We start from the raw sequence: 128,247 nt of genomic DNA, 5'->3' as shown, positions 1-128,247 counted from the left end.
GGCCTAACGATGAGAGATTTGAGCCCAATACCATGTGTTGATCAACAATTCAATTTCACCTACATGGTATATAGTTGGACAAGTCACAGACCACAAAAACTCAAAAATATATAATTCAATATTTTAGGGAATCGACGACTTATGTTGATAGCCTTATGCTTACGACTCCGGTTGGTCCATCATGCAAGATAGATTTTATTATTGTTCTTTTATGTGAATGTGTACATAGAACTCGATGAACCATGAGTGAATCATTTTTTACCTAGTGTGCATGGAATTGAGTAGCAACTTTCAAGAGTGCACACTGTGTTTGTAAGAAGAATGTGTAGGTGTGTGTAGAGAAAAAGAGAGTCTTGGTAATATTTGGGGAGATTATCCAACGCTAACAAATATTTCACCAATAAACATTGCATTCGAGAGTGCAAATTGTGTTTGCGACAATAACATGTATGTGTAGAGAGAGAGTCCTAATAATATTTAGGGAGATTATCTATAGCCAACAATGCTTTCATAACATTGTAGAATATCGACCACTATAATGTGAAATGGAGCAAATATACATCATACGAACACATGTGTGTTGTATATTGTGATCAAATATTTAAGTCTGTAAATTATATCCTCTACACAACATGATGTCTTAAGGGAGAACAAAATAAGGTACATAAAACATGTAAAGAAATTTCCTTTATTCTCTTAATCTAAGTCACGTTGATAAAATTATGTCAAACTGTTTGCGGAACCTAAATATACTAAGGTGGGATATACTCGTTGCTACGTGGACAAAGTTATAATATACAAATATTCCCCCTTGATAGTTGTTTTTGAACACAAATTGGTATATCCACAATGTATGTATGCAAAAAGAGAATATTGTACTTCCACTATAAAGTGAAATACTACAAAACCATTTAACTAAAGAAAAAAAACAAATCGAGGCGAGAAAAAAAACAAAATTATAGAGCCTTGTTTTCATTAAGAAAAATTACTATACAACGCAGTGGTGTTGCATGTTGGACAAACTTGGATGTATTAAGAAACTTTCAAGCTTTAATGATGAAACAAAACACAAACAACAACGAGGTCAAGCTTCGTGTGTGGCTAAACTAATTGCTAGTAAAGATGATACAAGTGAAGACCTGGTTAAGGTCTTAAATATTATATACAAAGAGGTGTGAGAACGAGACATGATATTTAGGAGGATCAAGGTTATGGAATAAGTTTCCTATGGCGCACAATGAGTCGTGCAACAAGAGCTTATACTAGTCTTGGTGGTCTATTTAAGAGCCTAACCAAAAGCTCAGCCTTATATTTAGAAAAATGAAGGAAACTTTGACTTGATGAGTTTGTATCTTTGGCACTATAATATTGCATGTGCCTCGTCTTCCAATACTTCCATGTATAAAGCTAGTGCACCCTTTCATGCCATGGGGAGCGAGGCAAAACCCCTTTCTTGATTACAGGCCCATGTGACATTTTTATCTTAATTTAAAACATTGACAAATAGACGAGTCTATTGTGTCTATAGAGAAATTGCAGTCATAGATGAAAACTATCAAATGACGATGAGCTATACATGTGATATTATTTTTTACTCTCTCTTCACACGACACAAAATTTTATTCATGAAAGAGAGATGCGCAAGAAACTTTAGAAATTGATGATTGAGACATTATGAGTTTTTCAAAGTTGATAATCTTTTTCAACCTCAACAAGTCAAATTGCAAAACCATTTTTTAAAGAGGGTGTCAAGCCGGAAATATGAATATCTTTTATCAACCCTTGCATTGTGGAAGTAAGTTTGGAAAACCATTTTGCAAAAGAAAAATGATAATGTACATGGAATCAAATCACGGCGTCTTGTTGCACAAGAATCAATCTCGTATCATTGAGGTGCTAAAACACCTACTATATCATGATTTTTATGCATATAAAACTTTTAATAAACCAAATTCAAACTCTTTGCACAAAAATTTGACTCATAGTATTGAGGATGCAATACCACTTGCTATATCATGTGTTTTATGCATGTAAAGCTTTTGATAAACCAAATTTATGAATCTTTAAGTCATAGTTTGGTAGATTTGAATTGGTGGAGGGTTTATAATATGTAAAGTAAAACTTGACATTGTATTTTAGCACGTAACACCATGTTATGTTGTGAAAAAATCCATATTTGCTTTGTTTTCCAACATTGTGTTATATGATTGGTGCCCAAATAAGGATTGAGGAAGAGCACAAATGCCAGGGTTGGGGTTAGCTTGGTTATATCTGTTGTTATGTGTTTGGATAAAAATGTAAAACTTACAATAATCGAGAGGGGGATTGGGTCTTATTGATCCCCTTTCACAATCGAAAGCCTTACTTGCCAAATTTGTGGTGCGAGGACTCCAATTAGGAAATGACTGTTGGAAAATGCTACCGAGGTTATGTCTTGCTTACTTTAGGCCAAGAAAAGGGGTCAATTGGGCCCCCAAACGGGATGGATTCTAAACATGGATCTCAAACCTAGTTTCTCCCGCCAATTGGAGGATAGATTCAGTGCATCCATGTGGAAGGCATGGTGTGACATTCGTCAAGGGCTCAAGTGTGATCAACCGAGATCCGAACTTGCCTAACTCAGTCAACGTATCCTATGGAACCCATGTATCAAGGATGAATCTAATCAACTACTGGGATCACGTAAGGGGTTGTCATGGGGATACATCGTAGAAGGTCCAGGAAAAAGTATAGAATGTTGGCGACGGTTTATGTCGATGCCACTACAAGATCAGGCAAACATACTCCATGGAATCAAGGGCGGATAGACTATGAGATTGGAAATCATTAACACTCTACTGATTAGGGAATTTGCTACTCAAAGGAAGACAATGGAGAAATGGATAAGCCACGAGGAGGAGGGATCTCTGACCAATAACTCCTCTTAATGACAAATCTCAAGAGGTGTTGGAATTGGTCAGCCCAATAACTCTTTGGATTTTATGGAAACAACGATGTAGGTGAGTCTTCTCCAACCAAACCACACATCCAACAAGGTTACTGCAAGAGATATGGAGTGAAATTGTAGCCACTCTGAAGAGCCAATATGATGGCCTTAAGGGTGGCTCCGAGGGAGTTGAAAGACAACGAAGAGCCTTCATCCAACAATGGTCGTCCTCTCCCTTTCTTGAGTCAGTGGGCATCCACATAAGATGGAACTATCGCGTCCCTTCAAGGATTTGTACATAATCGTCTCATTTGTAAAATTTTATAACTAATGGAAGGAGTTTTCTTTTTGGAAAAAATAAGAAATAAAACTTACAATAATATAGCAAAACATATCACTTAGTTGATGATCATTTGAAATGACATTTGGAAAAGACTACTTGTACACTAGCAATGTAATATTATGTAGTTATATTTTATTAGCATGGGGAAAATCTGTGCTAATTGTTTTAATTGGTCTTGGTGGTCATTTTAAGCACAATATCAACTTGTGACCACCGCATACTATAATCGATTACAACCAACACGATTTGTTTTTACAAATAATCCTCTCTCATCAACGTGACAACGATGGTAGTTAGATATTTTACTGGTTTGCATTATTATTGAGATAAACAAATTTAAAATGTGATGTTGTTATGCTACAAGAACATTTCAAGTTATACAAGGGTTCTTTCCACACAATGTTGCATGCACAATAACTCCTTTTGGTTTGAACAATATGTAGTGGAAGAGTATGACTCTATGAATATTTTCACTTTGAAGATTAACATGTAAACCCACTCCCCTCAATTGATACAAGAATCAACTATTAAGAAGAGATGGTGCAAATATTTTTTATTGTAGTATTACAACAAATTGGTTTGCTAAGAGTTGCCAATGATTCACTACCATTGTTCTCTAACTTATGATCGATGTTAGAAACAAGAATATTGGTTCAAAAAACTAGACTTGAAGTTAGATAGTGTCATGAAAAGTGTAAAGAGAGAGGACCCAATTGGTGTGTGAAACAATGGTAAAGGGTAGTTCTCGCACCCACAATATGTAAATTACCTATTGTGCCAAGGAAATGGAAGAGGACAAAGGGATTAAATTCCAAGACAAATGGAAAAACCACTAAAATAATATGCACAAGTACTATGGGAATATGGGGCACATAAAGGCAAATTTATGGAAAAAGAAGGGTGACACTGCTAATGTTAACGAGAGTGAACTCGAAAGACAACAAACCAAAATTGTTTGCATATTATAAATATATAAATATAAATATAAAACACGAGGAATTAACGAAAGGGCAATGGATAAATGCAATGTGCACCCATAGTCAAAGGTGAGATTAATAAAAAGCATCCACAAAGGGGGATGGTAGGTGCCCATATGCTAGATGGTTCCATTCAACACATGTGATCTCTGCAACAAATATTGAAGAGATTGCAAAATGGAATGCAAAGCCTTCTTATTCCATAGTAACAATGACAAGAAATATAGTATTATGATATACCTAAATCTATATTCAATTTCAAGGGTGGGTTTATTAAAGCCTGCTGGTTCATAATGGTGAAGTGGGTGACACTTGGCACAACCTAATTATCGCGTGCCTTGGTCCATTGTGGTAATGGTGGATGGTGTCGTCTAAATGTTACTGCACCATCTCTCCCAATTATAAGTATCCATTGTCTAGTGTATGCCAAGTGATGTGAAGCCCTCGGGCATCGACTCCTCAAACACATATTGCCACAAACTCAATGTTCGCTTCTCGTTTATTGCGCTTGATAAGATTCCAGTGATACACCAATAATAGAGCACTATGTAATTTTTGTGATTGCATGATAATAAAATTTTGGCACATTGTGGCAATGTAAATATATTTAAATAGGGGCGAAACAATCATATATAAATAAATGGCTGAATACATATTCTTACCACATTTTTTAAATCGAAGAGCATGACGCATAAGTTTTATAAATTCTATGTAACACACATTATGCTAGTTTAACGAACACGAGGCCTTTAATTATTGTTAAATACACGATTATTCTGCATGAGATCCGGTCTTTGATCTACATTAGTCTAGTTGTGATTTGATCTAAATAAACAAAGAGGCATTTCAAATGTTACATTTAATCTTTTGAAGATTCGGCAATACAACTTTGCTCGAATAAAAGAAAACAAGTAGTTTGGTTTCATTAGATTTTCTAACATTGAGACTAGCGTACGAAAAAGAAAAAACCCCACAAATACTTGACCAAATTTATGCCCTAAGTTTTCATTATTTCCCCAAATTGGGCTTGATCAACAAACCATTGGAAAGGAGAAAAAGGGATGAATCAACCATCTATAATTGATCAATAAAATATGTAATTATAGAAAATGAACCATATAATCATTGAATAAGCACAAGCAATTGCTGATTTTTGGTGGGGGGTTGGGATTCAGTGAAGAGTTCTTTGAAAAATAACAAAAAACAAAAGTATGCATTTGCCAAATAATGAATAACCCAATGAGTGTTTTTATTTAGAGTACGGGAGACTTTATACTTAAATCCTTGTGGTTAAGAAGATTGTTTTGGCAAAACTAAGTAAAATATACTGGACTTTGAATCACTTTCAAGGGCAAAACTCCATGATACCTTGAGTTTTTTTTAATGTTATTTCCTTGAATGCCCTTGGGGCCTTGATCAATCCCAAAAAGAGAAATAAAGGGGGGGGGGAGTGCATTAACAATTCAATTGCTCAAATAACACATGTGATCGAGAAATAATGAGATTACATGACCATATAAGTGCATGAAGAGCATATTAAAATTGCTCTCTGGAGAGGATTGGCATAGAGTAGTTGGGAAAATAACAAGAACATGATGGATGGATCCAAAAAGAATTAATCATAAACAAACTATGAAGACACATAGAAAGCGAATATTATACACATGCATGCACACGCATATGTACATATCACCCATATATACACATACATATCATGAATGGATCAGAAATTAATATGTACAAGGGGCGGGGGGATCAGACACTATATATACATATCATGGTTGGATGATATACATAAAGGGAGACATTAAGTTATTAATTAGGTTGGACTAGAGATATTAGGGAAAGAGTCCCTTGACAAATCCTTAATAGGAACAAAAAATAGGACATTTCTCGCCACTACATAATTGAATTTAATTGAATTCTTTAACAAAGGAGAGACTAATATTATTAAGAAAGTAATGAAGTCGTCGTAGAGATTAGGGAAGGAGTGAGTTCCTGACCAATCAATCCATTCATTATTGGTTGATATAGTAACCAACGATTGGACAAATTAGCACTAATTTTTTTGAAGTAACTTACTTCAAAATTCTTTTAATGGGCGCCTACTTTTGTAAATTTCCCAAACATGGAAACCGAAAATTGTTTTATTGCTAATTATTATGGCTATTATTTTAAATTGTTTTTAAAAATTCCGTCTGAGATTTGGCAGTATCCTTTTGTGGCACAGACAGAGCTCCCATGGCTTCTTCTTCTTCTTCTTCTTCTTCTTCATTTTCTCTTCCTTCTTCTTTATCATCACTGTCTCTTCTTTCCTTCTTCTTCATCTGCAGGATCGGAAACAGACACATATATTTGAATATACACAGGAATTAACGATCGTCTGTCTCTACATCAGAAGGTACCATAGCTTCTTCTTCTTCTTCTTCTTCACCCTCGAGTACCTATCAAGTTCAAAGCGAACAAAACATATCGTCTGTCTCTACATCAGAAGGTACCATAGCTTCTTCTTCTTCTTCACCCATCGATTAGCCATCAAGTTCAAAGTGAGCAAAAGTTACCCTTGCCTCCTCTTCTTCATCATCAAGTTCAAAATTTAGCGTTCTCTGTCTCAACCACAGGAGGTACCATACTTTGTTTCCCTGTCCTCTTATTTATCAACTATTTTGAAAAGCTTTAGTAAAGTCGAAGGATATACGTTTACTCAGCAAAAGATGCCATTTTTCTCTCTGTTGTGATGTTCTCATCGCCTGCATCATTGTCTTCTTCATAATTTCTTTGGAAGTAGCCGATTAAAATGAACTAGAGATAATCGCTGTCATCATCCTTCCCATATTCATGAATTTATGTGTTTCCTTTGCTGTAGCTGAAGCATCAGATTGGAAAAGAAACTCAAAGAACAGAAGGAACTGAAGTAACAAAGAATCACAGAAGATCGAGATGCCAAAACTAAAGCGTGGAATCAATGCATCCACTCCATTGTTGCGCCAAGACTTCCTCTCAGACAATGTAGTGCTTTCGTTCTCTCCTCTTATTTTACATTATATTTCCTTAATATAAGTCATCGAATATATGTAGTAGTTAGCCTGACAACAGCAGCGTTATTGATTTTATTTCCCTCACGAATTGGTAGAGGTTTCATTTCACACATGAAATAATATGAAAAATCATGAAAGAGCACCTCAAAATTCTAGGAATGGAGTAGAAAATGTACACATTTCTGTTTCGTTTTATTAAAATATGATCATAAATTTATTTTATAAGTGAGAATTGTTTCAACTCAAAATCATGGGAAGAATCAAGATTGTGTTTCTTTCTCAAATTATATTTTTTCTGCTGCTAATCATAACTAAATGTTTGTTTTTTGTAGACTTCCGAAAACAGATTCCTAGCAGATCTTGAGACTGGAGATGGGAATAAGGTGTGCATTAGTTCAATCAATCAATTGAGTACAGGATGTTTTTCTTTCACTATAATAGATTATTGACGTTTCATGATTTGTTTACAGGGAAGTAAAGTTGGGTTTTCCAGGATCTTGAAACTGGTAAGAAATGTTCTTGAAACTGGTAAGAAATGTTGGGTAAACAATAGATGTCAACCAAATGTCTATTATTATTATTCTCTGATAGAGGGTACAAATTTTATTTTGTGATAATAGGCAAAACCAGAAGCTCCCATGCTGATTCTTGCTACTATTGCACTTTGTTTTACATCCGTATCTAAGATACTACTTGTAAGTGTTTCTACTGGAAAGTGCATACAATTGTAATCTGTACCTTTGACACATCAATGGCCTTAAGATTGTATTATTTTCGTTTTATGATGATAGCCAAAGTATGCTGGTAGCATTATAGATATTGTCAATATGGAAAGGGAGGCAAAGCAAGAGCAATCTAAAGCTCTCCAAGAAGTCAATGCTACAGTGTTGAAGATCTTTCTCATAATTGTGATTGGGTATGGGTTATTAGAATTGCTTCATGCTTATTTCTGCGCACTTTTCTAACTACTGCCCTCAATTGTAAATCTCAGCTGAATGTCAAAGGAAATGTATCCACACAATAGTCACCAATCTAATTACCTGGTGTCTTCTGCTTTTCCTGAATGCCATTTCCATTTATTTGATAATTGGTCACATATATATTGCTCCTTCCATATACTGGTGTTGGTTAACCTTTTTAGGATGAGGCTTACTTGGTACATCATTCTGTACTATCATGGTTTTAATGCTGTTTAGGTTGAAATGCTTGCTTCCTTTTATCATGTCAACAAAAGAATGACTAACTTACTACATGACTTACACTATTGATGTCTCCTTCCCCCCCAACTCTTTTGATAAAAGAGCAATAGCGACAGCTATCCGTGCATACCTGTTCACATCGGCAAGTGAGCGTGTTGTAGCACGATTGAGGAAAGACTTGTTTGAGCATCTCATCAATCAGGTATTTTATATATAGAATGGTCTTATCCGTCTCTGATTCTAGGTTATGATGTATTTATAATAACTTTTATAATTAACCAGGAAATTGCATTTTTTGATGTGACAAGAACTGGGGAGTTACTTAGTCGTCTATCGGAAGATACACAAATAATAAAAAATGCAGCCACAGTCAAACTTTCAGATGCTATGCAGAGCATTGGAACAGCACTTTTGGGAATTGGTTTTATGTTTCACACATCCTGGCATCTTACATGTGAGTACTAAATCACGCTCTTTTCTTTAAAATTCTCCATCCTTTATATCAGCACTATTCTCCATTTATACAAGCATACAAAATTGACTAAGGCCGTTGAACTGATTCATGATTTCCAAGTATAACTTGCATTATTACAAATACTTGTATATCAACCAAGGAAGTGACATTGATCATGTTGAAGCCAGCACGAATGCTTTTCCCTTGCATTATTTTATGCCTTGCATTAAATACATTTTGTTCGCTAAAGCTATGCTAAATTTAGATACAAAGGTATGTTTTAGTTTTCCTGTGCTACATGAACATATTTAAGTTTTTGAGTGTGGTATATCTTGACTGATTGAGAATTCTGGAACCTTACAGTACTCTCACTAGCGATTGTTCCTGCTATCTCCATAGCCTTGCGAGCATTTGGTCGTTATCTTCGTGATCTTTCCAGTAAAACACAAGCCGCTGCAGCAGTAGCCACATCAATTGCTGAGGTAGTATCATCTCTAGTTCATGACTGAGCCAGGCCTCTTCTCCCGAGTTGTTAAATCTGGCCTTGTCTTGCCAGGAATCATTTGGTGCCATTAGGACAGTGAGATCTTTTGGAAAGGAAAGCTTTGAATGTGGCCGATATGGAGAGAAAGTGGATGAAAGCCTGAAACTTGGCATCAAGCAAGCGGTGCGTCTGTCCACAGAAAAATACCTTTGCAAGAACTTGTTGAACATAATGAATGTTATGCTCCAAAGTTGCCTGATTTTTGAATTATTTGATCGTCTAACAGTTTGTAGTCGGTATATTTTCTGGGACGGTGTCTGCTGCTTCAACACTCTCTATTGGTGCAGTTGTGGTGTATGGAGCACATTTGACAATAAAGGGTGTCATGACAACAGGATCACTGACATCATTCATTTTGTACAGCTTGACAGGTTAATATCCTATAACATTTATGTTATGGAATCTCATTTAAACTAATCTGCAGATTGGTCTATTTATTGACATCATGCCATGTACTCGTAGTTGGTTCAAATTTTTCTACTCTGTCAAGTCTTTACACAGCAGCCATGAGGGCAGTTGGAGCAAGCCAGCGTGTTTTTCAGCTACTGGATCGTGTCTCAACAATGCCGCCTCCTGGAAACAAGTGTCCTTTAGGGTAAAAATATATCTATTAGCCCAATGTACACGTAGTATCAACGCGGTGTTCTAAAGTTGTCTATAGAACATTAATATCCCGACGTTTTGTTGTTGCATAACTGTTGTGAGTCTGAAGCTGCATTGTGGCATATAAAACATGGTAATATCTGCTGTTTCAAAGGACGATCTTTCTATGTTTTCAAATCAAATGCATTTTTAGATGTTATGACATCACAACAATATAGGTGCACAATTGAAAAAATACCTGCATACAACTTCATATGAATTTATCTGAGACAATGAATGGTGAAAGTCTTAAGTTGAAATGCAAAATGGGATGCTACAAGAGTCTGTGAATCTGAAAAGTTACGATACACATGTCTGAAAGAAGACTTCATATGACTTCATGTTGGTATATTTGAAATTGCAGATGATGAAAGTCTACTTAATATCCTACAGTACAAGAGTCTGTGAATGAAAAGCTCAATATGCTTAGTTGGCACTTGCTGTTGAAGTATACTTAGGCAGAAATTCCATAGAGGTTAACTTTGCAAGAACTAGTTACTTTCTAGCAGTGAGTGCCAAAGAGTCATTAGAATACATTCTCTAGAATCCAGATAATGATATTTAAGGAGCTATGACTTTTTAGCTCAGCGTATGAAATTTATCAGCAAAAGAATGTTTGTAATTTTTCATCTGCTACTCTTGAGGATGAAAAACTAATTTCTCTGCATACAACCAGCTCCTAACTCCTTGTCATCTTGGTCTGCTTAGAATTGTTATTAGCTGCCAAACTTTCTACCTCCATGATATTATGTACATGTCAGAATTGTTATTAGCTGCCAGTTAGTACTGATGATTATGAAGGCTAATGTGTTCATGCTTCCATATGTTGATAAACAAGCAATGCATCATAATATGGAATCTACACATGCACATCTTAATATTATATGTTCTTGAGCTATCACATAATCTCATTCTAACAACAATGTGATTAGTTGCAAAAGTTCTTTATGTTAGTGTTTGATGATGATATCCTAGTTCTTTTGAATTTCATTGTATTGCAGTGAGTCAGATGAGGGGGGTATGGAGCTGGACGATGTCTGGTTTTCCTATCCATCACGTCCAAATGATTGGGTGCTTCAGGTACGTACATAAGTTATGGCATTCAAAATAGGTCATGTGCATTTTTGACAAATCAGAAAATCTATAGTGAGAAGTTTTAATAAAACTTTCTTCATATACTTTTTTAGAGGCATTTCTAGATAAAGTTCCTAGAGTTAGGGACCGCCCTGCTTCCGTGTATCATGACACTTCCATTTCCCACACTCCCACCAACGCCAAACTTGCCTAGATTTGTCTAATATGGATATATTTCTGATTAGTTCACACTCATTGTTGGATGTTGGACTGTATAAATATTTTTGTTTGGGGCTATATTTCTATTCTATCAAGATTTTAGGAAGGCACAGTAAGCAGCATTTTCTCACATACTACTGTGCCGGCCCAAGGAAAGTAACATTATTTGTTTCTTGGTTTCTCTAGGGTGTTTCCCTTCAACTCAATCCTGGAGCAAAAGTTGCACTTGTAGGCCCTAGTGGAGGTGGAAAGGTACGTATGCAACTTTTCCAACCGATAATATTGAACTTGGTCAGTGTATGTGACATCAGTGTTTATGGTAATGTGGTTCCAGACAACAATTGCGAACTTACTAGAAAGATTTTATGATCCAAAGAAGGGGAGAATACTTTTGAATGGTGTACCACTTCCTGAAGTGTCTCATTTGCATCTGCACTGTAAGGTATTTTATTTCTGTCGGTCTGCTGTTCTTGAAAGTTCGTCATAAATATGCGTTAATTGGACTTCCAAGAAATGTGTATAGGAGAACTGTAATGCATTGCTCTTAATCCTCTACATGTTTACAGGTTAGCATTGTCAGCCAAGAACCTGTGTTATTCAATTGCTCCATTGCTGAAAATATCTCTTATGGGATGACCTCAGGGAAAGTATCAACAGCTGAAATAGAGAAAGCAGCTGTAAGTACTTTCCCTAAAAAGAGATTCCTTATCACATTTTCATCAAACTACCACAATGTAGTAAACTAGGTTTTCGGCATAATAATGATAAGTTTGCCAATGCTATTGGAGGTATGCCACCTAACTTTACAGCATGAAGAAGATAATGCCACCTAACAGATACACTAAAACCATTACAGGTCATGGCGAATGCGCATGAGTTTATAACAAAATTTCGTGAAGGATATGAAACTTTTGTTGGGGAACGTGGTATCAGGCTGTCAGGTGGGCAGAAACAACGAATAGCAATAGCAAGAGCACTTCTGATGGACCCACGAATTCTGCTTTTAGATGAAGCCACTAGTGCATTAGATGCAGAGAGTGAATTTTTGGTGCAGGTAACTTCATGAGTCTTTCCATTGTCCGAAAGAAAGAAAGAATAATTATATTAATTTTCTATAGAGGCCAAACTGACCAATGAAACTCAAATACTATTACAATCCTAATATTCTGCTATATCTGATTGATGCAAAAAAAGAAAAGCTCATTTAGGTGACTCTTAACTAAAACCAGAAATTTAAAGGATTGCCATAATGTATTCAACAAGACCATCGAAAAATATTGTTATTTATGTACATCCATTAATTACATCGCTATGATTTTAATAGGGGACGTGGTTGCCTTTCTAATGACAGAAACAACAATATCCTAGAACTCAAATTTTTGTTTTCCATTATTTAACTTTTGGTGATATCTTGAAATATAATCTTCTATGATTTCTCTTTTGTATTAAGGATGCTATGGATCGTTTGATGAAAGGAAGAACTGTGCTTGTAATTGCTCATCGACTTTCTACTGTGAAGAGTGCCGACATTGTGGCAGTTGTTGATGGTGGCCGTATTGCTGAAAGAGGTACTCATGATGAGCTTCTGAATAGGAATGGTATCTATGCTGCTCTTGTCAGAAGGCAGCTTCAAGGTTCAGGCAACACTAAGCCCAGAGAAATTGATGAAGAAGGTGAGATGAGTAATAGCTAAGGCACACAAAAGCAAAATGTATATAGAACCTCTGAGATAAGAGATCTGAAATTTCTTTGGGGAGGAGGAAAAAACATGGCTATGATGCTTGTAGGAGAACTCATGGAAACCTCGGGCTTGTGACCAATTGAAATACTTGAACCAACATGGAGTTTTAATGTTGTTGCAGACTATAAACCTATTTTCCCAGACCACACACCCACACAATATGATAGTCATATGTCATGACTGTCTCCATGCACAGTACATATTGACACACACAATATGATAGTCATGTGTCATGACTGTCTCCATGCATAGTATACATTGTACAGCCATTAAATTAATGTTAATCAGATTGATCAAAGTAATGTTTAGAATGGTCAACTATTGAAGTATAAATGTTCCATTTATCCACGAAGGTTTTGATGTTTCAGCATGTAAGAGTAAAACCTGCATATTTACAAATTCAGTATTGCTTCTTACGGGTTTTACATGCCTAAAAACAATATTTACCCAATGATCAATATTTACCATTTGACAGTAGGCACAAAACAATTTTTGCAAAGAAATCAAATGTAAAAACAATGATTGATGAAGTATTTCTTATGAATTTATGAGCATGGGCATCACAGTGGTAGAACATGTGGAATTGCATATAAGATTATTCTAGTGCAACACGAAGTTGTTGCCATGTGTGAAGGCTTGATCCCATATTTGCTTTGAAAATAACATAGTGTTTCAATTTTTGTTCCATATATGTAAATGAAGGCTCCCAAGCCTTCCCAACTTGTCATTCTCAATTTATCTTTGACTCGTTTGGTGAGGCCCTTCCACATGGAGAAAATCTTTTGCCAAACAAATAAAAATCCTCTTTGAAGGAAAAATCAATCTTGAGTGTTACATGTTGAATGAATATTTGACTTGTATGTGATTCATGGTGAAGTCTCGGTTCTTGCATCTCACAAGTTCTATAGGTGTAATACAAATGGCTACCAAAATTCATCTTGTCCAAGAATTCAATGATGATTATATTCTTATGACATTTTTTCTAAGTCAAAACAATTGATCACATCCATGAGCACTCCATAACTAGCTATGAACATGTTTAGCCCATCAAATTGATTTATATATGTGGTAACGTAGAGGCAACACTGTTTATTTGGTTTCTCTAAAAGAAGAATGATGAATGGCATTCATTCAACAATATAGCTGGCCACGAGACAATAATTTCCTAAGAAGTTTTTTCATCTTCGTTTTGTTAAATGAATTGCACGTAGGGATATTGACAAAACGCTATTTGAAAACACCTTTGAGCTTCGCCAGGATCAATTTCGGTAGCCCGTTCAGCTTCATTGACCAGTACTGTTACTTGATTATTTTCTACCATGGCAAAACCACCCATTAGCGCCATGGCGGACCACCTGCAAGTCAAGGATGAGAATGCACACTCATTTTAGTAGTAATGTCAAGAAAATTTATCCAAATCACCTTTGATTATTGACCATGAAGCGAAACAGGATGCCTCGAGGACCAAAGTAGGAATTGGAAATGGACATACAATTTTGAAGGCTGTAGTCGGTGCTTGAGACCTCAAGGTTGTGGGAAGCTCATTAGCCGGGATTAGGACATACACTTGACGACGAGAAGGGGAGGGGGACGTTGGTACTCGCAAGGCTGTTCTATGAAAATATGAATGAATAAACCCTAGGTTTAACATGGCGGCCACAAAATGTCTTGTTTGGCCCTCCTCTTGAAGTTAGATCACAAAAGTTTTACAATAAAATGTGTTTAGTTAGATCACAAAAGCTTTACAGTAAAATATGTTTAGTTAGATCACAACAGCTTTAGAGTGAAATGTGGTTAACACTAATAATGCGTTTAGTTAGATAAGATGAGCATGAGAGTAGAATGTTTTTTAATATTAATAATGTGTTTAGTTAGATGACAAAAGCTTTAGAGTAATAATGTGTTTAACACTAATAATGTGTTTTAACAGCAGAAGCATTTTGTGTTTTCCTAGTGTTAGATCTTATTTTATTCTGGCTCACTATATATATCTTGTTTCTACAGAACTCACCTCTGTCTGTCTGTCTGTCTGTTTTCATTAGTAGCGACATCTAAGAAAGAGCCCCCATGTTGAGAGCTATTCCTTTTAAATGCCAACTCTCTGTTGGACCCCATTACAGCGAAACCCTGAACCCTCAGAAGAATTCAAGCAGAAACACAGAGACAAGCCATTCTTATCGAACCGGCCCCCACCTTGGGTTAACCTCAAGAAAAAAATGCTTGGCTTTTCGAATTCCATTTATAAACTAGAAACTGATGAATCCAGTAAAGATCGAGTTTCGCTTCTAAACCGTATTAAATCATGTGGGAGAGAGAAGAACTTGTGTGAGTTGAGAAGAATCCATGATGATATTTTTCATGGAAATAACAGCGTGTTTGTTAAGGATGTATATGTTTCTACGTCCTTAATTAGAACATTTGCCAAATGTGGTGCTTTGAAAGAATCAAGAGATGTGTTTGAGCAACTTCTGATTCGAGATGTTGTTTCTTGGACTGCCCTTATATCTGGATATGCTCAACATGGATATGGTCAAGAAGCCCTTTTATGCTTCAATAAGATGAAAGAGGAAGGAATCTCTCCGAATTCGGTAACGTATCTATCTATTTTGAGAGCTTGTGGTAGTATTGGATGCTTAGAGATAGGAGAAGGCATAGATGTTGAGGTCAGAAAGCGAGGACTGTTGGAGAAAGATGTATTGTTAGGTAATACGTTAATAAGGATGTATGCTAGGTGTGGTGCACTTGAGAAAGCACAAGAAGTATTCGAAAAGATTCCAGTGCGAAATGTGGTATCTTGGACGGCACTTATTTCGGGATATACCGAACATGGGCTTGGCCACAAAGCTGTGAAATGCTATAAGCAAATGCAAGATGAAGGACTTTTTCCAGATGTGGTAACTTACATTTGCATTTTGAAGGCTTGTGGCATTATTGGGTCTCTGAAGGTCGGGGAAGATATTGATGCCAGGGTTAGAAAAGAAGGATTATTACGAAAAGATGCAGTGATTGGAAATGCATTGATTGATATGTATGCGAAATGTGGCGCACTTGACAAAGCACGAGGCATTTTTAATGAGCTTCCGGTAGATCATATTGCAGCTTGGAATGCCCTAATCACTGGATATGCCAAGTGTGGACTCGGTCATGAAGCTCTAAAATGTTTCAGAGATATGAAAGACAAGAAAATATGCCCAAATGTGGTAACTTATGTTTCCCTTTCGAAGGCTTGTGGGATGATTGGATCACTAGAGATCGGAGAAGAGATATATGGTGAGGTTCGGAAAAGGGGGTTATTGTATGGCAATCTCAAGCTTGGTACTGCATTGGTAGACATGTATGCCAAGTGTGGTTCACTTGAGAAAGCAAAAGAGGTATTTGGAGGACTTACATCACATGATACTGCATCATGGACTTCGCTTTTAGTTGGATATTCAGATAATGGGTACCATGATGAAGCCATAAAATGTTTTAAAGATATGCAATGTGAAGGAATCTGTCCAGATTCAGTAACTTATTTGTGCATTTTGAAAGCTTGTGGTAATGCTGGATCTCTTGAGATTGGGGAAAGCATTGGTTCCGATCTTCGAAGGCAAGGATTATTGGAGAAAGATGTTGCTCTTGGGAATGCACTGCTCGAAATGTATGCCAAATGTGGTGCACTAGAGAAAGCACAAGAACTATTTGAATGGCTTCCAATGCGAGATGCATTGTCTTGGACTTCCCTAATAGCTGGATATACCCACCTAGGGCTTGGAGATGAAGCGTTAAAATGCTTCAGACACATGCAAAATGAGGGTGTTTTACCAGATGCGGTAACATATGCATGTGTTTTGAAAGCTTGTGGCATTGTAGGATCGCTAAATATGGGGGAAGAAATAGGTGACGAGGTTAAAAGCCAAGGGCTTTTGCATACAGAGATTGTGCTTGGCACCGCATTGATAGACATGTATGCGAAGTGTGGAGAGCTACACAAAGCACGGGGAGTATTCGAAGAGCTTCCAGTTCAGAATGTTGTATCATGGGTCGCACTTATGTCCGGATATGCACAAATAGGTCAAGCTGAAATTGTTTTGGAACTCTACACAAAAATGAAAAGAGAAGGCCTAGACCCAAATTTGGTTACTTTCCTTGTTTTGATCAATGCATGTAGTCATGGAGGTCTACTAGAGGCAGGACAGAAGCTGTTTGATGAAATGCAGAGCATTTATGGCCTAGCGCCAACGATAGACCACTACACTTGTATGATTGATCTATTTGGCCGTGCTGGACACTTTGACAAGGCCGTGAAATTGCTTGATGAGGTACAGTCTTTGAACCATCTTCAGCTACTTTTGGCTATACTCGGAAATTGTTACAAGTGGATGAATGTGAACCTTGGGAGATGGGCATTCAAGGAATCAATAAAGTTAGATGAGAAGTGTGCAACTGCTTATATCACAATGCAAAACATATATATGGCGACTAACATGGAAAGAGAGGCAGACGTAATTTAAATGTTTGAAAGCAAAGAATAAAGCACGGATGGTATCTGGGCAAGGTTGGTGGATTGATGCTAGAGCCTAGTAGGAATGTGCATTCATTTGATGGGTTGGATGATAAGAACCACACTCATATATATGCAAAAATAGGTGAAATCCATCGAAAACTATTACAAAGGGATGATTCCCAGTACCTGCATTGGTTGCCAGAAATGGTATTAGATGAAAATATGGTGTGTGGGCATAATGACAAGCTTTCAATGGCATATGTGTTGATTCATACACATGAAGGCAAGGGCCTATACATGTGACCAAGGACATGCGGATTTGTGACAAGTGCCACTCAACCATCTTGCTTATATCGATGATTGAAAAGCGAAGGATTCTAGTGAATGCAGCTAACCATATTCATATTTTTGAGGATGGCATATGTATTTGTGATGCCAACTATTGATGTATACATTATTTTTCGCTAATGCAATTAGATTAGATTAGATATTTTTTAGTGCCCATAGAGGCCAATATTGACCCATTAGATATCAATTGCAGAGGGGGTTGGTTTGATGCTGGCTATTGCCACTTATAAGACAAAGTTTTCGATGAGAGATTGCATACTAATGATCAATAATGGAAAAGAAATACTCAATAAGATGTTGATTGCCATGTGCAAGAATTTAATTCCCAATCTAGGAACCAGAGATTATGCAGTAATGATCAATAATGCCAAAGAATATTCTTAAGAGATTATTTGCTATAGCACAATGTGAAAGCATTGCCTTCATATATCATATAAGAGAAATTGGAACCTCTGAACAATTCTAAGAAACAATGTATTGTTGCTTAGATTCATGAACACAAAACAATGTTACTTGTTCCTAAAGTAGAAATGAAAGAATGTCATTTGTAAAATAGTATTGACGCATGAGGTGTAATAAAACAATGTTAATAATTTGTAATGCAGTGAGGATAGGATGTATGTACTACAATTTCAAGTAGCAACTATAGATTAGGGAGTGAACTATGTGAGAGACTAAACACACTTGTATGCTTAATGTATTACGTATATTGATTTGTTGCAGATATAATGGTCATTAAAAAGCTTCACTTCTTTAAAAAAACTACATTGACAGGATTTAGAATAACCAATGACGAGTTTAGACATGATTAAAGAAATTAAGGTCAAAGGTAGGGTTTTCATGCAACCACATTTGGATGCTCCTTACATATAGAAGGTAAACACATACTTGTTTAGGGAGGTTGGCAAAAGCAAGTAGGTCTACAGTCTAGGTAACTATCACTACATATACAAATTCAACCTCGTATGTGCATGTACATTGATCATGGCCTCCTTTTAGTCATAACGTCTGCTAATGGGTCTGTCTTGAGCTTTAATCAGTTCCCTGATGTGTGTAGTTATATGTATATAACTCCGACTATCTTTTAGTCCTGAATTAAATGCTTTACAAAAACTTCAAACTCGTATAGAAGTAAAAAATGAGGTCCACAAACTAATGGGAAATTTTGGGCCTCATTAGACCCTAAAGTTACTATGCCTACGCTCATATAACGATACTATCGCGCGAAAATATTTTCCTACAACCGATGAGTTCCGCTATATCCCAGATGGTGTGATTGTTCAACCACAAAAGAGAGAAAATCAGGATGAATTGACCATATAATTGCTCAAATAGCACATTTTAGTTGCTCTTTCTGGGGTTGACCAAGGGCATGCAGAGGGAGATAACAAAAACTCTGGGGACATTAGGTGAAGACTGATTAAAGGTTATTTGGGTGTTTTCCCATTTTGGCATTACTACCCATATGATTTTCTGGCTCCTAAGACACTTGAAATTTGGGGGTTCTGCTGAGGCTATGGTGAGAACCATGAAGTTTCTTTACCCATCTGTTTTCATTGGCATTAGCAAAGAATTTATTCATCCCCCATCAGTGTACAGAGGACAAACAAAGGGATGTTGAAATTTAATCATATCAACGTATCATCATAATCATCACGAAGTTGAGCTTTGCGTCTCACTGCAGAATCCTTGTTGGGTTCTTTGGAAGCTTATCAGATAAAGCATCCCCCTGTTCCATATGCCAGAGGAAATGTTGTCTATAAAGTTTCCTCGGAATGATCTTCTCCATCAAAATGCTTTGTTGCAAGTGATAAAAAGCATGTGGTAAAAAGAAAAGACCTTAATGGAGCTCGAAGATTGCTTGATGAAAATGATCTTTGATGCAATGGAGCAATCATATTTTCTCAATCCAAGTGTAGAACACCACAATGGCAGGGAAGAATCATAAATCAGCTAGCAAAAATGGATGAAAGGTTACAAGAATTTATTTAAAAAACAACATGATACATTGTGAAAGATAGTCTCTCCATGTTGGATATATACAAACAAGTTCCAGTAATTTAAACGACTTATCTTATGGATATGATGATTTCGACTATATCAATTATGTAACATTATTCGAGTCTTGATTGATTTCTAGGTTTCAACAAAACTGCATGACCATTATAATGGATAGAACAATATCTAGGGCAAGATCAAGGATTGAAAAAGCTCAAAAGAGAAGAAATTTGCTAAAGAGGAGAAATCCTCAACTATAGCTGGTTTTGCCTAATAATGCCCGAATGGCTTGCAAATCAGTTTGATACCTATGTTGTTGATTTGAAGCTTAAAACAATTTAGTGTTAAGATGGCCATTTTTTAAACATATAGTTGTAAAACTAGATTATAGAAAATGTTTTATTCTCAGCTTGAACAGTTTAAAAACATTTAGGATGAAATCAATTTCATCAATTGATGATATGCATGATCACTATGAATTCCATGATTGTTTTTTGGTTATCGTAATTGATTGTATTGACATTGAAGCATTTAACAAGGAATATGGGTTTGTTTCTTTACGGAGAAAATGGCGATGAGAAGATGTATAAGTTGAAAAGATTACATATATAAGCATTTTTGACTGCATAACGATTCGAATATCATTTACATATACCACTGCAAATATCATTTCAAATTATCACCCATTACTGTAAATATCACTACGAATATTCGAATAGCACTTCAAATATTGTTACAAATAGAGTTATGTACACACTACTAACTCAAATGTTTAATTGTGGATACATGTTGGCTATAAATATCCACTATTTAGCTACAAATATTGCTTTTTCAACCCAGCTAGCACTACTATTATTGAAGTAAAAAAGTAATGGATCTTTTTGAGTTTATAATTCTAGTTACTATCAGAGTCATTATCATTGGCTTTATCTATGTCAATCTCTTCCCATTCTCCATTACCTGAGGGAAATGAATAAAAATAAATAAAAACATGAATTAGATTCAAAGAAGGAAGCCAAAAGTATACATTATATATTACAAGTGGTTGATGAAAGTTTCGAACAACTATTCCTTATTAAAGAAACTTACTTTTCCGTAGAGTCATCGCTATTATCGAATTGTTCTCAACCTACACATATGGTTCATGTGATTAAGTCATTAATATGGAACTAGAAAGTTACCAAATTCGACTTAAATTTTTTTTTGATTCTTTGTAAAATATAAAATAATGTATTGAGCATTCTTGTTAAAAAATGTATAACAATATAACAAGCATTCATGTTAAAAAATGTGAGGTACACACTTTTAAAAAACACCAAAGAAAAAAGTTAAGATGATCAACAAGAGAAATAGACCACTTGAATTGTTCTTGAGAAAGATTTGCTTTATGCAGCCTAGAACTCTCCTCAAAACTAATCTTACTTGTGCACTGTTTGTGATTAGTAGTAAAACATGCATTGTTCATGACAATTCAAAACTACATGGGCCTATCTTTAGGTTTGCCCTTGTACTTCGTTCTTGTGTTCATCCAAATGGTCTCTACACACCTAGCTTCATCAATGAAAATTTATTTTATATCAGCAATCTCTATCAATATACTCATCTTTGGTGACATAATCCACATCCTTTAGGGTCAGTTGTGGTGTGTTACAATTAGATGGACATCAACGTCGTCGACTAAAATGTTTTGTATAATCTATTCCTCATCATCCAAATACTCTAAATGTTGTGATTGTGTTAGTGTTACATTTCCGACTTCTCCATGCATCATCATCATCATCATCATGGAATGCATAGAGGTAGAGATGAACACATTAGAGACAACAAATACATACATTAATAGTTGCCAAACAAAAGATAGACATGTATGAGAGAGAAAGAGAGGATGTGCAAGTGTGAAGGAATCAAACCCATGTATTGTGATTGTGTTGTGTTAACTTTCATCTTTCTCCACAAGATCATCCTAAATTCCTTAGAGATAGAGACATACACATGAGAGAGAGCAAGAGGATGTGCAAGTATGAGGGAATTCACTAGAGAGAGAATGAGAGAGAGGGATATTTTTTTTCTTTTTGTTTTATTAGAGAGAGATATTAACGTCTTCTAAGACTAGATTTGGCCCATAAGACAGAGAGGGAGAGAGAGGTTTTGTGTGTTAGTTGGTAAGGTTGCTTGGTGAAGAGATGAAAGCCATGCATTCAACCTCTACATTCCCTAGGGCCATATGGTTGGTTATTTTAGTATACATAGTGAGACTTAAACCCCAACTATGAATGTTAGTAAAATCTTGGCTTATCACTAATATAAGATAGAAATCATGGGTTCTAGTTAGAACTTAGGATAGAGGTTCTCCTAGTCTCATTCCATGGTGGAAAGAGTTCAAGACGTAAAGTCAAGATTAGAAGTAAAGTGCAAGAAATATACTTGTGGGAGGGTCCTAAGAGAGAGGATGAGCTTGCAAGGACAATGGAAAAGTGCTAAAAGTGAGGCACTTGAAGACTATGGAACTGGGTAATTAACTTACATGTTGTTGTGAGAGGGTCTTGTGGTCGTCGAGCACATGGTGTGAATCCATGAGAATCAACCGTTGGTTCCTCACGAGATTATCAGTTAGAGTTTGGAGCTTCACTTTGATTTGCTTCACGTCATCCCAAGGATTGCACTGCACAAAATATGTTGTCTTCTTCCTCTTGACACGTATATACATGGCCTGAAAAATAAAGTAAGCACATAACACACTCCTAAGTTCTCTTTATAGACTCTCTCTATGTAATAACTTAATAAGAAAAGCTAACATACACACACGCGTGCGTGCACACGCGCATCTCATGCTAAAAGCAACATAGTAAATACTAATAGTGAACATCTTGTTGGGCCAAATAATAACCTAAAGTTTCAAGATTTACCAAAACAACCTTCCTCTCTCAAAATTGGTAATTCTTGGAAATTTAGGTGTATTCTAGTGAATACCCAACAAACATTGAGAATGTTTTGTTTGATATTGAATGACAAACATCTAATAAACACCTCACCATCTTTGTAGGTAAAAAACTTCTCTCCTCTTCCTTATAGCAAACCGCCCCAGCCCCTTGTCTCTCTCTCTCTCTCTCTCTCTATCACAAATACTACCTCTTTTGAGACTCTCTATTTATAAGCTCTTTGCCTTATTCACTTTCTTTGAACTACCCTCTATTTATATAAATTCCTCGCTCTACTATCCACTTACCTCAAATGATGAGGAAAAAGGTGTCTCCTTGCCTTCCACAACTAACTTTTGTACCTTTGCCATGTGCTTGTGAAGGGTATAATCCCACTTCCACCCCACATGGCCATTGGCCCATGCCCATGCCTTGTCAAAAACTACACTTGCACTTTCTCGTCCAATAAGGTACAACATAACTTTCTCTTCCCTTCTCTTCCCACCTTCTCAATTCCATTCCTCGTGTTTTCTATATTTTCTTCTTGACAATAAGTTCCTTTTTTAGACGTATAGTGTATATTCCACCTTGGGTGGTGCAAGTTCAACCTCAAAGATTTCACATCCTTTGTCGTTTCATTACACTTTGCCTTATAATTGCTCCGATTCTAGAAAGTTGTATTTGTCAGAAAAGACATGGATTCTTTCACACTGTACTATGTGTGTGTGTGTGTGTGTGAGAGAGAGAGAGAGAGAGAGAGATGACATATGCACTCAACACAATTATGTTACGCACACAATCATTTATACCCACATGTTATGGATATTTGTTATGTATGTCAAAACAATGTCGTGACAAATACCTACGTTGAACTATTAGTATGCTCATGTTTTGGGATGGTGTTGTATCAACATTTGGTTGTCAATTATCCTATCCCGTTTCAACATAAAAGACTTCCATTGTTAATTTTGGAGCTCAAAATGTCGTTAGGGCCTTAGTAAACGCAATATAACTTAACGAAGTGTATCTCCAATACGTGGTGTTAGGAGACTATAGCACACATGTAGTATGTGTTGGGCTACAAGTTGATCACATTATAACGGTTGACACATTTACTAGTGTGCAAGGAATGATAAATGATGGATTCAAGTCAGATATGCAAACAATATCTACCAAATGAGACAAAATATTCCATTATCTTCCCCTAAATATGCACATGATGTCATTGTGCACTTATTGTGTGGTGTCACATGTGTAGCATATATGCATTTATTATCTTTTTCTGTCAGTTTGTGAATATTTTTGTGTAACAAATTGGCACCTCCGTCGTTCTTGGCCACATTATTTGAGCTCTTTTAAGCCTAGAACATCGTAATGTGTGCATATGGAACTTTTATCAAAGTAGATCATCTTGCGGTGATCCTTCTTGCTACGACATAACTTATTGTTGTGAAAACACACATTTTATTCATCGAAACATCAAGTTGTGTCATTATGTGTGACATGATGAGGGGAGGGATATTTGTCCACTACCTTAAAGAAGTAATAATAAACAAAACATGGATCCTAATTGTGGAAATCCAATCTTATAGATTATATCCTTTCTGCATATGAGTTTTAGTAATTGTCATTATAAATCAACTGTAGAGATTTAGATTGCGAGTTATGAGATGTTCTTTTTGTTTTTGTCAACTGTTTGAATTGTAGCAACTGATCAACTTATCAAGACATGATCAAGACATCCCTGTTTTACAATAACTAATAAAGTGGGCATGGTTCCATAAAAAAGACCATAAAGGAATGATGTGGACAAAGGGAATTTTTCTTTTCATCAAGATAAGTTTATAAGCTTAACGGAACATTAAAAAAAGCAAATAGATTGTTGTGATTGCCGAGTGGTGCTAGGAGGCATGGTTGTTTTTTTGGACTGAAATTCGTAATTTCTTTTCTTTTTCTTTTGAAATTCCATGTAAGGATTTTCACAATGATCCACTACGGTGGTGCATTACGGATGGGATGCCTTTTCCTATTTTAGCAGACCCTTGTATCAAAGAAAAGCCTCCCATTTGATATTTGAAAGGTAGAGTCTTGTGGACGAGTATGAGCATTTTGAGTTTTTAACTTAATCCTAAGATTTGGGTAAACCCAGGGACCTCAACATCTGAACATTGATCAAACTTTTGAAACGAATATCCCAAGGATAAGGCTGTTGTTTGTTCTCTATCCTAATCTTTCATTTCCATCATTTATTAATCTCTCTGTCTCTCTCACTACATAGTGGCATTGCCATTTCTATCCATCTTTCATTGCTAGAAAGCCAACAAAATTTTTATAACTAGTTTATCTCTTGAAGAAATACCATACTTTATCAACAAAGAAAAGACAAAGAGTTATGTAGAGGGATACACATTCACTTTCTTAGCATTTGCCATTGTACATGAATTGTAAGGTAACATGCAGACCACGTGTATAATGATGACACCATAGCTTACATTAAACCCAAGTTTGACATATAGTGAATGTTGTGTGCCTGCACATGACATGTGCATATCTCAACATTTCTATGCCATGTACCATGTAAATCTCATATTCCTTATTAATATATGGCATCACATCCCTTAAAGTCATTTCATGGTTTGATATTTCCTATATGATATCTCATGAGAGACTCTCTCTCCTCAACTCTAAAGGGCAACTTGCTTTATATGTATAATAGAACCTAATATTATGTAATGATTTATTACAAGGTATTATAAAGGTACATTCTTATAGGCATATTTTGATGAGATATGACTCGCAGTGATGAGATCGTATCTGATCATGAGTCGTGACATTTATATACATGTGTGTATGTGTTCTATTCATTGTAATTTGTATCATTGTTGTTATGATGATACTATACAAATATGATATGTTTAATGATTGGAATGTACCCATATTCGTCTTTTTTTCTTACCATTTTTATCATATGCCAAGTAAATCTTATATTTGTAATCAATAAGTGACATCTACTTCCTTATGGACATTCTCCATCAAGGTCTATTCATGCCTTACACATTTCGCATCTTGCTACATTTCACCATATTTAATTCCACATTGGCACCATTTTAATCATGCCAAATGATTGGTGCATTAGGAAATAAAATATGGTGAAATGATGTTGATGGAGAATGTCAATAAAGATTGAGATGTGATTTATTGACTCTAAGAATGTAATTGACATGTTTATGAAATCCAGGTAGGCTCAAATTGCAAATTATATTTGAATAATTTGTATATCCTTATTATGTACTATGCAAAATTGGATGTTTTGATAATTTCACTAATTCCCAATCTCAGATGTAATAATCCAAATGAGAATAACACGTAGGATTAAAACCATGAGGCAAAGGTAACACACACATCATAATATAAGTAAACACTCTAGAAAACAATTAGATACAATGCATCATATATTATAACACAATGTGAAAGTGTTACTTTTTTGTACAATATATTAGACATTACACATTCTTGCCAATTAAGCAATATTTGTGTATGTATTTAGGCTCACAACGTAACAATCTTGAAAATCTTATAGTTGAAACTTATAACGTATTAACAATTTTGGATCTAAATAGGAGGACCTTCCAAATGACAATTGAATGCCATTGACGACATAGAAACTATGGTATGAAGCATAAAGTAATTTAAGAAGAAAATTCAAGGAAAAGTATGCTAGGACTATGACTTTGCATCCCCAAATGTAATCATGAAGGTAATGATAACTTGTCCTCAAGAGATGATAAGCAACACACTTATGACACCCACTTATATGAGAGGTCATGCAGAAAACATGACACTAAAGAGTGATCAACAATCTCCTCAATAGTTGAAAACACAACATTCCATCTTGCCAAACTTCCACTTCAACAAACATTGTAATCAATTGTAGGAGCAATTTTACGATTCCAATGAAGAAGTTGGTAGCTTAACCTAGAAGAGGTTTTAAAGGACGTAACATGAGAGGTAACATTATAAAATCACACCATTAAGCGAGCACAATTTGAGGTAATTGAGAACTTCAACATAGTTGAGTTCAACACTCCAAGACTAGTGGGATTTAGCAAAACTATAGCCGATGACACCCATTACTCCTACCTTGCCCAAAATTAAAAGGCAATGTCGGGCAAACCAATAGCCCAATTGGCAATACAAATAAACCAACTCCTACACTAATAGGTGAATCACCACTAATAGACACCAGACCTATTGATCCATGAGGCTAAGAACTTGTACCAATAGAGACATGATTTGAAAATTTTGTGTCTAGTGAAGTAATGTGTAAATGCTTATTGAACTCAAATAAATAATACAAGTTGGGAGAAAAAAGATGTAACACCATGTAGTAACTTAAGTGGCTAAAGCAAATGGTTTTGGGAAGTCGAAAATATTTTTTTTTATAAGAATAGCAAATGCTACGTTGGGGGAAATGGAGAACGTCCAAGCTATTGTAAAAAAGTCTTAAAGGCAATAATATTAAGAGAGCTTTTGTTTATAAAATTGTGGGAGTTTTTTTTCTAACTTCTAAGTTTGAAAGAGTTTGCATTTTTCAATGTGGTCCTCTAGGCTATTTATAAAATAGTTTGTTTTGTTTTTCTTATTCTACATCATCTTCTATTGTATAATCTAAATGAAGGGGTTAAGAGACTCTTATTCTTCAAATCAGCCAATATATGATAGAAACATGAATTCCAATATTTCCGTCTTTTTATTCTAATGAATGCAAAATGTCTCTTTATTATCATAGTATAGTGGTATGCCATTGTCATTAACGCCATCATCATCATCGTAATCATCATCATTTTCGTGATTATCTTCATCACCAATGTCATAATCACCATTCGTCAACATTGTCATCTACTTCATCATAATTAGTGTCATTGTTATCATCTTTCTTGTCACTAACAAAGGGACCATCATCATGAAAACCTCATTGAATTTGTCTCGTCATGATCCATCTCCATCTCGCTCATCTAATAATTCATCATAATGTAATGTGTCATGTCTCCTAATGCAAGGCTTTGGTTCCGCTCCCCATTTCACATTCACACTCAAATAACCTCAAAATTGGAGGTAGGACTAGGGACCTCGTAGTTGTCTACACCTAATGATGACAACCTCGGAATTGGGTTGGTCATCGCAGATGAGGCAAGGAATGTGGATGAGCCAATTGGCAAAGGTGATGACCCCAATACCTCATGGTTGTGTAAATATGCCTAACAATGAAGACGTCAAATTTGGGGTGATCATCATACACTAGGCAAGGATTGTATTGCTCATGGAAACCTCAGAATTCTCTACAGTGTCGAGAACCATAACAATAAAAACAGCTATAGCAAAACCATGAATTTAAGTGTAGAAGAAAAGGAGAGGGAACAAGGGATAAAAAAAGGGAAAGGTAGAGAGAGAAGATGAAAAACTCAAGAGTGAGGAAGAGAAGAATGTAAATGTAAACCAATGAAGAAATGGGAATGGGTATAATTTGAATGATCAGTTGTACCCAATTCATCATATCAAGATAATCAATTAGGAGAATGATGAATTGGTTCATCAAGTAGGTTCTTCTAGATGATGAGAACCACTTCATTGGAATGTCATTGTCTCATTGACAATTTGGAATGATAGCAAATTGGCTAGCTCCGGCCAACCCGCCTAACTTCTTTTTGGAAGAGTACGAGTAGGGTTAGGTGAACATTGCTATTTACCGTATGGATCCAATGGTTATGGTATTGCTTTACTGGTAGCACTCGACAACTTTGTTAGCTATGGAAACACCTAATGGGTGGGGTGTGGGTTCATATGGTTTTGGTGGACGAAATGGGCATATAAAAGGTGAAGAACAAATCATATGGGATAGGGAAGAGCTAGGGGAATAAAAGAAGAATAAGACCATAGAGTGCACATTTGGTAGTTGTGGATCTCGTGTTTTGGCATGGGCAAAAAGGGAGACAAATGTATAACTAGTTTCTCACAGAGTTGAGAATACGAACAAAGAGAAGGCCCCTTGGAGAAGGAAAAGAAAGGTGTTGATTAATGGGGGAAAAGAATATAGCATAAAACAATTAGGGGTTGTAGGTTTGAGGCTTTGGAACCAAAATTTCCAAAGAGTACTTTTAGGAAAACCATGAGTTGAGCTGACTAAATACATTGAACTAAGCAACAACAAATACTAAGTTTGTAGAAGTAGAAAAATGCCAAGCTACTATAAAAGAGTGCGTAAGGCAAAATTAAGAGAACTTTGGACTTTTCTTTTTCCTATTGTAAGATTGTGGGAAAGCTTTTTCTCTAAGGGGGTCTTCAAGGCTGTTCATAAGGCTTGGAAGTTGGAGAGGGGGGTGGGGGGTGGGGAGGGTTCTTCTTTGAGCCTATCCATAATTTGAACAGAAGGGGTTAAGCCATCTCTACTCTTGAAAACATTCATTGAGATATGGATTTTGATTTTATCTTTTAATTCTAATATAAAGTGTCTCTTTTCTATCATAGGTATATGGTTTATTATCATCTTCGTAATCATTGTCGGCACTTCATTGACTTTGAGACCATCATCACCATTGTGGTGTATCATCTTCATAATGATTGTCGGCACCTCATTGACTTTCCCATCATCATCACCATTGTGGTATATCATCTTCGTAATCATTGTGGGCACCTCATTGACTTTGCCATCATCCCCACCATTGTAATCGTGATCAGAATTCTCATCGTTGTCATCAATATCCTCATCATTACGTAATTTGCCATAGTACTCTTGGTCCAAGGCCCTTGTGGTCCCATGCCCCATTTTAAGAAGCTCAAGTGGTAACTACAACAACACTTATTTATTATTTAAAACTAGTGCACTTAATGTAGAGGGGAGCTTGAAAATAAAGGCGGATTGGTCATTGTTCTTCAAATCTTGCATTCAAGATGTGGTTTTCATGATCTAAGATTCAGTTTGTTTCAAAAAATGGTTTTTGGACGGATTCAAACCGAATGAAGTCACATGCATATGCATCCGCAACTCATACACGTATGATGGTTCTGTCTTGGATGTGTAGTTGAATTGGACAAAGTAATGGAAGTGGCTAGAAGGATGTCATATGGCCCTCATCTTGTGTGTTTTGAAGCTATGAGCAAAGAGGTATGTTGAGTAGGACTACCAGCTAGAAAAGTAGTCTCTTCTACTACATTGATTTGTGAATATGTTGAGTATGGTTATGTTGAAGAGGTTCAGTATATGGTAAACCAAGAACGCTCTAAGCTATTTTGAAAATATGCAACGCCAACATATTTTCTTTTATGTTGAAAGTTTGTAGCATGATTCGATCTATAAACAAGGGAAGAGACAATTCTTGGCAATGCATTACTTTATATATATTCTGAATGTGGTTTATTTTTTAAGGGAAGGAAGCAAAGCTAAAACTTATTTCAAGAGGATGCACTGTGATCACTTCTTGCCAAATACAATCACCTCCATTTGCATATTCAAGGCTTGTTCAACCACAGGGGCTTTACATTGAGGAAAAACGTAGAAAGTGCTCAAGGGGCTTCCAGGGCTTCCAATTCGGGTTGTGACTTCTAAGAATGCACTAATTTCAAGATATTACCAGTATAGATTTGGCCATACAACATTGAATCTTTTTGAACAAATGCAAAATGATGGTCTTTCTCTGGATGTAATCACCTTTGTAAGTTTGTTAAAGCCATGTAGCAGTGAGGAGTGGTTGATAGGCATAGAAAGTCACAATGAAATCATGAGTAGGAGACCGTTAGAAGACAATACTGAGCTTGGGAATGCTTTGTTGGACATGTATGCTATATGTGGCAAGCTTAAAAAAGCACAAAAAATAGTCAATGATATTTTAGTTCGAGATGTGGTCTCTTGGAATGCTTTGATATCGGGATATGCTAAAAACACACTAGATTCTTTAAAGAAAATGTACCTCGAGGGTCAAATCTTGCCGGATGTGGTACAATGTTGTTAATGTTGGCTTCAAGGGGCTTCCAGTTCGGGTTGTGGCTTCTAAGAATGCACTAATTTCAGGATATTACTAGTATAGATTTGGCCATAAAACATTGAACCTTTTTAAACAAATGCAAAATGATGGTCTTTCTCTGGATGTAATCACCTTTGTAAGATTGTTAAAGCCATGTGGCAGTGTAGAAGTGGTTGATAGGCATAGAAAGTCACAAGGAAATCATGAGTAAGAGACTGTTAGAAGACAATACTGAGCTTGGGAATGCTTTGTTGGACATGTATGCTATATGAGGCAAGCTTGAAAAAGCACAAAAAATAGTCAATGATATTTTAGTTCGAGATGTGGTCTCTTGGAATGCTTTGATATCGGGATATGCTGAGAAGGGTCATGCTGAAAAAGCACTAGATTCTTTAAAGAAAAATTACCTCGAGGGTCAAATCTTGCCGGATGTGGTACAATGTTGTTAATGTTGGCATTTGCTGAACTATAATTGAGACCCACGAGCTTTTTGATGAATTATTGCTAATTGTCAGGGGGCTCCACTATATACATATAAAGAGGTTGTATCACATGCGTTCAAGATATCTTTTATAAACCCCTTATACATGTTTTTTCACTATTTTAGAACCCTTTTTCCCTTATTGTTTGGAAGAAGACAAGGTTTGGTCTATGGTATCTTCTTTAGTAGTTTGGATGTTATGGAAGGTAAGTTGTAAGTGTGTATTTCAAAATGTCAAACCGAATGCAGTTGAGTTAGTCAAGGAGATGTGGTTGATGCTCCTACATACTCTAAAAGGTCAATATGAGGCAATACATGGTGAGCCTGATGTTGTGTTTCGCAAGCAACAACAATTTTGAGAAATTTGAAAAAGGTACAGATCTTCACCTATTTTGGGGACAAAATAAAATGGAGATATGCTCCACCAAGATGGCTTTTCCGCCCCCTGTCTTGAAAAGACCATGCATAAGGGTTTCCGCTACTAGACATGTCCATTCATGTGGGTAGGAGGGTTGTAATAGATTGTATGGATACTTTGTAGCCGTTGGGCATCTTTTCATTAATACCACGGTGAATCTTGACTTTAAAAATAAAAAAAATAAAAAAACCCCCTTATTGTCAATATATATTTTGACAACAACTACATATCTTAAATACCCTTACATAGAAAAACACATGTATAATTCTATAATGTATATAAATATGCATTGTATTATTTGAATGTGTTGGGCATATTTTATGCATGGTTGTATGTATGTATGTATGTATGTATGTATATGTTATGTGCGTGTATGTATTGTGTTGTATTCCATGTGTATGTATTGTATTGTATTGCATGTGTTGTATGTATTGTATTATGCCATGTGTCTATGAATGTATGTATATATGCAAATGTGTGTATATATGTGTTCTATATATGTGCATGTTAGATCTATGTGGATGTGTATTCTAATTTCTATACATGTCACAATAAAATAGGTTGGTAGTGTTTAATTTTTGTTTTTACTTTTTTTAACAAGTATTTATTTATTTTGTTCTTCATTTTGTGTTTTTTGTTTTTCTTTTCTACATTTCTTTTGTTTAGGATGTGTTTGTTTGTATGTATGGATGTATGTATGTTTGCTTGTTTGTATGTATATTGCATGTATGTGAGCGTGGAGAGTATGTGCGTCTTCACACCACCTTCATTCAAAGAATAGGATCAACTTCAATGCCATCTTCTTTGACATGCCTATGTAACATTGCCTATCGTGGTTTCATAGAAGTGAAAAATGATATATCTAATAGAAGATATATCATAACAAGAATAGAATAGGATCACCTTCAATGCCATCTTCTTTGACATGCGTATGTAACATTGCATATATCATGGTTTCATGGAAGTGAAAAACAATATATCTAACAGAAGATATATCATAACACGAATATACCATGTGATGTGCAAGAATAATTCACAACATTCAACTTGAGAAAGAACTTCACTGCATGAAGTTGCTACAATACCAAAACAAACACATACCGAGTTTTTCTCTAAGAAAACTTCAACATTTAAGTCCTTAAGTTCCTACAATGCAACCACACACAATACTTTTAACCTTTAAACATCTCTTCCATAGCCATAGCCATTAATCTCTCTACAATAGAAACATAGCAAGTAAGCTATGGAACCCACAAAGGTTTAGATTCAAGAACATCTAATCAGAAAGGTTTGGTCTCAACAACAATATTTATCATAGATAGGTTTGGTCTTGACAAATTAACTGGTACATAATGAAAACACATTGTGGGAATTTGTGTATCCAATTCACAACAAATAAAACCAAAATAGAGTTTCAATTATGAACACAATTCATATGCCTCTTGTATTGGCAACATACTTAAACATGACAAATTTACCTCAACCATGGAAACTAGCACCAGAACCATCATGCCGACCATATGACTTGCATGAAATGTCGAAGCACCCCATTGAAGAGCATAAGGAATGCAACGCTTAGAAATTCAAAATTAAACTAAATTCACAATTTCGGCAACTTGATATTCAATCTAAATATCAACTTAGATACATATAACTTGCAATATATAACTAGGAATTACTAAAAGAGAATCAGTAGAGGAACAATGATTTTATATCACCAAAAAATGGGTATCCAATATTTATCCATGAGTAACACTTGCCCAAAAATAGATAACATTGAGATATACACGCATATCACTTACATTTAGTGCGTTTCAAAGGGTGACTCTATCTAATTGCCCACACTTCAAAAATGATGTTATATTGTGCAATGAGCAATAGAAACAATCAATATGGTGAAACAACCAATGACGCTCGACCAATCCAGCAGTTGGAAGCAATAACATTAAAGGCATGTCTGTAGGCTCCCATTAGTTTGAAACCACCATTGGACTATTTTGTTCCCGCTAATTGGAGATGTGGTACAAGGGACTGCCATGTTATTGGGCGATATTGAGCATGATAAGAATGTGCAAGGCTTCCTCTTACCTAATACGATAACATTTTATGGTATGTTGAAAGCATGTGGCAACAAGGGAGAATTGGTTGTACATGCTAAAATGAAATTAGATTTTGTGATGGATGGAGGAATTGTGGTATAGATTGGCTTCAATAGTTGCACAATCTCTACAGAAAGTAGTGTTGTAGCCAATGTACCTTTTTTAAAACTAATGGAAGGATATTTTCTTTTGAAAAAAATAAATTAGAGGGGAGGTCAAATACCTAAGACAGAAACTTAGGGTATAAGCTCTTATTTAAGATGAGCATGAAAGCTTAATTAAGGAATGTGTGAGGGAGAGGTGCGCATTGGGTGGATTGACAGTCTAAGGAAGGTACACGTTTGTTAGAGGTCACTACAAATATATTGTATCATCATGTAACGACATCATTATCTTGGCTATCACCTAAAGCTAAAAATATGTGGAATGTATGTAAGTCAAATGCAAAGTACTAACAAATATTGCAATGTGGTTGCATTCACATTTGCCATTTCGTACAAAGGTATTCATATAGAGAGTCATGATTGGTGGGCTCCCATTAGGTTCACCTTAAGGAGACAAAGGCTAAGGTTAACTACCTGTTTTGTTTGTACCATTCCATTGGAGGACACTACACATAGGTTCATTAAATGTTGAAGTGATTAAATGCCCTACAATGCATATCATTGGAGGTACTTATCGAAGATTTGGCAAGTCTTAACCCATTGTTATTTGAAGCCTCAAACATGGGTTTTTGCTTAGTATTTTTCAAAAATAGTCCAAACGACGAGCTAGAGATATGATCTAATTTCTACGACATTGGGGACTGCAGCACTATTGGAATATGTGGAATGCTTACATGTTTGATGGTAAACAAGGGGCAAAAGCCTATGTGGAGAAGTTAAAAGGCATTCTCATGTGGAATTTTTGGATGTTAGAGCATGTGGGGATCATTTCCTAATGAAGTGCTTGTTCTCGTTTTCTAATGCCTTTCCAAGATATCCCTCTACCTACATTCCATTGGTAGGGAATGATTCAGAAGTTGTAACATTAGGTTTTACATACAATTAATGTAACTATGTGCTTTACCCAAAAATGAGAGGGAAAAGAAGATTAAGGCTCTAAATCAAAAGTGATGAAAAGGAGGACTTCAAAGAGCCCAAGGTGTGGCTTCTATAGTCATCTTACATTATTTAGGTCCTTTCACTCTAAAAGGGCCGCCAATAAGTCTTTGTCTATCTTCCTTGTATCTTACATTATTTTGGTACCCATTGTCAAGTTTACTATGTAATGTTGTAAGAAAGGCATGGGAAGTGTAGCATATGATTTGAGCTTAACGACACAGTTAGGGTGATACTAAAGAACCCATTCTTCATCAGTCTTCAATTTCCAATTTCCAATTGCTGTTGGTAGAATCGAGGGTGTAAACTGCCCATGGCCACGAGTAGGACTAAGCAGAGAGATCTTGGTATTGGCTTACCAAATCAGCTTACTCTTTGTGAAAGGGCAAGGGAAATTGCTTTGCAATGTCTTGCTTCCATGGACATGAGGTCCTCTAGCTCTGACCTTTTGCATGTGCAGCTGGGAGACTTGCATCTTTCGATTCAGCATTTTGCAAACCTTTACAAGCGCGTTAGAGATTCTGGGACCTGGCTGAATCCTGATGGTGCCATGTTGGTTTGAATCTTCGCATCCGTCAGTCCATCTAGCATGTTTGATTCCTTCACCGGGCAGGGGAGTCATTTCAGAGCTACTCTTTAGTCCGAGTCTTGTGGAAAGTTTCTCTATAACTATGATTTTGGTGATTTACCGCCATTTGGCTATTGTTTCCTACCTCCACTTTGGGCTGTCCATGGGGTGATTGCCTGCAGATATTGCCATGTGCTTACTTCTCGAACATTGGTTGGGTTGGTGTTGAAGTGAGGGTTGTTTTTTGGCGAGCTTGTGACATGGGTATTAATTGTGGTATAGCATTTGATCTGTGCAAGTGGTTTGGTCTATGCAGGCCTGTTGGTGCTGGGCTCGGATACCCTACGATGGCTGAGGCTGGCACGGGTGGTTCTGAGCAGTAATAGTGTTGTAAATGTTGATTGAGCTGTTTGGATGTCTTTGTGAAGTCATTTCTGGTTCCAAGATATGTCATCTATCACAACGACCCTCACATTTGAAGGATTCCAGGGTTATTGGCGATGTCCCAACAGTCCAATATGCCTATGGAGAGGTTTTACTATTGTCAATTTCGTGATCAATTTAAAGTCCTTGTCCAGCGACCAGTTGCGTGGTTGGCACAACGGCCAAGTACTGGAATTGAATGATGTCTAGTTGGAATCAAATGATTTACTAGGGCATTGTTACATGAGGCAGTTGTCAAACCATGTAAAAGAGGCTGAAAACCTCTTCAACATAGCACTTCTGCTTGAACGTCCAACACGTTCCATGCAAAGGGCATCAAACGCCCAAAACCTGTGAGATGGTATATCTAATGGGTCTACATTAACAGTACTCAAATGTGGGTTAGGGGACGGCAAAGAGATTGGCATTCCACTCTGACGAATAATAGAACTGCATTATCCTCCACTTGTTTCGCTCTCAAAACTTTTGGTGAGGGTAAAATATGTCATCATCGAAGTAGCAGGGAGCGGGAGGGGGAACTCCAACCGAAGTTGAAGGTGGTAGGGCTGGTACGTAAGATGTTGAAATGTGACAGGTCCACAGGTGAAGAGGTGATGCATTTGTTGACCAGGCTTCCATTGGAACTGGAAGGGTAATTCAAGTCCACAATAGTCTGACTCAGTCTCTTGTTATCTGACTGTATGCATGGCAAATTGTTGTAAACTTAGTTGGACACCTAGAGGATGTTAAAGTTTAAATGAATGACATTTTATACCACCAATGACATTTTTTCTATGTTCCATTGGCCATAATCTCAACCCCCCAATCAGCTTAATACAGTGGCCTCACACATTGAGGAGGGTTACATCCTACACAACCCTTATTAGACCAGCACTACCATCATGGATCCTGATAATCGAGATTACAAACATTGAACTCAAGTTAAGGAGCGTAATACCCTACATTACACATACGCAAAGCTCAACGATCTCCATTATCCCCTTGGATAATGTGAATGAGACTTGTGGACAGACAACAATGTCCCAGGCCCCAATGTCTGAATTATATTCAAATCATGCTTTCATACTGATCTTCATAGGTCATATGATTCAGGTATGCTCTGTGGTGATCCCACCTCTGGTGGATTATGGAAACAACCATTTACCACTATACTCCACTGAAGTTTAGTTGCTCACATGAGCTCACTTGGGAACCTTGACCCAGTTGTACCCGGTCGGTGGATCTTGTAGCAGTGCAGACATCTCATGCACTCCCCTTTGCATATCATGAGACATATCTATTTACCATGCACACATACACCAAAGCACATATGTCATCCAGCTCTAGGTGTTTTCTCAAAGGCCAGTGTCCCAAGCTCCAGATTCATGCATTTATGAGATGCTGCCCAAAACACTAACTAGAATGAATAACAATTAAATGATGACCTTTTTCCCATCACAATTAGGATAACATAGGTGATTTAGTGTTTTCTTTTCTTTATTAGAGAATAGCTTCTTCCCCTCCTTCATTAATCTTGTGTGATTACATAGGTTCAAAAGTGAGGGAAGTAACTGCATTTGAATACATACCTTTAGCCTTCATCTGATGGAATAAACCCATGACTACTTCAGCTCAGCCAAATGTGTGTACCCAGCCATATGTGCATTCCCTGAAGAAACATAGCGAGTCGGAAGTTTGTGGAACACTTTTTGTGCTTTTTCAAGTGCACCATGCTTCACATATATATCAACCGATGCAGTAACAAGGATAACCTCCTTTTTTACTAATAAACCTAGTGTCTCAGCCTTGGCATGGACCTCCTCTCCAATGTGAAGATACCATGTGATGCCACAAGCTTTGAAAATGGAAATAAAGGTAACCAAATCGGGAATAAAGCACTCAGTTTGCATTTGTTGAAAGCAATGCCCAAGCTTCTTCACAAGGTTCATGTTCAGGATATCCAGAAATCAATGCACTCCATGCTACTATATGAGTTTTGGAATCTCAAAGAACGACTTGTCTTGCCATTTTGAGCATCCCACGCCTAGTACACATATCAACAATGGGTGTACAAGGCACAACAGTTTTCTCTAGAAACCCACAGTTGTTCACATTTGCGTGCAATACTTCTCCAAACTCAAGAAACCCTAAAGTTCCACAAGCTTTTAATCTGCAGTTAATAAAAGTGACAACATCGGGTGATGCCCTCATCTCTCATTTGATTGAAGAAACTTGAGACTTTATTTGCAAGATGTTGATGTGAATAATATGTTATAAGAACATTCCAGGTCAAAACATTTCTCGTCAGTATCTCTTCAAATACCTCTTGATATTTCCTTAACGTACCACATAAAATCCATCTGTCATGTCAATCCAAGCATTACCAAGAACATTTTTTTGCATAAATCAGTGTCTTTATGATATGAACATGTATCTCTTCTCCCATCTTGGGGCCCCACATGATATGCTGCCTCAAGATTTTAAAGCAGAAACAAAGGTTCCTTCCTCTTGCTTCTTTCTGACGCTATTCAGAGCTCTTCTGGCTTGGCTATGGCGATCTAATCCTGAGATGAGGGCACTCCAAGTTGCAATATTTCTAACATGAATGATGAACCACATCAAATACATCTTGTATTTCATAGAAATAGCAAGAAATGCAATCTTGATAGAGATTTTTTTAAGAAACAACAATTTTGTCAAGGATTTCAGAGTGTGATTTTCTTGCTTCCCACTGATTCCTCTGTTTCTACCTGATTTGTTGAGATATAGAAGAGCACACCTGATCCTCTGCAACAAGATGGGCGTTACAGTCATCGAGTCCTCTGTGAATAAAGGTCATCATCATCTTCCCCCTGCACTCTCCCATATGGTTTAACACAAGGCCCAAGTTCAAACCCCCCGAAAGATGCTCCATTCCTAATCCAAACTTATTGGCTCTAGCTTTCTAAGTTCCGATTACGGTTTCCTTGTTTCCGATTCGCTGCTGATTTCTAGATCCTAATTCTGATATATGCAAGAAGATCTATCAGAAGCTCGATGGGTCCTCTTAAGTCCATAACATAAGTAGTATGTATGTACGATTGAATGTATGATTGTCTGAGTATATATACATATGTTGGCATTCGTATGTGTGTATGTATGGTATGTGTGCACAGTGTATGTATGATTGTATGTATGTATGATTGTGTTTATGTGCATGTGCATGACTTTACATATGGTTGGTTGGTTGTATGATGTATCAGTATGTATGTATGTATGATTGATAATGTGTACGGATTATGTATGCATGATTGTGTGTATATGCACATGCATGACTTTACATTGGTTGGTTGGCTGTATGTACAGTATGTATGTATGATCGATAATGTGTACAGATTATGTATGCATGATTGTGTGTATATGCATGTGCATGACTTTATATATGGTTGGTTGGTTGTATTTATGTATGTATGTATGTATGTATGTATGTATGTATGTATGTATGTATGTATGTATGTATGTATGATCAATCATGTGTATGGATTATGTATGCATGTGCATGACTTTACATATGGTTGATTGGTTGGTTCAGCTCGGAAAAAGTTTTGGCACGATACCTACATGCTTTACATTTGCGTCTATCACATATGTATTATTGGTGATCACCAATGTGATTGAGGTTCAAGGATCCCATAGATCAAGTGCTCCACTTCTGTCTTTAAAAGATGATATCCCTTTTTAAATATTTTCAGCCACCACGATGGGTGGAGGTGGTTGCTCCCTCCATCAGTCACTTGAGAATCACATCTCTATATACATTTGTCTATACTAATGAATGGATATGTTAAAAATGTGTGATTGTATGTATGTGTGTTTTGTTCGATTATATGGGTATGTATGTACGATTGAGTATGTGATTGTATGTATATGCATGTATGGTTGAGTATAATTGTACAAATGATTGTACAACCATACATGTATAATTGATTGGCGCATGGAACATGAGTACATTGGTTTTCTTGATGTGTGTCTTTCCGTAGGAAGGGATATTCATACTCCGACCACAAAGTCTGAATGCGTGAATATAGCACAGGTTTTCTTGATGTGTGTCTCTTTCTTAGGAAGGGATATTCATAGTCCGGCCACAAAGTCTGAATGCATGAATAAAGCATATAGAGATGAGCTCAACCTTCCACATATTCTTTTTCTTGTGGTGTTTAAGTCATCACCTCCCTCATGAGCGATCATAAAAGAAAATATATAAAATGGGGGGATTTTGAATCCAATCTTTTGGATTTATTTTATTAAAAAAATGTTAAAGATGGAAAGCTAAATGTCATGCAACAATTTGTAAAAGAAAATAAATGGAAAGGGGGGGATTTTGAATCCAATAATTTTCAATTGATTTATTTACTTTTAATTTGAAAAGTGCACGAGCTAACTAATATGTTTTGTTGCACGAATTTGGCATCGCGTTTCATATAGAAATGTCATTAATTTTTATAGGCAACCAACACATTGCAGGCATTTTGCCACAACCAACGCCATTTTTCTTATAAAAAGGGAAGGACGATATGTGCCCATTACGTTATAATGTTTCTTTGCTCCTAGACCCTTGTTTCAATGCTAACCCACATTGAACACAATACTAATAAAAATTTGATTTCAATTAATCAAGTTTGTCATTACTATTAGAGAGTTCGTTGTCTGCTCTCACTCCCTTAATGCCTAATCTAGATAACCCCATAAATTAGCCAACCTTTCTCTTTTATAGCTACTTAACCAATTGGCCTAATGCTTATCCATGCCTTTACTTCCTTATGAAAGATGTCTCCCTTTTTGTAGTGTCCCCAATCTAACACAATCCTACCAATTTCTACCATTGATTCAACCATGTCACAACAATATTTTGGAAATGTTATTTGGATTGTTATTACAAATCATGACTAGACCTACAGTAACTCATTCATAAATTACATACCCTTTCATGACCTCTCTTTTTCTTTTGTAGATTTTATTCGCTTCTCAAAGTTTCATGTACTTTTTACCTTTCTTATGATAAATATTTTGGAGGAGTCACTTTATTGAGTTTAATACTATTGCACTTTTTCATGGGCTGAATAACTTTACTGCATGAATGACATAAAAAGTTTCATTCAAATAGGTTGTGTGATTAAAGTGTTCTAAAAGATTAAAATGGACAGAGCTGTCATTAATCAATTAATGAATTGTTAAGGAATGCAATTAGCCTTTAAATCATCAATGTTTACATATTCATGATTAAATCCTCAAGAATGAATCTTTATCTCATGAGTACTCATGCCTATCTCTTGAACGTACATGTATTTGTTAGACCATATTTGGATTAATGTTAGGAGGGACATGACTTATCCACATCTAAGTTTGGACAATGATTCAATCATCGAATCCACTTGGACATGACGGTGCACACTTACATGAATAACATACTTTCTAATTGGCATATTTTAGTCACAAAGTCACTAGAAAGGGAACATTGTTCTGCCGCTATAAACAAATTAAAACATTGAGACAAAGCATAAGTGAATAAATAAATAAAAACATTGATTAACAAAACATAAGTGAATAATAAGATAAAAAAAAGCAAAAAAGTGAATTCAGATGTTTTTAAGTTTGGGATTATGAAAGGAGGGAAAAGATCAAGTTAGATCTTCTTTATAAGATAGGCAAAGGATAAGATATTTTATTACTAAAGCAAACTCTATATGTGCTGACATAGATGTATGAGATTGATCAATCAGAATCTTCTTTGTAATTATTCATGTTTGCAATATCTATGTCCTCCCATTGCCCATTACCTAAACAAAATTGCAAACAACATTATCAGATATAAAATTAGGAAAAAACATGTTGTTTTACACAATCTTGTATAGACATTTCTTACCTTTCCTCAAAGTTAAAGCTAAAACTGATCCATTTTCAACCTAGGAAAAAGATTGACATAGATTAGTTGCTTAAGTAGAAGAAAGTACAAGTAAGTTGACTCTACTCAATATGAATAATATGGAAGCTATGATGGAAATCAAAATCAAAACATCATGTTGAATATAACAACATAATAACTTTATCATCTTTATCTCCATTCTATAGGGAATAATGCATGTCTCTAACGTTACTTCATCTTCAATTGTTCATTAGCATGTTCGTAGTAAATGTGCCAATTGCATGCGTATAACAAATATTGTGAAAAGAGCAACGCTTAAAGTATGTTTCAAAGATAGTCATTGACAACAACATTCATAACTTAGATTGGGATCATACACCTATTCCAACTATGAATAATTCAATAATGATCCTCAAAGTGTGTTTTAAAGGTAGTAATTGACAACAATATCCGTAACTTAGATTAGAGTTATACACCTATTCCAACTACATTAGGGTCATTTAGACATGATCCTTGATGGGGGCAAATATGAATAACTACAACTATTCAATTTCCCTTAGGCTTTGTTTTGAAGAGTTTAAAACATCCAAGAAAGTTGACAAACCCTTGTATAAGAGAGGAGGCCAAAGGTATGTCAATATATCATAATATTGGGTCCTACTTGAATAAATTGGGTTTTGATGTCTACATGGCCATTACTTTCAATAAGCATGAACATTTACTATCTATAATTCTCCTTAGTGTCACACCCAAATAGAGTTTGGCCATTGAAGTATATAACATACGTTCAAATACCAAGTTTATAAAAGAAGACATGAACCATATCTAGTCATTAAGGTTGCAGGCACGGTCCTAATGACAATTCATATTGAGTTTATTTGAGAGAATGAAGACATTTTACCAAAACCAAAACCATAAAAAATTGTAGCAATAAACACTAGTTCTATTGATCAAAATAATGAGGTTTAATGTGATGAGAATGGGGCCACATTTAGATTATTACGGTAATGTGAGCTTTTGATACAAAGAGGTCATTAGATTGAATCATTAGAAAAGTCTCGTGTCCTATATTTACAAAGCTATGTAAGTCTACTTTCTAAAGAGAATTTTCCTTTGAGTTTTGTATATCCCAAACATGCTTTGTTACAAGCTTGCAATTTATTAGGATAAAAACATGATACTTCTCATTCAAGCTTTGTATCCTCAACATAGTAGGGAACCTTCTAATTAATATTGCACTTATTAAGAGAGTATCATCATAAAACTACATTTTGTACGATATCACAAAGCATAAATATAATATTAAATGATGGTAAAATACCTGTTGATGAGATAACATGCATGCATCGACAAGAACATGATGCGAGTCTAATAGTATGAGTCGTTGATCTCCAATAGCATAATGTGTGAGTGCATGAAGTTTGGACTTGACGTCTTGCACCTTGTCAAAGGGATTGCAACGTATAAAGTATGTGGTCTTTTGTCTCTTGACTCGAACATACATAGCCTGGCATACATAGAAGTTCAGATAATGATCATTGCAATGGGAGCATATAGTAAGCACGACCATGATTTCTAGCCATACTCACCATACTACCAAATTTTCTTGTAAATCACTTCAAGAGCTACAAATCGTCAGCGACCCTTTACCTTAGCTCCTATATGATAATCTCGTCTTTTATAGCCAATATGTGATAAGTTCCAATCACTCCCTATCAATCAACTGTACCTTATAGGCCCCATCAAAAAGTGAAAAATAAATCTAAGATACCTTGGTACAAAGTCATAAATTATATATGTATCTTATTTCAAACAATTTAGCATAAGCTTATACAACTTAATGACGTTGTAAACTTCGCTTTATTTACTTGAAATCCAAAATAAAAATGAAACTGAATCAAAACGACAATGTATTATTTCTGGTGGCATTGTATTTTATTGTAATGAGAAGGGGTAACAATGATGGTAGCTCCCAGAACATTGGAATTTTATTTGAACATTCCATTCTAACAAGTGATCAAAACATCAATTAACAAAACCTAACTCAATAAACAAATATAAATAATAAAGTAAGAAAACATAAAGCGAATTTAGACGTGTTAACGTAAACTACACTTGTGGCTACATCGATATACGAGATTGATAACTTAGAATCTTCTTTTTAATAAATCATGTTCGCGATATCAATGTCCTCTCATTGCCAATTACCTAAACAAAATTGCAAGCAATATTATCAAACATCCCATTCTAACCTTACGCTTTATGTGATGATGATTATTGTTCTCCACATTAATGTAAGGTTCATGGATTTTTTGGAATAAAATAAAATAAAATGTAAGGTTCATGGAAAAGCTTTTTTCTAAACCAATAGAAAATACTTGTTTTTCCAATTCTTTCTTGTTTGATTATACAAGATGTATTGTTTTGTTGTGCTTCTATAAATAAAGAATAATATAGATAGGAAAATGAAAGATAACTCGAAATAATGATAAAACATGGAGGGAATAATACATATATCACACATGTACATCTTGTATGTGGTAACTACTGATAAGATCGAACCGTGGGAAGGATATATGTTGAAGTGGATGTACATATATTGGATGTATGAGCTCTATATTATATTCAATTCATACAATACCCTTTACAGAAAACAAGAGGTAGTCTAGCCATCTCCGTCCACCATTCAAAGGGGGCACATGCTATATGTATGTTCCACTTTAACATTTTTTGAGGTCACTAATATTATTTTTGTTTAGAAGAAAAAGCTAGAGAAATATTGAGAAATAGAGGATGTGGGAAGGTGTGCAAATGAAGTATTATGGTTGCAACTGATAAGATCAAACCAAAAAGGAAATATAATGAATATATCTTCAAATTTAACATTATACATATAGTGATTGTGTGATATTGTCCATTCCCTTATTGTATGGTATTCAATTAATGCAAGAGAGAGAGAGAGAGAAAGAGAGGAGGGGGGGATTGTTTTATGTCGACACAAGATCAAACGTAGCATATGAGTCAAAGCATGTACTAATGTGTGTGCCGTGTATCTAAAACAAAAAAAATGACAAATCATATATAAAAGGTAAAGATAATCAAAAGAGACTTTAGAGTTAGTGGTAATGAGAGTGTATGCTCCAAGTATCTAGAACAAAAGATAATGACAAGATACAAAAGGTAAGGAATCTAAATAATAAGACTAGCAAGATGGAGATGGGAGCTCTAAAGCTAGACCATTGCATGCATTCTATGTGTGTGAAGTATACAACTATGAAATGTAGTATGTAGTTTGTCTATCTGAAAATGTTTGCCAACGATAAACAATCCACACATTATTGTGCTGATCTCACATGTTCCGAACAAAAAACTAATCCGTTTTCTGTCCGACCATTCTAACATTCGCACAATTTCTTTTGTTGCTTTGTTGTGAATGTAGTGATGGGGATTTCTTTATATCATTAAAATTGAAGTTACTAGAGTAGCCATGAGGGATCATGTGTTTAGGAATTGGAAAAAACCATTTTATTTCATCAAGTCAGTACTCATGTAATTCAAATGAGATCGCATCTATTAAAAAAGAATTAATAATATAAGGGTTATATAGAAAATATTTTCAAAGACATCTGAAAAGAGTCAATAGAATGGCTTCTTTACTATAGATGTCCTTTAAAGTACTTGACCAAGAATATATAAATATTCTAACGCATAATGTATAAAGTTCACATGGTTGTCTCTCTCTCATAGGCCATATTTGATCTTCAAGCATGATAATATATTCTCTTTGTCAATCTATCGAGCTCCTCGTGATATTCATACACTTCAAAAAGACAATCTAAAGAATCTTCAAGGAGATATAATATGGAGACTAATGCTTTTAAAGTAATATTATAATCAAGAAAATAGGTACCGAACTTATCTATAGTCTCTCTCTAGTTGGGCTTATCTCTATTTTCCATCTGATCATAGTATGTATAGGTAAAAGCAACTCATAACAAGTAACTTGGATGCTCTTCAATTTTATAAAATAATAGAAATTGCTTAATTTTTTGGAATTACCCATTCACCACTAATATTTTCAAATCTAATAGACTTTTACATAATTAATACTCTATAAACGCTTCTTAGGGTTGATTCATGGTTTATTAATCATAAATAGGAAATATTTAGGACAAAACACACATTTAGTGGTCGACCAATTTGTTGATGGTGAATTTCCTTTTACAACAAACCTTATTTATATGGATAACAAACATAGGGAGATGATTGCAATATAGTACACTGTACGATGACATAATAAGAGGGGTGATAACTCGAGTCCCATACTTAAGAGACAAGCTAGAATCTTGAGCTCACATTTGTATGCCTCATTCATACATATACACTTTGTATAATTCGAAGAATGAATACCATTTCTTAGGAAGGAGACACACATCAAGAGAATCTATGAAATTAGGAATACTTCAGGGAATGAATATAATTTCTTATGAATGAGACGCACATCAAGAAAATCTATGACATAATAAGAGCGGTGATAACTTCAATGAAATACCTAAGAGACAACCAGAAGCTTGAGCCCATATTTGTATGCATCATTCATATATATACACTTTCTTAGGAAAATCTATGAAATTAGGTCCTATGGGTTATTATTGGCCTCTCTATAAACACTAAAAAATGTCCATCTATCTAATATGAAAACAATAATTAAGGTGTTAACTTCATTTTAGCTATAAAAGAACATGGGAGAATTGAAAGAGTGACTTTGTAATCATTATTAGTTCTATTTTCTTTTGGTAGTAGTAACATAACAAAGAAATATTAATTTTGTTGATCAATATTTAGATTAACAAGTTGTAGAGATCACCAAGCTCTTCTATGCATGGTTTTAAGGTTTAGGCTACAAGGTTCAAGAAAATGAAGATGATAATACCTCATAAACTAAATCAAAGGACAATGTGATTTAGGTGGAAGATATAACTCAAGAATAAGAAGTTCAAGATTGTTTTGAGGTAATAATACAGAGAATGTTGAATAACACAGGTTCAAGAGCACGAAGAAGTTCATGATTGTTTTGAATAAAACTCCACAAAGAAGTTCATGAGGTAACTAGGGACGCGAGAGAAGAAACTTGATAGTCACTTTTACATAAGGGAAAATATTTTGCACTATCCAAAAAATTGATGGATAACCACCAACTTTCCATGAAGCTACAAAGAGAAAGGGCTTTCTTTTGATGGCAACAATGCATGGAGAAATTAAAGCTCTCCATAAAAATACGACATGAGATATTGTTCCACTATCACAAGGAAGAAAAGCCATAGGGAACAAAGGTGTATGCAAGAGCTAAAAAATAGGGATATGCTAAAAACCAGATGGTATTTGCTTCAATGAAACATTTCCTCATGTTGTTTGAAATGCTGGTGTAACGTATAATACATTTGAAGTACAGACTTCCAATAGTTTGATGTGAAATTTATAAATGATCAAATACCGTTGTAATTTTGATTTGATTTGAATGTTTTTACAGATTGTCGAAGAGAATTTAGTTTAGCATTGTTGAGTAGGCAATGTGTTTAGAATTTTGTCTAGCAATAACCTTTCTCAACGAGCTTTTTTAGTGCCTAATTATCAAATAGTGAATCAAGAATTTAATGTTTGTTTTCTCTTTTTACCATCCTTATAAACCATTGCAATACATAAGTTTTATTTTGTCTCTCTTGGGTGGCCTTCCATATCCAATATATTCAAATGGTTGTTCTGGGCATGAACACACTACATATACACAAACACATGGGCCTAGGCCTAGTGATCACAGCATCCCCCATTTTCACATCCTTTGGTGTGTTGTGTAGAGATGGTGGCTGGGCAAGAATCCTTCAAAATATTTGCTTGAACTCCTTCATTACCATGGCTTCCGCACCCATTTGCCTCACCTAATTGAATGTGACTGCACCCATATCCTCTTTCCTCATCATCACTTCCTCTACACCTCCCTTGTAATGATGTCTCACTTAATTCATTATTTCTGACACAGCTTGCTTGCAGATTTATCAATCCACATGACGCTTCATCCCCAGAAGATATAAAGCCGCACGTTGTTGACACATTATGAGCATTGGAATCCCAGTTTTTCGTCGATGGGTTGAAGTTTTCCTTGTGATCGTATCGATCAACTGATCCATGGATTGAGCTTCTACAACAAGCTTTTCCGCCAGACTTATCCTTCCCATTGGATACGCATCCATGGTCATGGAAAACCAAAGCTGATTCACTATTATCATGAATAAGGAAATCTGCATCCTTGTAGTGCGTTTGATCCTTCAATGACGTGATATCACAGCATTCAGCAGAAGCAGCATGATTAGAACTAGTGTTTGCAGTCCCATTCAACTGATGACATATTTCTTCATGGTTGTGATCATGATGATTATGGTTCTTATGTTTTTTACTACTACATTGTTTTTTCGTGGCTTTCTTCTGACAACATTTAGGTTGGATTTTCGTACATTTTTCAGTCTCACCTGTCTTTCTGCAACAGGAGTCATGTTCGAATGGAGAGCCTCCTGCTACTTCATGACAATTCTTGTCACATGACAAACCATCCCGGGAGCCAACCCTCCTCCTGACTCCACTGTGTATACTCTCACAACATGATTTCTCAAAGCAGTAATTGGCTTCCAAATCTATTTGATTGGCGTCTGTGTGGCTTCTTTCACTGCTCATGCATGCTATCCCTTCCCCATTGTGAGCCGAAGTATTTACATTTTTTGAGCAGCAATTATTAGTGTGGCATTCCTTATTGTGATGCTTATGACCGATCAGAGATCCATCTCTCTTCATTTCCAATAATAATATACTATTGAAGATCACTACTAAACAAGTACCTACATCAGCAAGAACTGCCACCCAAAGATATGCATATCCTACCAGCGAAAGAACCAAAACTATGATCTTGGTAGTAATCGATAATATGATGTTTTGTTGGATCTTGCCTCGAGCTTTTCTAGCAAGCTTAACAGCAATACTGAGCTTTCTTAGATCATTTGTCATCAATGCAATATCTGCTGTTTCCATAGCGATTGCAGTCCCAGCAACACCCATGGCAATACCCACATCGGCAGCAGCTAATGCTGGTGCGTCATTTATACCATCACCTACCATACCTGTCCTACCTATTGCTTTCAATTCTTGAATCACTTTGACTTTTTGTTCGGGAAGACACCGTGCATGTACATCAATTTCTCCGAGCTGAAATGTTTTAGTACATCACATTTATCATACAAAGGGAAGAGACGGTTATATTCATCATCTGTAAACTTCAACGTTTTTAGATTTACCTTCCCATGTACAACACTAGCTGCAGCCTCGCTGTCTCCAGTAAGCATTGCTATCCGGATGCCTAGATTCTGTTTTATATATACAAATGATTTCATATTAGGTACACTACGACGGTATGATTGCTTCTCACTTTTCTCTTCAAGACATTCCTTTAAACTTCAAGCAAAGCCCTACATAAACTGCAGTACCAACAAACCTAAAAAGCTAGAAGGATTCAAATCGTCCACAACGTTTACCCTTGATTCCTCATCCAAATTAACACTTTACAGAATGGCCAAGAGTCATACCCTGATGCTTTTTAACGCTTCAACTGCTTCTATTCGAAGCTGGTCCCCTGCACCGAGGATTAGATGAGGTACACCATCGACACTAACCCAGGAGATTGTCAGACCCTGGATTCTCCAGCTATCCAGAAGAGAAGAATTGCCAATCTCAGCTATACAAAAACCCAAAAAAGAAAGAGAGAAAGTATCATATTCGGTATTATTTTATGACAGTGGGTGACTTATGAGAACACATGAGGCAGATATATTTAACAACCTTCCGTCCATCGTAGTCTGTCAGCCAAACGCTCGTTCCCAATGCAAATTTCATGGCCATCCACTTTACCACCCACACCCTCTCCTACTAGTATTGTAAAATCAATGACATCACCATTTGGTTCAGCTCCATGCAGCCTTGCGTAGTCTACTATAGCAGAGGCCATGGGATGGCTTGATTTGCTTTCGATAGATGAAACCCTAGGAAGCATGTAGAACCTAATATTAGCTCGATATTGGGAAGCTTCCAAATACCTTCATATTGGATAGCTAATATTTACCAGTGCAAGAGTGTCTGTGTATCCACTTTTTCTGTCAATGGTTGCATTTCCACCACTTGGAAAATGCCTTCGGTTAGAGTGCCAGTCTTGTCCATCGCGAGGACTTTGATTTTGCCAAGAGCCTCCAAATGTTTTCCGCCCTTAATAATAAGCCCTGCCCGGGCCGCTTGTGCAATCGCACATGTGGTTGCAATAGGTGTAGAGATTACCAAAGCACAAGGACAAGCAACCACCAGAAGAACAAGTGCCAAATACAACCAATGACTTACGTTATGTGCATGGGCAATCACTGGAATAACTGCAACAGCTACAGCAACAATCACTACAGCTGCACAAATGCAGAGAAGTAATAAGAAATGGGAAAAATATATCCTATTAGGCTCTTAGACGCTTAACACCAGAAATTAAACGGTGCAATCATGTTTTGATAGAGAGATAATAAAACTAGGTGATACATTCAAATCCTTGCACACGGACATATTTACCTGGGGTGTAAATTTTGGCACACTTCTCTACTAGCTGCTCCATGTGAGATCTTTGAGTTTGAGCATCTTCCACTAGTCTTATCATCCTTGCTACCGCAGAGTCTTCAGCCAAAGCCGATGTTTCAATGCATATGAATCCTGAAAAGCAGCACAATAATCTCAAAACTACAAAACAAAACAGCAGTCATTTTGTGAAAACTGTTTAATGTCAGATCAACGTGGAAGGCAATAAATTGTCTCAAACATACGCACACAGAAAGTGAGGTATATCATATTCATGGTATTTTCAAAATAAGTCCAGGATTGATATAATTTCAGAAATCGTCAGGAATACCAGATTATTGCAAACATTATGTACCTGTGATATTGATTGTGCCTGCCCAAACTCGTTCTCCAATCTCTTTCTCTATGGGAAATGATTCACCAGTTAAACTGCTCTCATCAACTGCACTGCTCCCTGAGGCAATGATACCATCAATCGGTATTGATTCTCCTGCTTTGACGCAAATCCTTGTCCCAACTTTGACCTCTGCTACGGGAACCCTTAGCCCACTGTCAGCAAGAACTGCATCCTGAGGAGCCAAGCTTGCCACCGAAGATATTGCTAGCCGGGCCTGTGATCAATTCATGTTCAATGATGGATATGACATCAGTATGGTGTCTTATTTGAAAAAGGTCTTAATGTTGAACATTAGACCCTTTATTTATGCGGGAATGTGGTCCCTTCCCTATGTAAGAAAACGGTTAATGAGACAACAGAGTATATGCATGCCCTATCCCTAAATCTTAATTCTAGCAATTGTCTAAAACTTCATGTGTCTGTATTGTCAATGATCCAACCGAATATGGTGCATACCTTATCACTAGACCTTGATTCTAGCCATTCTGCAAATGTAAAAAGAAACACAATCGCACCCGCTTCTAGGTAATCTCCAAGAGCAACGGCACCAATCACTGGGTTCATCGAAAAATCATTACTATATGAGTCTTCAATAATGAGATATTTAAGGTGTAATATCTTACTAACATAGGAGAAACATTGCTTGCCTGCTATGATCATCAGAATGTTTATATCTAGTATACATCGTCGCAAAGATACGAAACACTTCACTAGTATAGGTGGTATGCCGATTGCTATGGCTCCTACGGCCAACCATTTCAGTGGATGATATATATAGGAGAAAAGTGCTATAGCTAATAATAGTCCAGAAGCAATAGTATACGGTGATGGCCATTTGTGCCCAGCCTTCCACTCTCCAGACACATGAATGCTGGCTTCTAGCTGCGCACTATTCAATATTTTCACTGGTTTTCATAGAAAAAACAATGTTATTAATAAATCAATCAGATCCAGACTAAACATGAGAAACACCACAATATTCCTAAAATTTTGGGTATTTACCAGAGCACCTCTAAGTACTTAAAATAAACAGAATACTCCCCTCTAGTACAGAAATACTACATCCGAGGGATATTCTGGTAGTTTTTTTAAACTTAAGAGGTAGTCTGATAAATTGCCAAAATGTGAGGGGTAACTTAGTGTTTTAGCATATTATAATCAATTATAGCAATTTTAAGCAAAAAAGTTAAGAGAACTGATACCTAGTCTCAAAGGTGGCACTGTTATTGTGTCATGATGCACTGTCACTGTCTTTGTTGCAACATTCACAGAGACTTCTTGAACTCCAGGTACAGGTTCAAGAAGCTTCTTTACTAGAGGAGCTTCTGCGGGACAACAAATCCCTAGCACATCTATGACGGTTTTTGTCAATTTTATTGGTTCAACCCTATGATCTATGGGTATCATAATTTGTTCTTCTTCTAATAGAGGTTTTACTACATCAGACAACTCTACAATTTCAGGATCAGAACTACAATGTAAGCACTTCACAAAGGCAGCTGCAGAGGTCCTATGTATTAAACCATCTATATTAGTACTGTTATTGTGGGGACACTGGTATTGAAACAAATCAAAGAAACGTTTTGAACATTTTCCTGATCTTCCTTGTGATTCTCCAACTTTTACAAGGCGTCCGTGCTCATGAGATTCACCATCACTTAAATGTCCATGGCTCAACATAAAGGAACCATCACTCATGGGCATTAAACAATCTAAATGATCTCTATGGAGAATTTGCTCGTGATCACACCCTTCCCCATGCACATGATGACCATCCTCTCTGTGTTCATGATGTTTATCAATGCCATCTGATAGAGCTTTCATGCAAGAACTTGAGAAATCGAATGGGAAAGGAAGAGAACATCCTGATCCATCCATACACTACATCATCAAAAGAAGATGGAAGAGAAACCAGTTAATGAGACAAATAAGAAAATTGCGTGCTGTATAAGAGACTTTACATGTCCCACAAACTATCTCTCATTCAAATATGTAAACATGGTGTGCGGTAAAGCTTGTGTTTTACAGCATCTCACTGTTGTGAATTGATTTCTTAAGAAAGGTTTTCAATATCAGTGTTCGTTAGCAAAACCCTTCTTAATGTTAGACTTTTGAAACCATACACACGTTGACATTTTTTCTTTTCTTCCAACGAGGCTAAAAGTTGGAAACGATAGTGCTGCCTTTCAAAAAGTGGCTCTAATATTAAAGAATAAAGCTAATTCTTCTATGACACGCTCAATAATAATATTTTATGTGCTATTTATTGCAAAATAGTCCAAAAGAATAGTGAACATGATCATGAAAGTGAACAAAACTAATTCATCTGTAATAATAATACACTTTGAACTGTGGCGCGTAATGTTGTTACCTCTTCCAAAAGAATGTCTTCTACCAAGTCCCCATTGTGAACATGAGCATGAACGTGATCCACCTCCCTAAGACAACACTGCTCATTCGTAGGATTCCATTTGGTGCTACTATGGTCAGTGAAGCAGAGCTCAAGTTCCTTCTCTGAATTGGATGACAGTGATGGAACGAGGACATATGAAAACTTGTTACCTTGACGGATAAGTAAATGATTAGCTTCTTTGTGCCTGAATGCTAATCCGTGATCCTGCAGAAACACATTTATATATAGAATCATGTCTTGCTCAAATAGCTTATAGAACGTACGAGAAAATATACATTCAAAGTGGGACCTAGAAAGGAAACGAGCAGTGGGGTTCATGCAAAGGCTCACATAGATGATATCTTCTATCTACCTTGCCTCCCCATTCTAACTACCTACGATGACCTCGAAAATTGTGTTGCAATGGCAACCAAGAAATGACATATGTCACCAGTATTTACGTTCCTAAACCTTCCTCACGGCATGAGGGTTGCCAAATATAGTGCAAGTTAATTTGCTGTCGCTTCATGAAAGATTAGCCAAGTTACTTTTCTAGATCATTTAAGCAAAAAGTTAAATCATATGGTTGTTGACACAAACTTTGAGGCCTTCCTAAACTACAATAGGATTAACCATATGGTAACAAATCAACCTTCCGTACCTAACTTATGGTTTTGAAGCATATTTGAGCACATACACATTTGCCTGCATGACTTACCATTTAATTTGAACCTTACTGATCTATATATGTAAATTTGTCAGATATTCCACTAAACTTAGTAACTTTATGAGGCCTATTCAATTGGACACACACACACACACACAGAAAACCTTTGTTGTCAGCTATACGTATTTTAACCCCAATTCAGATACATCGACAATACCTTTCCAACTCATCTAAGCATATCCGTGTATATACGTATATATACATATATATATATATACATACATACATACATATATATAATATACTGGTCAGAGCTGTCAAAGATACTTAATAGTTTATTCCCATTACTAATTTTCCAAAACACATACACCTGCTTGGATAGATGAGTTTACCTATATAATATGTAGGCAATATATTTATAGCAAACAATGAACAACTTACAATCGTTTTTGCAATTTTGGGACAGATCTTGTTTGTGAGAATATTATTACATTGAAATCTCAAGAACGATGTTTTTGGAAACAGGCATTTACCTTACTTTGTTAAATTAAAATATTTCAACAGAGATAAACATAACGGAGGATATGGGATTAACTATTCGCATTCATCAATTAGAACCTTCACAGAGCATTTAATTTACTATATAAATCCAGGAAACATCGTTTCATGCAGCTATGTTTTGGAGGACAGATATTTTGATTAGGGAGTGCGATCAAGGGAGACATTTTGATAGAAGACTATGCGATTATATCCCACTCCACAACAGTATTTTGAAAAACAATCATTTTGATACGAAATTAGTATATGCAATCAAGGGAGACGTTTTAGTAAGGAACTATGTAGTTAGCTGCATCCACCGTTATTCTATATTGGAAAATAGATATTTTCACAGGAAATTCGAAGAAAAGGATGATGTAACGAACAGTGCGAGAGGAAGAGCGCATAATTGCTGAAACTAATGAAGTTGGCGAAATAAGTCAAACTGCGCAAGACGGCGGTCTAGTATTGATAAAATGATGGAGAAGAAAAAGAAAACGGAATTATGCTTTCAGAATGAGGCAGTAACGCAGTGAAATGAGAAAAGAAATACATAATGAAGAAGACGGGTGAAGAAGAAGAAAATCGCACATGAAAAGCCTGTGCAATGGTGCAGGTGTTTACTAGCTGCGGTATTGACGAAATGAGAGAAACGGGATGAAGTAGACTGAAAAGAGAGGAAATGGTGCAGGTAACTTTCTAAGAGTATGAGATGAAAGCATGGAATAAAGTCAGTAAAGAAGAAGAAGAAGATGGCAATGGTGAAAGTGATGGTAGGGTCGGTGACTGACGATAGTGATAATCTTAAAGATGATGAGATCGTGGCTAATGAAAAGATGACCATGATAACCACCATGAATACGGTGACGATAATCATGATAACGGTGAAGAAGAAGAAGATTCAGGTGATGATAATGAGAATGATAATGGCAAAGAAGAAGAAGATTACGATGTTTCCTGGTGTTAGTGAAACAAGAGGAAAGAAGAAGAACAATAAGATTGGTGGTTACCTGGAGAGATTTCTCCATCATTTCCTTTGATTGATAAGTTCTGCCGGATCGACGATGGAGGAAAGAAGGTTATGAGAGCAGACTTTAGCTCGAAATGAGGCTACATACATATAAACATGGACTATAATATATTACAATGGATGATTGATGGGATATATATTTGCAGATGGAGAGTCCTTCCTTCTCGTCTCTTCCTTCACTTCCAGCCTTATAGAGTTTGCCTACCTTCCTTCCTTCCCTGCGTTCTTCTAGGCCTCTCTCTCTCTCTCTCTCTCCTCCGTTCCTTCTTCTTCTTCTTCTTCTTCTTACCTCTTCTCTTCCGCTTCCTGGCGTTTTTTCTCTTCTTCTCTTCTGCGTTTCAAAAAGAAACACAGCAGGAAATCAGAAGAAGAACAGGCACGACATAAGCATGTCCACCAAAGTAGTCCTTCTTCTTGGTGCTACCGCTTCTTTATTTGCGTTTTGCGTTCTGCGTTCTCGTTGTAATACAAATACCAGCGCGCGCTCACACTGCACACACACACACACACACACACACGATGGATTTGTCTGTCTATCTATTTATGTATGTATTGCATGTAAGTAAGTAAGTATTTATAGGCGCGAAGCCATTGACTATGCAAGCCATCCTCATACATACATACATACATACATCCTGATACACACATACAATACATACATACATACACACATACATCCTGATACATACATACCTCCCGATATATGTATACTGAAGACTAATCTTGAGAACACCCAATGACTTGACTGTATCCCAATTGCCACTAACTCACACACGTTACATACATTCATAATTACATTACATATTACATATATCATGCATGCATAAATATATGTACATTATGTATATAGTATCTGTGTGTGTGTGTGTGTGTGCTTGCGCACCCCCCACCATGAGAATAATACATAAGTTGGAAAGACAGGTAAAGGAGCATTGACTTTGATTAAACACACATAAATATGTAATGATCCGGGTAATGCCCGTCTCTATTAAATTTATTAAACCCTCCCCCCCCCCCCCTTCGGTTAGGTTTCCCATGCAAAGTGCTCCGCAACTAAAATAAATACAACTCGACATACGTAGGAATGGAATTAGCATTGGGATTTGGGGCCCTACAATTCTACATAATACAGATAGATCGATTACGAAATGTAAGATACTTTTCTAGAGGTATATTGGTTTCTTTTCTTATTCCAATTTTCTTTTTTCTTTTTCTTGTTTTTTATCCCAAAAATAAAACTTCTTCTATTAGTAATAAAAATTTACAGCTGAGAATGTTATATACAAATCCTAGAAATGACTTAATAGTTCCATCTTATGTGGAAGCCCACTGACTCAAGAGAGGGAGAGGACGACCAGACCATTGTTGGATGAAGGTTAATCATTGACTTTCGGCTCCATCAGATCCGCCCATGATGTCGTCGTATTCTAATTTTCTTTTAGTTTGGTGTCTTCAATCTGTTAATTCTATCGATGTATGTATGCACATGCACATAATTATAATAACATTAATAATAATGATGATGATTGTTATTCGTAAAAAGATAGTCGCCATATTCGCCTCCCCCCACGCAAACCACCTCCCCTTTCCTTTTCCTTCTTGCCCAATTGCATTCACAAGAAGAAAATAATGGATAGGTGTATTATGTGCATACCTCACCCCACCAATTTGTCTTTGTATTTTGTGTTTTGCATTTGTCTATGTTCCCTTACTTGAATTTTGTTCTATACCATTATCTTTGTATATGTAACATCTTTAGCTGTATCCCATATCTCATATATGATATCTTGTATCCTATTATCCTTTTCTATTTCTGTTTTCGTTTACCTTTGAATGATCCTTTCCATCATACTTATGTATTTTTATCTCCACTTAATTTTTGTACTTTATTATATTTATTTGTATGTATTTTGTATGTTTTGGTATTTGTTTGTTTGTTTTCATATGTTTATTTAAATATTTGTATAATTTTATGTTTCGTGCTTGGTCTTTTCATTTTGCATTTGTTGTTTTGGACCGTCTCACATGGGTGTGTATTTGCTTTTAAGAATATAAAATATCCGTTGCTTGACATGCTATGGGAAGCCTTTATGTTTCTAACCATCTTCCATGGTTCGGTTCGGTTCGAGAGTATTGTATGAAACTTAAATCGAATTGAACCTCGAAACCATTTAAACCGAATCATTACAAAAAATTAAACTCAAACCAAACGGTTTTAGAGATTTCCAAATTGTTAAACCGTTAAAACCATCGTTTTGCAGTTCGGTTTCGGTTTCAAAGTTAGGTCAAATTTCAAAATTTACACTTTTTTATTTTAAAAATTTAAAGTTTTTTCTTAAAATATCAAATTTAGGCTTTGGAGTTTCAAAAAAATAATTAAGAAAATTTTCAATTTTCAATCCTAAATCGTCAAACCATTTGAACCACGGTTTTTTTTTCCAAAAAAAGATACTACATTAGTATTAGAAAACGCCATAAGGCTATACATACAAGATATACCACAGATCCCCTGTATTTTTCTAAATTCTAACCATCGGCTTAAATAAATACTTTGGTGCTGAGTAAAACCACTCCACCTTATCAACAAGCCGTCTATAAAATATACCTATGTCCCAGATGACATAAAACTCCAAACGTGTAAGCTCCGCTTGGTGCGTATTACCTTTTATACTATCCAACAACCCTCTAAGATTATGCACAAACTCTATCCAAATTTTCGAAATTATTTGGGAAGATCTTTCAGTAACCACAATTTCAAACCGTTATGCCGATAAAGGCTCAAACCAAACCAAACCGTTTTAATCATTAAGTGGTTCGGTTTGGTTCAAACCGTTGCCGATTGCTATGCTTCACTACAATTTAAAATATGTGTTTGTGCTACTACCAAGATTTTAGTTGTGCTTGATTTCATAAATTGAGATATGCACGTAAGTATCGTCTCCCACTTACAACCTTCAAAAGCTTATTTAAAAAAGAACATGTATTGGGACGTATTCCTTGACATCATAGATCCTTCATCCTTTGAATGTCCTAGGACTTTTGACATAGTGGTCCCATTCATTCCTTGTAGTCCTTGGTGCATCACATTTACTACTGAATGTAAATGAGTTTGTTAGGCAACTTGATATTCAAAGTGCAATAGGCAACTTGACATGCAAAGAGCAATAGGCAATTTGACATGCAAAGAGCGATAGGCAACTTGATATCATCATTTCTTTTATCATTAGAATTTTCAAGTATTGTAATATAATACTCCATTAATTTATTCTCATCATCATCATCATCCGCTCCCGAGAAAGATGTGATGCATGTGTGAGAGATTGAGTGGAGAGAGGTTGTGTGTCCCTTATTGCTTAGCCTAATAGTTAGGATATTGAGCTCCAAGATAGCATTATGATATCCTCAACTCAACATCCCTTGGAGGACTCCAAGGAGACGTAATGTGTCTCTGTGAGTATTTGGTTAGACATGCATAATACTACTTACGAAAACACCACCAACATGCTGAAAATTGAGTGATATCAAGAAAGTAAAGTCAATAGCAAACAATTAGTCTTTCTCGTGGATGTTTCTCAGTATTTCTTCCTTTGGCCAATGTGTCATAGTACTCAACTACGATATGATACTCTAATTTTTTGACGACTATATGCCAAAGTGATTTGATTACATTTATTTGGACTCAAAAGTAAGAACAACAATTTTAACATAATAAATATAGGGATGCTTGTTGCGAGTGTCCAAGGAACCAATAATGTTAAGAGGGCAAACATTACAGAGGTAAGTAGGCTAGGTGTTGGGGGATAAAAGTGGACAATGCTAAGAGAGAATGAAGTGCCAAACCGACCTATGATAAGTGAAGATTTGTCACAAACAACAAATGATCTAGAGATAATGTGTACCATAAGAAGGAAGGACGCAATGGTAGCATATTACAACTAACAAAGGATCTAGAGTTAGGGGTGTGCCGTAACTAGAAAGGAAGCAATGGTAGCATATCACAACCAACAAAGGATCTATAGTTACGATGTGCAATAACTAGAAAGGAGGCAATGATAGTGCATGGGTGGCTACTACAATAGACTTTTCGGCATTTCCCAAGACACGTCAATAAATTTACTAAACAATTGACTGACTAGAATATCACCATTGAGTGAATGTGGACACGTCGATAAAAAAGAAAGTCTTTAGTAAAAGAAGATTGATGTCCATGAACCACAAGCTGCCTACATTTGGTGATGTTAAGGTGATAGAAGGACCCTAATTTGAACATGAACAAGTTCTCCCATTACTAGAAGGTGGGTGTACCAAGGGTGTTACTTATTCATAGTCAACTAATGAGCTCACTAAGAGAAAAGTAATCATGGTCTCTTTGAGTTCATTGTTGGTAAACAATGCTAAGTGCGATATCGCAACATCTTAGAGACAATAAGATTTGAGATGAGATGGTTTATGCTTTGTTTCTTAGGATAACAAGATGTTACCCCATATATTGGTAAGGAAATCATCGAGTCTATTGTTTCCAAAAGATGTTATATATTGAAGTTTACGGTTGAAACATTTCAGTGATAGGATAAGTTGAGATGACAAGCTTTATGCGTCGATTCCTAGGATTGCAACTACCACATATGTTGTTAAAGACTCCACACAAAGATGTAATATCAAGATTTAATAAGAGTATGGATAATTTATGTGTATCATACTTGAAATCAAGAATATATGCATGGTAGTCCCCAGAGTATGTGTACCAATAGAGCACAAAAGCAAGTTCTCATCCTTGTCAACATTAATACATTAAAATGGTACATGTTAGAAGCTCTTGTCATAATGTGACAATGAGGCCCAACCGCCCATGAGATTCTCATTTCAACTCTTTAGAAAATGATTTCCTACAATGAACTTCAAACCAAAGGATGAGGACCAACCAAGTTGAAATTCTTTCTAAGCATATAAATATCTCTACATGAAAAGGAAGGAAAGTTAAATTCAACAATTATATATACATCACTACTCCTATTGCACCGCACAAGCACAAATGCAAGTTCTCATCCTTGTTGACATTAATACATAAAAAGTGGTACGTGTTAGAAGCCGTGGTCAAATTGCAATTTGTGACAATGAGGCCCATGGGATTGTCATTTCAACTCTTTAGAAAATGATTTCCTACAATGAACTTCAAACCAAAGGATGAGGACGAACCAAGTTGAAATTCTTTCTAAGCATATAAATCTCTACTTGAAAAGGAGGAAAAGTTAGATTCAACAAAGTTTCATATATATACATCACTACTCCTATAGCACAACACAAAACCAAGTTCTCATCCTTGTTGACATTAATATATAAAAATGGCACACGTTAGAAGCTCTGGCCGAATTGCCACAATTGAGGCCCATGAGATTCTTATTTCAACTCTTTATAAAATGATTTCCTACAATGAACTTCAAACCAAAGGATGAGGACCAAGTAAGTTGAAATTCATTCTAAGCATATAAATTTCTACCTGAAAAGGAGGAAAAGTTAGATTAAACAAACTTCAGTCATATATATACATACATCACTACTCCTATAGCACCACAGAAGCGAAGCAATATTTCCACTTTTGGATGGGTTCACATAAAAAGGGGGATTTGTTGTGGCAAACTTTTTGACGTGGAAGATGAAGCACATGTACAATTGGAATGCTTATGATATGAACTCATTAGAGAACATTTTCTCTCACTTCTACAAGAAGAATGTGCTTTTGATAATGTTCAAGTACAAGGATACATAGAATTAGTCCAAGCTAGGGAAATTCCAAATTCACTAGGCTCATAGGCAACTTAGCACATAGCTTCGGTCTCTAAAACCTTTTTGGGATGATAAAATCCCTTAAATGTTTTGTCTTGGTCCCATGAATTGATTGTTCCCCTGTATTCAACATTAACAAATCTCATATCATATACATATAATACAATCTCTATTATCCAAATGTTTTGGAATAAACGATGCATCCATAACATTAAAGATAATAAATATGCAAAGTAACATAGACCCTTGCCAAAGAATCAAGTTGCATGAGGGAAAGATAATAAATATGCAAAGTAACATAGACCCTTGTCTACAAGTTGCATGATGGAACGTGGTGCGAGTCTCATCATATCCTAGAGGTCATCCTGTGCATGTATCTCACTCATACCATTCGGTACACCCCCTGATGGACTATGTACTGCTAATAAAACATGACTTCGTGTGAGTTGTAGCCTTTGGGCGAGCCAAAGATAAAAAAATACTAAAGTAGTATAAAAAAAAAGAATCAAAACATAAAATGATAATTTAGTATTACTTGCAAAGTAACATAGACCCTTCCCAAAGAATCAAAACATAAAATGATAATTTAGTATTAGAGAAAATCAAGTCTTGCCACTTAGGCTATGACTTTTAGATCTTCTAGTTTGACCTCTAATTTGAGGGTTTTTTCAATGTCCAAAACAAATCGGTAATGAACATCTGACTTGGCCAAGCGTTCCATCGCCACATTCACATTATCCATGGACACATTCTCGATCGTACACGTTATGTTCTTCTCCCCACAAAAATCAAGCATCTCTTGGGTCTCCTCCACACTTCCAATGCAACTCCCAGAAATCGATCTTCTCCCTAGTTATATACATATAACAAATCACTTAAAAATATCGAGCCTAACATTTATTAAGTTTATTAATTAATTTGGTTTAGCTCTATAATATTTGAAAGAAAATATTAAATCACCAAATATAAGAGGTCCCGGATGGATTTGCAATGGGAGTTGAGGAATTCCAACCAGCACCATTTTTCCATCGATCTTTAGCAAGCCCAAAAGAGGTTCGATCGGATGAGATGCAGAGACTGTGTCAATGATGTAGTCCAAGCTCCCCGAGGCTCCCTTACAAAGGATAAGATAATAAATCAACAGTCAAGCAAAGAGACTTATGAGACCTTTATGTATGCACACAAGTGTGTAGAGTGGAGAACAAAACATGCATGTAGCATGAACTACAAACTAAATCAAAGTGAGTGTTACATCGTGTTTCTCTTCGACAAACATTAAGGTATGTTAAAGGCAATTTCCCCATGGGGACAGATCCAAATGTTATCTATTGTGACTTTCTTACTAGGCCCAAATAAGGAGTCCCGGTATTTCCCAAATGTGGATCCTCTCCTACAACTAGACAAGAAAAAGTTCCCAGACCCAAACCTTTTTCATGGATTGATCTACACTAACCTTTAATTGCTGAGGATCTTTGCTCACAAGAAAGTGGTCGGCACCCAAGATCTCAAGAGCTTCTTTCTCTTTGTGGGGAGATGTGCTTATGATAGTCACTTCCAAACCAAATGCCTTTCCGAATTTCACTGCCATATGGCCCAAGCCGCCCAAGCCCACGACACCAAGCTTCGCTCCCTTGCGTGTCATTCCAAAGTGCTTCATTGGGCTATACACCGTGATTCCTGCACATAACAATGGTGCAGCCCCATCCAACGGTAGGTTGTCGGGAACTCTCAACAAGAACCTACCAAAAGGAGGTAACAGAAACCTAACTTTTATCCCCATCATTTTATCAAGGAAAGATCAATAACTTTTGCGATGATAGGAAGCTATGTGATCAAGTTTGTAAGTAAGGATGATTTAGAACTCCTTGTAGAACAAAAAAATTCTTAAAACAAAAAAAACAGTTAATGTTCATCTACATGAAAAGTTTAAATTACGGAATTCCAACAAAAAGGCAACATGAAGTATGCCACATTAGACATAAATTGTGTTTTTTTTTTTGACAAAAAGATACGCCCTGGTATTATAAAATCATAAGAAATACAAAAGTTGTGTTGGATATACCAACGGATTCCCTTGTACTCTCATCATGGCCGATTTGATGCCACATTAGACATAATTCTTAAACAAACAAAACAGTTAATGTTCATCTACATGATTGAATTCCAACAAAAAGGCAACATGGATTATGCCACATGAAGCCACATTATGGGATATGTATATAAACTTACTTGTGGTTGACCACTATCACATTGGAATAACCTCCATAAGTTGGGGAGCCATCCATGTCGACACTACCATAGGTCCACACGATTCTCTTGCAGAATTGTTCGACCTTATTGTCACATGCCTCACATTCCCCACATGAGCCAACCATGCATCCAACACCTACATGGTCCCCCACCTTGAAATCCTTTACATTTGCACCGACCTCGATAACGATGCCCACGATCTCATGCCTGCAATTACAGAAATATGTATATAATTTCAGAACTGTACTAGAAATATCTTAATGATCTGTCCTCAAATCCAAGATTTACAAGTAAGTAATCGATTGCTTTTACCCTGGGACGACCGGGTATTGGGATGCCCTCCATTCATTCTTAATTTGCGAGAGATCAGAGTGGCACATCCCACAATGAGTGATTTTCAATGTCACATCCTCAGCCCCTGTCGCCCTGGAATCAATTGATTAACTACACCATAATTCTTACTTATTCGTAAACAACAGTAATCACGATGCTTAATTATAATTGCCAACAACCCTTACATCCTTATCAATATGTAGTATCTGTGGTAAGGAATCAATTTTACTATTATCATACAACTCTAGTACGGTGGTCAATCTAATGTTTTGATTAATGAGCTGCAAATATGCAATTATCTATGGATTGTTAGTGATTGGTGATTGGTTACTGAATTTCGTAATTAATGCTTAGTGATTGTTTATTAGTGGCTAGTGATTACTAATTTAGTAGTTAAATGGTTAGAGATTAATAACTGGTGATAGTTCATAAGAGATTGTGAATATAGGCTTATGGCTTATAGGTTATCAGTCATGAATTACGGATTCATGACTGCTCATTAGACATTTGTTGATTAGTGATTGGGGATTGGGGATAAACCTGCGAGTAAAAGAGAAAGGGTAAAGGGTGCCAGAAGAATCGTTGGCAGCATATCCATGAGCTTCCATGTCTTCTTCTGTCCTCCTCTCTGTAATGTTTTTAATGATGAAACAGATCTAGATAGAATAGAATTAAGGAGCGGCTTTTGATCACTTTTTGTTTGATCTTGAGCCGAACTAGGTACACCCTCTGTATTTATAGCTAGCTTTCCATCCATAGAATACATTCATGCATGCATCAATTTATGCATGCATATTAAGCTTTTCTGGGAACGCAAAGAAATAAATCAAATCTATTTTATTTTATTTATTTTTGCTTTTTTATTTCTAAATAATGAAGAAAGCCAAGGCTTTTTATCCTATTAAATTATCCATATATTTACTTCTTTTGCTTTTTTTTTCTGTTTTCCATTTTTGGGTTGGGGAGGGGAGGGGCGTTTTGAAGGTCCTCTACACAAGCACAACACATATACCTGTGTCTGTGTGTGTGCGGCCTTGTACCATTTTCTTAAGACAATAGAACAGATTGAGAAACAAATAATCACATTCCATTATTACAAAGATAATGAGAATTGGCTTGCTCCTTCCGAGTGAGTACACTATTAGTTACTTGTCATCAATCGAAGGATATCATGTTTGATTTGCCCATGGTTAACTATCAATATCCAAACTTTTCTTGCAATCGAAGTATAAATAAGTTGCTTGTCATGAGCAATCTTGGCATACCAATATCTTACCAACTCTTGATGCAGTAAAGAATGGATATCAACAGTGTCAAACTCATTCTTACCTGTCAGACATGCCTTAAGCCATATTAACAGTGATGGACATTGACAACAACTTACATGCAAGACATACCTTCAGATTTCTGTGTTTCCCTATGTACAAATGTTCAACGTGCTGTGTGACCGAATAACGACGCAATAATGAATCATAATTCTCTGAATTTTACATGATAGAACTTGGAAGGCCGAGTTTGACACATTAAATCGAGAACCAATGTCAATTTATAGCCTAAGCTTTACATGTAGGGTTGATTCAGGGTAATGAGCCTTTTCAAGGATTTCTAGTTTATGATTGAATGCCCCTTAGTCAGAGTTCTAGAGGACTCTACACTTTATGCTTAACTGCCCCTCAGCCAGATCCCCAAAATATTAATAATTCACAATATTGAATGTCCCTTTGTCAAAATCCATGCTAGAAGAGGTGCCCCATATCTTCCAGAAGAATAACACTAAATGATTAATAGTCTGTCCCTCATGCTTCATCTTTCCTCAACCGTGCTTTACTCTCCATCCAAGGTCGAGTGTTTGACAGATGCACCATTCGCAATAATAGTCTGAGTTTTCTTTTTCATGCATGAGATAATTCCACAGATGTGTAGGAAATTCACGTTTTATCTCAAGCGGCCATTCGATATGGGAGATGATAGATGATCGCTATCCAAGGCGGCCCATCACGTTTGATCTCAAGTGACAAGAATTTGGTTACATGTTGAGTATGGATGGAGCAAAGAGCTTTAGTATATATGCGGAATCACATTCAGCCAATGTTGGCTGCAACATGAAAGGTTTTTAGAGGTCATAACAAGGGCCAATTGAAGATGAGTTTCAAACACTTCGTACTACAGATATGGTCTCATGGAATCCTAACTTGTTGTAGCTAAGGTGGTGTTGGCAAAGGCTGTGTCTTGCCAAATGCCATCGTTGATAGTTAGTCCTTTTTTTTGATAATATATATTATGGAGTGGAAACTATTATGTACAATTTGTACATTGCCTTTGGCATTGTTAATTTTAATACCAATGGAGCATTTTTATTTTTATTTTTTTTAAAATTGAGTAGAAATTTTGAAATGATTCTCTTGAATTCTGTAAACATGTCCAACCAAGGAGTTTGAAAATTCAACACACTTTTTAAGTGAGCAAGGGCAACTTCACAAAATTGTGAGTCTTCTGCATACATCCTACTACTCAATAGTATACATACTATACATGTAATAGACCTTGGCTCAATGGTTGGCATTCCATACAATCAGCCCAATCCTATTTGTGGGATTCATTAACCTCATTCATACGCTATAGGTCCAATCTCGTAAGTAGGAGCTTTCAGCATTAGACTGGAGAATGCTTGTGGGAAAAAGATAATAACTTTTTTCATTTTTATTGAACTGTCAGACACGGCCAATGTACTAAGCATTGGCAGTGACATGATTGATAGCCATGTACAGATGTATACATGAATGCACTTCGACAGTGGTAAAAGCTATGCACAACTAGTATAAGCATTCTTGTTGTACTTCTGGGTTCCACAATTTATTGTGAGTCTTCTGCATACATCCTACTACTCAATAGTATACAAACTATACATGTAATACACTTTGGCTCAATGGTTGGCATTCCATACAATCAGCCCAATCCTATTTGTAGGATTCATTAACCTCATTCATACACTATAGGTCCAATCTCGTAAGTATGAGCTTTCAGCATTAGACTGGAGAATGCTTGTGGGAAAAAGATAATAACTTTTTTCAGCTTTATCAAAGTGTCATATGTACTAAGCATTGGTAGTGACATGATTGATAGCCATGTACAGATGTATAAATGAATGCACTTCGACAGTGGTAAAAGCCATGCACAACTAGTATAAGCATTCTTGTTGTACTTCTGGGTTCCAAAATTTATTTTTCATTCTCTCGGCTTCTATCTTTTCGGCTTCATTGAGCATACCAGCAGCCGCATATATATTTCTCATGCATATATATGTGTCGGCACACTTCTGGTCCACCTCTACTGCTTGCTCAAAGGCCCATTTCCCAACCTCCACATTTAGCCACTTGCTACAAGCACCCAAAAGACTCCACCAGAGTGGGAGACGTTCAAAAGCTGAAACCTTATCGATTTCAAGCACGGCTTTCTCGAAGTATCCTGCTCGGCTAAATAGATCTACCATGCAAGCATAGTGTTCTAATGTTGGAGGGAGTTGGTAAACATCATGCATACCATCAAACATCACTTGCCCCTCTTCTACTAAACCTGAATGACTACATGCATTCAAGAGAACAAGGAATGTAATAAGATCTGGAACCACATTTTGTGCATTCATTTCTATGAATAAGCAAAACACCATTTTAGAGAGACCAAATTGAGCATACCCTGCAAGCAATGCATTCCAAGATGCGCTATCCCTTACTGGGAGCTCATCGAACACTTGTTGTGCATATCCAAGCATGCCACATTTTGCATACATGTCTACAAGAGCGTTCCCGAGGATAATGTTTCTCTTTATCACTCCTCCTTTACTCACTTCGGTATGTATCTCTTCTCCCATCTCTAGAAATCCAATGCTTCCACATGCTTTCAGAACACAAACAAAAGTGATTGCGTTCGGAGGGGAGTGCCTCTCCTCTCGCATCCGGAGGAACAAGCCCACTGCTTCATGATCGAGTCCATGTCGTGAATATCCGTTGATCATCGTATTCCAAGAGGCCGTGTCCCGTTCCAGGAGCTCGTCTTCAAACACTCCTTTCCCTTTCTCGAGCATATTGCACTTCACATACATGTCTATGATCGCATTTCCTAAAACAACACTTTCCCCCAATAAACCGCTCTTAACGGCCTCAGAATGTATCTTCTCTCCCGTAGTAAGTGACTCTGACCCATGGCAAGCTTTCAAAAGGCAAACCAAGGTGGTCCCATTGGGAGATATACCCTCATGTTGCATATGCATTAAGCAATCCAGAGCTTCATCACGAAGGCCATGTTCAGCATATCCAGATATAAGTGAATTCCACGAAATAACGTCATGAACCGGGAGTTCGTAGAATACTTCTCGTGCTTTATGAATCATGCCACATTTGGCATACATATCCACCAATGCGTTACCAAGTTTAACATTTTTCCTTAATAACCCTCGTTGAGCGGTCACCATTTGGTGTATCTGTTGTCCGGCTTCAAGTAAGCCAGTGCTTCCACAAGCTTTCAAGACACAAAGGAATGTGACTGCATTTGGGGTGAATCCATCATCTCTGATCATTCTCTTGAAGCAATCCAATGCTTCATGATTACGGCTACAGAGAGTATAGCCTGAAATGAGTGTATTCCAAGAGACAATGTTCCGTATAGGAAGCTTTTCGAACACTTCTTGCGCTTCTTCGATCTCCCCACATTTTGTGTACATACTAAGGATGGCATTGTGGATGCAAGGGTTGTTCAGGAAAAGTTTGTTCTCGAGAATATGAGAATGCAACTTTCTAGCTTTAACTATATCCTTGTGTTTTCCACATAATACAAGCAAATCCAAAAGGGATTGAAACTCGACCCTGGGACTTGCTAATTCCTCCATCTTGGCTTCATCAAGAACCAGACAATTTAATCTCCATAGGCTTATTCTTCTCTGATTGTTACCTTCTCTGTTTGGAATTTCATTGGAATGGAGGAGTGCAATGATGCCATGAGGATGACTTACCTTATTACTGTTTGTGTTGGTGTAGTAGCTACATGGGTGACAAAGAGAGGGATCCCTGATGAACAGCTCTGCACTGAAGAAACTGCAAACATTGCACGCCATTCAAACAGAAGAAACCTTCTTCTTCTTCTTCTTCTGGAATCCCCTGTTCTGGGCCTTGTTTCTCAGCTAGAACTAGAATTAGGGGAAACCTCACAAATGCCCTTTCAAAGGATTTTCTTTATTTTCCAAATTACCCCTGAATCTTTGCCGTATGTCAACGCCTCCCCTACAGAGAGGAAAATGCGATGAATCAACTTTTCTCTCGAAACTTGATGGGGCTGAGTGTGGATTTCATGTGGAAATGGTGAAAACTTATGGCCATTTGGGAAAGTAAAGATGACCTTAGTGGTGTTTACGAGGTTTTCCCTCAATTTAATACAACGAGTCTTAGTCAAGTAGTAAACCTTGTGCCTTTTAAACTCTTGCTTTGTGGTCGGTTCATGTCCCACTAGGTACATGAACACCCATGCTAATCGCTCATCGTTGCAAGGGTATTGTTCTTCACATGGACATTGAAGAATTTCCCTAGCAAAACACCCATGCCAATCCCTCAACGTTGATTATGGGAATGAGATTAATCAATGTGGAACGATTAGAGTTGACGAGCATGGGGGGAAATGATATAGAAGTTGTGCAAAAAAGATTTGGATTTATCGATGGCATGCTCTTAAAAACAACGAGTAGGACTAAAGAATGATCATTAGGAGATTCACAATAGATAAATTATGTGACAATGTCATGCACAAAAGAGAGTAAGTGTATGCTCATCAAAAGACACGATCAAAGAACGATTGTCAATATGGCACATGGTAAAACGGGAAGGCTCAAAGGATGTGCATAGTGGAATCCTATGAGTAGTTGTGTTTTCCATGTAACACTCTGGTTTATTTAGAATATGACACCATTGTGCCCTTTATTGGCTAATGGTGGATAGTTTTCTGAACTTGGTCCCTTGGCCTTTTATCCCTCCTAGAGGGTCTTCCACAATAAAAATTGTGGAGCATTGTGCATTCTTTTTGTTATGTTTGTGTTGTTTATTATCATTACCCCGCATTAGATTATTTTTGTTTCCTATTCAAGTAGTGTAGTACCCTTGACATTTCTGACACAAATTAACTAGATCTCTATTATGCATGGATTCAAAAAATATATTTGGTCCAAGAAAAACTCAATGATGGGGGTTTGAATATAATTATTACACATAATTTGAATATGGTAAGAGAAGAATTATATCGTAAACAACAATAGACGGTTTAGAACCACAAGCCTCTATTAGGTTCCATCAAATTCTTGAGGCAACAAGAATACATGCTAGGAATAATTGGAACGAAATGTTATTTTGGGCAATAAAAATGGTGGACATCAAATCTCGTGAAGTGTTCAATAAGTTTTCGAAACCTATGAAGGTATGTATCCTAAGATGTTTTCTTTTACAATTATGCCCAAGAGACAATGAATCATGGAACTTTCAATAATTATCGACAAATGTAATGATGACACTTTTGCTTGTCTTCTCAAAGCATGTGGGAGCATTAGATATATTGATATAGGGGAAGAGACACACAGAAACACCCGAGAAGTATTCTATTACATAGATACAAACCTAAGAGATTACAATGATATCCACTTGTGTTAATATTGTCAGGAAAGCCCCAAACTAAAGTAACCTCTTGTTTCATCTTTAGGTTCGATGCTCAAACATTTGAAGAATGACCATGTCATGTGTTTGAGAAAATATGCATTAACCATAGATCATCTATGGAAATCAACATGAAATGTACTACTCGAAGAGTGATTGAAAGTGAAATAGTACATACAAAAATGAAATTTGGGGTTGCTCAATTTAACAAATGTATCGTCTAGAGATAACAAACTTTGCTTAAGGTATCATATTAGTAAAACGTGATGGTTACATTGCCCTAGGGATAACAAACTTTGCTTAATGTATCATATTAGCAAAACGTGATGGTTACATTGCCCTTCTGATCGTTTGTGAGGCACAAATAGTACATTGATAAATCACATATATTAGCCCACAACTTAACACCAACTATAATTCAATAAATCAACATTAATTTATAATCACTAGTAACTACATTACCTTATCACCACCAAGTTATGAATCATCAATATTAATTCATAATCACACCGCACAGAACATCAAGGATAATTTCTAGACCATCTACATGGGCATTGTCCTTTGTCAATCCCCAAAAATATGATACTTACCTGTTGCACAAGTACCAATTTCATTCAGACTCCATAAAGAAATAGATTCCTATGACAAGCAGTTTGCCAAAAAGATGGTTTACCCTATGCACAACCAGTTTTCATGTTATGAGTTTTCTCTCATATTTCAAAATTTCCATTGCATTGTCCTTCTAGGGTGACCAAAATCTTACTGATTCATAGAAATCTTTGACCATGAAGTGCTTCCAGAACAAATATCATACCTCTCAACCTAATCACCTTCTTCTGAGTTCTCACTCTAATTTCAAAATTCCTATTGTATTGCCCCTTTAGGGAGTGCAAAAACTTTCTGATTCATAAAAAACTTTGAATATTCACATATGTATCTTCAGAAACAGAATATGAATTGCTTTCAAATTACAAATCATAACAATTATCAAAACATGACTTCAAAATCAAAGGAACCTAACAGGCTCTACATAACAGAATATGAATTACAAATCATAACAATTATCAAAATATGACTTCAAAATCAAAGAAACCTAACAGGCTCTATATGACAGATGCAGGTCAAATTTGTTGGATGTGCAAAATATAACCTCAACCCTGATTGAGATAATCCCAGCCCTAATTCTCATGCACGCAGCTTTATGTAATAATAAATGCAACCAAAAGTCTAAATAAAACTTTAAGAAATACGAAATGTGCACATAACACTTGGCAAAATCACCAATCTGGTAACCTAGATCTCTTTTCAGGAAAAGGTCGAAATTCAATAACTTCTGACCTCTCCTGATGAGCGCGTATTCCTAAATAAAACTTAAACTAGACACCATCAATAGCCTAAGAACCTCAACTGGCTATGGAATGAAAATTCTGCAGTAAAATAAATAGGCACATGTCATATTCAACTGTAGTCTTTGTCTAAAGTCAGTAATGAAGATGACTTAGAAAACCCCTTGTTAATTACATTCTATTAGCATTGGTCTGACTTGTTAAGAGTCATACAAGATTGTTTCTCATTAACTTTTTATCCTCCCCAGATAATACCCGCAACAACAATTATTGAATCCAGTTAGAGTCCTGCGAGAACTCATCCTCAAGTTCGCAACTTGAAACAATCATCCATGTCAAGATAATCTCTTCCATGGTATCAGAGCCTTGACAATTCGACATCACACAACAACAAAGCCAGTTGTTCGCCAACTTTAGAACAGCATTTGGCAGCATTCGATCGATCACCTCAGACATTTTGTTAGCCCCAAATAATTTGCAATGAGCTTTTGGCGATCATTCTCGACAATTTTGCTACTTGCCTAAAAAATAGACTAAAGATGCTTTAAAAATCACTTAAACGGTGTGGATACCGAGAAATAAACATCCTCAAACAGGATGTTAAACCGATCATCAATGATGGATTGATTAAATGATGAAGAAAATGTGAGGGTGAAAAACATGCTCATATGAGATAGAGCATCACTGTGATGGAGCAAAGCAAAATATGGTATATCAATGAAGCAGTCAAATGTATTAAAGTGTCAATCAATCAATCAATCAATCGGTATAATCTGTGACCGAAGCCGAGCCCTTTGTGTTTGTGGTCCCAGATTTCCTTTTTCGAGCTTCTGGTTTCCTGTCACAGCTAGTGTTTGCTTTTGGACATGATAAAACAGAATTTTGCACGGGAGAAGACACCCTTTCTTCATTGAGGAGAGGGTGAAGACAAGGCACATCGGTTCCACCACAAGGGACACTAAAAGAGTTCAGCACATAGCCGCCATGAAGAGATCTCACAATTCTCGAATCCTTCGGGTGTTGGATGCCGCCTAATTCTCCATCAATTCTGCCTCGAAACTCGGCGAGAACATTCCGAAGCCGAGAGACCTCAGCTTCAAGGGCAGCTTGCCCTTGCAACCTCTTCATGAGCTGTTGATTTAAAGACCTAAGCTGTTGGACTTGCTCCTCGAGGTAAGAGATATGAGCCTTCTTCTTCTCCCTATACTTCTTCACGGCTTCACGATTGCCCAAGGGTCTTTTCTTAGGGAAACGGGAGACACAGGTATCGGAGGAATGGAATTTGTGGTCAAGGCTGTCCCTGATTAGGGTTTCGGAATCACCCGTGGTTGTGGTGGTTCCTTCTTCGTGTTCGTGGGAGGTGAAGAGGAGGGTACTGTGGGTGTGGACACACGTGTGGGTATGTGGGAGGTTGCTAGGGCCGGGCGGGTTGCACGTGTGGGTGTGGGTGCAAGCGTGTGTGGTGGTGTTAGGAGTACCTTTGAGAAGATCGTCCAGGAAGCTTCGCTCTTCCATGCTCATCATCATCATGCTCGACAGATCGTTGCACTCTCCGAACACGTCGTCCCCGCTGTCTCTGTGGTGGCTGCCATCGCCATTGTGGTTGTCCCCGCAATCGCTCGTCTCTCCTTCGTCCGCCATATCTTCTCTGCTCAGTCTCTCCTCCTCCTTCCGCTGTTCCACGAGCCCCGCCCACGCTCTGCAGAGCGCAGACCGAAGGAAGGAGAGAGAAACAGAGACAGAGACAGAGATGAGGACATCTGTGTGTGTGTGTCTCTCTCTCTCTACTCTGTTGTGTGTGTTTTCTCTCTCCTCCGGTTTCACACTGAGCGCCCGGATCTTCTCTTTTGTCTGTTGTAAGGGTTATATACTTTGTAGTAAGTTTGTCGTGGTGGGGGGGGGCTTCCAAAGAGAAAGAGAGTCCATCAAGAATATTGGGGGCAACACAAGGCCGGCCGGCCGTCCGCGCGGACAGAACACCGCCAACAAAAAAACAGACTTCTGCTTCATTGCACAAACTCTATCGGAGACCTCTTTAACATTCGTAGTCAACAACACACCGACTCGCTCTCTCCCTAACTTTGGAATCATGTCAAACCAAGTTGATATTAGTAGTAGTAGTAGTAGTAGTAGTAGTAGCAACAACAACAACAATAGTATTAGTTTCAAATCTCGATAGTAGTGTCCAGTTGTGGGCCACACATGTTGAAAAGTATGCACCCAAAGGAGCGTGTGGCGAACAACTTCCATACTTTTCACTTTAAATTTCTACCACTCATTTTCTCTAGCTTCCATCATTTCGATGCTCTCTATATGTCCTCTAAGCTCCTCTTGTTGATGAGCTCTCACACTCTACTTATATAAAAGCTTTCTAAGAGACCCCAAAACAATCATGAAGCTCAAAAAATGGTTTCTCTTCAATATTTTTAAACCACCTAGGTCACTCAACATCTAGTTTGTTTCCATCAAATACATGAACAATTTGATACATATCGGGTGTGGCTACAAAATATTCTTATTTAAATCCTAAAGTCTATCAAATGGAAAGGAGGCATGCACGCATACATAGATATTAGCTCATCAACAATGACTAAAGATGGTCATCAACACCCATTTTCATGCAAAAGAGTTCAGCTTTACATAATTGTTTAATGAAATATGCATTGGCGAGCTATCTACATGGGTTGTCCATTCCTTTATTTATTGTTATTTCTATAAGACCATACATGAGTTTATTTTATTGTGGCCAATATCTTACTTCCTTTGCAAGTATTGATTGAGATGATTGATCCACCTTGATTATTCAAGTTAAATGGAGAAGTTACATTTGTCACGAAAATTGTGTACATTATGTGAGCACCCGATTTCTCATTTTTGCAACAAAGTCAAGATTGAACTTTTCAAATTCTTCTAATGAAATGTTCCTTTGATCTATTACCACAATAAAAAAATCTCAGTCACTTTAAATAGAATCGAGGAGATGCTTTCCCTTCAAATTACTCCATGCAATCACTGTCACAACAATAGATGACTCGTTGAATGATGTAGATAGCTCTAAAAATCAATTAGGAAGACATCAACAACACTTCACCCTCACCCCTATTGGCTTTTCATCCTCCTACATTATTGCAACCAACATAACGCAAGGGTGATACTATTCCTAATGCCAAACAAAGTAGCCCTACACCACTAATCAAATAAACCTTCAGAACTCACCACGATCACCTCCATTGACATCACAACCCCCCATTCCCCACAAAAAAGATGATATATAATGATATAAATAAATAATATAGAGTGACCTCGTCACAATACACTTGCAAAGCAATAAAAATGAAGGTCACAACTACATCGACAAATGATTATAGCCGAATACTTTACCTTGACAAGCAAACCACCATCTGCATCTTCAACTTGTTACGACAAATTATGTAGATTATGCCCTAAATTTGATACCACCACTCCCATGACCATGGCCACCCTTGTTGGAGATTCTCCTTTGACCTCAATAAAAGCCCCACAATTTCACAATATTTTGTGAGAAGGGTGTGTAAGAAACCAAGAAAATTGGATTTCATGGCATTGCCTAGGTAGGTTTGCGAGAGCCATGCATGTAGAATGTCAATTAATGTTGCCCTTGATGATATCCCCTCCTCCATTCACAACAGTGCACTTGTAAGTGTGAATTTTGTGAGTGTTGATATGTTGTAAGTGTGAGTAAAATGTGGTTGCACCTCTATATGTATTGTGATTTTTAGTTTATTTGAGGTTTGTATGTGGTTGCACTTTTAATGGTGTTTATGTTTTAATATGCACATATACCATGGGTATATGAGTGCAACGGGGGAGGCTGGTGTAATTGGCATAATCCCATTTGTGTGTGTAACTATAGAACGTTGTATGTCTATGTCTATGTAATCAACGAATATGTGTGTGTGAACGTGTGCAAGTGTGTATTTGTGGAAATGGGAATGTATATTTCAGTAGTTTATAATAAAAAAATGTGTGCACTTGTACTTCTCTTTCATGTGCATGTATGTCTTATTTTGTGTGTGTGTGTGTGTGTGTGTGTGTTTAGTTTTGATATTTGAGGAGCAGCCTGGGGGTAATTTTCAAAATTAGGGGAGAAAGGTAAACTTTTGATTTCGGGGAGAAATTTAGTGATATTTTGCTAACATAAAGGTCCCACGGTCTCCCACCCCCTCCTTTTTTTATAGGTGTCTCTAGGTTATAAAAGCGAGAGGACAAGGTGTAGAAATAGGTAGTGAGAAGTTAGAACCTCATAGAGATAAGTTGAGATACGAATAGAAGGGGGATTACATACAAGGAACTTGTGACTATAGTGCAAGAGGGCATAAATAATGTAAAAGACTACAAAGGTCAGTTTTGGTTCTCTTTAGAGCTTCTTCTTCATATATTATATGGAGTTATAGCCTCAATCTTGTTTTTGTTGGTTCTCTCACTTTCATCAAGCCTTGATCGTCACCTTAAGCTATAAGTTCAAACCTAAATTGTCATATTCAATATTTGAGCTTCAATGTAATTCACAATGGGTATATTGTTTATATATGGATTTCTTATGTTATATTTGATTAATTACTTTACACACTTAATGGAGTTACAATTGTAGCTTAAGGTTTCTCAATACCACGCTTAATTAGTTGTTCAAGATGTTTAGAGTCAGTGTGAGAAGATGGTTCTTGAGTGAAATAGTTCACTCCATTGGTATTCTCAAACACAAGTGACACGCGCTCTTGCTTGTCTCCTCAATGATAGGGTGTTCTCCCACTTGGACTCCATACCAACAAGCAAATGAGATATATTCTTGATTCAAGTCTCCTTGATGGGGCCAACACGACTCATACCTAAGTGTTGGAGCTCGAATGATTGACTCATGAGGGGTCAATATACCACATTGCATGCTAGAAGCTCTATGAATAGATCTAGCGAGTTTAACATGACATGCTAGTATTTCAATCAATCACATGTGAAGTGTTCAAATGTCTTCTTGCACTAGGGCTAGAATATTTCATTTCTTTCTCCTTGTATGTCTAACATCTATACCTTTGTTTATGCGATAAATCACACATAGAAATGTATTCAATGTTTTATTTAAGTGAACAAAAAAAGAGTAATTGTGATATTTTTTACAAGCTATAGCCTATGATATAATATTCCTAGAAAAACATTTCTCATGCACTACTCACTCTCATAAACTCTACAAGATTTCTTAATGAGAGGAAGGGTATGCATCCTCACATTATTGATGCCTTCTTTTATCATAAGAAAATATTTCCAAGTGTCTTTCAATCGTTCCAACTAAACCTTTTCATAGATGTCATAAAACCAGGTCGTAAAGTAGAGTTGTCGGGTGATTGTACCAAAATTGGAGTCTTTTTAGAGAGTTTAATTTGTATGACCTCCAATGGAAACAACTTTTCAAATTGTGGCCATTTGACATACCCGCTTAAGATGTCTCTATGTATTTCATTTATTAATATGATGGATTTTATAGGGGTAGAAATTGATCCATGAATCACATTGACATGATATCAAGATTTTTTCTTTTTAAAAGAAAGATACGCCTTAGTATATTGTTGAGAAATGTACATATAGAAAACAGAAGGAGACATTTCATCTCACCTCTATTGTAATACAAAGCTAATACCAACATCTGATAAAACAGATGATATCATATAAGGAACAAATGGAGCACAATCTACAAGCTATGCAATAATAAAGAAGGTATGGCATAATTCCACTTTATACCAGAAGTCGTATCTGAAAATAAGTGAAGCCCTCACCACCGTTTCTTAAAGTCCACTTGACGTTGCCTTTGAGCATCAGTTGAACCTTGCAGATCATCATAGTCCACGTATGGTATGGACAAATAACAACCAGAATTCAATAAGCATAGTACTGAGATGTATGTGAGCATTATTAAAAACAACCTCGCATCTCATTTTCCATATTGTCCAAAGAGCTAATGACGTAATAGTACGCCAAATAACCAAAATTTCAGTTCTAAACTGTGGAATAAAAGATGGAAATGAAGTGAGATAAATGTACCCATTGGAAAAGTGAAAAACATGAGAAGCATGCATAGTTTCATACTTCATAACATCTCCATGAAGGACACCCCATAATACTACACCCCACGAGAAGATAGAACGAGTATAATGGTGTCTCAATAATAAAAACAATTTACTCTAGAATTGCTTGATTTTGGGACATAACCAAAACAAATGCAAAATAGATTCCGTAAATGCACCACAATGCATTCCACAAGCATATTGTTGATTTTGCCTCAACCAATCACCAACAGGAAGAGCATAATGCATCAACAACCAACGAAAACAAATCACTTTTTTCGGCAACCGCATACTCCACAACCATTTCCAAAATTTTGTAAGTTGCAATGCATTCACATTATTTGCAGTCCAATGCTTCATGGCAACAGGGCATTTATACTTTGATTGCAATAATAAATTTCTACCTAGCTTAATTGAATACCGGAAAAACTCCAAGTGTTTACCATTTCCACTAGCATTCGGTTTTTTCCATTGATAATCAGTTGGATCCCAATCCAAATTATAAAGCGGTTTTTTTTTAAAAACCCACAATGAACAACATCGTAAGCATCCTTGAAAGGGTGGATCCAAGAACCATTTTTTCCCGATCTTGCAACTACTCGAATCGCTGAAACATTAGCGGACATCCACACATCTGATTCAGAAAATACATGCCACAACCTACCATCATCATCCACATTAAAGTATATTACATCACCCGTAGTGTTAATTACTTTAGCTCCTAAAATAACTTTTAAAGGAGAGAAATAACCAAACCAAATCTGATTGCTAGAGGGGGACCATGAAGCCATAAATTGTCCCAATGCCACTTGCATATCATTGCACATAATAACACTTCCTCGAACTGAAAGCGTCGGCAAAGATTGTAATGGTTGATTCATAACATAGCCTCCCCATGATAGAACATTACCTGCTATTGATGCATCCATAGAAGCCCAATTCAACCGAGGACGGCTACCAAGCAGAAAACCCCTTGAATCTGAAAAGAAAAAGTTCCAGGTCAAGGGCTGTCTCAACAAGTCATCCGTTGTCGAAGGCGCCTTCCAAACTAGAAACTTTTTAACAGTTGACCAACTTGTGAGAATTCCATTAAAAAACCTATCTTCTAATAAGGTTGTTTTAAACAAATGAAAATTCTGAATAAAGCCCCATCTTAATGATGGTAGCCACTTTCCTCCTATTGTTGGGCCACATGATATCAAGATTACTATATCGATGTGTGTTTCATCTTTAATATCCTCTGATCATAACATTCCGTGAACTCGAGGGCAAGTTGATGAGCAAGGGTAGGTTATGTGGTTGCATTGATTGTTTTGGTATGGTTTAAATTCACACACAAAACAATTAGTTGTCATTTTTTTGTCTCAACCACAAAACCTCATTGGATATTCATTATTGCAGCGGAAACTTTGGATTATCAGATTGGTGATAGATATTGGCAAATACAAGGCCTTCCCCTACCCGAGGATGCAGGAATGATGCTTGATACAGAATATGTTGATGATACAACAACCTATGTTAAGGGGGATGCAAACAACTTGGACAGACAACAAAGTGCAATAAATGAGTTTTGTAGGGAATTGGGTGAGAAAATAAACTGGAATAAATCAGTGGGCATTTGGATTAGCAATAAGCCTATGGTAAATTGGGCTCCAAACCCTAATTTCATATGGTTGAGGAGAGGAGAAGCTACTAGATACTTGGGTTTCAAAATTGGGATGGACATTGATCACTTAGAACACTACACTCTACTTGTGGACAAAATAAAAGCGAAGTTAATATGGTGGAATGCAAGAAAACTATCCTTTGCAGCCAAGATTGTGATTGCAAATTAGGTTCTAATGGCCACAATATGATGAAAGTGATAAAAAGGCTGATCAGAAATTTCTTATGGGGGGGCATAGAGGAAAAACATGCTTGTGCAAAGGTTGCATGGACTACACTCATAAAAGATAAAAGTGAAGGTGGGGTGGGACTAATAGATATTATGGTGCAAATGAAGGCCTTGCTAGACAAATTGGTGGTCAAGAGCTTGCAACCACCTGAGGCACCTTGGAAAATTCTCTAACGACGCAGATGGAAGATGTGGTTGCCAAGACATGGTGGAAGTTGGCCAAGTAGTGCCTTTTGGGGGTTTGTGCCAAAAATACGACCCAAATACTAGGGATGTACACAGAGTATATGTGTTGTTGGAATTATGAAGGCATGGAATGGAATAAGAAAGGGAATCGTTTGTAGGTGGAGAAATGATGCATATGCTCGAATGTACATGCCTATTGTTTGTAACCCATTAATTAGAGATGTGGATGTGCTGATGATAGGACAAAAAGCAGGCTTCAAATGGGCCAATTTAATCAATGCCCAAGGGAATACATTGGCAGATTGGAAGAGATTTCTATGTAATGATGTGGGCACTCAAAAGGCTAGAATATGGAGGATAAACAAGGGTAAATGCATGCTAATGAGGATTACAGATGCATTTGCATGCAACAGGCATATCTTGGAAGATGCAGCCATAAGTCCCTCTGAAATGGAATGGATAGGACTCATCGATGCTGAAAATTATCTAATTGGAATTAAGGGAATGAAAGTCGGATCTAATGAGGCATGCTACTACAAAATAGAGCATAGAATGGTAATATGTGAGCAACTAGCCTATCAAACTGAAAGGCCAATTAGGTTACTTGCAAAAAATCGAAAGGATATGATAGTTGACCCCAAGCCGAGTAAGCTCAAACCAACGACAGTGTGTTGGCCAATAGAAGGGCATTCAAATAAGCTATCATGGGACCCCACAATGTATTTCTGGAAAACTCAAGGTCAAAGTGATGGTGCCAAGTTGGTGCAATTTTTCAGGTACAACACGAAAATCGGGAGGCAAATTATCCTAAGACAAGAACACAAAGATATTGCAGCTCGTAAAATTTGGATACAAGAGGGCATTAGTGAAAGGAGATTAGCTAAATTCTTGAAAATGATATGGCATGACAACGGTGACCGCAAGATAATGATGTGCTTATGGCTTATTGTGCATAGAGCCTTGCCTGTAGGGGCGTGGGCTAAAGCCCTAATGTAGACCCTAGATGTAGTGCATGTGGACAACTAGAAAGCATTTCCCATTGTCTCTGGGAATGTCATGAGGCTACGATTGTGTGGAGAAGGGCATTACGATTGCTTTGCCATGCCTCTAGCTCATTTACCCTCAATTGGGGACATGCTTGTTGGAATTGTCTTGATGATGACGTAGAGAAATTTGATAGCACATGTACAACTGTGTACAGAGGGGAGAATGGAACTATTCGATTGATGGTTAGTAACAATGCACCTAGAAGTAATGCCCAGAAGCAGAAAATTGAAGATCTATGGATGTTGCTAGCACCCATTATCATATGGAACATTTGGACCGCAAGATGTACCAGGGTATTTTTAGCAAACAAACGGCCTCCAGTAGAATCTATTAAGCTAATATGACACACATTAATAACTACATTGAGGGCCCAATATGAGCGGATTGATGGAACAGATGATGCTTCAGATTTAATGAGGCTGAATTTCAGAAAACGATGGTGTACTACACCGGATGGCTGCAGAAATTGGAGTGGATATACGATGGTAGTACGTAGTACCGAGATGGTTGTTCCCCCCTCCCATTAGATGATAGAGGGGCGTGAATGACACGACAAACATGGAGAACAAGCATGTGGGCTATTTAGTGTAAGATAAATATGTGATGTAGCCCATATGGAAGTAGGTAATGTCTAAAGTTGTGCATTATATGTCATTTTAACTAATGGAGTATATTCTTCTTTGGAAAAAAAAACCTCATTGGATGATTAAAGCTCGAAACTAAATATAGTAATCTTACTTTTTTTTAATTCGATGCTTTTGAGCCCTATTCGTGTGGTGCACATAATGAAAATTTTGTGTGGTGCACATAATGAAAAATTTGTATCAACATCTTTCAGTGGTTTAGATTGACCAATTGATAATCTCTTCCTTAAAGTAGTGCATAACAAGCTACTAATAATATTTTAATGCAAGTTTGTATGAAGGATTCTCCCATGGAAAATTAGGTTCCATGGTGAATATTGTCAATATTTACATAACAATTATTAATATGATATTACTAACACCAAGTTGAATGGATAGTGGTTGGGTCATCATATAGGCATGTGACAACAATGTCGATCAATTCTATAGATTAAGAATAATATTGACTTATAGTAGTGCAGATGTGGATGGATCTACAACCCTTTGTGGTTATATGGTCTATCACAAGTAGAATAATATCTTGTCATTTTACATTATGTGCATTGATGTGGCGTCAACATTGTTGATTTCATGTTGCATTAGATTAAATTGGCATTACATTTCAAATTGTCATGTACATGATGGAATGTCAACCTCGTGTTTTGTTAAGTTACAAGGGTTGAGTCACAAGTTTCAATTCAGATTAGGTTAAATAGGCATTACTCTCCTTTAAGGCATCTTAAATTAATTATAATGGTTCTATCATGATTCATTACAATTATTATTATTGTTTGATAGAATTATGAATAAAGACTTTGGCCACAAGTTTTGTTGCTTTATTTTGTAGATTCCTAGCAATCTATGATATGTGAATGCCATTGTTATGTGCATCTATATCCGAATTATCCATATTACAAAGTATTTTGACTCACCCCTTGGTCTCGTTAGAGTTTTAAAGTGGGAAATGTTAGCATACTAAAAATGTTATGAGGTCCAATTTGAAGGCAAAATTTGCCAAATGCACTAAGAAGAACATTCAAGCACACACTCCTTTTGTATGTGGATGATTTGGTTCTCACAAGCAATAATGAAGAAGATCTAATTTAGACCAAGCATACTTCGGATCTTGGATTGCTACACTTGCACTATTTAGAACCGGAAGTATATTGAGAAAGCAAAATATATTTGTAGTTCAAACTAAATATGTCCACATAAATTTGAAAGTATTCACATGGAGAATTGCAAAACATGGCAGTGGAGGTAAATTGGTCAAGAGTAGGATAGAAAAATAGAGAGAGAGAGAGAGAGAAAGAAAGAAAGAAAGAAAGATATATTAACGTCTTCTAAGGCCAAAATTGGCCCATGAGACAAATGGTGTACAACAAAAATGGGATATTTACCCATTCATCGAAAATAAAAATAAGATAAAATAGAGTTTAAGCTAAATAGTTCTAAGAAAACAACAAACATGTTCTATATAAAAAACATGTTCTACAATGAGAATGATTCTATACTAGGCCTAATTTCATTTCCATCCAAGTCTCTCGAAGAGAAGCGGGGGGTCAAAGGGTTGCCATGATGTGGATGTGGCCCGTGGTCCCCATGTAAGAGGTACCCCAACCATAGCTTCGAGTCGACGTAGCTCACGTTCCCTTATCTTCTTAATCTTTTCTACTCCACGTTGACTTGTGTTGAAGCCCAACATCCGAGGACGTTTGGTTGCTCTTTGTATTTCTGCTTCCTCAAGGGAGAGGCCGAGCGGCATGAGTGTATCCACATTCATCGTCTCCCCATGTTCCTGAAAAATTACACTAGGTACATGTTGATGAGTAGTAAAAGGGTTATGATTAACACTTTGTAATTTATCCTCCCTATGTTGTTTTAGCTCTAAGATATACCTACCTAGTCTCTTTACACTCGGGGTATCTAATAGTTTGGAGAGGGTGGGAGAGGGTCCTAGTATGTCTTGGTATTCCGCCCGTATCTCGGCATAAGTTGGGCACTTGCATGTGAAGTGATACTCATCCTCTATCTCTATGTGGCATAACCTACATAGCCTTTCCTCTCTAGGGATTCTATTAGCTCGACCATTCTCAATCTCAAGTTGGTGAGATGATATCCTAAGTTGTCCAATGGCCACCCTTAGTGCATTTGATAAGAAAGTATCTAGGTATCTTGGTCGTGTAATAAACCCTAACTTAGAAAAGTGCAAGAAGTGTTCCTTATAGTACACCATTTTAGATGGGAGTGGCTCTCGTGGGGTGATCCATTTGTATCGAGTGTAGATTTGCCATATTTCTTGGCGTATCACTTTATTACGATCTTCACGAGAGATTAAAGTTTGATCAGTCCCATGGTTGTACTTAAGGGGAGGTAGGTTATTAATGTCTATGCCATTTGCAAATAACCAACTCACCACAATGCTATACCAAGAGTTGGTGTCTCCAGATACATGTAAGGATCGGGATGCCTCAAAGGCTCGACGGGATATCCTATCTTGTGGTTGACTATGTATCCGATGAATAAAAGCTACCACTTGAAAGAGTGCTTCTACTAACATCGGGGGTAGGCTAAACTCCGCTCTAATAATGTCATGTGGTACTGTCGATTTGCTTCGGAGTTGACGTGATAACATCACCACTAAAGGTCTCTCCAATTGCGTCCACATGAAAGATGGTAGACCTGGAGCCCATACTACTGATGCATACATGAGGGACGGGGTCACTAATGAGTCGAAAAGCCATCCCTTAGTCCGTGGCTCTTGAAAGTATGCTTGGTGGCATTGTCTCTCTAAGAGTGAGAGGGATGCATATCCTCTCGTTAGCCTATCTTTGGCTGCCTGGGTCATCGAGAATTTACCTGAGCGAGCACTAAAAGTGACTCCCAAGTATACATAAGATCCCACCACCTCAACTAGTTTATGAGAGAGGATGAGGTGACATTTACTCCTAACTCTGGACGATGTATGAAAGATAAGGACTTTAGTTTTCGCTAGATTCACTACCAGTCCTCGTTGTGTACAAAAGTCATCTAGGGCATTAAGATGCTTTTGTAGGTCGTGTTCCGACTCCGAGAGCAAGACAATGTCGTCTGCGTAGAGTAAGAGACTAACTTGCGTATCCCTAATAGCCACTCCTTTGCCTCCCTTACGAGCAATAAAATCAGTGATCTCATCAATGTAGATCCCAAAAAGAGTCGGTGATAGGGGGCAACCCTGTTTTACACCAATGGTGCTAGTGAAACAATCGGATAGGCCACCTGGGCATCTTACGCGCCCATAGACTTGCTCATATAGGGCATAAATGGCCCAAATCATGTCATTTGGTATCTCCAAGCTCTTAAGTCTATCAAACAACCTCTCCCTAGGAACTGTATCAAAGGCTTTGCGAAAGTCCACAAAGCAACAATATAGTTTCTTCTTACGAGCCTTTGTTTGGTCAATTAAGCACCTAAGTGTGAAGATGTGGTCAATAGTGGAGAAGGCTCGTCTAAAGCCAGCCTGCTCAGGTGCTCGAAGACTTAATGTTTCCATATAATCACTGAGCTCCGCTTCCATTACTGCACCATATAGTTTAGCAAGCGTATGACCTATCATAATGGTCCTATATGTATTTGGGTCCATTGGGTCCCCTCCTTTATGTATAGGGGCCACAGTGTTCATGGCCCATTGTGGTGGAAAACCCTCGGCGAGGGCGCGGTTGAAGATTAGAGTGAGAAGGGGAGCTAGGCACTCTCGAGCATATATGATGTGCTCGGCTCGCAATCCTGTGTGGTCCATGGATTTCCTATGTTGTAATTTTTTTTTATGACCTTCGTGACCCTAGAGGTCGTGAAAAGTGTCCCCATGGTAGGTCGAGGTGTGGAGGGCATTGGAATGGGTGGTTGGTTCGGGACATGGTAGAGTCTCTCGGTATATGTGTGCCAAATATTGGGATCCTCGATGGGTGTTTGTGGTCTCGGTTCCCGTAGTCTCTTCCATGCAAGGGCACAATCCCTACTCATGAGCATATGATAGAGTTCCCAATATTGAGATGCTTCCCAAGCTCGTCTTTTACGACGTGTCATCTTGCGCATCTCTTTGCGAGCCTGTACTAAGGAGATAGTACCACTGAGTCGCGATACTTTAAGTTGTCGATACAACTCTCTACAATCCTCGTCATACCACTTGTTTTGTGGCATAGACCCTATTCTACTATGATTGGAGTCTTTCGTGTATGGGAAGCTACTAGTGGCGGCTGAGTGAAGGATGTGTGTGAGTTCTGTAGTGAGGTTCTCTAAAGGCAAGGAAGAATCAAACGAGGAAAGATGGGCTTGAACATGTCGAGAGTAGATGTCCGCGAGCTCATGCGTGAAATGTATTATAGTGTGATGGGTTGGTTTACTAGAGTTGGTGGTGTGGGAGGTGTCACATTTTAGCTCAAAGTATAGGAAGGTATGGTTTGCCCCAATGGGGCATGGTGTCGAATACATGTGTATAATGGACGTATTCACACTATCCCGTGTTGGCCATTTATGTAATTAGCATAAAGGGTAGTTGCCCTAAGTTGGTCACTATATATAGTGACCTTGTAACCTCTTTGTGAGGTTGGGTGTTGTATTATTGCTTTATGAAATAAAGACTCTTTTGTGCCTCTCTCTCTCTCTCTCTCTCTCTCTCTCTCTGTGCACGATCTATGACTCTGTCATACGCAGGGAATAAACAGGAATCGAGTGCTTCTTGATCTTCCGCACTGACGACATTGCCTACAACATCTGGTATCAGAGCCTGCACAGTAGTCGGTCCTTCAATCCGCTGTCGGCCGTCGTCTCAGCATTCGGTTTCCTGCGTCATTCGAAAAAGAGAGAAGAAGAACAAAAGAAAAACGAGGTTTTGCACCTCATCGCGTTAGATCCTCTTGCTTGGAGTAAGCCATCAGGTTGTACTCTGTTCCTTGTGATCGTAACCGCTCGAGGTGAAATCCCCTTGTGTATCATTGACACGATCGTGCTCCATTCGGTTAAACGACATCCGAAGTAGTCAACAAACGCTGCTCGCCGCTCGTTGTAACCACTCGGTGCAGATCGGTCTCAAGACAACAACCCCAATTCGTGCTTCATCCGGCTGATCGACATTCGAGAGGATCAGGTGGATCTGTCTCTCTCGTCGCTGCAGCCACCCGAAGCAGAATCGGTCCAGATAATCGGTTTCAATAATCGGTATTCGGCATATATATCCGAAGCGAACCGGGCTCACTCCGACTCGGCAACATCCGGGAAGACCAGTCGGTTCTGTCCCTCAAGCTACCGGAGTCAATTCGAGCAAGTTCAACAAATACATATATCCGAAGCCGAACCGACTCGGGTTCAAATCCGACTAGAACGATATCGGGTGAGCCAACCGGCTGCACTCCTTCAAGGTTCGTAGTCAACTCCGAACCGAGCTTCGCCAACCGAAACCAAATTTGATGGCATCAACATCCGGCTCGTCAGAAATGAGTCTACGAAAGTTCGATGGATCGAACTTTAACTTCTGGAAGGAGCAAATGCAGGACTATCTCATAGTCAAGGGGCAAATCGATCCCATCGAAAATGAAGAACCTCCAGAAGGATACAAACCAATTGAGTGGCAGAAGCTGGACAGAATCGTCCGCGCCACGATTCGGATGCACCTATCGGAATCGGTATACTTTACGGTGCAATCGTGTACGACAGCATTCGAACTGTGGAAAACACTGTCGGACACTTACGAAAAGAAGGTCGCCGCAACGAAGATGTTTCTGATCCGGCGCCTCTACAACTTGCGGATGAAAGAATCCGATTCGGTTCAAGCACACCTCAATGAGTACGAAAGCATAAGCTCCCAAATCTCGTCACAGGGGACGGCAATCGAGGATGAACTCAGAGCAATGATACTCATGAGCAGCCTTCCCTCATCATGGGAAACTTTCGTCACAACCGTGTGCAACGCGTCAACCACGGCTGTCAAATACTCCGAAGTCACGAGCGCAATTCTGACCGAAGCAGCTCGGAGAAAGTCTTTTGCCAAAGACTCAACAGACGACGCTTACGTAGTACAAGGTTCGACAGACCGATCGAACATACGAGGAAGAGATTCCTCACGACCGCCGAACAATCAGCGAAGACGGAGCCAGTCACGGGATAACCGAATCTGCAACTATTGCAAGAAACCCGGACACATCAAAGCCGACTGCCGCGCACTCAAGAACAAGAACAACAAGAAGAGTGGCCGTCATGAGGAGATCAATTACGTCAGCTTCTCAGCTGATGTACTACCGGACGACCCGAATATACTATCAATCGAAAATCCAGTCGGATCAGAAGTTCTACTCACGACTGAAGAATCGAGCACATGGCTCTTAGATTCGGGCGCGTCATTTCACGTGACTCCTCATCGATCCCAATTTCGGCAATATACGATCCGTCACTCCGACTCAGTTCGAGTCGGCAACTCACAACACTGTGACATCATCGGAATCGGCACAGTAGAGCTCAACCTTGCAGGTGGCTCTACACTTGTACTCCACAATGTCCGACATGTACCCGAGCTCTCAAGGCCATTGATCTCAGTCGGACAACTAGATGAAGACGGCATTCGTGCCGGTTTTTCTTCGGGAGGGTGGACACTCCACAGGGGGAACCTCCTGCTTGCTAGAGGACCCAAGATACACTCCCTGTATCCGTTACATGTTACGCTCAGAGAGGGTAACCTGTTTCTGATGGATATTCCTGTGTCATCACTATGGCACCGAAGATTAGGACACCTCAGCAAGGCCGGCATCACGCACCTATCTAGAGCCGGATACATCCCCAAACTCTCCTTCTCCGACCATCAATTCTGCGAGCATTGCCAGTATGGCAAACAAGTAGCCGCATCACACCCGACATCAGCACCAAGAGAAACGAGACCTCTCGATTTAGTCCACTCGGACGTCTGCGGCCCAATGCCGCATCAGTCTCTTGGCGGTGCCTCTTACTTCGTCACCTTTATTGACGATTCGACTCGAAAGGTGTGGGCTTATCCAATTCGCACTAAAGATCGGGTCTTCTCGATCTTCTCAGATTGGCTCGCTATGGTAGAAAATCAAACCGGCCGAAAACTGAAATGCTTTCGGACAGACAACGGTGGAGAGTTCAAATCCGAAGAATTCGTCAAATTCTGCCGACAACGCGGCATCAGACGTGAATTTACGGCACCACACAGCCCGGAGCAAAACGGGATTGCCGAACGGATGAATCGGACAATCCAAGAAAGGATAGTTTCCATGCTCCAACACTCCGGACTGTCGGATGGCTTCTGGGCAGAGGCTCTACTCACGGCAGTACACATAATCAATATGTCGCCAAGTAGACCTCTAGGACTTCTAATTCCTCAGGAACTATGGATCGGCAGTAAGCCGAATTACGACAAGCTGAGGATCTTCGGATGTGAGGCGTACGCCCTTATTCCGAAAGATGATCGCCGAAAACTTGCACCTCGGTCCAGGAAATGCATTTTCCTTGGATATGGATCAGACGGCGAAATGGGATACCGACTCTGGGACCCCGAACGCAGGCAAATCGTTCGAAGTTCGGACGTTGTGTTCAACGAGTCGGCTATGAATCCATCAGTCGAAAAACCGATCGAAGTCCGAAGGGTAACATTCTCCGATGTGCCGACTCTTCAAGAAGGCCCCGCTCTCAACACACGGTCAGCTTCACGGGTAGCTGAACCTTATACTACCGACTCGGACAACTCTGACTCGGCACAGCCGAATGTTTCGGTTTCGGACCATCCGACCTCGATACCCGATGCGACCAGTCCAATCATACCTCGACGATCCGAGAGACTGTCGCAACCTCCGGAGAGGTACTCTCCTGGAATTTTCTTCACCGACGCCGGCGAACGGACGTCTTACGAAGAAGCATCGACATCTGTCGATTCCGCCACCTGGCATCTGGCGATGGAGTCGGAAATGCACTCCATTCGAGCAAACAAGACTTGGGATCTGGTCGAATTACCTAGGAACCGACGTGCTCTTCCTTGCAAGTGGGTTTATCGACTAAAAGAGACGTCTGATTCGACCACCCCAAAGTACAAGGCCAGATTAGTTGCGAAGGGCTTCCGACAAGAATATGGCGTCGACTTCGACGAGATTTTTTCACCAGTGGTGAAAATGACAACCCTTCGTTTTCTACTCGGCGTAGTGGCCGCCGACAACTTGGAGCTGATTCAGCTAGATGTCAAAACAGCCTTCCTCCATGGTGATCTCGAGGAAGAAATTTATATGGAGCAGCCGAAAGGCTTCGTGGCAACTGGCCAAGAACATCTAGTCTGCCGACTCAGGAAGAGTCTATACGGCCTCAAACAGGCACCACGACAATGGTACAAGAAGTTCGACGACTTCATCCAATCGATCGGCTTCTCCAAAAGCGATGAGGACCATTGTCTCTTCACCAACACAGCTCAAGATGGATCACCCATCTTCCTCATCATTTACGTGGACGACATGCTAATTTCTGGACGCCACGCGGGCGAACTTGCCGATCTCGTTCGGCAACTGCGGTTGAAGTTTGCCATGAAGGACCTCGGTCCGGCACGACACATCCTTGGCATCAAGATTAGTCGGCATCGCGCTAAACGACATCTTTTTTTGTCTCAGACCGACTATATCGGACGTGTCTTGGAACGCTTCAACATGCAATCAGCCAAATCTGCTTCAACCCCGCTCCCCATGAATCTTCGGCTCTCTCAGCGAGACTGCCCGACATCCGGTTCGGAGGGGGAAGATATGAAGTCGGTACCGTATGCACCGGCAGTCGGCTCCCTTATGTACCTGATGGTCGCGACACGGCCTGATATCTCTCATGCCGTAGGAGTCGTTAGCAGATTTATGCACAATCCTGGCCGATCGCATTGGAACGCAGTCAAGCATGTGTTCAGATATCTGGCTGGCACAAAAGACCATGGCATTCTTTTCGGTCCGAACCGAACCTCAGGCGTAGTCGGTTACACCGACTCGGACTTCGCCGGCTGTATAGACAGTCGAAAATCAACAACCGGATACTGCTTCAAATTCGGCAATGGAGCAATCTCGTGGAAGTCGAAACTTCAGGAATGCACAGCGACCTCAACGACCGAAGCAGAATATGTAGCTGCGTCCGACGCAGCAAAAGAAGCCTTATGGCTTGGTCGGCTGGCGCACACGTTTCGACAAGTCGACCATGACTCGGCTCCAGTTGTCTACAGCGACAGTCAAGGTGCTGTTGCCTTGTCGAAAAATCCGGTTCACCACAACGCCTCCAAGCATATCGACGTTCGATATCACTTCGTTCGGGACTGCGTCATCTCAGGGAAAATCGGTCTAGAGAAAATATCCACAACCGACAATGTCGCAGATGGAATGACCAAGTGTCTTTCGGCAGACCGTTTTCGGTCTCTTCGGCATCAGATGGGCGTAACGACAAACCAGTCCGGTTAGAGCCGGACACAGAGCAGGATGGTTCCCGACAACCGACATCAGTTCCTTAATGATCGGCTTCAACTGTTCCGACCCGACCAGTTCGGTCTTCTGCCTTCGGACCCTGCCGACTCGAACAAAGCTGATATGTCCGAGAACCTAAGTCTATACCTGTAATCTTAGATAACCCATGGAGGCGCTGGCAAGCGGAGAAAACGAGGCAGAAGCCTTTTCAGCCTACGAATTGGATTCCGAAGGGGGATACAGCGTGCACACGAACTACCGGAGCAGCAACGATACCCCCGGCGGCCCGGAAGACGACGGGTCGGATACCGTGCCGACTCCAGAACCGGAACCGCTCAACCAGGGCTATCCGGAATCGCAAACGGAAGCCTTCAACCCACCAACACCGGAAGTGGAAGAAGCAAAGCCACTAACACCAACGAAAGAGCCGGCAAAGGTACCGGAAGAAGAGCCGGAAAAAGAACCGGAAAAAGGACCGGTAGAAGAACCGGAAGTCGAACCGGAGAAAGAACCGGAAAAATATCAACAAACGCCACTAAACCGCGGCTTAATACTGGACGACGACATGCCGTTCCAATACTCAAAGTACCGCGATGATCCGGATGCGGAAGCGCATGTGGATGACTTCGAGCAGACATGGGAAGCAAATCACACGTCCCAGCGAATGACACCGGAGGAAGAAGAACGCTCGAAGATAGCGGAATTCGGAGTCACGTTGGAGGGACCAGCGACACGATGGCGGCGGTCGCAGGACCCGGCGACCATCACAACATTTGCAGAATTAAAAGCAAAATTCTTGCATTTTTTCCACAAGGAGGTCGACCAGACGACAATGGTGGGCTTGTTTTATACGATCCGGCAGGAGGCAGGGGAAAGCATACCCCAATTCGTCATCCGTTTCCAACGAATGCATAGCCAGCTTGCCCGTGCACCCCCGGAGGAGGAATTACGGACGATATTTTTAAACGCACTCCGGGAACCGTTACGCACGGTGTGTACGGTGATCGACTTTCGAGGATGCACCATCGATCAGGTCATTGACCGGGTCAGAGAAATGGAAAAGACAAGCTCATGGCTTACGCTGGGAACACTGCAACGGGCGTTACCCACCGAGGAAGATCTCCGGTTCCGGCAGGCAATTCAATGCACAATCTGCTTGAATGCCGGACACTCGGCAGTAGAGTGCACCATGCGCACTCAGTGTGTGATTTGTCAATCCAAGAGTCATACAACGGACCGGTGCGAGTATAACCTGTTAAACCGACAAGCACCACCCATCCGACGGATCGAGCCAAGAAACAGCCAAGACGAAGAGGAAGATCGTTGGCAAAAAATGAACCGGTACCGACCGGCACAGGATGTCCGGTACGGAGACAGGCAAGAGAATGATGGCCGGTTAGGGAATCGGCGTGATAACTACGACCGGTATGAGCGATCGGACCGTTATCGAGAGCCCAACAGGCGACACGAGCAATACGACAGAGACCATTCCCCTGGTTACCGAAGGCACCAGGAGGACTACGCCCGATTTTACGATCCACCACGACCGGACTACCGAAATAAACATAAGAATAATAAGAAACGTAATTTCAAGAAAGGTGGTCACCCTAGGGACCCGGAACATGGAACCCCAAGGAGCCAACCGGCACAGAACGCACCACTCGCTACGGGACCGACTCCGGCTACCAGCAATGCTGAATCCAGCAATACCCGTAAAGAGTACTGCTACTACTGCAGGCAGGAAGGCCACTACAGTAACCAGTGCCCGGTAAAGAGCTACGAGAAACGACCAGCAGTTAATATGGTGGTGGCGGATTTACAGCAAGTAACCACACGGTCGAAAGGCATGGCCAAAGAATGGGAAACACAAGAGGCCATACGAAAACAGGCGACGGAATGGGTGAAGGAAGCCAATGAAAGAAACGTCGCGGACGCGGAACGGCAAAAGGCGAAGACCATAGGGAGTACCGGCGGTAGCCACCCAGAAAACGAGACATGGCAAGCACTACAAGAATGTCAGATCACGTTACCACTAGGAAGACTCTTACAGCTCGTGCCGCGATTCACAGAAGGACTAAAAACGGTCATGACAGACGGTATAGCTCCACCGGCACCAGTCCTTTTCTCGAATCCGGAGGAGGGACCGACGGTGGTGGACACTAGTAGTCCGGTGATCACAGCTATTGTCAAAGGGCACGAACTTCCCGGCACAGTAATCGATGGAGGTTCCGGAGTGAACGTAATAAGCCTTCGCACGTGTGATGCCTTGGGTATACATGAATGGGAGCCATGTCCGTTCTGGCTACGGATGGCGGATACGAGCTCTGTACGGCCGACGGGCTTAATACGGAAATTGGAAGTCACCATAGGAGGCCACACATTTCACATCTCGGCTGTAGTGCTGCAGCTACAGGCGCAAGGCGCGTACCCACTGCTGCTGGGCAGACCATGGTTGAAAACAGCACACATCAAGCAAAATTGGCGAAAAAATATGATTACCTTCCGGCGCGGAAAAGCCAAGGTCCGGGTACCGACACAACCACGGACGAGCAACGGTAAGGAATGCACACCGCTGTATGCGGAATGTGTGAACATGCTTGAAGGATTGGCGGACGACGAAGAAGCCCAGTACTTGGAGGAACATCCGAAGATCGTACCACTCTTCGAGATTGACGTAGCTGAAGCCGTAGCCGCATACTTGCCGCAGCGGGACGACACCGAAGCCGAACCAGACAAAGATGCGATTCGGGAATTACGGCAAGCACAGGAAGCGTTGGAACGGGAAATGGCCGTTTCCCAACGGGTAAAAGCATCCCAGCTCGACGAAGTGAACCTAGGAAGCAAAGACGAATCAAAGCCGGTACACATCGCCAAAGAAATGAAGCCGGAAGATAAAGCGGCGATGATCAAACTTCTCACGGAGTTTCGCGACGTATTCGCCTGGTCATACGAAGACATGCGAGGGCTGGACCCTCAATTATATCAGCATCAGATCCACTTAGGCAAGGACGCGAAACCAGTGGCGCAACGAAGATATCGAATGAACCCCAACTACGCCGCCAAAGTAAAAGAGGAAATCGACAAACTCCTAAGAGTGGGCTTTATCCGGCCGGTAAAGAAAGCGACGTGGCTGAGCCCCATCGTCGTTGTCCCAAAGAAGAACGGTAAAATCCGTGTGTGTGTAGATTACCGGAAACTAAATGCCGCCACAATTACGGATGCATTCCCTCTTCCGTTCACGGACGGAGTACTGGATGCCGTCGCCGGTCATGAAGTTTATAGCTTTTTAGACGGGTTCAGCGGGTACAATCAAATCCGGATGCACCCGGACGACCAGGAAAAGACAGCGTTCGTCACCGAATGGGGGGTGTTCGTGGCAGAAGTCATGATGTTCGGCCTAAAAACGGCACCAGCAACTTTCCAGCGAATTATCATGGAGATCTTCGGCGAATACATCCCTGCCTTCATGCAAGTTTTCCTGGATGATTTTGCAGTCTATAGCCGGGGAAAAGACCATTTGCAGCACCTACGGTTATGCCTTGAAAAGTGTAGGTTATACCGGCTAAGCTTAAACCCAGCAAAATGCATCTTTGGGGTTTCAAGTGGAATATTGCTGGGACACATCGTAAGTAAGGAGGGCATTGCGGTCGACCCGGACAAAGTAAACGCCATACTAGGGGCACCGGCGCCGAAAACGGCCAAAGCACTAAGCCGATTCCTAGGACAAATCCGGTGGCACAGCCGGATGCTCCGTCACTTGGCGGACTTGGCGACACCATTACACACCGCGGTACATCGGACACCGTTCCAATGGACGGATACGGAGGATAAGGCATACAATGCCCTGAAGGTTCTTTTATCGCAAGCACCCGTCGTGCAGCCTCCGGATTGGAGCAAGGAATTTCACGTGTTCGTGGACGCGTCCGACATCGCTATTGGCAGCGCCTTAATGCAGCTTACGGAGCCCAAATGGTACCGGCCGGTATATTACGCCAGCCGGAAGCTGTCCCAAGCGGAGAAGAACTATTCAACGACGGAACGGGAGGCTCTGGGCATGATCTACAGTGTAACAAAGTTTCGTCACTACCTATTGGGAAGGAAGTTCTCCTTCCATGTGGATCACTCGGCGCTCCTCTACTTAGTTTCCAAGGCGTCCCTGACCGGTAAGTTGGCCCGTTGGACCTTACTGTTGCAGGAGTTCGAATTCGAGATTTTTCACCGGCCCGGTATCCAGCATGCCGTAGCAGACTACCTGAGCCGGTTAGAGTCCGGAGAACCAGGCGACGGAGTAGCGGATGAATTTCCGGACGCGGAGTTATTCCGTATCACCCCGGAAACGGCAGCGGACGACACGGTGGCATCAGAAGATAAATGGCTGACAAACATGCACCAGTTCCTAAGCACGGGCCTGCCACCGGAGGAAATGAACCGGGACGAGAGGAAACGACTGGCGGTGCAGAGCCGCAATTTCTGTCTGTTACGGGACACTCTCTACCACAAAGGAGCAGATGGAATATGGAGACGGGCAGTCCGTAGTGACGAGAAAGAAGTAATCTTACGGGAAGCACACTGTGGGGTTGCCGGAGGACACTATGCCGGGGAAGCGACGGCAAGAAAGGTATGGCAGAGCGGATTATGGTGGCCCACGACGCTAAAAGATGCCGTCAAGTATGCTAAGGAATGTGACCTATGCCAACGAATGGGCCAGCCTACGGAGCAAGCACGGATGCCACACCAACCGGTACTTCCACTAGAGCCATTCCAGAAGTGGGGATTGGATTTTGTCGGACCGTTCAAGCCACCAGCAATGAGAACGGGTAATCGTTATGTCATCGTGGCAACGGATTATTGCACGAAATGGGTGGAAGCTAAGGCCCTGAGAGACAACACCGCGTCATCCACAGCAAAATTCCTGTACGAGAACATTTGGTGCCGATATGGATGTCCGATTGAACTGATCAGCGACCAAGGAGGGCATTTCCTCGGCCAGGTAGTGGAAAGCTTAACAACGTTCTATGCCGTGGTTCATAAACGGAGCACACCGTACTACCCACAGGCGAACGGGTTAGCGGAGTCCACCAACAAAACGCTGCAGAACATTCTACGCAAAATCGTCAACGAAAACCGGACGGATTGGGACACAAAGCTCCATAGTGCGCTATGGGCGTACCGAACGGCATACAAAACAAGTATCCGGACAACGCCGTTCCGGCTAGCATTCGGCTTAGAAGCGGTCATGCCGGTCGAGTTTCAGGTACCAAGCTTACGGATCCAACTACGGGAACGGCTGAATGAAAAGAAGTCGGAGGAAATACGGCTAGCAGCACTATGCGAACTGGAGGAGCAACGGCTGGCCAGCATCCTACACATGGAACTGGAGCAACGACGACGGAAAGCGTTCGTTGACCGGCACCGGAAAGGTAATGAGAAAATGTTCGAAATCGGAAAGCCGGTGCTAGTATTCCAAACGAGGATGGGCAAGATGCCGGGTAAACTCCGGTTCAGATGGACAGGCCCGTATTGGCTGACACGGGAATACAACGGGTCCTATCAGATAGGGACACTTGCCGGGGAAGTAGTAGGCAAGTGGGTGAATGGATTTCGACTAAAGCCCTATAATGGACCGATGCCAAAGAACCCGTTTATGCAGCTCACCGGCACTACACCAGGAACCTGCCCGGGATCGGTACGGATCGATCCGGAAGAAAAAGACGACGGGGAACCCGTAGTAGAGACGAAGGAAGACACGGCAACCCGTAAGGAAAACGGTCAGGGTCCGAAGGGACCTACGGATATGTAAGGTCACACACCGTCATTAAAAAAAAAAAAAAAAAAAAAAAAAAAAAAAAAAAAAATCATTAAAAATCGAGGTATGAACGGGTGTGAAAGCGAGGCGCGAAAAGGTACGTAGTGGGCATTTAAGAGACGCCATGCTACTTAATACTAAATTGGTACACGACGTGTGCATGCTCGAAAAAGGCGCCAAAACGCACAAAGAAGAAACAGAACGCATGGAGACCTTTTCATTTCGCGAGCCAAGAAGCACAGAAGCACCAAGACAGTGGAAGCTGAGCAAACGCGAACCTGCACGCAGAGAACCCCCGCGCTCAGAACGCTCTCTCTCTCGCTCTCACTCTCATCACCACTCTACCTCGCCATCTTCTCTCGACCTTGAAGCAGACATGGAACCACAAACACTGTCGGAAGCGGCCAGGAAATGGTTCAGGCAAAACGGACTGGAGGGGTTCTTGGCCATCATGGAGGCACCGCCGCACAGAGAAGCCGACCGGGTCATCAAGGAGCTCGCCACAGAGGTCATCACCGAGGAAGCGATCCGCGCGCTAACAGGCCTTCCGGAGGGAGGAATCTTTCAGATCGATAACCCAACCTCGGAGCAACTCACCCGATATTTCGGTGAGTACTCTGTTGCCGGCAAAGGCTATCGGACGCAGGGCGGCGAAGATCCGCTATTCAGGGAGATAGCTCGAGTGCTCCATGAGTACGGTCACGTGTACCCCCGACCCCCTGTCATGCCAAAAAATCGGGCAGGGATGATCATAGCCACCTATGAATGGGTCAAGGTGGACTGGCCGGTGTTGATTGCAGACGGGTTGTGCATGGCAATCGACATGGTACGAGGGAAGGACGGCAAGGAGGGCCGGAAGCTGTGGCACGCCGTAGCTCAATGGATAACATTGCTCGTGCCGCCGGTCGAGACCGTCCAGCCAAAGAAGCGGCCAAGAGTATCGGAAGGAAGCACCTCGAAGCCGGCGTCCAAACGACAGCAGCTGCTGGCGTCGAAGGCGACGAAAGGGAAGAAACGGGTCCCAGAACCGGAGGAGGTGTCACCGGTCCGACCCGTCAAGATAACCTTACGGAGACCAGGACAGAAGGAACCGGAACCCTTGACGGCACAGAAACATGCCGTGACACAGGAAGAGGAAACGGAGGAGCCAGAAGAGCACCTCCAACGACGGTCGAGAAGTAGGACCGCCGAGACAGGAGGGGAGCGGTCGTACCCGCGAGAGGCAGAAACGCCCCCAACTCAACCTGAGCAAACCACAAGGGAAGAACCGGAACCGGTCCGTAGGGAACCGGTCTTGTCGACTTCTATAGAAGAAGTCAGTCCAACGGCTCCGGAAACGGCGAGAACCGGAACTCAACAGCCTGCGAGCCCAGCCAGAGCACACGGCGGCCAAGGAGTAGAACCAGAACGGCATATGCAGGCAATCAGGCCAGACAATTCCACGATGAATGAGCCGACCCGACCAGTACAGCAACAGGGCACCAGTAGCATGTGGCTACGGTGGGTAGGCGAGCAAATCGCCGGAGTGGTCGAGTATATAGAGGCGGAAGAGAGAGCGCACCAGGAACGGTTGCTCGTCACAACCGTAGATCTAGAGACGGCCCGGTCCAGAATCCGGAGCCTTGAACAAGACTTGGACAGGGTCACAAGGGAAACACAAGTCCAAGCACCGGTGACTCCGGGCAATGTACAGAATAAAGTGTCAAATCACCCTGTACATAGCAATCAGACCCCGGCAACGGAAACCGTTCCGGAGAGAAATGCGGCACAAGCCCAAGAGCTTGCGGATTTAAAGGATGAGCTAGCTGCCCAAGAAGCGCTGAGGAGCCGCGAAAGAGAATTGAAGACGGCAGCGGAGGCAGAACTCAAAAAGACTGCTGAGAATCTACGCCGGGCCGAGGAGAGCTTACGGAAAGGCCACCAAGCATACGACCGGCTCAAGGAGGAGAAGGAGAAAATGCTGCAAGAGAAGGAGAGGCTCCGGAGGAACGCCGAAACAGAAGTAGAGAGCCTGAAAGAGGAACTCCGGCAGGTAAAGGACCGGGAGGACCGGAACCATCGCCAGATCAACGGCAAGCTCAAACAAAAAACGGAGGAATTTGAGCAATTGCACCGGGAGTATAAACGGTTGCAAACGGAGCACAAGGAACGGACGGATGAGCTCCGGCAAGCAGTTGATCGGACCGCAACCGCATTCGCTAAGGAACAAGCGGAAAACAGAAGACGGTTGGAAGAGGCGGAGAAGGTTCGGACAGAGCTCCTCAGGCAACAGCAGGCGGAAAAAGAAAGAGCGGCAGAGGTACTGCAGAGGCTGCAAACGACATATCAAGGGCAGCTGACGCGCTACAGAGAGCAGGCGGAGGATACGGCAAACCTCATCAAGCAGTTGAAGGAGGAGCGACAAGTGGTGGAAAGCAGAGCTCAAATGGGAGCAAGTCGCATCCAAGATATAATGTGGGCCTGGTTGAACCAGACCAAGAGCTTGATTGACAACGGTTCCGTCAAATGGTGGACCAAGTGGGCCACGAACGCGGCGGAACTCCAATTGCTCCGGGCTGACGTAGAGAACCGGCGGAAGGAGGGAGATGATTGCTATATGCTGACTTCCGAAGACTTCACCGGCATAAGGGATGAGCTTGCCGAAGACTTTCAAGCCTTGGCAGAGGACCAACTAGAGCAAGTCCGGCAACTTGTAGCTCAGCTGCACGACGACAGGCTGGAGGCGCAGATCCAGTTTGAAAGCTACGAGAGGTCCCGGCTCCGGGGAGAGAAAGAACGAGAACCAGTTGTCGAATACATGTGTATAATGGACGTATTCACACTATCCCGTGTTGGCCATTTATGTAATTAGCATAAAGGGTAGTTGCCCTAAGTTGGTCACTATATATAGTGACCTTGTAACCTCTTTGTGAGGTTGGGTGTTGTATTATTGCTTTATGAAATAAAGACTCTTTTGTGCCTCTCTCTCTCTCTCTCTCTCTCTCTCTCTCTGTGCACGATCTATGACTCTGTCATACGCAGGGAATAAACAGGAATCGAGTGCTTCTTGATCTTCCGCACTGACGACATTGCCTACAACATCTGGTATCAGAGCCTGCACAGTAGTCGGTCCTTCAATCCGCTGTCGGCCGTCGTCTCAGCATTCGGTTTCCTGCGTCATTCGAAAAAGAGAGAAGAAGAACAAAAGAAAAACGAGGTTTTGCACCTCATCGCGTTAGATCCTCTTGCTTGGAGTAAGCCATCAGGTTGTACTCTGTTCCTTGTGATCGTAACCGCTCGAGGTGAAATCCCCTTGTGTATCATTGACACGATCGTGCTCCATTCGGTTAAACGACATCCGAAGTAGTCAACAAACGCTGCTCGCCGCTCGTTGTAACCACTCGGTGCAGATCGGTCTCAAGACAACAACCCCAATTCGTGCTTCATCCGGCTGATCGACATTCGAGAGGATCAGGTGGATCTGTCTCTCTCGTCGCTGCAGCCACCCGAAGCAGAATCGGTCCAGATAATCGGTTTCAATAATCGGTATTCGGCATATATATCCGAAGCGAACCGGGCTCACTTCGACTCGGCAACATCCGGGAAGACCAGTCGGTTCTGTCCCTCAAGCTACCGGAGTCAATTCGAGCAAGTTCAACAAATACATATATCCGAAGCCGAACCGACTCGGGTTCAAATCCGACTAGAACGATATCGGGTGAGCCAACCGGCTGCACTCCTTCAAGGTTCGTAGTCAACTCCGAACCGAGCTTCGCCAACCGAAACCAAATTTGATGGCATCAACATCCGGCTCGTCAGAAATGAGTCTACGAAAGTTCGATGGATCGAACTTTAACTTCTGGAAGGAGCAAATGCAGGACTATCTCATAGTCAAGGGGCAAATCGATCCCATCGAAAATGAAGAACCTCCAGAAGGATACAAACCAATTGAGTGGCAGAAGCTGGACAGAATCGTCCGCGCCACGATTCGGATGCACCTATCGGAATCGGTATACTTTACGGTGCAATCGTGTACGACAGCATTCGAACTGTGGAAAACACTGTCGGACACTTACGAAAAGAAGGTCGCCGCAACGAAGATGTTTCTGATCCGGCGCCTCTACAACTTGCGGATGAAAGAATCCGATTCGGTTCAAGCACACCTCAATGAGTACGAAAGCATAAGCTCCCAAATCTCGTCACAGGGGACGGCAATCGAGGATGAACTCAGAGCAATGATACTCATGAGCAGCCTTCCCTCATCATGGGAAACTTTCGTCACAACCGTGTGCAACGCGTCAACCACGGCTGTCAAATACTCCGAAGTCACGAGCGCAATTCTGACCGAAGCAGCTCGGAGAAAGTCTTTTGCCAAAGACTCAACAGACGACGCTTACGTAGTACAAGGTTCGACAGACCGATCGAACATACGAGGAAGAGATTCCTCACGACCGCCGAACAATCAGCGAAGACGGAGCCAGTCACGGGATAACCGAATCTGCAACTATTGCAAGAAACCCGGACACATCAAAGCCGACTGCCGCGCACTCAAGAACAAGAACAACAAGAAGAGTGGCCGTCATGAGGAGATCAATTACGTCAGCTTCTCAGCTGATGTACTACCGGACGACCCGAATATACTATCAATCGAAAATCCAGTCGGATCAGAAGTTCTACTCACGACTGAAGAATCGAGCACATGGCTCTTAGATTCGGGCGCGTCATTTCACGTGACTCCTCATCGATCCCAATTTCGGCAATATACGATCCGTCACTCCGACTCAGTTCGAGTCGGCAACTCACAACACTGTGACATCATCGGAATCGGCACAGTAGAGCTCAACCTTGCAGGTGGCTCTACACTTGTACTCCACAATGTCCGACATGTACCCGAGCTCTCAAGGCCATTGATCTCAGTCGGACAACTAGATGAAGACGGCATTCGTGCCGGTTTTTCTTCGGGAGGGTGGACACTCCACAGGGGGAACCTCCTGCTTGCTAGAGGACCCAAGATACACTCCCTGTATCCGTTACATGTTACGCTCAGAGAGGGTAACCTGTTTCTGATGGATATTCCTGTGTCATCACTATGGCACCGAAGATTAGGACACCTCAGCAAGGCCGGCATCACGCACCTATCTAGAGCCGGATACATCCCCAAACTCTCCTTCTCCGACCATCAATTCTGCGAGCATTGCCAGTATGGCAAACAAGTAGCCGCATCACACCCGACATCAGCACCAAGAGAAACGAGACCTCTCGATTTAGTCCACTCGGACGTCTGCGGCCCAATGCCGCATCAGTCTCTTGGCGGTGCCTCTTACTTCGTCACCTTTATTGACGATTCGACTCGAAAGGTGTGGGCTTATCCAATTCGCACTAAAGATCGGGTCTTCTCGATCTTCTCAGATTGGCTCGCTATGGTAGAAAATCAAACCGGCCGAAAACTGAAATGCTTTCGGACAGACAATGGTGGAGAGTTCAAATCCGAAGAATTCGTCAAATTCTGCCGACAACGCGGCATCAGACGTGAATTTACGGCACCACACAGCCCGGAGCAAAACGGGATTGCCGAACGGATGAATCGGACAATCCAAGAAAGGATAGTTTCCATGCTCCAACACTCCGGACTGTCGGATGGCTTCTGGGCAGAGGCTCTACTCACGGCAGTACACATAATCAATATGTCGCCAAGTAGACCTCTAGGACTTCTAATTCCTCAGGAACTATGGATCGGCAGTAAGCCGAATTACGACAAGCTGAGGATCTTCGGATGTGAGGCGTACGCCCTTATTCCGAAAGATGATCGCCGAAAACTTGCACCTCGGTCCAGGAAATGCATTTTCCTTGGATATGGATCAGACGGCGAAATGGGATACCGACTCTGGGACCCCGAACGCAGGCAAATCGTTCGAAGTTCGGACGTTGTGTTCAACGAGTCGGCTATGAATCCATCAGTCGAAAAACCGATCGAAGTCCGAAGGGTAACATTCTCCGATGTGCCGACCCTTCAAGAAGGCCCCGCTCTCAACACACGGTCAGCTTCACGGGTAGCTGAACCTTATACTACCGACTCGGACAACTCTGACTCGGCACAGCCGAATGTTTCGGTTTCGGACCATCCGACCTCGATACCCGATGCGACCAGTCCAATCATACCTCGACGATCCGAGAGACTGTCGCAACCTCCGGAGAGGTACTCTCCTGGAATTTTCTTCACCGACGCCGGCGAACGGACGTCTTACGAAGAAACATCGACATCTGTCGATTCCGCCACCTGGCATCTGGCGATGGAGTCGGAAATGCACTCCATTCGAGCAAACAAGACTTGGGATCTGGTCGAATTACCTAGGAACCGACGTGCTCTTCCTTGCAAGTGGGTTTATCGACTAAAAGAGACGTCTGATTCGACCACCCCAAAGTACAAGGCCAGATTAGTTGCGAAGGGCTTCCGACAAGAATATGGCGTCGACTTCGACGAGATTTTTTCACCAGTGGTGAAAATGACAACCCTTCGTTTTCTACTCGGCGTAGTGGCCGCCGACAACTTGGAGCTGATTCAGCTAGATGTCAAAACAGCCTTCCTCCATGGTGATCTCGAGGAAGAAATTTATATGGAGCAGCCGAAAGGCTTCGTGGCAACTGGCCAAGAACATCTAGTCTGCCGACTCAGGAAGAGTCTATACGGCCTCAAACAGGCACCACGACAATGGTACAAGAAGTTCGACGACTTCATCCAATCGATCGGCTTCTCCAAAAGCGATGAGGACCATTGTCTCTTCACCAACACAGCTCAAGATGGATCACCCATCTTCCTCATCATTTACGTGGACGACATGCTAATTTCTGGACGCCACGCGGGCGAACTTGCCGATCTCGTTCGGCAACTGCGGTTGAAGTTTGCCATGAAGGACCTCGGTCCGGCACGACACATCCTTGGCATCAAGATTAGTCGGCATCGCGCTAAACGACATCTTTTTTTGTCTCAGACCGACTATATCGGACGTGTCTTGGAACGCTTCAACATGCAATCAGCCAAATCTGCTTCAACCCCGCTCCCCATGAATCTTCGGCTCTCTCAGCGAGACTGCCCGACATCCGGTTCGGAGGGGGAAGATATGAAGTCGGTACCGTATGCACCGGCAGTCGGCTCCCTTATGTACCTGATGGTCGCGACACGGCCTGATATCTCTCATGCCGTAGGAGTCGTTAGCAGATTTATGCACAATCCTGGCCGATCGCATTGGAACGCAGTCAAGCATGTGTTCAGATATCTGGCTGGCACAAAAGACCATGGCATTCTTTTCGGTCCGAACCGAACCTCAGGCGTAGTCGGTTACACCGACTCGGACTTCGCCGGCTGTATAGACAGTCGAAAATCAACAACCGGATACTGCTTCAAATTCGGCAATGGAGCAATCTCGTGGAAGTCGAAACTTCAGGAATGCACAGCGACCTCAACGACCGAAGCAGAATATGTAGCTGCGTCCGACGCAGCAAAAGAAGCCTTATGGCTTGGTCGGCTGGCGCACACGTTTCGACAAGTCGACCATGACTCGGCTCCAGTTGTCTACAGCGACAGTCAAGGTGCTGTTGCCTTGTCGAAAAATCCGGTTCACCACAACGCCTCCAAGCATATCGACGTTCGATATCACTTCGTTCGGGACTGCGTCATCTCAGGGAAAATCGGTCTAGAGAAAATATCCACAACCGACAATGTCGCAGATGGAATGACCAAGTGTCTTTCGGCAGACCGTTTTCGGTCTCTTCGGCATCAGATGGGCGTAACGACAAACCAGTCCGGTTAGAGCCGGACACAGAGCAGGATGGTTCCCGACAACCGACATCAGTTCCTTAATGATCGGCTTCAACTGTTCCGACCCGACCAGTTCGGTCTTCTGCCTTCGGACCCTGCCGACTCGAACAAAGCTGATATGTCCGAGAACCTAAGTCTATACCTGTAATCTTAGATAACCCATGTATACGCCCATTACGGGGGAGTGTCGAATACATGTGTATAATGGACGTATTCACACTATCCCGTGTTGGCCATTTATGTAATTAGCATAAAGGGTAGTTGCCCTAAGTTGGTCACTATATATAGTGACCTTGTAACCTCTTTGTGAGGTTGGGTGTTGTATTATTGCTTTATGAAATAAAGACTCTTTTGTGCCTCTCTCTCTCTCTCTCTCTCTCTCTCTCTCTGTGCACGATCTATGACTCTGTCATACGCAGGGAATAAACAGGAATCGAGTGCTTCTTGATCTTCCGCACTGACGACATTGCCTACAACACCAGTTACGGTCAACCTCAGTGATGAGGAACCGTTACTGGAAGGAGACCGAACCGGAAGCAGTCAAACGGAGATGCCGGAGCCAGAGAGACAAACGGAGCAGCCGGAGTCAGCGAAGCAAACGGAGCAGCAGCAGCAAGCAGAGCAGCCGGCGCAACCTCAGTCCCAACCGCAACCACAGCAGCAGCAGCAAGCACAGCCGCAACAACCACAACCGGAAGAACAAGTGGAAATTCTTGAACAAAGTAATTTGGACAATTTGGGTGAACAATGAAGGGGCCGAGAAGGGTTCGACGTACAAGGTACTGTCCCACGGGCGTGCCATGTGTTACCGGCCGGCAAGGAGTCCAAATTACGGAGTGAAGGAATTAATTAGATATGGTTGTAGATAAGCATAGTGTGGACGGACGGACTGGAAACGGTATGCCGTTCCAGATCCGGACGGATCCCGAATAGGTGCGAGAGGCACCGTTTTGTACTACGGGCCGGAAACCTATTTAAAGGCCCGGACCCTATTGTAATGACAACGGATAATTAGTAGAGCTTATGTTGTTTATACTTCTGTCTTGATTTCCGTTCTGTAATCACTGTTATATCTTACGCGTGTAATTAACCAAAGCAATCTAATAGTGTAACCTACGTAAGTCGGTGTAATCGTTGAATCTTAATCCTATGCCGTAATCACCCTTTGGTGAAGTGTCTCCGTGACACCTTGTGTTAGGCCTTGTCCGGCTAAGAGAGTAACACCAGGAAGACTTCCCCTTGAGAAGAATATCGGATTATGTCATCCGACAAAGGTTCGTATGGAGAAGGCCCATGTGGCGTTCCTTCATCCACTATACTCGCCTCTCCAGCCATATTGTAGCGGGACCCTTTCGGGGGGAAGTAACAAACTGCGATAAATATCACCTGATCCTTACTAGTGAGGACTTTCACCCACATAAAACGGGCTTCTGGGTCTGACTTTAGTATTTCTATCCTATTATTTATCTCTTTCCGAAATAATATCGCAACCCCCCCAGACCCTCTAGTAGTGTGTCGACGTGAGGTTTGTCTAAAGACAGATTCCCAACGAAAACCGTCAACTCGTGGCAGTCCTCGATTTGGGCTTTGATGTGTTTCTACTACAAAAAGTATATTAGATACTTTCAAAATCTCCTCTAGACGGCCAGGATGTGTCCAAAGTGCGCCGTTACAGTTCCATAAAGTGATCCTAAGTTTATTATCTGTCACATGGGCCACACGCCGTCAATTGGCGGCACGATCATTTATTATGACACGTCCGTCCCGGTAGAAAGCACGATGCCCCTCTTTACGAGCTTGTATGACTCGCGGCATACAAGTTTTACGATGCTCAATTTGCATCTTGGTCAAGTCTTCATCGAGGTAGATAGGCTCCCCGCCCAAGCCTCGAAGAATTGGTCTCTTTTTAAAAAAGGCGATTCTAGATTCTGAGTCCTTAAACTGAAGGACTAAAGCTCTTTTCCTAGTTGTGTCACGCCCTACACCCTCCAGGTTTTAGTGATTGGTAGGGCTTCGTACCCTAACATTTTCCCTAATGTTTGTGCATCTTCATCCGGAGATGCCCCTTCCTTGAGCCCAGTAACTCGTACATTTAGGCGTCGAGCTTGACGCATTTTTTCTTCCTCGAGGGTAGTGTTTACAATGTTTTCATCCTTTAGTTCTTTTTTAATATTACGTTTTACTACATCAACCCACCCAGTTTTAGCTAATTCCATATCACTTTTAACCTCTTCTTTAACCTTTTTTATCTCGTCGATGATGGCCAAGAACCGACGGCGACGGCGACGGCGGCAAACGTTAACGACGGCGGACGGCGACAGTCGGCAGCGGCAGCAGACGGCGGCTGACAGCGGTTGCAGACGACGACGGCAGCAGACAGCAGTTGCAGACGACGGCGGCAGCAGACAGTAGTTGCAGACGGGGTTTCTCGATGCGTATGTAAATGCACACTCATTAGGGAACATGTGTTAATCCCACCCTTGTAATAAATAGTGTAGTTTTCCACTATTAAGTGGTAACTTTGTTATCACCACTACTTCTGTGGTAGCAACCTCTACTAGTTTCTCAATTGCACACAATAGCAAATCCTTATCACATCACAAAGGGGCGGAAGGAGGTGGGGGAGGGGGGTTACTCTCATCTCCCATACCACTACCTCATAACTCACAAGTATGCCTAGAACTTGGTGAGCACTTGTAAAAGATCAAGCCGAAAATGTGAGCTCTTATTTGTCTAAATTCTTAGCCTCCTTCAATTAAGTGTGCATTGAGGCAAAATAGTATGTTATTATAACATGCTTCTCGCATTTGTATGTTATCAATCTCGTTGGGTAGACTGTATTATAGACTTGTTGTTAAGTTATCAAACAATGGTTAAAACTTAAGGTATCAATCTCATACATCTTGTGTGTGAACATACATTCATTGGACATTGTGTGTCTAAAGACCACACTAGTAATAAATAGGGATTGTCTTTTTTGTTAATGGAATGGTATGTTGGTGAATCATCTTCCATAAATATTATACAATCATCCACCATTTTGTTTAAAAGAATTTTAAAAGACCGTAATAAAGTAATATGCCAAGAAGTATGGCAAATTTACACCTGATATAAATGGATTACCCCACGAGAGCCACTCCCATCTAAAATGTTGTACTATAAGGAACACTTATTGCACTTCTCTAAGTTAGGTTTTATTACACGGCCAAGATATCCAGATACATTCTTATCAAATGCACTAAGGGTGGCCATTAGACAACTTAGGATATCATCTCACCAACTTGAGATTGAGAATGGTCGAGCTAATAGCGTCCCTAGAGAGGAAAGACTATGTAGGTTATGTCACATAGAGGTAGAGGATGAGTATCACTTTACATGCAAGTGTCCAACTTATGCCGAGATAAGGCCGGAATACCAAGACATATTAGGACCCTCTCCCACCTTCTCCAAATTATTAGATACCCCGGATATAAAGAGACTAGGTAGGTATATCTTAGAGCTAAAACAACATAGGGAGAATAAATCACAAAGTGTTAACCATAACCCTTTTAATATTCATCAACATGTAACTAGTGTAATTTTTCAGGAACACGGGGAGATGATGAATGTGGATACACTTACGCCACTCGGCCTCTCTCTTGAGGAAGCAAAAATGCAAAGAATAACTAAACACCCTCAGATGTTGGGCTTCAAAACAACTCGACGTGGAGTAGAAGCAATTAAGAAGATAAGGGAACGTGAGCTACGCTGACTAGAAGCTATGGTTGGGGTGCCTTTTACATTGGGACCACGGACCACATCCACATCAAAACCCTTTGACCTTCCGCTTCTTTTTGAGAGACTTGGATGGAAATGAAACTAGGCCTAGTATAAAACCATTTCATTGTAGAACATGTCTGTTATTTTACTAGAACTATTTAGATTAAGCTCTATTTTTACTTTTACTTTCGATGAATGGGTAAATATCCCATTTTTATTGTAAACCAATTGTCTCATGGGCCAATTTTGGCCTTAGAAGATGTTGTCGCGTTGTTACGCGGTGTGCGTGGAGAACAAGGCGGGACCACTGGGGTCTTCGACCGAGGAATAGGTGAGAAAATGGGAGAGAGAGAAAGAGAGACGGTCACACACGTATAAACAAAGAAGCGCACGGGGACACGACCCAACAACACAGGAGACACGAGTTGAGCAGGAAATAGAGTATAGGAACACTAGAGTACGTATATAAATGTATGTATGCAAACGACTCGAACGGTTACAGCCGATCAGGTCGGCGAGATGGATGCCGACGCCTGATCACCCACGCACATAGGTGAGCGAGATGGAGATTCTGCCGGAAGCACACGGGCGTTCCACGGAGCAGAATCAGCCTCTCGAGAACCTGCGCCAAAGAAAGCTATGGAGGACGACAGAGAAGAAGAGCTCGGTCCTAGTCCGACAGCACTTCGTCCCCTCTAGCACGCTATCCCTTCTCTCCCCGTCTCCCTCTCCTTTATAGCTCAAGGAGGGAGGCCGTCTCACCCGTTTACATCACATTAATTCTTTGTCCTTTCGGACAGAGATACTCCTCGATTTTCCCTATAGAATATTGCTACCTAGGATTCGACCTTTGTGCCTACCTATCTACTATACAACAAGGGACGTGCCCACGTGTAAGGGCCGGTTCACACACGCTATACACGGTTTGCGCCTGGGGACGGTTTTCTTCACGACAACGTTAATATATCTTTATCTCTTTCGTAATTACCTTACCCTAGTGATAAGTTATTAACACTTATACAAGCATTGCATCATGGGTTCGAAACCCAATTTTCTCACCTCTCTATTATATAGTTCATATACTCTTAATTCACTAGATGCCACTGTCGAATGTAAGGGTTGAACCCATGACCACCTGGTCTCCATTGGGCAACCTTACCGACTAAGCTACATCCATTTGGGCTCTCTCTCTCTCTCTCTCTCTCTTTGGTAAAAGCACACAATTAATATAATTGTATGTAAAATCCACTTAGTTACAACACTTCTTAGTCTCCTCTACCCATCATATGCCTATATAGGGAGAGGGACGTTCTGTAATGCTACTAAAAAATCTGAATATGCATTTGAGGAAATGATCCCCACATGCTCTAACATCCAAAAATTCCACATGAGAATACCTTTACGCTTCTTTATATAGGCTTTCACCCCATGTCTATTATCAAACATGAAAGCATTACGCATATTCCAATTGTGTTGTAGACCCCAATAACGTAAAAATTGGAACAATATCTCCATCTCATCATTTGATCCATTTTGAACATATTGAGAAAAAACCCATAGTTGAGGTCTCAAACAACAAAGGGTTAAAACTTGCCAAATGTACAATGACATTTTCATATAGGAATTTGGCAGTACTACGTGCGTCGGCGTTAACGCAAGCTTTCGCTTCAACCCACTTGGTGGCGTAGTCGGTGGCGGTTATTATGTATCGGTTGAGGTTGGAAGCTGGGCTGATTGGGCCGATAAAGTCGATACCCCATTTCTCGAATGGTTGCCATGCCACCACCGAGTTTAACGTATTAAAATCCGCTTTTAGCGGGTGTTTGAAACGTTGGCACTCGTCACAGCGACGTACGTACGCGTATGTGTCTTTGAAGAGTGTTGGCCACCATAGGCCAGACTAAAGGATCTTGCGCGCAGTGGTCTCGTGATTGAAATGACCACTTCCGCCCCCGCAATGAACTTGTTCTTGGGTGGTGACGACATCATGGTCTGTTATACACCTCCGAAGTAGATTGTCATTACCCCGACGGTACAGATTGCCTTGGAGCATCGTGAAGGGGCCACATTTCTTTAGTAAGGCGCGCGTGTGTTCGTGGTAGTTGTTTTAGGAAGGACGGTCCTTCGGTTAGGACGCGAACTATGTCTGATGCCCATGCTGGTACTGTATCGATCACAAATAATGCTGCATCTGGTGTTTCATCGTCGACCCCAGTGGCTTCTTCTCTGTTGGGAATTCAGGAGAAATGATCGGCGAGTACATGGTCTTTCCCTTTTCTCACTACTACCTTGAAGTCGAATTCGAGTAACGTTATAATCCATCGTGAGATGCGTCTAGTGGCATGAGTTTTGTTTACTAAGTAGAGTAGGGCCTGATGGTCTACAAAAAACAAGAACCGGGACGCCAATAGGTAGTGGCGGAATTTCTTTACGCTGTAGACCATGGCCAAAGCCTCCCGTTCCGTCGTGGAGTAATTTCGTTCCGCGGCATTTAGCTGGCGACTAGCGAAGGTGACCGGTAGGTCGAGTGCCCCTTCACCGGGTTGGGCTAGCACTGCACCAATCGCGAAGGCGGAAGCGTCGGTGTGCACGTGGAATTCTTTGGCCCAGTCGGGAGGCCGGAGGATGGGAGCCTTAGTTAGGCACTCTTTCAAGAGTTTGAAGGAGTGTGTGCATTCCTCTGTCCATACGAACTGCTTTAATAGGGAGTAGAGTGGTCTAGCCTTGTCCGCGAACATCTTAATGAAGCGTCTATAGTAACCCGCATATCCCATGAACCCTTGTAGTTGTTTCTCGTTCGTGGGGGGTGGCATGTCGAGGATGAGTTTTACTTTTGCCTCGTCGGTCGAGATCCCGTGGCGGGACACGACGTGTTCTAATATTATTCCGTGCTTGACCCAGAACTGACACTTGAGCGGGTTGAGAGAGAGTTGATAGGTTCTGCATTTTTCGAACGTCAAACGGAGTAGCCCCAAGTGGTCATGCCATTTCGAATTGCAACATAAGTCGTCAACATAAGACTCCACCCCTTGGCGTAACCTTGCGGCAAAGATATGGTCTGCTGCTCTTTGGTAGGTGCTCAAGGCGCTCGTGAGTCCGAAAGGCATCTGTTTATACGCGAACGTACCAAATTCCGTGGCGAAAGCGGTCTTGTGTTGATCCTCAGGGACCACCGAGATTTGGTTGTACCCGGAGAACTCGTCGATGAAGCTATACGCTTCCGCTCCCGCGGTTCTTTCGAGTAAATGTTCGATGTAGGGTACCGGGTAATTGTCCTTGATAGTGGCTTCGTTAACTTGGCGGTAGTCTACACATATGCGGATCTGACCGTTTTTCTTTGGGACGACCACAATTGGGGAGACCCAAGTAGTCCGTTCGATTGGGTAGATAATGCGTGCGGCTAACATTTTGTTGATTTCGGCTTTCACTTGTTGGGCGTAGTTAGGATTCATTGGACGTGGCCTTTGCCGGATTGGGCGGGCGTCGGCTCACATGGGGATACTATGTGTGACGACCTCGGCTGGCACTCCCTTCATGTCGACGTACGACCATGCAAACACGTTGCTAAATTCCGTGAGGAGAGTGATCAAGGACGCCTCCTCGTCCGGTTGGAGATCTGTAGCTATGAACACCGGTTTAGAGTCTATCCCTTTCCCAAGGTTGATTTCTTTCACCCTTGCTGGTCCATCGTAGACTTCTCCTAGGCCTTGGGGGTTGCGTTGCGGTCTCTTACAAGCCACTGCCCTACTCCCTTGTTCATAGAGTTTGAAATGCTCTGGGAAGTCCGCTTCCGTCACCGCCTCTTGAGTGGTCGTTACGTCACCTGGACGTGTGACTCGTTGTGCCCGTTCTTTGTCCTTTACGTCTACGTCTTTTCGCCGGGGACCTAGGGTGGCGACGGTGAAGCACGAGATTGTCTCTCCGTTCTCGTCGCAACACTTTGTACCTATAGGATACATTGCATTGGTTGTGGCGAGAGCGTGCACCCAATTCATTTCTGACGTCTCGGAGGTGACGGATTGGTCGTCTCTCTCACGTGCGTTCTCCTCTTTGGAAGTGGTGAGGCTTTGAGGAAAGTGTTGGCCTCTGGTCAAGAGTTGAACTGTCTTCGCGGGGTTGCACGCTAGGAGGTTGGTCTCGAACTCAGTGGTCTCTGACCAATCGTCTACGAGAGGGTTGCCTTCTTGTTCATGCACTTTTTGTGTGTACGCTTTGATGCGAAAGGTTTTGTTGTCCTTTCGCATATAGATTATATCGTTCCCAAAATCCATGACCAGGCGGCTTATACGTAGGAATGGTCTTCCTAGTAAGCACTCGTAGGCTACATGGTTGGACGATCTTGTGACGACGAAGGTGAGATTGAACTCCACTCCGTGTATAGTGAAGTGATGCGAAGGAATCATGCCTTCCGGTCTTTGGATGGACCTGTCTGCTATTCGTAGTTTGACCCCGGAAGGCATCATTTTTGGGCTCCCCCACTTGCGCCAACATTTGTAACTTACGATACTTACCCCTGCTCCGGTGTCGATGATGGCATCACACGTCTTACCATTGACACAGACTGGTAGAGTGAAACTAGTGTCGTCGCTCTCGAAATGGGCTTCGTGGACATCGACTGGCGGTCCTTCGGGTTGTTTGAGGACTGTGGACGTGCGAGGAGTGGAGGTGTGTATCCCTTCATCGTATCCCGCCGATAGGCCACCAGTGAGACGTCGGAGGACGTCATGCCACGGTTGAACGTCGAGTTTGAGTAGTTCTTCGAGTGTGAACTCTATTTCTTTGGCGAGTAGTGGTCGTAGCAGGGGGTTGTCAATGGTGAAGGTGCCAATGTAGCTCTGCACTTCGCGTAATGTGAGTCGCAATCTTAAATTTAAGATTTGTTGGAGTAGAGTTGTGTTGACTTCTTTGATCGAGGTAGGATGGCAAACAGGAGTGTCGGTTGGTGTGATGAAGGGGGGAGGTGAGGGGTTTACCCATTCTTCTAGTTGCTCGAAGTTTAAGCTGGGGAGGCTAAGCGATTTTTCAAACTGTTCGTGGTGTATGAGTTTGATGTATTCTTCTACTTTTTGTTTCTCGGCTACTGGATTTGGGTATGCCGCTAGGTGTGCCGATAGTTCTTGATTCGGATTGACGGGTAATGTTTCTGTGTCTCCCTCCGGTTCTTGATCGTGTTTTGAGGTCTGCGTGGAATTATTCTTCCTAGATTTGCGTCTCTTACGTGCGGTCACGGGGAGACCTTGATCTTGGTATTTTAAATTGTGCGCTACTCGTTGGGCTCGTGTGATGACATTGGCACCAATCGTGGATGGCACAATGGACAACAGATTTGTGCCGACCCTTTTCTTCTTTTCCGGGCAATCAGGTACTAGGTGTTCTTTACCGCACCCTGGGCATGATGCTTCTCTTTGGAACCATTCGATGAGGTCTTGTGACTGTTGAGTGGGCCCTTGCGCCAATGGTTGTGGGGGCGTGTCGAGTGGGAGGTGTCGTGGTCGTTGGGCCATCCGGTTGTAGTACTCATGTTTGGTTGGGCACTCGCTAACCATATGCGGGCCTTGGCAGTTGAAGCATTTTAATTCTGACCTCCTCAGACCATTGTTGTTGCGGTATCCCATAGGGGGTCCACGTTGTTCCCCTCTCAGGACGTACACTGGTATTTGGTCACCTTCAAAATCCACGAAATGGGATAACACCTCTTCTTCAATGCCATACTCCCTATACAGGTCTTCATATTCGGGGGTACTCGTTCCGACCTGGGTTTGGTTATCTGTGGTATACTCCAGTTCAGCGAGGCGGGCACCGATGCGCGGTAGTGGGGGTTGTTGAGGGAGTATCACTGGTAGTGGTGGGCGGCTAAGGGCTGGGGGGGAGCGTGGGTGTTCCACCATTGGCGTTTGGCCGTACCTTCCAGTGGGGGCTTGCCAGCAGTTCTCTTGCGTATGCATTACAAAAGCTTTGCACCACTTACAGTATTGCGGCCGTCGTTGATGAAGGAGAGGACACTCATGTCCCATGTGGTGTCCGTGACATACTGTGCACCTTACATTTTCTCGTTGGGCGTATGCTTGGGGTCTTTCTATACGGGGTGTTCGCGGTGTGGGTAGAGCAGGGGTGGGGTCGGAGGATTTCTCGCGGTTGTTCGTGGGTGCGTGAGTGGGTATGTGTAATCCACTCATCGAATCTTCAAAGGTCATCACTACTGTGCAGGCTTCAGTAAACGATCGACACATCCGGGCAATCAGGAAATTTTGGAGTGTCGTATCGAACAACCCATTAATGAAACGGCTCATCAGCTTGTCATCTGACATCTTGTCGTTCGGACTACAACGATAATGCAAGCTTTTCGTGCGACGTATGTAGTCCCTGACCGTTTCGTTTGCTTCTTGTTTGAGGGCAAAAAGTTGGTCAATCGGGTTCCATTTATTCCCTCGATGAGCGAAGTTTATCAAGAAATCCTCGATGACGTACTCGAAATCGGCGGCGATGTCTTCATTCAAGGTTCGAAACCAGATGCCGGCTTCGTCGTCAAGTGTGAGTCCAAACGCAGCTACCTTGGTGATCTCTGTGAGGGGTTCGTAAGCGCGGCAAATCTGTTTGAACCTCTCGACATGGTCATAGGCATCGCCGAAACCGAGGAAACGGGGTACTAGTTTAGAAATGGAAGCACTCTTCCCACTGCCATTTGTGAGGTTTCTCGGATGGTCTATGGGTGCTCGCTCTTTTTCCATCAATGCTACAAGAGTTTGTATGGATTGTAGCGCGAGTGCGAGTTCGGCGTTTGGAGGTGTAGGTGCAACTTGGTCAGGTGTAGGGATTCTGCCCATGCATGGTGGTGACGGGTGTCGTTGTGAGCGGGTTTCGTTCGGGCTATCGCCCGTTGTGCTCGAACGCGGTACGGGGCTGTGCTCCTGACTTCAGCGGTGTATGTGTGATGATGTTTCTAGGTGGTGAAGTTTTTGTTGCACTCGTGTGAATCTATCCTTCCTTTCGGCCAAAGCAGCTTCGATATCTCGAGTGGTGCTTTCCGGTTGTCCTCCTTTCGCAAGTTGTACCGTCCATAGATTGATTTCGTGTTCTATCACTCGTAACTCTTGCGCTGCGTCTCGTATATGTTGTTCTACACTGAGTGGGTCTGCCATTGGGCTCTCCTGTAGTGGGGGTGTGTTGAGCAGTGCTTTAGGTCCTGGCCTCGATGGGAGGTTCATGTTTGGTAGTATCCCCGGAGTTAGCCACCCTCCGTGGTACTGAGTCGGGTTAGGTGGGCCAGCATCGTGGGTTTGGTCGGTTTGCGTGGACTCTTCCAGGCGTGCAGGTCCAGTTTTGAACATTTCTGTCCATGAGGATCCGGCCATGTTTTCTGGTCAAGTTTTATTTATTTATTTATTTATTTAAATTTTTATAGGTTCGTCGAAGGTTGAATGTTCGTCGAAGGATGAAGCTTCGTCGAAGGATGAAGCTTCGTCGAAGGATGAATCTTCGTCGCAGGATGAATCTTCGTCGAAGGGCGAACCTTCGTCGAAGGTTGAATGTTCGTCGAAGGATGAAGCTTCGTCGAAGGATGAATCTTCGTCGTAAGATTTAAATGTTCGTCGAAGAATGAATCTTCGTCGAAGGATGAATCTTCGTCGAAGGTTGAATGTTCGTCGAAGGTTGAATCTTCGACGAGCTTTGCGTGGGAAATTCAAATTTTTTGGCGCCAACGGTCGCTTTGTGACCCGTGGAGTGATCGTAAGCCGCGAGACTCGCGGTGATTATGCTTGCCCCGTAACGGCCTAAACCTCCACAATGTTTAATGTCAACCGAGCGAAAAAACAGAAAATGGGACTTAATTAAACTATGAATTAGTGAGAAAAACACAAAATCAACTTGATTAAACTATGAAATAGTGAGAAAAACAGAAAATCAACTTAATTAAACTATGAAATAGTGAGGAAAACAGAAAATCAACTTAATTAAACTATGAAATAGTGAGAAAAACAGAAAATCAACTTAATTAAACTATGAAATAGTAAGAAAAACAGAAAATCAACTTAATTAAACTATGAAATAGTAAGAAAAACAGAAAATAGTGGTTCTCTTTTGCTTTCTTCCTTCGTTAAGTGGGTTGCCTTCGAGTTTTCGACTACTCGAAATAGGCTTCAAGCGTCGGTCTCATCCCCGGCAGCGGCGCCAAATAGATGTTAAGGATCTATGTATCGATGGAGTAAGCTCCTCGATGTCGTGGCGGGATTCGGACCGTTGTATACCCTCTTGATGGCGAATCGGGCGGAGATGGTTGTCGGATACCTCCGAGCCTCACACTCACTCAACGATTAGTAAATGATTAAGCACGATATCTCTCTCACTCTCTCAAGCTCTCTCTCATAGACAATAGATTAATAGATATAGACAATAAGAAGAAAGAGTATGTCTATTATTAACCCTCTTTGCTAAGAGGTCTAGCACCAACAAGGAGAGAGATTAGTGTTCTTTAACTCAACACTTCACTAATCTCTCTTAAGCTCAAAGGTTACAAGAAGGAGGAGAGGAAGCTCTAGCTCTAATCAATAGGAGATCTTTACAAATGGTAGAACCCCCACAAAGCCACTACTATGTGGTTTATATAGCTTTCACGTTTAGGTTATGGGCCTTTCACATTTGGCTGTCTCTTTGCTCTCCTTTCCTCTTGCCGTTTCCTCTTCGTACTACGTCCTTGTTGATGCGTTCTTATTCGTGACTGGTTGTGTTGTTATCCCAACGCTTAACAGCAGGTAGGCCTCCTGTTGGAGACTGATGACGGGCTGACGGCTGACTGGGCCGTAGTGAAAAGGGTCTATGGCCGTTTCGACAAACGGCAGGAATGGGTTGACAAAGGATCGACAAGGGCGGGCTCTGTCACAGCGAGGAAGCTCGAGCCAACACCACCAACGCGAAGGGAAGAGACCCGGGATTGGCTCGAGACTGGATCGGCTTCGACCAGCATGGTCAAGGGCTCGTCCGGGGGAGCAGCTCTGGAGGAACTGACGCGGATGGTAAAGGATCTCCAGATCGCCCAAGCACGAAGGGATGGTGGTAAACAGGGCCGTGACCGACGACCTCCAGCTGGAAACAGGTGCATGTGGTGTGACGCGGTTGGCCACATCCGGAAAGACTGCGGGGACTTCGCCCAGGCGATGAGAAGCAACGTGGTGTACCTGTGGAACGGTCGGGTGCACACCAGCGAGACCCGAAGGGCCCTGGACCTAAATGTCGGGCGGGGAGGTATGAAAAGGCTGATGGAGGAGACGGCGGCTTGTCACGCAGAGACCGTCCACTACTCGGCGTCAGCTGGTATTCGGGTCGGAGGTGGCGAGGCCCCGAAGAAGAACAAAGCCGGGTTCTGGCCAACGATGCTAGAAGGCCTCGCCGGCGCACGACTAAGGAAGGAAGAGGCGGACCGTGCGGAAAAACGGGTCCGGGAGGTGACCGGGTGGAGTGACCCGATGGAAGAAAAGACGGGCTTCGTCGAAGCCGCTTGTCAAAACTACGAGGCGCTGGTGGAGGACAAGCGGGTAGGGAAAATCGGAGGGGCCGGCCCCTCGCAACGATATGAAACTCGATCAGGGCAAAGGCGGAATGAGGTCGATGTAATTGGCGCCCAGGATAATCCCAAGAGGGGCGGGTACCGGCTGGGCACAGAAATTGAAAGATCCACGGACCTGCGAAAGGTCCTAGAAGAACGAATCCTCGATAGCAAGGTAGAACTATCGCTGAGGGAAGTGCTCGGGATCGCCAAAAAGGAGCTCCACGATTCCATCGTAGACTTGGTGAAGAGGAAGAGGCTGTCGACGGAGACAAAACCGGAGAAGCCGGTGGAGGTGCGAGCGACGCACATAGAGGACATGGCGCTGGAAGACGAGTTGGCGGAGAGCCACTATTCGAGGCCGCATTGGGCCAGGGCAACCACGGAGACCCCCGTGAAGATCGGAGATGTTCATGAACCGGTGGTGGCGTTGGTGGACCACGGTTCAGAAATCAATTTGATTTCCATGGACTTCTATAAGAAGGGGAAATGGCCGATCAACACAAAGCACGGGTGGAAAATACGGGCGGCGACGCGTGCCACCGAGGAACTGCATGGAGCCTGCCCGAATGTACGAGTAAAGATCGGCGATGTCGAGATTGACCTACACTTCTTCGTGCAGGAGACGTCCTCACATCCGGTTATACTCGGAGAACCGTACATCACGGCAGCACGGATGGAGACCAAGGTGCTGGACAACGGCTCGGCCTATGCGAGGGTCAAGAGCCAGGATGGGCGCCACTCGGTCCAGTTCTTGACGGTGAGACCGAACCATGAGAGGAACCGTGAGACCCTCGGGGGCGAAAGCCGGGAGGATTTTTGAAGAGGGTTATCAAGGCGTGGGGCCGCGGTAGTCCGGACACTCCGGGAAAACCCCATAAGTGTATGATAGTGAAGAAACCCTGTACTATAAGTAGGAAATTTTGGTTCTCCGACAACGGAGCGTGTACGATAGTTGACGTTGTTGGACGGAAGAAGAAAAGGGCGGAGGAGCGACTTCGGGCATGTGGCGTCCTCAGCCTTGGAGAGGAAATCAACGGACCCGTGGAGGCGGTCTTTTTCGACGATACCTTGGGGGAGCTGCGAGAGGTAGTCGGAGGAGTCCTTAAAGAGGACCGAACAATTCCGGTATGTTCGGAAAGGATGTACGAAGTCATAGCGGACTCTCCATATGAATACCTTTGCATGAAATGGTAGATGGGAATGCCAACCACGTTGTCGCGTTGCTACGCGCGTGCGTGGAGAAAGGCGGAACCACGGGGGTCTTGGACTAGGGAGTGACGGAGCGTAGGAAGTCGTACTTCACCGTTTCCGGGGCATCCCAGAAGCACACCAGAAGCAACCGAAGGGAGAGAGAGAGAGAGAGAGAGAGAGAGAGAGAGAAGGAGCGCGCGCTTAACACCGACTCACGCGCACACACGCGCACACAGGCCAACCCGACTCACGCCCTTATGTACAGGAAACGCAGGAAAGGGGAAGCACCCGACACCAACAAAGATGCGAATATACACAGACAGACGCAAACGTATATATATATAAAAGGAAGAACACATTCCTGGCGTCGAGCCGGACCAAGGTAGGTTACAACAGTCGTCGGCTGCCAAGCCGCCGGTCGGGAGGTCACGGGCTTGTCGCGCCGAGCGGGGTCTTGTGCAGGAGACGAGCTGAAGCAAACCCTAAGCGAACACGAGGGGGGGGGGGGGGGAAGAAGAAGAAGTAGACCAAGAAGAAGAAGAAGAAGAAGAAGAAGAAATGTAACTAACCCTAAACTAACGGTATACCCTCTAACGCAAAATGGGCAACCCCCACAATGGTGCCTTCCCTCTCCTTTTATAGCACAAGGAGGGAAGACCGTTTACAAAGTGAGACTAAAATATCCCCTTTCATTCAAAGGGGATATTTGCCTTGATTTGGGGAGGGTGAGATTGATGCCCCCTTAACTCCCACCTCCACACAAACAACTAGGTACCTATGTACCGCATAGTACCTCTCTCTCTCTCTCTCATGGATGTGCGCACAAGACCACATCACCTTTATACCTTAGGGATCCTATGGGGCATTTCTAGCACCATACACTTTACCCTTATTACTATTACAAATACATTATGTACGTGTGCAACGTTGCACATCGCTCTTTGGCTCTCGTTGCTCGGGTTTCCACTTGTGGACGAAAATCTTCACAACAACGTTGTAATATTTTCCACCACCTTGCATCTGACTTATATACATTCCATAACTTCGTTGCTTTAGGAGATAACCAAGATAATGATGCCATCGCATGATGATACAATATATTTGTAGTGACCTGTAACAAGCGTGTACCATCTTGTAACCGCCAATCTACCCAAGGTGCAAAATTAGTTTTCAATGGCAAAGATCCTTGCAACTTCAAATTGGTATAACATGTAATTTATCCCAAATAAATCCATAATTTGGGGGAATACATAGTTACCATCTCTTGACATCTTCAAAATCCGACAACCTTTGAGATTCATTATCAACCGCATCTTCCAAATGTACAATCCCCAATCGAAATAAACGATTGAATTGAGATCTCAACTTCTCTTTCCCATGCCAAAACAACACTCAAGAAGAAACAAGCAATTCGTTTTGTAATGAATTACAATATTCTCGATCACTTGATGGTCCCCATTAAAAAAGAGATAATGTCAGAACTAAGGATAAAAGATAGAGTGATGGAAGAAGGATATTAGAGAACACGAGAAGAAAGGAACGAAATACTAAGAGAAGAATGAATGTATAAGATAGAGAATGGATACAAGATATGTAATGAGAGCTAAAGACTAGTGTTGATTCGAATTGATTTGAGAATACATGTATGCCCTTATTTATAGGTTCCTATAGAATAGCTTAGAGATTTCTAGAATGTTCTAGAATGTTCTAGACCTAGAATGCTCTAGGACATTCTAGAATAATCTAGAGTTTTTACAATAATCAATGTAATACAAGAAGTAGCTTTTATTATTTCATATAACAATAAGCTATCTTAATGGTTGAGGTTTTCAAGTATGGATTACAAGGTTTGAGGTTCAAGTTCGGGTGACGCCATAATGGTCATGTGTTCATGACGCTATCCCTCCTTCGAGAACGCCGAGTGGAAGTCGGCATTAACATTGTTGGGCCGGGTTTGTTTGGATAGTGACGATGGAAGTCATTAACCAGAGCTTCAGCATTACAAACGTTATCGATGGGTTCCCAAGTGCGATCACTCGGAGGATAGCCAAGCCAATCAACTAGATAATAAAGCTTATTGCGCACAATCCTAGAATCGAGAATAACAGCTACCTCGTATTCGAATTCTCTCTCTCTCTCTCTCTCTCTCTCTGTTATCCTCCTTTGCAACCATCCTGAAACCATGGTTGCCATTAACTCAGAAGAATATCTCACCCTTGTTGCAGAAATGGAGAACCTTAAATCCAAGTTCGCATCTCTTGAAGTAGAGAATCAACGTCTACTTGGGGATCTACAAAAGGTTACTATAGAGAAGCAACAAGAACAAGAGGAGTTCACGCGACGAGTGCAATAGTTAGAGTCGACAATCGTAGTGTTACAACAACAAAGGGTTGAAGGTCATGGACTTATCAAGAAGCCCAAAATTAGCCTCCCAGCTAAATTTGATGGGTCGAGGGCGCATTTTCGAGGTTTCTTGAATCAAGTACGGTTGGTGATTTAAATGCATCCCGCGCGTTATCCAACATATCATCACGAGTCGGGCTAGTGGCACCTTATTGACTGGCATAACGTTGTCGTGGTTTGCTCCATTGCTAGAGACCAATTCTTCTCTACTGAATAATTTCGAGGAATTTATTAAGGAATTTAAGGCTTGTTTCGGAGATACTGATGGGGCGAGAACAACTATCAACAAGATTCGTACACTTCGTCAAGGTGATCAACCAGCTTCGACATATGTTGCCAGTTTCCGTCTCATCGCAAGCGATATTCCTTGGGATGAACAAGCCCTAATGGAGCAATTCCGTTCAAGCCTTCGTAGTGATGTCAAAGACCTACTTCTTACCTTCCCTGAGGATCCAAGGTCACTTACAGAAGCTATTAGTCGAGCAATACAGTGTGATAATCGCCTTTTTGAGCGTCGATGTGAGCGACAACAACAAATAACAAGATCAAGATTCACACCAACTTATGCATCAGTAACGGCGCAATCATCCCCAAGGCAAATGTATAGCCCTACTCCAACTCCAAGGCAAACACGTAGTCCAGTCCCAATGGATAGTCCTGCACCCATGGAGATCGATATGACTCAACGACGAGGACCGTTGTCAGACGAAGAGAAGCAACGTCGTCGAGCAAACCATTTGTGCTTATATTGCGGAGGTCCAGGACATATAGTCATTCATTGCTCCCATAGGCCGAGACGTTAGGTAAATCAAATTCACTATGACAATAAAAATGAGTCCAACATTTTAGAAGCAGTCAGTGAATCTAATATTATGAATAATCCACCCTTGTCCAATAAATTTGAAGTCCTAAGCCAATTAGAAGAGGAGTCAAATGAATAAGTCCGGCCAAAATAGGAGCCATTTGGTTGGACAACCCTAGATATGTACAACCTAGTGTGGGTTCCATTTCTTCCAAGCATGTTAGTAGAGTCTTCTCAGCCCTAGTACAAGTTAGGACACCCAGTTGTCAACTTCAAGTCCAAGCCCTCTTAGATACTGGAGCCAATTCTTGTTTCATGGATAGAGATTTTGCCCAAAAACACCAAATATCCTTGCATACACTTCCTTGCCCAGTTTCCGTAGTAGTGATTGATGGACGCCCCATAGCTTCCGGGAAGATATTTGAAGAGTCTGAGCCAATACACATACTCTTGGGTGATTTAGGATGTGTAGTTTCCTTTAACATAATCCGTAGTCCTGCATCCAATTGTCCTCGGTTTGCCATGGTTCGAGCTACATAATCCTATAATCAATTAGAGGAAGCGAGAAATTAGGTGCCCTTTAGCAGAAAATATCATTGTCAAGGATCGAACTCGAGATTATCCTCCTAAGTATATAGTTCTACCGATGCACCATATCCTTCTCATCAAATTTCAGCCATCACATTGCAACAATTGTGCCAAGTTGGAGGCCAGGAGGACCTTTTCTTATTTGCAATATCAGTGACACCTTCTAGTGTCACTCAAGGGAATTCAGACATCCAAATTCCCAAAAAATATCAAGACTATGCTGATGTTTTCGACAAAGTCAAAGCTAGTGTTCTTCCAAAGCATCGGCCGTACGACTGTCCTATTCATCTCCAACCAGGAAAAGAGCCACCCTGGGGTCTGATTTACAATTTATCACCCACTGAGCTTGAGGTTCTTCGAGAATACATCGAGGAAAATCTTGCACATGGGTTTATTCGACATTCAAAGCCTCCAGCTGGTGCTCCTATCTTTTTTGTGAAGAAAAAGGACGGCCCCCTTCGTTTGGTCGTGGACTATCGAGGCTTAAATAAAGTCACCATAAGGAATAGGTATGCTTTACCTTTAATCTCCAATCTCTTAGAACGCATTGGTGGGGCAAAGCATTTTACCAGAATTGATCTAAGGGGTGCATATAATCTTGTTCGAATTCGGCCGGGAGATGAGAGGAAAACAACATTTCGTACTCGGTATGGTCATTTCGAGTATACAGCCATGCCTTTCGGGCTCACAAATGCACCTGCAGTATTCCAACATATGGCAAATGACATCTTCCAGGATTTCTTGGATATTTTTCTAATCATCTACCTAGATGATCTATTGATTTACTCTAAAACACAGGGGGAGCATGATATACATGTGCGGCAAGTACTTGAACGCCTAAGGAAGTATGGTCTTTATGCCAAACTTGAGAAATGCAGTTTTGATTGCAAACAAGTCGAATTTTTGGGATACACTATTTCATCCCAGGGTGTTTTCATGGACCCGGCAAAAGTCCAAACAATATTGGAATGGAAACCCCCATGCTCAGTTCGGGATGTCCAGTGTTTCCTCGGATTTGCGAACTTATATCGCAAATTCATACATAATTATTCAAGCATTGTGTTGCCCCTTACTCAACTCACCAAGAAAAATCAAGCATTTTTTTGGAGTATCGAAGCGGACAAGGCTTTTACGCAGTTGAAAGAGGCATTCACATCAGCACCCATCCTAGCACATATTGATCCTGAAAAGCCATTTACTATTGAGGCGGATGCATCGGACTTTGCATTGGGGAGTATCCTATCGCAACCAGGTGAGGACGGGCAAACACATCCAGTCGTGTTTCACTCAAGAAAATTTACTGTTTCGGAGATCAACTATGAGGTGCATGACAAGGAGTTACTAGCTGTGGTCGACTCATTCGAGCAATGGCGTCATTTTCTAGAAGGATCACCTTATCAAATTATCATTTATAGTGATCACAAAAATCTCACATATTTTCAAACAGCTCGAGTATTAAATAGACGACAAGCTCGGTGGGCCCAATTTCTAACGCGTTTCGATTTCAAGATCATTTTTCGCCCCGGAAAACAACAAGGAAAAGCAGATGCTTTGTCTCGGCGTTCGTATCTAGCACTTCGACCTGGAGATCCGGCCTTTGACAATCAAAAGCAAATTCTCCTCGGGCCATCAAAGCTACAGGTAACAACAATTTATGCCACACCACTTGATTCTACCCTTCTTGACACTATTCGGCAACAACTTCATTCGGATGATTTCGCTAAGGATGACTTAGCCCACTGTGGTTCAAGTCGTCCATCTTGCTCCACATTGCCAGGGTCATCTCAACATTATCAGGACTTCAAGTGGCAAGATGACTTACTCTTCTACAAGAATCTCCTTTACGTCCCCGACGGATCACCCCGACTTCAAGTGTTGGAACATTGTCATGATGCCCCCATGGCTGGACATTTTGGTATTTCCAAGACCATTGAGCTGGTAAAACATTCGTTTTGGTGGCCTCACTTGCAAAAATTTGTCGAAGATTATGTTCGCATTTGTGACACCTGTTGTCGCGCCAAAATACCCCGACATCACCCGTATGGCTTACTACAACCATTACCCCCTCCCAAGAAGCCATGGCAGTCTATTTCTATGGATTTCATTACGGATCTGCCACCTTCCAAAGGCTTTGATACTATTTTAACAATAGTGGATCGGTTCACCAAGATGGCACATTTTGTACCATGTGTAAAGACCATCAATAGTGAAGAAAGTGCAGATGATTCTCATTATGCGTGAAGTGTTTCGCCATCATGGTCTCCCGCATGATATTATTAGCGATCGAGGTCCTCAATTTATCTCACACTTTTGGAAGCACCTATGGGCAGGCCTCAAAATCTCTTGCAAACTCTCTTCGGCTTATCATCCACAAACTGACGGACAAACTGAGCGCACAAATCAAACGCTCGAGCACTATCTTCGATGTTTCATTAGTTATCAACAAGATGATTGGAGTAATATTTTACATCTTGCCGAGTTTGCATACAACAACACGGTCCACTCTTCTACCAAAGTTACACCTTTCTTTGCCTACACCGGCAACCACCCTCGATGGTGTATACTGGATCTTCCCGAGGTGTCACGAAACCCTAGTGCGGCGCATCACCTCCACCGACTACAACAAATCCAGTTCAAGTTATCGTCACATCTTCAGAAAGCACAAGCACACCATAAGACCAATGTCGATCGACATCGTCTTAAGTCTTCGTTTAAGGTTGGTGACCGTGTATGGTTGCTTCGTCGCCACATCAAGATTACCCGATCGTGTGCTAAGCTTGACTATCAACGCTTAGGTCCTTTTGTCATCACGGCGCAGATTAACGATGCAACATTTTGTCTTAACCTTCCTACACATATGCGGCTTCACCCTGTCTTTCATAGCTCTCTTTTGGAACCTTGCCGCACCTCTTTAATTCCTAATCGTGTCGTGCCACCACCGCCTTCTGTACAACTTGTGGACGGCCTCGAATACAAGGTAGCTGCTATTCTCGATTCTAAGATTGTGCGCAATAAGCTTTATTATCTAGTTGATTGGCTTGGCTATCCTTCGAGTGATCGCACTTGGGAACCCATCGATAACGTTTGTAATGTTGAAGCTCTGGTCAACGACTTCCATCGTCACTATCCAAACAAACCCGGCCCAACAATGTTAATGCCGACTTCCACTCGGCGTTCTCGAAAGAGAGATAGTGTCATGAACACATGACCATTATGGCGTCACCCGAACTTGAACCTCGAACCTTGTAACCCATACTTGAAAACCTCAACCATTAAGATAGCTTATTGTTATATGAAACAATAAAAGCTACTTCTTGTATTACATTGATTATTGTAAAAACTCTAGATTATTCTAGAATGTCCTAGAGCATTCTAGGTCTAGAACATTCTAGAACATTCTAGAAATCTCTAAGTTATTCTATAGGAACCTATAAATAAGGGCATACATGTATTCTCAAATCAATTCGAATCAAACTGTCGGAACCAAGGATAAAAGATAGAGTGATGGAAGAAGGATATTAGAGAACATGAGAAGAAAGGAACAAAATACTAAGAGAAGAATGGATGTATAAGATAGAGAAAGAAAGAGAATGGATACAAGATATGTAATGAGAGCTAAAGACTAGTGTTGATTCGAATTGATTTGAGAATGATACTCATTACTTCATCCAAAACTTATGATATGTTTCCATATTGTATTCATGCATGATTAATTTCTAGCATGATGTTACCACCCTCGTAGCCCATGGCTCTCTTGGGAAGAACTTGACTAAATATCTTGTTTCCAACAACATGGAAGTCTAACTAAACATTTTGAAATGAAAGCCCATGATATGATATAAATGCATTAGAAAATAATCATTAGCAACTTTGACAAAAACATCAATCTACTTTGACACAGATAAAACCTCAAAGTAGATTGATTATCTATGTCAAAGTTGCTAAAATTATTCTCTAATTGGTGGAGATAATTTCCATTCTACCACAAAAACAGGTGGTCCTTAGTCTTCACATATGATGGCCTTGTTAAATTTCAAATACTTACACCTAATGATAGAGCAACACTAGGGTATTTTTCATGCACTTATTTCATGTCAATATCTATTCTCTAGAGTCTAAACATTGTGGTTTAGTAAAGCCCAATATCAAGGTTGTCACTTCTTATGATGTTGAAAAAATGGTCAATATTTTGAATAAAAATGCTCTAAACATTCATGATCATAACACTAAAATTTGGAAAGGTTTGGTAGTGATCAAATTATCAAGTACAATGCTTGAGATGTCAACACACAATCTTTATGTTACAAAATACTAAATTTACTATTGATCATGATATTCATATATTTGAGTTAATAACCTATTTCAATGACTTAACCAACTCTTGAATCTCTAGCAATTATTTGTCAGGACATCTAAAGTGTTACATGTCACAATTAGTATTTCAATGATACATTTAATTTCAGGTTCTCCATAAAGATAATGCAGAAAATGAGTTGAACCATCAATGCCCATTCCCCACTAATAGTTTCAGCTTGATATATGAATTTCCATTATTGCAAATTATAACTAACAGTATTTAGCTTTCTTTTAACTTATAAATTAATGTTATTTTCATGGTTAAGTTGATATTTTTACTCATTATAACATACTAGGTCTATTGTCCTTAGGGTACTAAGTTTTTTAAGGGTTAGACTCCCTAAAGAAAGTTTATAATCCTGTTTTAGATCACTTACATAGCACAAACTTCTAAGCTTCAGATTTACAATATTGTCGTCGATATATTTACACTACAAGAACAATGAACAATAGCTTCACCCTTTTAAGAACGTGTTAACGAAAGAAGGAAACCTTTAGAATTCATATACAATGAGCAACATACACAACTTCTTATTGTTGAGTATTTTGATTTTAGGAGGCTATAATACATTAAATAAAATATAAATGAATGCATACATAACACAATTCCATAAATGTATTGATGAATTATGGCATGTTGTAGAAGATGAAGAGAGTGAATGAGGGACATCTTGTAATTAAAAACGCAAAGATAATTATGTCTAAACTAATAT

General features: G+C 40.6%; 8 protein-coding genes across 8 annotated transcripts; 2 read left to right on the top strand and 6 right to left on the bottom strand.

Annotated features, from left to right (window-relative positions):
* Positions 1-6,746: 6,746 nt before the first annotated feature.
* On the top strand, positions 6,747-13,455 carry LOC147868732 (ABC transporter B family member 25-like). Its single transcript, XM_087322912.1, has 18 exons — positions 6,747-6,870; positions 7,145-7,255; positions 7,617-7,667; positions 7,755-7,790; positions 7,905-7,979; positions 8,076-8,200; positions 8,586-8,685; positions 8,766-8,937; positions 9,301-9,419; positions 9,494-9,604; positions 9,708-9,852; positions 9,944-10,076; positions 11,125-11,203; positions 11,603-11,668; positions 11,751-11,858; positions 11,983-12,093; positions 12,273-12,470; positions 12,867-13,455. The coding sequence occupies exons 2-18, from the start codon at positions 7,187-7,189 to the stop codon at positions 13,107-13,109; spliced, it is 1,941 nt and encodes a 646-aa protein (XP_087179038.1). The 5' UTR covers positions 6,747-6,870; positions 7,145-7,186; the 3' UTR covers positions 13,110-13,455.
* A 1,918-nt stretch (positions 13,456-15,373) lies between these two features.
* LOC147868731 (pentatricopeptide repeat-containing protein At3g09040, mitochondrial-like) lies at positions 15,374-17,650 on the top strand. Its single transcript, XM_087339562.1, has one exon. It carries the CDS (start codon positions 15,374-15,376, stop codon positions 17,648-17,650), a length of 2,277 nt encoding a protein of 758 aa, XP_087195688.1.
* A 3,008-nt stretch (positions 17,651-20,658) lies between these two features.
* On the bottom strand, positions 20,659-23,181 carry LOC147868730 (uncharacterized). Its single transcript, XM_087334305.1, has 4 exons — positions 23,022-23,181; positions 22,514-22,699; positions 21,079-21,118; positions 20,659-20,949 (listed from the first exon to the last, which is right to left on the bottom strand). Exons 1-4 carry the CDS (start codon positions 23,022-23,024, stop codon positions 20,885-20,887), a joined length of 294 nt encoding a protein of 97 aa, XP_087190431.1. The 5' UTR covers positions 23,025-23,181; the 3' UTR covers positions 20,659-20,884.
* An 18,478-nt stretch (positions 23,182-41,659) lies between these two features.
* LOC147868729 (uncharacterized) lies at positions 41,660-43,659 on the bottom strand. The gene is made up of 4 exons (XM_087334192.1): positions 43,506-43,659; positions 43,238-43,423; positions 41,917-41,956; positions 41,660-41,830 (listed from the first exon to the last, which is right to left on the bottom strand). The coding sequence occupies exons 1-4, from the start codon at positions 43,506-43,508 to the stop codon at positions 41,766-41,768; spliced, it is 294 nt and encodes a 97-aa protein (XP_087190318.1). The 5' UTR covers positions 43,509-43,659; the 3' UTR covers positions 41,660-41,765.
* A 3,740-nt stretch (positions 43,660-47,399) lies between these two features.
* LOC147868728 (cadmium/zinc-transporting ATPase HMA3-like) lies at positions 47,400-56,039 on the bottom strand. The gene is made up of 12 exons (XM_087322903.1): positions 55,569-56,039; positions 53,334-53,579; positions 52,165-52,843; positions 51,610-51,867; positions 51,419-51,516; positions 50,921-51,176; positions 50,563-50,700; positions 50,078-50,405; positions 49,798-49,997; positions 49,545-49,693; positions 49,257-49,325; positions 47,400-49,167 (listed from the first exon to the last, which is right to left on the bottom strand). The coding sequence occupies exons 1-12, from the start codon at positions 55,587-55,589 to the stop codon at positions 47,722-47,724; spliced, it is 3,888 nt and encodes a 1,295-aa protein (XP_087179029.1). The 5' UTR covers positions 55,590-56,039; the 3' UTR covers positions 47,400-47,721.
* A 5,897-nt stretch (positions 56,040-61,936) lies between these two features.
* Positions 61,937-64,579, bottom strand: LOC147868727 (putative mannitol dehydrogenase). The gene is made up of 6 exons (XM_087322892.1): positions 64,496-64,579; positions 63,935-64,048; positions 63,602-63,829; positions 62,826-63,111; positions 62,333-62,486; positions 61,937-62,221 (listed from the first exon to the last, which is right to left on the bottom strand). Exons 1-6 carry the CDS (start codon positions 64,561-64,563, stop codon positions 61,989-61,991), a joined length of 1,083 nt encoding a protein of 360 aa, XP_087179018.1. The 5' UTR covers positions 64,564-64,579; the 3' UTR covers positions 61,937-61,988.
* A 2,422-nt stretch (positions 64,580-67,001) lies between these two features.
* Positions 67,002-69,122, bottom strand: LOC147868726 (putative pentatricopeptide repeat-containing protein At3g05240). Its single transcript, XM_087322880.1, has one exon. The coding sequence runs from the start codon at positions 69,060-69,062 to the stop codon at positions 67,134-67,136; it is 1,929 nt and encodes a 642-aa protein (XP_087179006.1). The 5' UTR covers positions 69,063-69,122; the 3' UTR covers positions 67,002-67,133.
* A 3,019-nt stretch (positions 69,123-72,141) lies between these two features.
* LOC147868725 (basic leucine zipper 23-like) lies at positions 72,142-73,708 on the bottom strand. Its single transcript, XM_087322868.1, has one exon. The coding sequence runs from the start codon at positions 73,626-73,628 to the stop codon at positions 72,747-72,749; it is 882 nt and encodes a 293-aa protein (XP_087178994.1). The 5' UTR covers positions 73,629-73,708; the 3' UTR covers positions 72,142-72,746.
* Between the last annotated feature and the right edge of the window lie 54,539 nt (positions 73,709-128,247).

The sequence above is a fragment of the Azolla caroliniana genome, unplaced genomic scaffold, assembly GCF_043228905.1.
Source record: "Azolla caroliniana isolate FFs.n. ecotype wild unplaced genomic scaffold, voAzoCaro1.0.p SCAF_1, whole genome shotgun sequence".
In the NCBI taxonomy this organism is placed as follows: Eukaryota; Viridiplantae; Streptophyta; class Polypodiopsida; order Salviniales; family Salviniaceae; genus Azolla; species Azolla caroliniana.
The sequence above is the reverse complement of the archived record's forward strand: the minus strand, read 5'-3'. Positions and strand labels throughout refer to the sequence as shown.

Bases quoted from the DNA above. Each gene is read 5' to 3' on its own strand.
- LOC147868732 (XM_087322912.1), top strand. From the start codon at position 7,187: ATGCCAAAACTAAAGCGTGGAATCAATGCATCCACTCCATTGTTGCGC. The intron at 7,791-7,904 runs GTAAGAAATGTT...TTGTGATAATAG, and splicing joins TTTCCAGGATCTTGAAACTG to GCAAAACCAGAAGCTCCCAT. The intron at 10,077-11,124 runs GTAAAAATATAT...ATTGTATTGCAG, and splicing joins GGAAACAAGTGTCCTTTAGG to TGAGTCAGATGAGGGGGGTA.
- LOC147868731 (XM_087339562.1), top strand. From the start codon at position 15,374: ATGCTTGGCTTTTCGAATTCCATTTATAAACTAGAAACTGATGAATCC.
- LOC147868730 (XM_087334305.1), bottom strand. The intron at 21,119-22,513 runs GTAAGTTAATTA...CCATATGTGTAG, and splicing joins AGACCCTCTCACAACAACAT to GTTGAGAACAATTCGATAAT. The intron at 20,950-21,078 runs GTAAGTTTCTTT...CATTTCCCTCAG, and splicing joins AGCGATGACTCTACGGAAAA to GTAATGGAGAATGGGAAGAG.
- LOC147868729 (XM_087334192.1), bottom strand. The intron at 41,957-43,237 runs GTATTTTACCAT...TCTTTTTCCTAG, and splicing joins GCATGTTATCTCATCAACAG to GTTGAAAATGGATCAGTTTT. The intron at 41,831-41,916 runs GTAAGAAATGTC...AATTTTGTTTAG, and splicing joins AGCTTTAACTTTGAGGAAAG to GTAATGGGCAATGGGAGGAC.
- LOC147868728 (XM_087322903.1), bottom strand. From the start codon at position 55,589: ATGATGGAGAAATCTCTCCAG. The intron at 53,580-55,568 runs GTAACCACCAAT...GTGTTTCTGCAG, and splicing joins TGATGGAGAAATCTCTCCAG to GATCACGGATTAGCATTCAG. The intron at 51,177-51,418 runs GTATGCACCATA...AATTGATCACAG, and splicing joins AATCAAGGTCTAGTGATAAG to GCCCGGCTAGCAATATCTTC.
- LOC147868727 (XM_087322892.1), bottom strand. From the start codon at position 64,563: ATGGAAGCTCATGGATATGCTGCCAACGATTCTTCTGGCACCCTTTAC. The intron at 64,049-64,495 runs GTTTATCCCCAA...AATTGATTCCAG, and splicing joins CCTTTCTCTTTTACTCGCAG to GGCGACAGGGGCTGAGGATG. The intron at 62,487-62,825 runs GTTAGTGTAGAT...ATCCTTTGTAAG, and splicing joins AAGATCCTCAGCAATTAAAG to GGAGCCTCGGGGAGCTTGGA.
- LOC147868726 (XM_087322880.1), bottom strand. From the start codon at position 69,062: ATGGCGTGCAATGTTTGCAGTTTCTTCAGTGCAGAGCTGTTCATCAGG.
- LOC147868725 (XM_087322868.1), bottom strand. From the start codon at position 73,628: ATGGCGGACGAAGGAGAGACGAGCGATTGCGGGGACAACCACAATGGC.